The sequence below is a fragment of the Heptranchias perlo genome, chromosome 7, assembly GCF_035084215.1.
Source record: "Heptranchias perlo isolate sHepPer1 chromosome 7, sHepPer1.hap1, whole genome shotgun sequence".
Lineage (NCBI taxonomy): Eukaryota > Metazoa > Chordata > Chondrichthyes > Hexanchiformes > Hexanchidae > Heptranchias > Heptranchias perlo.
In genome coordinates this window covers 57,601,652-57,745,830 of record NC_090331.1, presented here as the reverse complement: position 1 = coordinate 57,745,830, position 144,179 = coordinate 57,601,652, and the positions used below count along the sequence as shown (strand labels likewise).

The 144,179-nt window shown below is 41.4% G+C and overlaps 1 protein-coding gene across 2 annotated transcripts; it reads left to right on the top strand.

Annotated features, from left to right (window-relative positions):
- The first annotated feature begins 42,221 nt into the window (after positions 1-42,221).
- cwc22 (CWC22 spliceosome associated protein homolog) lies at positions 42,222-142,014 on the top strand. 2 transcript variants are annotated; one of them, XM_067987660.1, is made up of 21 exons: positions 42,222-42,395; positions 64,917-67,429; positions 72,843-73,027; positions 75,976-76,043; positions 81,800-81,916; positions 83,736-83,972; positions 86,139-86,267; positions 86,797-86,965; positions 87,098-87,151; positions 89,416-89,551; positions 89,641-89,847; positions 90,216-90,278; positions 90,692-90,802; positions 93,084-93,168; positions 114,332-114,392; positions 132,265-132,342; positions 132,623-132,775; positions 134,800-134,927; positions 136,440-136,541; positions 136,634-136,866; positions 141,049-142,014. In XM_067987660.1, exons 1-21 carry the CDS (start codon positions 42,385-42,387, stop codon positions 141,648-141,650), a joined length of 5,442 nt encoding a protein of 1,813 aa, XP_067843761.1. In that variant the 5' UTR covers positions 42,222-42,384; the 3' UTR covers positions 141,651-142,014. The 2 variants fall into 2 exon arrangements, with proteins under 2 accessions (XP_067843761.1, XP_067843760.1); XM_067987659.1 differs by having other exon boundaries at positions 72,837-73,027.
- The last annotated feature ends 2,165 nt before the right edge of the window (positions 142,015-144,179 follow it).

Here is a 144,179-nt window from a genome sequence, read left to right as displayed (position 1 = left end):
AATGGTTTCAAGATTGTAAGAAATAAGTGTAACAGCAGTGATGCCAATACCTATTTTGATTTGCAACAGGGTAATGCAAAGCATAATACGGGCCCAGAATTTATGGTTGGAAAGATTATGTTGTTAAGAAGGAAGAGAGTGGAAAATAGATATATTTTTGGTAAAGGAATTAATTATTTAATTGGGATAGACCACACTTAAATGGATAGCATTAAATGAAGAATGACAAGAAAGAAATATAAGCTGGAGTAAGTATTTATAATGTAGGAGCTGAATCACTGAGAAATCAGAAGATTAAAAAAGCCTCAATATCCCCCAACATGTGAGGAGACCAAAAGTATTCTAACTGAGGCCTAACTAAGGTCTTATACAAGGACATGGGTGGGAAGTTAGCGGGAAGCAGTGGAAAATCACGCAGCCTGGAGGCTGCCCGCTGACATCAGATAGGTGGCGGGATCAGATTCGGAGGCCATCTCGCAAGGGTCTTGAGTTCGGGAAGGGGAGGAGTTGGCAACAGGGGAGGATGATGCTTTCCTTGGGAGGCCCAGAGGAGTACCCTGGCTCTTCTTCTCACTATCTTTATCCAGCAGGCAGGCATCCCCGCTCAGGCCACCAGTGGAACTTAACAATGTCATCAGGACCCAACATGTATATGTAAAAAATGATCCTGCCAGCTTTGTATGAGTGTCCTTGCCACCTGCTCATTATAGCAGGTTAAACTTCAGAACATTCAGTTCCTGGTGGCTTTCCAACGGGTAAGTAACCTACGCGATTTTAACTGTCCACCCACCCGATTTCCGCTGGGCGGGTAGGCCTAAAATTGCCCCATGATCTTATGCCTGGCACGAATGGATTTAGCTCACCTCAAAATTAATAATTACCCTTTTATTGAGGCATTCCACACTTGAAATCGATAGGTTGTCCAACATACACTCCTGTATTTTATGAAGGGTATAATAACAGCAGGCTTCATACAGTATTGCTCTGGCTAAGTTACAAGTTAAATTTACTTTTAAGAATTGACATTACATGGAAGAAAAATAAATACAACAGAATCAATTACACTGCTAAATGTACACACTATTTTACTTGGATTTGAAATAATAAAATGTTCTGAAGTTTAGAGTCCTTTTTATAATCTTTCAACCAAGTCTGTGAGTCCTTATGAGGAGCACGCCACTGCCCCACAGAGATCTGTCTCAATGCCAAGACATGGAAATAAATTATGGAAGGTAATGAACTGCAAAACAGGGAAATCTAGCAGTACTTATACTGTCCAAACAAGCTTCCCACATCTAGATCAAAACAAATCTTTTATGTCTGGTATTAATCTTAAGACATGAACTACAGTATCTTCCTCTCAGGATATCCACTGATGGGCCAGCTATTAGAGATAACAACTTCATACTGGCAAACCACATACATCATCTGAGGTATTCGCCAAACAATCTTGAACTAATGAGGGTCTGTTTATACAATATAAACAGAGGCTGGTACTCTTTCCTTTAAACTAATTGTTAACTACAGATGGTGTTGTGTATTGATTCAACTCAGGCACATAGGACAAAAGAGTTCCTATTAGACTGCAGCAACAAAGTTACACTCTAAATTTATGATACTTGGCCAAGCTCAAAATTCATATAAAATATAATATTGTAATAATGGTCGAATTTCTAACATTATGACTTTAAAATCTGTAGAAGATACAGAGTAAATAAATTAATGGAGGGGCATTTTTGAAGGATGGGCCGACAGTATTGAAAGATTGATGTAACTTTGGATGAGTTACGGTCTGAATTCATTTGGATATAAACTTACAACAGCAAGGGAAGGAAATTAACAACTGAGAATTGCTAAAAACTAATGAAGCAAAAGGAGTTATATAGGTTGTATGCAAGAAGTGGAAGTTAGTGTCGAGCCATTAGAGTAAGTGGTACATTGTGGAAAAGGAGGATATGAATTATTGATAAATATCTGGGAATGGATTTAAGGTTATAGGGTTAAGTGTGGACTGATGATACAATACTCTACAGGACACAGTGGTTCCTGTGATATTGTAGTTGGAGGTAATCAATCAGGGCTGAATCTTGGAGTTGTTCGGATAGATGATATTTTGGAATTTTGCCTGATTATCTTTGCTAATCATTGAGCATTTATGGAGAACTTTTATCAGAAGATTAAATAGGTGAGTGTAAGCCACAATAAGGTAGAATGTCCATGACCTGTGGAAGGGACAAGCTTGATAGGTTTAATGATGTTTTATTATTCTGTGATTTCTTATGTTCTTGAAGGTGATGTTCTTTCAGAACTCCTTGTCATAGGGGGAAGAAGGAAGAGGTTATATTTAATGTAATATTTTTAGTAGTAAACATGGTGGAAAATAGAGATTGTGGAACAAATAATAATTACATTAAATCTGATATTATGGTAAGGATAAAAACATCAGCAGCGTTCCCATTTCAGTAGCTCGTTTGGCTGCATCTGAGTTCATTAAGAAAACAGAAGTTAGGAAGGAAAATTGTTGAGAAAAAATCTGAAGTTTTTAAATAATCTAAAGAATGAGGACAAAATGTATTACAGCCAAGAATACATAAAGAAAAGGCATAATTGTGGCAGATTTTTTTTTTGCACCTCATTGGAAACAGGAATTTACCAGAAGACTCCACAATAGTTATTGTTATTTCCATAATCAAAATTTAGAAGCAAGATCTTTGGAACCCACTATCTTAATATCCTGAGTGGACAAAATATAACAGTCAATTGGATATTCAGACCCACTCAATGGATAAAGAAGCTTGCTGTAAATTGAATAATAAATTAGCTAGATAATAGAAAACAGAGGGTAGTTATTAATGGGATAATTGCACAGTTATAGCCAACAGCATAGTCCAGGGATCAGTCCTGCAACTCCCTGTTCACAATATTTATAAATTATAGAGCTGCCACTTTAGACTGAGTGAAGAAGTGTGGAATCTTTGTGTACTGCTTGATACCAAGCTCAGCTCCTCCCCATCTCCACTCCATTATGAAGACCACTTTCTTCACCTTCTCCAACACTAAACCCTATTCTGCCCCCTCCACTGTCACCGAAACCCTACTCCATAATTTCATTATTTTGTGGCTTAATTTCTCTAATGCTTTCCTAGCTGACGTCTTTGCCTCAACCCTCCACAAACTGGAATTCATTAAAACTGCTGTAACCCTCATCCTGACCAGTATTAAGTCCCACACTCCCACCACCACCAAGCTCTCCAATTTCCATTGGATCCCTGTGCCCCTGGAAGTTGACTTCAAAATTCTTATCATTGCTTTTAAATCCCTCCATGGCCTTGTCCCTCTCTACCTCAGTGATCTCTGCTAGCCCTGTGTCCTGCATATATCCTTCAGTTCTCTATCACTGGGCTTCTGATTGTCTCATTCAAAAACACCATTGGTAGACACTTATTCATTCACTATCCCCTTGAACCTTCTGCTTAGTTCCCTCCCTTGGTTCCCTCCCATCCTGCTTTGAAAGCCCTCCTCAAAACCCTTCTTTTCAACCATGCATTTGGTTCCCCCTCCCTCCCGAAGCTCTCTCTACTTTTCCTTTTTTCCTCTTTGCTCAGTGTCCACTGTTGTGTCTGCCAAATGTGAAGCAATTTGAGTCATCTTCCTACATGTGAAGAGTGGCATAAAAATGCAGATAGTTGTATGGCTCAGGTAAACTGGAAAAACTCGCTGAGCTATCAGGGAACTGTTGGATTTTTTTTTAATGAGGTAACACATATAATAAAAATGAAAAGCAAAATACTGCAGATGCTGGAAATCTGAAATAAAAACAGAAAATGCTGGAAATATTCAACTGGTCAGGCAGCATCGGTGGAGAAAGAAACAGAGCATGATTTTATCGAGGGGGCGTGGGGGAGACGGTGTGGAATTCCTGACGGGAAGTATGGGTTTCCCAGGCGTCGTTACAGTTTTGACATAAGGACGTCTTTTTTTTTGACAGTTTCCTGCCCGACAGACTGGCTTGATTGACAGGCTGGTCTCAGTCAGACTGGAGAAGAGAAAGGAAGAGGAGGGGAGCAGGTATGTGTTAAATGGAGGAAGGGTCATTGGGGGGGGTCGGGGTCATCGGGGGGCTCAGTCATCGGGGTCACAGGAGTCAGTTATCGGGGGGGGTCAGTCATTGGGAGGCTCAATCATCGGGAATGGGGGGTCAGTAGTCAGGGGTCATCAGGGCAGGGGCTCAGTCACCGGTGGGGGAGGTCAGTCATGGGGGGGGGGGGTCAGTCATTGGGGGTCACCTGGGGTAGGGGGTCAGTCATCGGGGGTCATTAGGGGGGCTGTCTCCGGGGGGGCTGAGTCTCCATGGGGGGGTCAGTCATCAGAGGGGGGGGGGTGAGTAATTGGGGGTCATCGGTGGGGGGGTGGTGTTAGTCATTGGTGGGGGACAGTCATCAGTGGGCTCAGTCATCGGGGAGGGGTCATTCATTGGGTTTCATCGGTGGGGGGGTGCTCAGTCATCCAGGAGGCTCAGTCGTCGGTGGGGGGTCAGTCATTGGGTTTCATCGGGTGGGGGGGGCTCAGTGCCTCATCGGGGGGGGGCACTCACTGGTGGGGGGGGTCAGTCACCGGGGGAGGGGGGGGGGTCAGTCACCAGGGGGTTCAGTCATCAGAGGGGCTCAGTCTCTGGGGGGGTCAGTTATCGGGGGAGGGGTCAGTCATTGGGTTTCATCGGGGGGGGCTCAGTGCCTCATTGGGGGGGGTCAGTCACCGGTGTGGGGGGGGGGTCAGTCACCGGGGGGGGAGGGGAAGGGGGGTCAGTCACCGGTGTGGGGGAGGGTCAGTCACCGGGGTGGGGGACGGTGGTCAGTCATTGGGGATCATCGGGGGGGGGAGTTCAGTCATCAGAGGGGCTCAGTCTCTGGGGGGAGTCAGTTATTGGGGGAGGGGTCAGCCATCGGTGGGGTCAGTCATCGGGGGTCATTGGGGGGGATCAGTCATTGGGGGCTTAGTCATCGTTGGGGTCGGGTGTCATCGCGGGGGTTGGAGATCGTGGGGGCGGGATCCGAGATCATGGAGGGGGGGCCGGAGATTATGGAGTGGGAGAGTCGGAGATCATGGGTGGGGTTCGGAGCTCGTTGGCGGGGAGGGTCGAAGATCGGGGGGACGGCTTGTTGGGCCTGGGGGAAGCACTCCTGCTCCTCCAGGCCCACAAGCTGCAAGCTGTGCTATAAAGGCACTTACCTGCAGTTTCGGGCCTTCTTGCCTCCTCTCACGTGGGGTGAAGTAGAAGGAACGGGAATCCCAGCCCCCAGGGGTTAAAAACAAAAAAAACTTCAAAATGGAGGCCTGCAGACTCCTTGAAGGCTTTTACTGACCGACCCGCCTTCTAAGAGCGGGTTGGTCGCCTGCCCCTTGTCCTGCCTCCGTGAAAACTGGAAGTGGGCAGGCTGGGGGCGGGTTTTAGATTTTTAACATTTTTACTGCCCTCCAACCCACCCATTTTTCCCATTTAAAATCATGCCCAATGTTTCAGGTCACCTGAAACGGTAACTCTGTTTCTTTCTCTACAGATGCTGCCTGACTTGCTGAGTATTTCCAGCATTTTCTGTTTTTATTTATAATAGAAATGATACATGCAAATCTCAATCCTTATTCCTCCACTTGGCAAAAGACTACTGCAGTGCTGTTTAGGAAGACATTACTGTCCCTTACTAGCAATACAGTGCAGTGTACCTTGTAGTGTAAAAAAAACTCAGCTCCATCTGTTAAATTGTTTATTGATTTTTAGAAGGAACACACCAAACCTCATGACAACTCCTTTACCAACAGTCTAGTTTTGAAACAAAAATCTAACTGGAATGCTATTAAATGATTGTCATGGATTTCTTTCTCGAAGGTTGTGGAAGCATTATCAGTTGTTGCTGTGATACCAAGAGAATTTGAATCGGTCTTGGAAAAACAACACAAATTAAATATTCCCAACAGTTTTCTTTATAAGCCATAAAAGGTGGCTCTAAGCTATCAATACTCCCATCCTTAAGGGGTTTCCATGTAATTAGTTTACTGTTAAACAAGAGATTGAATCAAGGGTCATGGAACATCAGACAGCATCAGTCTACAGTTTAGGATACCAAATGACTCCTTCGGTTCCTGTAGAAAAGAAGAACTGAATTCTTAATTAACTGAGATTTCTTTATGATAGTTTAAAGAGACAATAAAAATGATAAAAAATTCATTACAGCAGTTGTGCATATGATTTAAAGAAACTGATATAAAAGGTTTATTTTTCTTGTTAATTTCATGAGCTGTAATTCATCAATACCGGTACAGTTGGGCATCTGTCATGAGCCTTACATATTAAAATGATGGATTTGCATTGGTGGTAATTCATTACTGGTATTTACCTGACCTCTTCTTTTTTACTTGTTAGCTCGGGTTAGTGTTGAGGTCAACACCATCATGGAAATTATATTCCATGTTTATAAATTAATGTTGTATAATTAAGTTGCATCCAGCAAACACATTTGAAAAGATTAATTATACAGTTACAATAAGTATAATTATAAATACTTGTGCAGGGAAAACCAGAGTTCAGTTGTGATCAACCTTCCAAAACTCAATGGCCAGAAAAGAAAATTGTATTAGAGGAAAGAGGAAAAAGCTTTAAATATATTACACACTAGTAGAGCCCCTGTGGCATTGTTTATGGTAAGTTGCAGGATACGCTCTCTGTCATATCTGTTTCTGCTGTCTTCACCTTGGTGGTTCTCTCTCGCTGAGCTCTTTTGCTTCTGTCTTTGCTTTATTTTCTGCTTTTTTTGTGTCCATTTCTTCTCTCGCCTTTGATTTAATGTCTCTCTCTCTTTTGTTCTTTTGCCTTGTCTTTCTGTCTGTTCTTGTGAAGACAGAAGTGCTGCACTTAAAGCTGGACTGCTCTTAAAGCAGAACCAACTTAGAGCAATGTGAACCATGGATCAAAATGGAATCAGGAAGAAGAGAGCCTCAAACTTGTCAGAGAGTGACGTAAGTATTCCAATTGAAATTAGGCAGAGATATAGCATGGTGAGAGTGGGTGGTAAAAGACCTGCCAATACAGCAGCCAGGACCATGTAGAAAGAAGTGAAACAGATAGTGGCATAGAAATTCAATGGCGGCGCCTATTTTTTGGGGGTTAAACGGGCATTTAAGCCTCCAATACGGTGGGCAGCAAACGTGCAGTCATTACGAGCCGGAATTGCACCACCCACCATATTGGTATAGGCAAAAAAAAGCATCCAGGGCCTGCGCCTAAAACAGGCAGTAGGCCCTTTGCATATGCAAAAAATGGGCCTAATGCCTGTTTGAGGCCCCGTGTACAAAATTGAATTGCCCTGAATGCAGCCACCCCTAAGCACTGGATAGCATGGTCCTGAGACTCTGCATGTATAGTTGTGTGTATATCACAGTAACTGGTAACAATGTTACAAGTCAGCAAATATAACAGCACTTCACTTTTGCCTTCAACTTCTTCCCTCTCCCTCTCCCTCTTCCATTCCTCCTCCCTCTCTACTTTACTCTCCCTCTTCCCCCTCCCCCTCCATTTTCCACCAAATAGGTAAGTTTGTAAAAAACACTTACTTGAATGTGGAGCCGAGAGAAGCAGGAACGCTGACGTCAAGTGAAGCTGCCTTGCTGCTACCTCAGCTGACGTCAGCAAAGTGATCCAAGGCCTGGGGTCAAACCTGGGACCTTCCTAGTTGGTACAGTTTCAATATCATACATATGGTGTATTTCTGCATTGAGCAATTGGCAGAGTCCATGAAGGAAATGACATAGCCTCATATGTTCTATTTAAAATATTTACTTCCCGTAAATGTGATTCTTTTCTCTTCCATGTTGGGCCTTCTCATCCCAAAAGCTATTCTCCAGCTGAAAGGAAGGGTGTGTCCTTCTCCCAGCCCTTTTCAATGTCACCAGCAGTTAAAGATGTGCCAGAGTGACCTGCTTTGATTTAACCTCCAATTTTTCACAGTCCCATAAGAATTGCCTTCCCTATAATGATCCAGAATAGAAAAATGTGCCAGAAATTGCTTTTCTCTCAAGTTGAAGTGGAATGCAGGAAGCGCCATTCTGGACAGGCACTTCATCTGAATCTAATCTGCATTTATCAGAAGTTATGTGCTGTGCATTTACCCTCTTGAGGGCTGAATTTAACTTAATATCATCAGTTCAATATGAATTACTCCAAAATCCTTCCGTGGTCAAATAATCATAAATTCCAAAATGTGACAATTACATTACACTGTGATTTTTTTTGCAGTTATATTCTTTTAGTCTTCAAAGAAGAGGGTCACAGGCACAGCGTAATGGGCACATCAGATGTTTACAGTATACATGACTTAATTCAGACATGATAACATAGTAAAAGACCCCTAAGCACTGGATAGCATTGTCCTGAGACTCTGCATGTATTGTTGTGTGTACATCATAATAACTGGTAACAATGTTAAAAGTCAGCAAATATAACAGCACTTCACTTTTGCCTTCAACATCTTCCCTCTCCCTTTCCCTCTTCCTTTCCATCTCCCTCTCCCCTCCCTCTGTACCTTGCTCTCCCTCTTCCCTCTCCCCCTCCATTTGCCTCCACTAAAACTGTTCAATGCCTGCTTTGGATAAGGGCAAATGAGAATGTATAATTTGGTCAGAATCAACATTTTGCCAGGGCTTTATACAATTGTAATATATGAAAACAAGTCTGAGATAACGGGCTCGATTTTCGCACCCGCAATCGGGTGCGTTTGTGGCGGGGGGGGGGCTGCGAAAATCAGGGATTCCTGGGGCGGGTCGGGAGCTCGGCTCCAACCCACCCACTTCTGGGTTTCCCACTGACGCGCTCACATGCGCGCGCAGCCCCCACATGTGGAACTCCCGCCGGCAATTAAAGCCGGCGGGGTGCCACTTAAAGTACTTGAACAGGTACTTCAGGTTGTTTACAGACCTGATATTTTAGGAGGGGTGGGATTTTGAAATGAACTGAGACTGTTTCCCATACTGGGGGAAACACTCCCAGTTCAAATGGACGTGTTGCAGCCATCAGCCTGTGGAAGCTGCAAAGGTCCATTTGACAGGAGGGGGGCGGAGACCCTCACTCATTGCAGGAGGCCACTCTGTCACTTTGGAAAAAGTTTGGCCTCCACCACCCTCCTCCTAACAATAAAATTTACCAACTTGCACACTTACCCCGGTGTCCAGACACATTTACCTACCTTGTGGACCCCCTCAGATGTACATCTTCCGGATGGGGGCCGCCGTAGCTGTAGTCATGACCTCCTCAGAAGGAGAACAGCATCACCAGCCTCGCCGGCCTCACCGTCCACCTCTGACACGTGGAGCCCCACAACACAGTGCTGTGACACATCCACCTGCACAGTAGGAGGGAGGGCAACCGCAGAGAGAGCTGCGTCGCGGAGGGCACTACCCTCGCCACGGGGTCCACAGACCGAGGCTCAGCTTCCTGGACCTCTCTGAGCAGCAGTGCACACGGAGGCTCAGAGTCACTCGATATGTCGTCGTGGACACCTGCAGCCTCCTTCATGCCGAGCTGCTCCCGGCTGGCCCGAGCACCATCTTCTTACCTGTCGCTGTCAAAGTCACCACTGCCCTCAACAACTTCTCCTCCACATCCTTCCAGGGTGCCACCGGGGACATCGCCGACGTCTCTCAGTCGTCTGCACAAAAGAGCCCTGCAAATACACCTACACCCACTCTGCAGTGACACAATGGGTGGCATCAGGTGTGGGTCTTCATTGTGATCCTCAGGAAAGGGCATTATTGCACAAACCAGACAAGATTCGCAAAGATGTGGCAGTAGTGGTGCCAATATAATATGTAATGTGAGTTGCTCAGAAATTAAATATAAGTAAAAACCATGACAAACCCTCAAACACCCTTGTGCATCCCCTTCATGCTCATGATACGTTTGCCTTACGCTTCCTACTGCATATATGTGATGCATGCCCTGTGGCTGCAGCACAGCTAGTGGCAGGTTGAGTGAGGCTGACCGTGAAACAGATGCATGAGAGGGTGAGTATGAGATAGAGCCATGAGATTGTATGAGGATTGGGTTGAGTGGTAGTGGCGGGATGAGTACTGGCGAGGTGAGTAAGTGCAGGTAAGATGAGGATGAGCTTTGATTGAGTGTGAGGGGTGATGTGACAGAGTAGTGTTGGCTGTGCAGAAGGAGATGTGGGGTGGGGGCGGTGATGTGGCAGACGGAGTGTAGGGGAATGAGTAAGTATACTCACTTCGGCTGACCTACTTAGGTCATTGAAGCGCCTCCTGCACTGTATCCAGGTGGGCGATATGTTAATGGTGCAGGTGACCTCCTCTGCCACCTCGAGCCAGGTTTTCTCGGTGGCAGAGGCAGGCCGCTTCCTCCCGCCCGCCGGGGGGAAGATCTCTGTCCTCCCCCTCCTCCTCACCCCATCCAATAAGAGCTGGAGTGAGGCATCATTAACCTGGGAGCAGCCTTCCCCCTGGGCTGCTCCATGCTGTAATTTTTCCTATTTCTTGCAGCATCAGTCAGTGGAGGACTGCCCCTTTAAATAGAGCTCCTCCAGCTGACAGACCTTACTGCGCATGCGCAGTCCGCCCGCCGCGCAGCTTAGCAGCGGGGAACCTGGAAGAGCAGGTAAGTGGATCCAACCAGCCTGCGATTGCGCACAGAGCAGACTGATTTCACCGGGCGCGTTACCCCACAAGCCCAATCGACCCCCCGCCGCGAACCCGCTGCCATGGTAATATCGGGCTCAACATCTCCTAAATGCTCCTGTCCTCTGACCTCTTGTGCATCTTCCCTGTCCTTCACCCCACCATTGACTGCTGTGCCTTCAGCTGCCTAGGCCCCACTCTTTGGAATTCCCTCCTAAACCCCTCCACCTTTCCACATCCCTCTCCTCCTCTAAGGCCCCCAATGTTAAAATCCACTTCTTTCACCAATGAATAGTTCCATCCTGATATTATAAATAAAATATATCTGGGGTCTAATTTCAGGAAAAAAAAGTTAATATATTCAAATTTTTTAAAACTTGTAGAGATAAAAAAGCAATCAGATTTCTGTTGAATAATAAACTCAGGTATAATGTAATCAGACTGAATACAGTGTAATTAAATCATCTGTCCTGCATATTTTAATTTTGGATTAACCTGGCAGTACATTTGTGAAAATATTTTCATCCCGAACCAAAATCCCAGTTGTTTGAATATTCCAAATCAAAAAGGAAAGTTCTTCAGTACCCGATTAATTTAAATTTTTGCATATAGTGCATCACACATCAAGTTTGGAGGGTGGCATTCTAAGTTTGTCTCAGCAGAAAAGAATCAAGTTTCTTATTGGAAGTTGACCATACTGATTCACTGAAATATAGAACAGGAAAAACAATCAATTCAAAAGCTGAAATTTGAACTAATTTCAATGATCAATTTATTCTTTGAAAAGTGGTTCCAGCCACCATCTTGGATTTCTGACACAGTTGAATATGTCGCCATGTAAATAACATTTATAACATTAGAAACACATAAGCTGAGCAATTACTATTGCTGATATTAGCAAATGAGTGCTTAATACATTTGAATGACATTCCTCTGACCTCTATTTGAATGGATTAATGCTTCCACTAAAATAGCAGACAGAAGAAAGTTATAGAAACATATTAAACTTTTATTCATTAATACCACCAACAGTAATTTCTAGATTATAAAAAATTAAATAATTCAGACTAAAATCATTACACGTGTCCATAAAATTAATTATTTAATGCCCGAAGGCTCTGTAACGTTTCCCTGCAAAGGCCTGGCCCTCTCTCTGCACCCTGGTGCTTTGGTTCTGCTTCAGTTCCAGAATGTGGAATATTCATCTGAGCCGTGGGTTAAGGACATTCCCAGCTCCTATGGACTAATTCTGTGTATAGAGGAAATAAAGATATTGGCCGAGAAATTCATTGGCACCACATCCATTTTACATGCGTAAAACAGGAGCCGAAGCATCCAATATGGTGTGCAGCAACGTGCACACATTCTGTGCAAGAAATGTGCTGCCTGCCATATTGGTAAAGGCTCTTGTATCGCCGTCCAGGGCCCATGCCTGAAACAGGCATTAGGTATTTTGCATATGAAAATAGGGAATCTAATTCCTATTTACAAAATTCATCAGCAACTGACCGCAGCACGCGCCATGCATTAAAGTCAATGGAAACAAATATTGGGCGGAGTGTAAAACGGGCGAGTGTAAATCGGGCGGAGCGTAAAACGGGCGAGTGTAAATCGGGCGGAGTGTGAAACGGGCGAGTGTAAATCGGGCGGAGCGTAAAACGGGCGAGTGTAAATCGGGCGGAGTGTGAAACGGGCGAGTGTAAATCGGGCAGAGTGTAAAACGGGCGAGTGTAAATCGGGCGGAGTGTAAAATGGGCGAGTGTAAATCGGACAGAGTGTGAAACGGGCGAGTGTAAATCTGGCGGAGTGTAAAACGGGCGAGTGTAAATCGGACAGAGTGTGAAACGGGTGAGTGTAAATCGGGCGGAGTGTGAAACGGGCGAGTGTAAATCGGACAGAGTGTGAAACGGGCAAGTGTAAATCGGGCGGAGTGTAAAACGGGCGAGTGTAAATCAGGCGGAGTGTAAAACGGGCAAGTGTAAATCGGACGGAGTGTAAAACGGGCGAGTGTAAATCGGACAGAGTGTGAAACGGGCGAGTGTAAATCGGACGGAGTGTAAAACGGGCGAGTGTAAATCAGGCGGAGTGTAAAACGGGCAAGTGTAAATCAGACAGAGTGTGAAACGGGCGAGTGTAAATCGGGCGGAGTGTAAAACGGGCGAGTGTAAATCAGGCGGAGTGTAAAACGGGCAAGTGTAAATCGGACGGAGTGTGAAACGGGCGAGTGTAAATCGGGCGGAGTGTAAAACGGGCGAGTGTAGATCGGACGGAGTGTAAAACGGGTGGAGTGTAAATTGGGCTATCGCCCGTTTTGTGCTTTGGCCCAAGTAGAATTGATACCCCTTTGTACAAGTTTTAAGTCTGTGTTATTTATTCACCCTGTGGGTATTGTCCTCAGCAGCACTCTTTAAGCTGCTTCCTGCGACAATCATCAAGCTAATTACAAAACATGGAAAGGAATGAATTAAAATTGATTAAATGGCATATCTATCACTAAACATGGAAAGGAATAAATCCATCTACATTACAAGACACAACCACCAATAGTATCATTGTTATTGGCTTCCACCCACCAGCCACAGACATAACGGGCCCGATTTTACCAGGGGTGCGGGTTGGCAGCGGGTGGTCGGGCGGGCTCGAGGAAAACGCGCCGGCCAAATTGAGTGCGTTGCGCACGCGATCGCGGGATGATTGATGTAATTAGCCGGCAGTTACGGGTTCCGCACTTCTCAGCTGCGTGCTGGCGGCCTGCGCATGCGCATTGACGTCTGAGCGATGGTTGCGCTCTATTTAAAGGGGCAGTCCACCAAAGCCCCTCCAGCCACAAACTACACTCCATCAAGGATGGAGGAGCACAGGGGTAAGGCTGCTCCCCGTTTCACGGACCACACCCTCCAGGTGCTGCTGGACGGGGTCCGCATGAGGAGGGAGACGCTGTTCCCCACGGATGGAAGGAGGTGCCCTGCCAGCGCCACCAAGAGGGCATGGGAGGAGGTGGCCGCGGAGGTCACAAGCAGGGGAAACACCACCCGCACTTGGATTCAGTGCCGCAAGAGATTCAATGACCTCACCAGGTCCGGAAAAGTGAGTACACTAACGCACTCTGCATCACTCCGTCTTCCACATCACCTCAAACACCTCACAACCCCATGTCCACTGACAGCACTGCGCTCCCGCACCAATCCTCACAGCCACCCAACTATCAGCCTCACAGTGCCTGCACGTACCCACCGTCCCTGTCCCCACTCGACCACTACCACACACCCCAATGCCCATACAATGGGATGGCCATGTGGCACACGCATCCTCCCATCCATCTGGCACACGCTCAACCCAATCACACCAATGCTTGAAGCGTCTCACATTGTAATCATCACTCAATAACGTTTTTGTGTTTTGCCCTCACAGGAGAAGAGGTGCAGGAACGCACGCGATAGGGCACGCACCGGAGGGGGCCCGCCACACGAGATGGCCCTGACAGACGCCGAGGTCGAGGCACTGGAGATCAGCCGCACGCTGCATTGCCTGTCGATGGCGGATGGCGAGTCTGGTTCTGGCGAAACGGCCGGTAAGGGAGAGCTGGCACTCATCACTCATGATCGTGAATGATCTTAGCATCACATGGCATATGCCGCACCGCCACATTTGGTCACATGCCTGATATTTCCCTCTGTTCTCTTGCAGGACCGTCTGCGATCGACGTCTCGGTTGAGGGCGATTCCTCAGAGGACATGCCCGTCTCTGAGGGTGCATCGTCACACATGAGCCTTGCATCCACCAGCGCAGATACACACACCTCGGTGGGTCCCCCCCCTCAGCTAGTTGGGATTGCACATGGTGAGTCACCGCGCACACGTGAGCATGAGCAGAACCTGGTGGCAGGGTCAGCCGCGGAGGGTCCGCGTCGGTGGGAGCACTCTTCTCCAGGCTTTGCTCAGCCGGACCCAGATGCTGAACCCAGGGGGCCACCTGTCAAAAGGAGAGTCGTCGAGGGGCACCAGAACATTGCTGAGGTGCTGGGAGAGGTGCCACGCGCACTCTCCACAATCGCACGGAGGATGGAGGAGTCCAACTCCTGCATGAGGGGAATGGTGGCACAGGTGCAGGAGGGTATCGCCGAGATAGTGTCGCAGGGACGTGAAGGCATCTCTGAGATAGTGTCGCGGGTAGGTGTGGGAACGTCTGCGGTGGAGGACAGGCTAGCCTCCCTCGAGCGTCACGCACAGCTCACCAATGAGTCCATCCAGGCCCTCACAACGGCTGTTCGGATTCAGGGTGAACAACATTCTGCCGCCATCAACAGGTTGACAGATACATTGGAGGTGGCCTTGCAAGGTCTCACCCACGTCATCCAAACTGCCGTCCAGCAGGGTGGAAGGGGTGATGTGGGCCTTGGCCATGAGAGGGAAGATGGTGAACGGGGAAATGGAAGTGTGGACGCTACTCAAGGCGCCCCCAAGTCTCACCCGTTGCCCCCCTCTCAACCAGTGCCCGCAATAGTCCATCCTCTCCAGGTGGCCGAATCTGCCCCTGCACAGGTGCAGGAGGAGCAGTCTGTGGAGGTGCCCTCACGGGCACCGAAACCCAGGGGGCGTCGGCCCAAAGCATCTACCCAGTCAGGGCACGAACAGGAGCAACCTGCCACCACCTCTGCTGGAGCCACAGGGGTAGCACCACATAGGGGGTCCCAAAAACGAACGCCTAAAGTTCCGTGAGCACACAGGGATTGCACCAGGGTGTTTGTCGTTTTTTTTTTAAATTTTCTACTCTTTGAATGTCACCACAAAATAAACTCACTTTTTCTCACCAATGCTGCCACCTCTTGTCCATAATTCTGCGGCTTGTGCAATATGTCCCTTCCGTGCGCCTCATCATGACGACGACCACCCCGTCCCACCCATTGGGCATAATCCAGTGGGTGCAGGTGTACAGGCACCACTCTTCTGTGGAGGGAGCCTGTATGGACCCTCGTCTGTGCACGTTATGACATGTGAACGCCTCACACAGTGTGATGTTAGGAGAACCGTTGGCATATGAGTGCCTCCCTGGCCTGACGAGCACGCAGGTGAGCCGGTGTTCGGCGCATGGGTCGTTCCTCCTCCTCTCCCTCTTCCTCCTCCTCCTCTTCCTCCTCCACCTCCTCCTCATTGTCGTCCTCAATGTGGGTGGCGGGTGTGCATGGGGCCTCCTCCAGCGGCACCCCTCTCTGTAGTGCCATGTTATGCAGGGCACAGCAGACAACTATAATTCGTCCCACTCTGAATGGCGTGTATTGGAGCGCTCCCCCGGAACGATCAAGGCACCTGAAGCGCATCTTGAGCAGCCCTATAGCCTGCTCAATTGTAGACCTGGTAGCAATGTGGCTGTCATTATACCGACGCTGTGGCTCGGTAATGGGGTTCCTCTGAGGTGTCATAAGCCACGTGTGCAGGGGATATCCCTTGTCGCCGAGGAGCCAGCCGTTACCGGTGTTGGGTGCGTGGAAGAGGGGCGGGACGGTGGACTCCCTGAGGACGAAGGCATCGTGGCAGCTGCCAGGGTATCTGGCGCACACGTGTAGGAATCTCTGGCGGTGGTCACAAATGAGCTGGGCGTTCATGGAGTGATACCCCTTCCTGTTGATAAACAGCCCTGGCTCATGTGGAGGTGCCCGTATTGCTATGTGGGTGCAATCGATTACACCCTGCACCCGTGGGAAGCCAGCCACAGCATGGAATCCAACCGCCCTCTCCGTCTGGCTGCGCTCATCCATGGCGAAGTTGATGTAGGTCGAGGCCCTGCGGAACAACCCATCGGTGACCTGCCTTATGCACTTGTGTGCAGACGACTGACAGACCCCGGTGATGTCCCCCGTGGCACCCTGGAAGGATCCGGAGGCGAAGAAGTTGAGGGCAGTGGTGACTTTGACGGCGACGGGTAAGAAGATGCTGCTTGGTCCATCCGGGAGCAGCTCGTCATTGAGGAGGCTGCAGATGTCGGCGACTACCTGGCGAGTGACTCTGAGCCTCCGTACGCACTGCTGCTCAGAGAGGTCCATGAAGCTGAGCCTCGGTCTGTAGACCCTGTGCAGAGGGTAGTGCCTCCTGCGACGCATCTCTCTCTGCGGATGCCCTCCATCCTGCTGTGCAGGTGGATGTGCCGCAGCACCGTGTTGTGGGGATGCACGTCTCTGAGGCGGATGGCGTGGACTGCGAGGCTGCTGAGGCTGGTCATGCTGTTCGTCCTCCGAGGATGTCAACGCAGCACCCATCTGGCAGGTTTAGGTTTGCGGGGTTGTGCACGCTAGAAAAGTGTGTCCTCGCACAGGGGTTGGACTTCCACGCCGGTGAATCTTCTTGCTTGGAGGAGGGTGGTGGAGGGCAGGCGTTGCCCAATGTTACGGAGTGTCCTCCTGCGTTGGTGAAGGCTCTCCCCCCCCACCTGTGGAATGCACCTTGGCAGCTGCCACAGGCTGCTGGCTGCAACACGTCCGTTGAGAGTGTGAGTGTTTCCCCCAGTATGGGAAACAGTCTCATTTCACTGTAAAATCCCACACCTGTTAAATAAACAGCTCAATCAGGTCATTTAATGACCTGAAATACCAAGATAAATACACTCAAGTGGAACCCCGCTGGCTTTAATTGCCTGCGGGATTCCCACCAGCGGGGCCAACGCACGCACCCCCGCACGTCAGCGCGCAACCCGGAAGTGGGCGGGATCGAGGCGCGATCCGGTCCCGCTCCTCGAAACCAGGATTTTAGAGGCCCCCCCGCCGAGAACGCACCCGGAACCGGGTGCTAAAATCGGGCCCAACATGTCCAAGATGACCCAGAAGATGGTGGCCAGGCTGTCCCAGCTCAACCTCACCTCCATGCTCTGGAAGCACAACCATCACTTTTTTCTCCTCAGACTCTTGCAGTGTCACCATGGATGTCTGACCTTCCTGCTCATCTGGCATGTGAAAGTCACCTCGTCTATTATTGGCGTGTGTAAGTCTCTTTCTTCCATTGAAACGGCTTGCGGACTGAGGTAGCATGAAAATCTTCCACTGATATTTGAAGAAAAGGTTTGGGCCAAATTTTAACCGTGTGGGAGAATTCCGAAGGTGGACAGTGGGGCGAGTTCAAAACTCATCCAATGCCTCGGAAAACAAGCCTGGGGTATTTTAACTCGTATTTTAACCAGCTGAGGAGACCGAGATGTGAATTTCTGGTGCTCAGCAATGAGAAGCAGTTATAACAGCCTGCCAAGCAGTTTTACCACTATGGCTGGAAGTGTGGACGAGTCTGTTACCACCCTGTGTGGTGTCATCTCCCAGGGCATCAGCACTCAGCAGTCTACTTTGGAGAGTATGGCCAACTTCAGGGATGCTGCAGCTGAGCCCTGACAAGAAGATTTAATGTTCACAGCCTTTGCTGCTTCGGTGGATGCTCAAATGGCTGCCATGCAGATTGTGGGCTCAAACCTGTGCTCCATCTTAGAGAGGCAGATGTCCACTTTGGACATATTGATGGAGAAATGGATAGGGGCTTTCAAGGCGTCACTCACCTTCTGCAGTGGTGCAGCAAGAGCGGCATGTGTTGCCATCTCTCCAGATGTCACCATGTCAGCTCCCTTGCCATACCATCAACCAATACCAACCACGATGCTAGAAAACCCGCTGAGTCAGATTGACCCAGCAGCAGCCAAATTGCTGCATTCTGCAGCTGGGCCCTCAGGTGGACGAACTTCCAGATATCACCAGATACAAGTATCTCAAGGGTCCCCGCATGAGTAACAGTTGCCATAGTGGGAATATCTCATCGGAGTAGTAGGGCTAGTAAAAGTTCTTTATAAGAACATCAACAACTTGCATTTATATAGCGCCTTTAACGTAGTAAAACATCCCAAGGTGGTTCGCAGGAGTATTATCGAACAAAATTTGACACCAAGCCACATAAAGAGATATTAGGACAAAAGCTTGGTCGAAGAGGTAGGATTTAAGGAGCATCTTAAAGGAGGAGAGAGAGGTGGAGAGGCAGAGGGGTTTAGGGAGGGAATTCCAGAGCTTAGGGCCCATGCAGATGAAGGCATGGCCGCCAATGGTGGCGCGATTAAAATCGGGGATGTGCAAGAGGCCAGAATTGGAGGAGCGCAGAGATCTCGGAGAGTTATAGGGCTGGAGGAGGTTACAAAGATACATGGAGGGATTTGTAAACAAGGATGAGAATTTTAAAAGAAAAGCACTCTGGGTTGATCACTTGGGTGACAAAAGAATTCACTACAATATTGTATTGCGACTTCAAATCAACACTTTTATTACATTTACTGCTTTGGTCTCTACTTTCTTCTTATTACAGCTTCTTAGTTTGTATTGTCAGAAAGTCATTGACATGGAGGTTGGCTGAATGGTTTCAATGTTCTTCAATCCAAAATCAAGGGAGTGGTGAAGGGGTAACAAGGACTGTAAACACTGAGGGGCTTTTTGTGACTTTTCAGGTAAGGGGATTGAGGAGGTCGCCGAAAGCACTGCTCTGTTAATTGGTCTCTGGCTGGGTGGGTTGGGTTATCATTAGGGCCTTTGTCTATGAGGTAGATGTAATGTTTATTCTCTCTGACTAATCAATTGGGTTTTGTTTCTATAAAGTGCGTTGTTGGAGTGACTGCTCTCGTAATATAACATTGCCATCTGTTGAAATTTTAATGAAGTATGATTATATTTCCAACAAAACAACAATTTAATTTAACATTGACTTGTACCTTCCCTTCCAAATAATAGGAAGAGTAGAGAATCAATAGAAATGTTTAGCTGTATAAAGTAGGTTATTCTTTCTATTTTCTGAACGCCACCACTGGTGGTGGTGTATAATAGATGATGAAGGGGGAGGTCAGGAAATTAGACAGAGAATGATCACTGGGTCTTTACCCATAACTCATTATGCACATATGGCTGAGGGGTCTTTTGCTGAAAACAGGTGAGAGCTTTATTGCAATAATAAAATTAAGTCTAATTAGATGGTAAGCAACACATGCACAATTTCTTATAATTTTCATTGGGAATGGACTGAGTGCAGTTTCACTATATTGTAGGGAGGGCCATTCCGTACTGACAAGTAGTCAGCATTTAAAAGAGACTTGCAATTTTTAATTGCTGTTCATTGAAACTGTTATTTAAGTGTAGATTTTTGTCACAGGTTATTCTGCCTGATCTTTTTTATTTTTAGGCTATGAATTTTGGCTGAGATATTTTTAGCTGCTGCAATTAGAATTTTCGACTGGTAGATCTTTCATGGCATTGCTCACTGTGTGTCAGAGGATGTTGGATTCATGATACAGTGTGGTTACACCACTTTGTGGTCACAGCTTGTAAGTTAAGCATCAGCAGGACCTGTTTACAAAGGGTATTCTCATTATAACTGATCACATAAGCACTTTTATTCACATAAAAGGTGTAACCAAAAATTGTGACAGCAGGAATTGAAGTTTCTGGACAGGACATGCGCACATACACAAGATGTTTAATAAAGTACTAGTCGATCTCCCATGGCATTGCACATAGAGATTCAAGTCCAAGTGCAGTCTTCAGGTCAAGTGGAGTCAGGGGCAGGGAATAATGGGCCAGGCCAAGGGAAGATTGACGGGGAGAGTGAGGGGAGCAGGAGAGATGGTGAGGAGAGGGAGGGTGTGGGGGAGAGGGAGGAGAGGGAATGGGCTCTAGAAGTGGCATAGCTCAGAAAGTGGAAGAAGGGGAAAGTGAAGCAGGATTGGAGTTGGAAATGTGTAAAAATGAAGGTACATGAGGAATTTGCTTCATCTTTAAAAAGATCAGAAAAGGTAAGCTGTTTTGCTAAGTGCTTTGTGCCACATTCGTTCACACCAGATTCCACACATCAGTGAAGCCAAAGTAACATTGTGGATGCAGTTAATCTGGAAGTATGCAGTAAAAGAGGGAATCAGTGCCACATACGTTGCTAATTATTAAAGACAGGTAAGCAAAAAGCAAAATACTGGAGATGCTCGAAATCTGAAAATAAAAACAGAAAAATGACCTGAGTAAAGGTCTTTCTAGTGTGAATTTTAATGCCCCACGACAGGCGGGCCTAAAAATTTTACATCGCATAACGCGACCCCAACCCACCGAGTGGCGGCGGGTTGTGAGCTGTGTCAGAATCCCACTCTCAAGAGGCGGGACACTTCATTATAATATTTAAATCAGGGTCCCAAAGTGCAGTTGGAAGCCTGATTTAAATTTAACACTGGTTGGCCAGGTTTCCCAGGGCTCATGAAACTCGGCGGCTAAATGGAGATAGGAGCTTCTGGATCAAGCAGATAAGTTCTTTTTATTTCACTGCTTATGAGCCAGGAGGAGCAGGAGTGCTCTGCCCGGCCCCTCAGCCAAATCTTCTGCTGATCCCAGCCTCTCCTCACTGCCAAGCTTGGACGCACCCCCACCCCCCCAATCATGCCCCGATCTTTGACTCCCTCCCTCCTCGCTGCCGCACTCCGAGCTCCCCTCCATACCATGCCCCGATCTTTGACTCCCTCCCTCCTCGCTGCCGCACTCCGAGCTCCACTCCATACCATGCCCCGATCTTTGACTCCCTCCCTCCCTCCTCGCTACCACACTCTGTGTCCCCCCACCCCATCATCATGCCTTGATCTTTGCTTCCCTCCCTCCCTCCTCGCTGATGCGCTCCAACCCCCTCCCCTGATCTTTTCCGATTGCCGGAGACTGTCCCAGTGGTCCCCGGCTGCGGCCTTCTGCTGCTGGCTCTCCCGCCTGGTAGCTGGCCAGCCTATCAATCTAACCGGCTGCCAGGCGGGAAATGGAATAAAAATTTATAATGAGGTCTTGCCGTTAAATTCGGCTGGACCTCCGCATTCTCGGGATTCCTGGGACTCCCCGACAACTGCACTCCCTCGCTCCCTCCCCTCCTCCCCGTAAATATCGAGGCCTCTATTTCAACACAAATGCTGCTTGTCCTGCTGAGTATTTTCAGCTTTTTCAGGTTTTGTTTTGAAAGGTTTATTTGAACATTAGTGGGGCCTAACTGTTTTGGCAACAATGCCAACATTAACATTGGGAACTCGAGTGAGATCAAAAAGATGGTCTCATTGGGAAATGTATAAACATTCAAGCAGTTCTGATGAAGCTGGCCAACGGAGGAACAAGATTATTTTTTGGAGCTGTACAGGGGCTGAGTCGACACAATAAAAAATAATTTTACCAAGCTCCAGGTGCAGCAAGCTAACTGAGTGAACAGACAAAGTGGCAACACGGCAGGGACCTTTTGTGGGATAGAAAGGCTGGTCTGATTGGGGAGGGGGGCTGACATTTCTCACAGATCATTCGAACAGGACTTGAAAAGCTGTCCCACAAAGTAGCCTTTTATTTGGAGCTCCACAGGAAACAACTGGGCATCAGTAGAGAAGCAGCATGATAGGTAAAATAGGCGGAGTCAAAGTTGAAAACTTACAGTAACTTTTAGAAAAAATAAAAATAAAAATTGTAAAAAAAATCTTGAAAGCCTAAAGAATGACTTACAGAAGCTTACATGAAAGCAGAAAAACACTGTGGCCAGGCACAGAGAAATAGTTCAGAATTGGTTCTCAGAGCCACCCAGTGACCAAATTGTGCAATTATAAATTGTGACAAGGATACATGGGCAAAACACATTGGGGCTGAATTTACTTGGCTCAGCAGGAGTCCAGCAGAACAGCCCAGAAATAGGCCAGAACCCAAATATGCATTGCAAAATATGGCAACACACTGTGGGCTGAGTGCGTCCTGCATACTTAGTATAGGCATCACCTTCCTTTGAGTGGGCACCCATTAGTCTTTTAATGTTGACAACAACAATTTGCATTTATATAGCGCTTTAATCTAGTAAAACATCCCAAGGCGCTTCACAGGAGCGTTAACAGACAAAATTTGAAAGAGTCACATGAAGAAATATTAGGACAGGTGACCAAAAGCTTAGTCAAACAGGTAGGTTTTAAGGAGCGACTTGAAGGAAGAAAGCAAGGTGGAAAGGTGGAGATATTTAGAGAGATATTCCAGAGCTTAGGGCCTAGGCAGCTGAAGGCACAGCCCCCAATGGTGGGCCAATGGAAATTGGGGATGCACAAGAGGCCAGAATTGAAGGAGTGCAGAGATCTCGGAGGGTTGTAGGGCTGGAGGAGGTTACAGAGATAGAGAGAGGCGAGGCTATGGAGAGATTTGAAAACAAGGATGAGAATTTTAAATTTGAGGCGTTGCCAGACCAGGAGCCATTGTAGGTCATCGATCAGAGGGGTGATGGGTGAACGTGACTTGATGCAAGCTAGGATACAGGCAGCAGAGTTTTGGATCAACTCACAGTTACGGAGGGTGGAAGGTGGGAGGCCAGCCAGAAGAATATTGGAATAGTCGAGTTTGGAGATAACAAAAGCATGGATGAGGGTTTCAGCAGCAGATGAGCTGAGGCAGGGGATGGGACCGGTGATATTATAAGGGGGAAGTAGACAGTCTTGGGTGATAGTGAGGATATGGGGTCAGAAGCTCAGCTTAGGGTAAAATACGATGCCGAGATTTCAAACAGTCTGGTTCAGCCTCAGATAATGGCCAGGGAGGTGGGGTGGAGTCAGTGGCTAGGGAATGGAGTTTGTGGTGGGGACCGAAGACAATGGCCTATATTTAATTGGAGAAAATTTCTGCTCATCCAGTACTGGATGTCGGACAAGCAACAGGATGGATCAGAGGCAGTGGAGGGGTCGAGAGAGGTAGTGGTGAGGTAGAGTTGGATGTCGTCAGTGTATGTGTGGAATCTGACATTGTGTTTTTGGATGATGTCGCCGAGGGGCAGCCTGCAGATGAGAAATAGGAGGGGGTAAAGGATAGATCCTTGGGGGCCTCCAGAGGTAATAGCACGGGAGCAGGAAGAGAAGCCATTGCAGGAGATTCTCTGGCTAAGACTGGATAGATAAGAATGGAACCAGGCAAGGGCAGTCTTGATATTCTTCCTCAGTCCAGAGAACTTTTCTCCTGTTTGTTCCCCTGAGTTATACACTAAGGAGACAACATTCACGCAAAGGGTTATCTGCTGCCATGCTTGCTGTAGGCGGACTGCATTTGGAAGATTTCCCTTCACCTTTTCTTCAGACCATTGTCAGGAATGTGAATTTTGTTTCAGTATATGGACAGAAAGGCTGCAATCCTGTGTCTAAATTAATAATGAGTTCAAAAATAAAGTCAAAAATGCTTGCAGATCTATTAAAGATTAGAAGTTACACATACTCACGACCAACACCTGAAGTCACATAGGGTGTGTCGTAGAAAAATAGTTCTGTTACTCAGCTGACTCCTTCCAATTTCTTCCCCCTTGTAGTTATGATCTCACCTCTTTTATACTATTTCTAAGCTGGGCTAGTCCATAGCCTTTACATACATAACTCTTTTGGTACCATCCATTTCAAAATGTTCTAGGCCTCTTCCCAAAGTTATACGTGAAGCTCTGATGTTTGGGTTAGAAAGGCCTGAGAAGAGAACTGAGTCTCTAGTTGGGGGTGATAAAACTAATGTAAATGTAAACATGTACCAGTTGGCCTTAGAGAATGTTGTTGTATCCTTTTGTACAGATACACTGTCAGCCTTTTTTGCAGTCTTTCAATTTTAGGGTTTTTAAACTACAGAAACAATCTTTAAAAAGTGGAATATAGTGTACTTATTTTGTGTAAAATGTTTTCCCATACTATTTCTCAATCCTAATCTCCAACATTATCCCGTCCAATACAACCTCCAGGTTTTATGGCTTCTGGGAGGGGTTCCAGGAGCCGTTCCGTGCTGTCCAGGATGTCAGCCACCCCAAAAAAGATGCTGCCTCCCTTTAAGAGTGCAGCAGCCCTAAGAACTGCTACACTCCCAATTCCCCATCTTTAGGTGACTCGGTGTTCCCTGTGGATGGGAAAATCGCACAGGGAGATTATTTAAATTAAGTTAATTTGTTGGCCTGTGCAATCCAGCTGGGTCGGCTTGCCACTCAACTTGCACAGTGCTGGGAGTGCAAGCTAATTTTGGCTCAACAGTGGAATCAGCCTTAGTGTGCAGAAAACATGGTTGAGTATACGATGATACAGAGATGTGGAAAATTGGGAGTGAGTTTTAAATACTGGTGGTCCATAGGAGTTATTCTGGTGAGCGCCATTAGGTTTTAGTTATAATACTGTAGTTGGCTGTCCCAGTGTTGTTAATAACTGTTGAAACTTTCTTGATTGTGGCTATAGCTTTGTGAACTTCCTCATACAGGTAGATTGTCATATATCTCCTCATACAGAACTTGGGCCATTGTTGGTGTTCCAGCCAGCCATTGGCAGTAGACCAAAGATAGGAACCAGACAGCAGAGAATTGGGTCTAGCAGCACCACTATGGGATGGCCCAGCAGGGAGTGTACTATATCTTGCTCAGTTATCTTTGATCATTTGTATTACATGGAACACTTTTTTTGCCATTAATTCTGGATCTTTGGGCAGTACCAGAGAGTGTGAAATGTTGCAGTCTCCCCACCAAAGGCTCTCCGGCATGCTGCTGACATCTGCGTCCCATTTATGCAAGCAGGAAGAATTGTGGTACGTCTAAAGATTGATTTTAATTTGTTGCACATGGAAACTGTATATGCTACCTCACAAATAAATTCCCATTCATCATTCGATAGGTCTTGATTGAGATGTCTCTCCCAAGCTATCTTTGCTATGTTTGTAAATCCCTGAAAAACTTGCTTGATTCTGAGCCAGTTGGTCTTATCAGATCGAAAGTGCTTGATTTTCAGATAGAAGTATTATTCAACTGATTTGGAATTCAAGGGATTTGATGGCTCTTAATGACCTATGAAAGTTTTTGTAAGACTTTGTTGTGCCATGAACTGGAACCCCACCCCGCCCGGGCTGTTGGGGTATCAGAGTTGTGCTGTGTAAATATGAAAGTGGCAGCCAACATATTGTTACATTCTCAGAGTGCCCAAAATTACAGGGATACATTCAGGCAGGAAGAATCATTTTGTATGTGGAGACAAAGAGGTGATGTGCAATGAGAAAGGGGAGGGCCACATTCCTGTTCCTTTGCTAGCCAGTCTATTAAACTATAATCTGTTAAAGATGCCATTATAGTGCCTTTAATATAGAAATGTGTCCCAAGGTGCTTCACAGAGGCATAAGGAAAACAAACAACGAGCCAAAGAGAAAGAGATTACAAGGAGTAATAAGTAATCTTAACCAGGAAAATTATTTTTATAGTGATTACATTGCTCAAAACTTTAAAGTAATTGAATTCAGTTCTGCATATTTCTTACTATTTTAGGCAACTTTGCAACAAATTACCTCAATATCTCAACACCTCTGATATTTTTACTTCCAGCTTGTGTGGCTCTGTAGAAATCATTTTGATAAGAAAAGGGAAAGAATGCTTTAAGTTAAAATTTAGAGAGCGAGGTACATGCAGGTTTAATGATACACATGAAATAAGTATACTTATTTAATTTTATGCCTCAAAATCCAGGATGTGCTTTCTGAATGTCGGGTCATGCTGGGTGATCACATGACAGCATTATGATTTGTTTCATTGTCAGTTTATGCTGAGAATATTTGTTTGTATCTGAATAAAATTCTACAGTTTAAGTGCTTACATTTTTGCTCTTTACATGCTTGTGCATTATGATGTTCTGCAGTGCAGTTTTGCAATGATTCAAGGAAATCTGGACATGAGGGATTTCAGTAAAGAGAACTTGTGGGTACTAACTGCTAGGATGCTACTGCTGAGACAACTCATTTCAGTGGCATCTGCTTCCCTCGGCCACCAAGGAGCCATTTTATTAAGTGGCAGTAATGCCTGATGTTACAAAAAATTGATGTGGTTGCTTCAGTGGCACAATTGTATCATTTATTTTTCTCATGAAGTTTCTCCTCTCCTCTTCTGTAGGTGTTGTCCCCTTGCTAGAATGCAGTTTCACTGGCACCATGCATCCTCCAGTACCTCACCGACATGGCCATTATTCAAGTGTGAGCCTTGACACTGAGCATCAGCAGGTTATTCACTCATGGGGACATTGGCTGAGACAGATTTTGTCCTCATCCGATGGACAATTGGACACTTCCAGCAGGAGACGGAACCCTGGCCAATTTTCCCCTTGCTACGCAAAGGCCACCTTACAGCTATCCTAGTTGAGATCACCTAATTCAATATAGATTGTGACCTTCCTCATCTGTATGACTGAATGATTCACTGGATAAATTTACTGAATCATTGGAGGAATTTCAGATCAATTTTTAATATACTCAGCCAAAATTAGCTGAAAATAACACTCTCTGTTCAGTGGAACAATAGGTGAAAGTGAGTAAGTGTGTATTTTATATATATATATAAAACACACAAGGGCTGAACTTTAATTCGCAGTGGCTTTCCAGTGGGAAACCATGCTGGTGAGTTAATTTATTGCCTGCCCATGGCAGTATGAGGCCACAGCGATTTTAACCACTATTCCTCCTGAACATGCCGCCGGCCGACTTGCCCAGAACGGGCAGGAAGCAGCTGCAGGCCTGTGGAAAATCAGGCGGTCAAGGGTCACTCACGTGAGTGTGAGGAAGAAGATTCCAGGGGCGTCTCATGGTAGGGAAGGGAGGCGGAAGTCCGGGGCAGGGGAGGCCTAAACTTTCCTAGTGGCACCTCAGAGTCTGTGCCCAGCAGAAGTGGACTGCAAGCAATGGGCGCAGATATCACTGTCTCTTCGGAGAGTGGCAATGAGCCTGCTTCCTAAAGCCCTCCTCAAATGCCTTCACATGTTGGAGCTTCAGACATGGGTGCAGCTCCTCCTTGCTCCTGCAAGGCGTACACAAGCTGCTCTCTCTGGAACAGCAGATACCCTGACATGAGTCACCCCTGGTTTCCAAGACTCCAGGGAAAGCAGTATCCACCACTCAACCTCATGGCTCAGAGAGAGCTCCGTGGATTAGGAGATTAGTAAATTAATCACAGTGTTTGCTTCCGAATTTTAGCAGTTGGATGATGGCGGGGGAAATGCAGACTTTTGTTCTAATCAAGGACTTGGCAGGCATACTGGGACTTTATGTGGATCTGTGGGGGTGGAGAACAGGCAGGTCTGAAATTATTTTATTTGAAGAGGGTGAAGAGAGATAGAGATGGAGCAGAGGACAGGAGAAGAGGGGAGGAGAGGAAGAAAGAAGGAGGAGGAGGAGAAGGAGAGGAGAAGAGGGGAAGGGAAGGAGGAGAGGGGGAGGAGGACAGGAAGCGATAAGGGGGAAGTATAAAAATAAAGTTAGGAAATGTGGGGTAGAAATTGGTGTACGTTGCGCCTGTTTATCACACACTAATTTAGCAGTGGGACAGCCAGCTCCCAATCTGCGCAGGCATTGGTCCCATTGCTAAATTTGCAGGGCCCAATTTTTAGGCGTTCCAGGCAGATGCCTAAAACAGGTGTTAGGCTTCTTGAATATGTTAATGAGGAGCCTAATGCCTGTTGAAGGACCCTTTACTTATCGATGATGCGGGGCAGGCATTTGGCATACCCTCCTCAGAATTCTTCAGTGGCTCCCGTGGCTGGCAACAGAAGGTAAGTGTCAATTATTTTTTTTTAAAAAAACACCTTTCTGTGGAGCCAGAAGGAGCAGGATTGCTTCTCCCAAACCTCACCTGAGGGCCGCTGTCAGCGAGGCAGGCAGCCTGAAATTCATTTTTCTTCTGGGAAGAGCTGCCTGTGGAGGTGGGACAAATGCTGACCGACCGCCCCAAATATGTTGATGAGGCTCGGGGCCCAATTTCGGGCCGGCCTCGGGTCTCCCTGTCTGGGCGCGTGTTGTAGTACCGCAAAGTGTTCCGACATGACCACACAGATGCAGCAATTAAATTCATCCACACTCATGCTCAGTCCTTGCAGACTGCTTAGGGCAGAAATAATGGCCTCGATCTTAGCCAGCACCCCCTCCCCACTGGGCGGGAGAGGGGTTAAAATGTCGGAATCAAGCGACCATTGTATTTACGGCAGCGATTCAGGCCCTGGACAAGTCTCCTGCTGAAAGCAGGCGGGGACCTACTTAAGATTCAGAAGTTGCGGCCCCATGATGTTATCGATGCCGCAGTGGGAGTCCTGTGCTGTCTGTTGCCCGGCAGCAGAAATGTGGTGGGAAGAGCCAAATGGCCAGCAGAGCACCAGGTAAGTTTTACAACTTTGCCTGTTTTTAAGCTCCTTGTGGACCAGGAGAAGCAGGAGTGCTCCCTCTAGGCCTCACAAGGAAGCCTTCGGCTTCCCCAGCCCCGGCCTTAAGCCAATCGTGCCCAGACCTCCCCCCTCATCGATTGTGATCATGCCCGGAGCCTTCCCCCTCCTAACCCTGCCCCCTCCCTTCTTGTCTCAATATTATGAAAAATGCATTCAAAATCTGATCAAACAAATCCCTGTTCAAATTATTACCACAATCATGACCTGGCCAGTTACTGTCAGTCTGACGGGTCCCCAGCTGCGGCCTCCTGCCACTGAGTTCCTACTCCTGCCCGCCGGCCAGGCTGTCAATCTGGCTGGGTGTTGGGTGGGAGTCTGCACATATTTATTTAAATGAGGCCCTGAGAAGGTCTGCGGGGACTCCTTGTCGGGGCTCTTCATCTGCTACCTGGCTCCCCTGCATCCTCCCCACCTCCCCATTAGTATCGGGGCCAATAACTCCAGCAGGTGATCGGGCAGCAATCTTTTTTATAAGGAGGCCTCATGAGACCTGAATCCCTCGCTGAGGAAGGATGCAATCAGGCCCTCCAGCCAGCAACATCCTGCTCTTCCATTGACACTATCCACTTGCTCCTACTCACTCACCCTCAGTGATTTATCCAGTGCTCCTTCCTCAAGCTCTCCACCAAAATCTCCTGAGGTGGATATAACTGTGTTGATTCTTGTGACAGGTGGTGTGACTAACACTGCATTCTATGAGATGCTGGGCTTTTCAGGGCAACTGCAGCTTCTAGCTCAATCACGTGGAACGCTGACAGATACAGAAAAAGAATATAAACCGAACAGTGTACCATAAGTCCGAAATTTCACAATCGTTTTGGCAAAAAAGCGGGAGGAGACCTGATTTTGGTGTGTAAATCAGATATTTGTAGTCAGAAATCCAAAAAACACATTTTAAAAAGTGTTTCCCAGCTGTAAACATCAGTGTTTAAACTCTCCAGACTCTTCAGGCTCAAAAATCTTCACTTTCGCCTTGATCAGGTGATCCCGGCAACTGCTGCGTCTAGTATATCTCAGCCTAACTTATCCAGAGTGCAATAGCAGTGCAAACCCAGGAAACTCAGAGCTGCCACTGGCTCTCATTTTGACATATGCAAGTGAGGCTAGTGGGAACTTGGTGGGCAAATCACAGGAAGGCTCCAAAAGAACGAGGAAACTCGGAGGAAGAGTTTTAAAGGGACAAAAGAGGCAGAAACGACTTCCACCCGAATGTCCTCACTAAAAGAATTCTCCACACTGTTCCTGCTTGGTAAGTACACCACAAATGGCAAGCAAATTCACTCCCAATGTGTTTCCTATAGCTGAAGGAGGATTGCATAACAGTAAAGAATTACATGGTGGAACTAGTCTACTGAAGTAAATTAAAATGTCAATGATACTGAAGAATTGTATTTGCCCTGAGGGAAACTATTGCTTAGAAATAATGGACTAGGAATCGCACAATTTCTAGGTGTTAGTATTCTTTCAAGTCAAATATAATTCTTCAATGTCATAGACTTTACTCAATTTTTAACATTGTGATTCATGTGGGAGGGAAGGAGGCACTTCGACTGACGGTCTCCATTACATCATGGCAGCTCTTTGAGGGCATTGTAAATTGTAGTACCACTGCCCATTCTAGGCCCAGTGTGACCTACGTCTGCTGAAAGCCGAGGTAGGTTCTATTGTGGGCCTAAAGTGCGGTCTGAAGTTCAAAAGGCAAATGACATTCAATTCCAGAAGGATCAATTGCTGTGGCCGCAGGGGCCAGACATTATCAGAACACAGATTGGAAAAAGTTTTGTCCCATTTTCTTTTGCCCAATCCAGGCCACTGGCTGTCCCTCTTGGAGTAGCAGGATGACAGCCCTTATTATTAAAATGAACCCATCCCCATGATTTGGGATGAGTTGCCTGCAAGACAAAGTGGTGGGTCAAATTTGTTAGCTTATGCCTTTTTTAAACAGGTCTTCAAATACAGTACTTTCTATTCTAAATGTTTCAGCAAACACAAACACGTTCCCTGTATCCGTTATCCACTTCATCATTCAGATATGTTTCTTGTATATTTTTTCATTCTCAAACTATAACTGAGTGACGAGCGAATCTGTAGAACTGATGTACCGATGGCAGTTATCTGTCTTGATTAATAATACTTGCTCATTAAGGAAAGAACAACAGCTTGTCATCAAGCGACATCCACAGTGTGAACCTTCTGCAGGCTGCAGCTGAATGGGACGCTTGTGCTCCACAGGACGCTCCAGAACAATATATTAGAGGGGCTGCCAGCATACCTCACGCCTGAGCTGCAGAATAAGTAAGAAAGAAGCACTGAACCTGGAATGAACAACTCCACATCCATGCTCACAGATTGACTAATTTGACCAGACAGCAATTGTTGCAGTTGATGGGATTAAACTAATTCAGTTAGTTGACCTCTGCCTTCTGAGGGAAAGGTCTGATTGGGCCTTTCAAGTAGGTCATTCAAAGAAGCTTTTGACCATCCAAGTTACCATACCTAAATAAATTGTGAAATGTGGACGGATGAAATCTTTTATGGCCATACTGCTAGTCAGATTGCCTAAGGGTTTAAGCATTCTTTTTCCTTTTGCTTTGATATGGATTTTAACCTATAAATTGATATACAAATAGGTCATGCTGTTTCCTGATTGAGATCAGATGGTTTCCAGAATATGTTCCAATGATCATAATAAGCTTTCTTTTAAAATCTGGGTAAAGATATTTATGTATTCAAGCTATTGACTGAACACTTATAGTATGTTAATGAAAAGATAGATTGAGAATTTTTAATCAGTTTCTTGAAATGTATTAAAGGAATGAATTGATTACAAATTTATTTGCACATTACTAAACAATTTTCTATTATGGATATCAAATGTAACTTATTTCAAAGCCTGTTGGTAATTAATTTAAATTATATAAACATGCTTTTCCAGTTTGTTTCACTTTTACTAAATCACCAACTACAAGTTTTTAAAACCCAAACTTGCCCTAATACAGTTAATTTCTAAAGTATGGGAGCTGTTGTTAACTCTCAGTCATTTATCACCTTGAGAGTTCTGCCCTATCTATCACCATCAGTATGGATTTTGGCATGGTTGTCCCACTGGTGAACTTGATACATATGTGGCACACCTTTGGAACTTACTCTTAAACAGTTTAGTGAATCACTTGGCATCACCTTTCACATCTCCAAAGTCTTTGCCAGGGCCTGGCACTGTGCACTTCTGAACAAGTTACCATCATTTGATCTCTCACCAGAACCAAGTTTAAGACAATCTCGTTTCCGCTAAAATCATTCTAACTGTGCTGTGGTTGATGGCTTTGTCATCTGACTCATTTTCCATTAACTCAGTGGTTCGCTAGGCCGTTGTCCTCTCCTACTCTGTTCCATCTTCATATCAATAATCATTTCTACTCATCATCAAATCCCATCCACTCTTTTTCTGATTTCTTTCTATATTCAGCAACTTTCTTCAAATTGCTTGACCTCAGTGTACACATCCTCCATCCTTCCTGCAATGCAGCGGCTAAATCATTATGTCTTGATATCTTCTCTACTCTTTGATGGGACAATAAAAATCTTGTTTCTTTCAATTCTTAAAAAACAGGTCTCTGCCATAACCGTAGCAGAAGATTGGTGGAATCCCCAGGTAGGTGGCGCAAACGACCATTTTTAGTTGTACATGTCGTCTCTCTGTGGGTTCCATTGGTTACCCACCAGAGTCATATTGGGAGAAGAGGAGAAACCCCATGGAGTTTCAGGGCCTAGTTTTGTCGTCTCTCTCACAAGTCTAAACAAAAGCTATTGTGACAAAAACAATGCATTTTTATCAGTTTGAGCTTGATAGTGATTCCTTTAATTCAGTCATGACTACAAACCAGCTGCATTCAGAATCATGTCCCTTGTCTAAACTGATACAAATGTTGTGAAGACACGGAACGTCCTTGGGGGCCCAGCAGGGAAAGGAGAGGGTGAATGGAATCGGGTAGTTCCCTGACCAGACGGTCGAATCCATTTGGCAGAATGTCTCATCGCTGGAACTGACTAACAGGCACCAGGGGATGGTGGTGATAAGAGTCCTCCCAGTGCGGTCATTCCTGCACACACGGAATCTCAGCGGCATCGCTAGATGCCCTCAAGGCTGCAGCGGGGACGAGACCGTTGTCCACCTCCTGATGGACTGCCCCCAGGCGCAGAAGGTGTGGAGAGAGGTGTGTTGGTATCTGTCTTAGTTCATCCCCAACAGCTCGATAACACAGGACGCTGTGCTCTGCGGGCTGTTCCCCGGGACGCACACCAAGACAGATATCACCTGCTGCTGGAAGACCATCAACTCAGTAATGGTCCACCCGAAACCTGCTGGTCTTCCAACTGAAGGAGCTGTCCACGACCGAGTGTTGCCGACTGGCACACTCCAAGGTCCAGGAGGACGTGCTGCTGGACGCACTGAAGCGAGGTGCGGCCTACGCAAAGGCTCTATGGGGAAAGGTACCACGTAAGACCATCCCACCTTGTATTGTACAGCATGTATTAGAAGATATGTACTGTGTTTTGAATTGTAATGATAGGATCAGAATGTGTACGATCTGTATTGTATTTTTTGAATTGTAATTGTGTATTTACATTGAACTGTATGTATCCTTAAATTTTAAGAAATAAAGTATATTTTGAAATTTTAAAAAAAGGCGTTTGTTTCCACCTCAGTGGATAGCTTAAGGGCTGTGCTAAGCCATATAACTCAAACAAAAAGATAATGGGGCAGAACTTGCTCCCGAAATAACAGAGGAGCTCAACAGCACTCTCCGTTTTTAATGGTGAATTGAAGGAGCAAGTTCCCACGTTTGGATAGTGGGCTCCTCCACAGTTGCCCTCAGACTTTGCACTGTGCTTGACACACACTCAAATAACTGCGTGAAACGATCGTGCTCAGATATTGAAGATAGGCCCCATGAGATTTTAATCCCTGGGCTCAGCAGTAGGTTTCTGCTCCTTTTCTGTCACCTTCACGTGCTTCTCCTCACTTGTACTTGATAACGCATCCAGTGCTTCCTCCTGAATCTAGCCACCTACACCTGTTCTGGTTCTAGCTACTGCTGGAATGAGTGACAAAGGATGCTGTGCAGTGCTAAGGATATGGTAGCCATGATGTGGAGATGCCGGTGATGGACTGGGGTTGACAATTGTAAACCTGAGGAAGGAGGAAGCCTCCGAAAGCTTGTGGATTTTAAAATAAAATTGTTGGACTATAACTTGGTGTTGTAAAATTGTTTACAAAGGATATGGTAGACATTGACCTCTGGGTTCTCCTCTTTCTGTGCCCTGCAGCAAAAAGGTCATGCATGTGCATGTGTCAAAGAGCTGAAAGTTTGCCTGAGTGCTTTGCATGTTCTCACAGTGAAGCAGTAACAAATTGAGAGTGACTTATTGCTGGCATTTGCCCTGAGGCCATTTGCTTAAATTAGACATATTATAAGCACTCTTACATTGGCAATCTTTCTGAATCCTGAATCCACAAATTTTCTTTCTCTCCTGCTTCCCAATCTATGAATATGACAGACTGTATTTGTTTGCTCAGACTGTTCCACCCACAGCTTCTGATTGAAGGGGATAACCCTCCTTTGCTATACCTCTGGAGTAAAACCTCCATAATGTTATAATTGGATCGCCATGTGGTGAAAGATAGAATACTAGAGCCTGGTCTTTAGTTGTTTCCAAGCCTTTATTCACAGAGATGTCCCTTACACACACCCCACACCCTAGATAAGCTCTCCTATAAAAAGGATACAAGACAATCCCCAATTATACCCACCAATTAGCACTCATTGATATAAATCATACAATTAACACATAAGATCCTCATAAAAAACGGTGACCATCCTGTCTTTCTTGCTTCCATCGTCAACTGCAAGCAGCAGACTTACAAGAACTGCGGATTTGCAGGAATCCCATTCATCATCAGCTTTTCTGTGCATGGAATGTATGACAGTAAATTGTGTTGACCTCACAACATCATGCAGGGTCAACTTTCTTTTGATACTTGAACACATGCATTCTGGGCTCATCAGCACTGCAATGGGACTGCATAATAGGTCTTATCGTCTAAACATCTTTCTATTATCAAAGACTAAATTAGGTACAATTCACTGTGACTGGAAGCGTAATCTATCATATTTCAAAATATAAAAAAGCAATGTTTTTAAAATGTATTAATGGAGTTTTGTTAGTAAATTTAATTTGCCTACTGCAGGCAATACTGCATTCAGTCTCACTGAATAGGGAGAAAATCCACATTTTCCAAACAGCCACCCTTAACTGTTCTAATTGTTTATTCGATCACCTTACACCTGTGGCAGGATGTTACAAGCCTGGAAGATACAGATATGAATTATCATAACTACTTTACACAGAGAATGGTGAACATGTGAAATGGACTATACAGGGAGGCTGGAAAATTTTAATGGAGAATTGGATAGTTGAAGGAGTGAGAAATTGAGAGTCTTCAGTTTTGGAGACTGGCTAGATGAACTGCAGAGTCTTTTCTGGTCCAATACTTTCCTATGGCATTCCTAATGGCTGGGTGCATTCCAGGGTTTCCATTGTTCTATATTTTTTGTTTATTGATTGGTATATCTAACTGTCTGCCTCAAACTCAAGTAACCCAATTGTCATGGCGGGAGATGTTTCTGGGAATCGTAGCTGATTGACCAGCCCCTTGTCCAGGTGGAGAAGTATAACTGGTAGACTTCTCCCAATTCCTCACCTCTTCCTGATCTACTGTACTACAGCCCATGTAAAAGTGAGCACACGAAGGCCTGAGTATAAGTTTTGCATAATGGACACTAATCTAGATTCTTTATTATTAGGAGCTTTGGTGATATGTTGCATCGTCTATTATTCTATAAATTGAGAAGTTGAAAATTAAATGCGTTAACCAAGTGTAATCTCCTGTGCTGATCTTTTGCACCTCTTTCATTTCTACATTTAATAAACCTGAATCATAGATTAAAGCCTGAGTCATCCAATCTGACAGAGTGATTTGTTCTTCTGTTATCCAAAGAACTAGGATACTGAGAGGGCTTGTGTCATTTCCAGTGTGCAATTGACAGTATCAAGAGGGTTTTGTTCAACCCCTGGGCGATTATACATCACCAGATATTGTATAAAGTCACACTTTGGTTTATAGGAAGTAAGAGCTCAATTACTGAAGTGATCCTTGATTGAGTAAAATAGAAATATCTGGTGAAGCCTGAAAATCATAACAATCACATCACATCATTAATGCTTAAAGCATGGAATGTGCTGGAGGAGTGAGTTCATACTGTGAATACTCACAACATAAAATGAGCATATTTTATTCTATGATATTATAGTAATTCACATGTGGATAAATGATTTACTATAATTGACCATTAATCCTTTGAGTGCGGGAAAAACTTTTTCACTTCTCAAAATATGCAAATCCTTTCCTTTATATCTGTAGAAGGGATTTTCTGTAAATGTCTGATGATGTTTGTTATAAAGTAAAATTTTCAGAATCAAAGATTGTTTCTTAATTTATATTATTATTACATCAGATTCCACATATACACTGATGAAACCCAGCTCTACCTCACTACCTCTCTCGACCCCTCCACTGCCTCTGATTTGTCATGCTGCTTGTCTGACATCCAGTACTGGATGAGCAGAAATTTCCACCAACTAAATATTGGGAAGACTGAAGCCATTGTCTTTGGTCCCCGCCACAAACCCCGTTCCCTAGCCACCGACTCCATCCGTCTCCCTGGCCACTGTCTAAGGCTGACCCAGACTGTTCACACCCTTGGCGTCCTATTTGGCCCTGAGATAAGCTTCCGTCCCCATATCCGTTCCATCACCAAGACTGCCTACTTCCACCTCCGTAACATCTCTCGACTCATCCCCTGCCTCAGCTCATCTTCTGCTGAAACCCTCATCCATGCCTTTGTTACCTTTAAACTTGACTATTCCAATGCTTTCCTGGCCGGCCTCCCATCTTCCACCCCCATAAACTTGAGTTCATCCAAAACTCTGCTGCCCGTACCCTAGCTCGCACCAAGTCCCGTCCACCTATCATCCCTGTCCTCGCTGACCTACATTGGCTCCCAGTCCGACAACGCCTCAGTTTTAAAATTCTCATCTTTGTTTTCAAATCCCTCCGTGGTCTTGCCCCTCCCTTCCTCTGGAACCTCCTCCAGCCCTACAACCTGCCGAGATCTCTGCGCTTCTCCAATTCTTGCCTATTACCATCCCCAATTTTAATCGCTCCAGAATTGCCAGCTGTGCCTTCAGCTGCCTAGGCCCTAAACTCTGGAGTTCTCTCCCTAAACCTCTCCACCTCTCTACCTCTCTTGCCTCCTTTAAGACGCTCCTTAAAACCTACCTCTTTAACTTGTCCTAATATCTCCTTATGTGGCTCGGTGTCAAATTTTATTTGATAACACTCCTGTGAAGCACCTTGGGACATTTTACTACATTAAAGGCGCTATATAAATGCAAGTTGTCGTTATGTAAATGGAATATAAATTAATCTTGTTATAAATTGGAATTTGGTGCAAAATTGCTGCAGCCATCCATGAATTTAGTGAATTCTTCAAGTATCATTGTAAGAAACATATCAGGGATCAGAACTTCAAAAATATAAGCCATAGAAATTTCACATCCATAATGTCACATGTATCCGTCTTTAATATATTAAAAGTCTCACAAATGTATATACTTTCTTTCCACGCTAACCTTGCTTCCTGTGCGTGTATGTGTGACAGAGAGAGAACATGACTTTACCGATTACACACCGGTTGTAGGCTTTCTTTATGTTCAAAAAACTCCAGAAAGTCTATTAAGCCAAGAGAGAAAGAGGGTGATAGAGAAAGACCGTATCTTTCCCGTTCTCATTTGAGTTTTTTTAATTGAACAAATTCTTTGCATTTTGAAAGAAAACAGGAAAGCTCTAATTATTACAAACATTTTGTTGATAGTTAGAAAATATAAATATTCTAATTATCAACAGCTGCCAGGCTCTGACCTCCCCCCACCCCTGACTACTGACAGACAGGGTAGGGTACGGGCAGCAGGGGATAATTTTAACCCCCAAGAATGGGTGGGTTGAGGGAGAGTGGGAGGTTAAAGTAATAGCTGTTTGGAGCAGGACCGCATCCCGGCTCCAACGCACCCACTCTGAGTTTGACCCAGGCACGTTAGGATGCGCGCGCACAACAGACACCCAGAAGTCCTGCCCCCACTTAAAGCCGGCGGCCCGATACTTAAAGGGGCAATGTACCTCATTGAAATAGTTGAGGTGCTTAATTTTTTGTGTATTACAAAGGTAAAACAACTTTATCCTTACTTGTTCGAGTTTCCCATCACTTCCAATTCACAGCAGGTGAAAGCAGGCAGGAAGGGCCGGATCCATGACGTGAATGCCTTTATTGCACTATTTGTGGGGCCGGAGGAGCAGGATTGCTTCATCCAGGTCCACCAAGCTCACCTGGCACGACAGGACCCTGCGATCAGTCGAACCCCTCCTCCCAATGCTGGACCCCCCCCCCCACCCCGATACTGGACCCCCCCCACCCCGATCTTCTGATGCTGGACCCATGCCAGACCCTCTGATCTTCCGATGCAGGATTCCCCTGATCTTCAGAGCCCACCCAATGTCGTCCACGTCCCCCAACCACCCCCTCCCCACCCCGCCTCCGATTTGTTCCAGGGCCCACAATCTCTTTCTCCCTCCCACCCCCCTCTCTGATTCACGGCTCCTTTCCCTTTTGACAGGCAACTAGCCTGTCAATCTGGCTGCCTGGCACGTGGGAAACCCGGAAACACAACTACTCACCTTCAATTGAGTTGCGATGACAGATTGCAATGCGCTCATTTGGCTTCCGGAATATCTAGGGACAGACTGGGTTCCCCACTCCCCGCTAAAATCATGCACCAGGAATCCACCAGTGAACCAAACCTCACATTCCACCCCCAGTTCTGTCAAATATCATTGCGCCCCTACGCTCCTACCACCACTGCTTTTCAGTTTCAGACTCAACTGCTTCCACACTTTCCTTGTTGGTCTTCTACCCTTCATAGATTTAAACTGTCCAGAGCTTTGCAGCATATAATGTATCCTGACCCACATTAAGTTCTGCTCACCCATCACCCAGTCCTCCCTTGACTCCCTATCACTCAACACCTCAAGTTTAAAATATTCATCCTCATCTTTTAATTCCTCCGTGGCCTTGCTCCACTCATCTCTACTCTTTTTTACAGCCTTATATCCGAATTTCTTTGACTCTGGCCTCTATCCTTTCACCCCACCATCGGTAGCAAAGCTTTTTCCAGCTGGCATTCCCTATCTAAATCCCTGCACCCCATTCTGCTCCTTTAGAAATATTCTCAAAACACATTTTTTGACTACGCTTTTCATCACCCCATCCTAATCTCTCTCCTGGCTCAGTGCCCATTTTCCAGCGTTTTATGAAGCACCTCGGCATAATTTTATGTTAAAGGTCTAAATAAATGAAAGTTGCTTCAGTGTATCGCCTATCGACTTGTACTCCTCTTTTCTGGCTAAAGAGCCCAACATTCTATTAGTTTTTTAGATTGCTTCATCACATTGTCCAAACATTGCAAGTGATGCTTCTAGATTTACTCCAATGTCTTTTCTAATTCACCCTATGCTAATCAATTCCATTCATTGCATGAGTATGACATATATTTTTCAAACTGTATACAATACTTTACATCTGTCAGTGTTAAACTTCATTTGCCAATTGTAACGCAATAACACAATCAATCTAAACCCTTCTGTAAATTTTTATCTCCACCTTCTGTCTTTATTTCTTTCTCTATTTTAGTGTCATCAGTAGATTTGATAAGCGAACATTTGGCTTAGTATCTAGATCTTTAAGTATTGATCCCTCCCCAGTGTAACATAACAGGTCCAGTTTTACAAATGGGCATTTCCTGTGGGGAGCCTTGCCAGTCAGAAGCACATATCGGGAAATCGCGAGTAGACTCCTTCCAATTTTCTGCCCATTTGTAAAATCGGCCCTTAATTTCTCGTGAGTACTCACTTCTTTTTCTTAAGCAACTTCTTATCAAGTCCCATGCTCTAACCTTGATTCTTATATCTTTTGGTTTAATTTTAATGCAAAACTTTGTCTGAAACCCAGAGAAGCAAATGGCATCTCTAACAAGCACAATAAAATCAGGTTCAAATATAAGGTGCACCAAATTTATGAATAAAGGGTTGCATTTCTATAGTACCCACTCCAGGACTTGAGCACATCTAAGAAACTTTTCAAAGAAGTTCAACTCTATTCAAGTAAACATATATAAGAGCACAATGATTTGGGCTTGCTGGATTATGCTGTAGTTGTTCTACCTATTTCCCCACCTGTTGAGTTCCAAATATCAGCTAAAACCAATAAGATAGATACTAAACAAACGATTTGGGCTTTCCAAAGGGAGCAAGAATATACAAATTCATTAAGAAGAACAATGAACAGAGCACATTTGCTTCTTTGCTTGACCATGTACGTCAGAACAAAGACAAGAATTTTTCTGACAACTCAGAGTATCATAATAGGTACAGCACAGGAAGATGCCATTCAGCCCATCGTGCCTGTGCCGACTTTTGGAAAGAACTATCCAATTAGTCCCATTCCCCTGCTCTTTCCCTGAAGTCCTGTAAATTTTTTCCCTTCAAGTATTTATCCAACTCCCTTTTGAAAGTTATTATTGAATCTGCTTCCACCACCCTTTGCATTGCATTCCAGATCATTACAACCGCTGCGTAAAAAATGTTTCCTCATGTTGCCTCTGGCTCTTTTGCCGATCACCTTAAATCAGTATCCTCTGGTTACTGACCCTTCTGCCACTGGAAACAGTTTCTCTTTATTTACTCTATCAAATCCATTCATGATTTTGAACACCTCCATAAAATCTCCCCTTAATCTTCTCTGTTCGAAGGAGGACAACCCCAGCTTCTCCAGTCTCTCCACATAACTGAAGTCCCTCATCCCCAGCACCATTCTAGTAAATCTCTCTGCACCCTCTCTAAAGCCTTGACATCCTTCCTAAAGTGTGGTGCCCATAATTGACACAATACTCCAGCTGAGGTCTAACCAGTGTTATAATAGCTTCCTTGCTTTTGTACTCTATGCCTCTATTATGTCAGCTGTGGCTCAGTTGGTAGCACTTGTGCATCTGAATGGGAAGGTTTGGGTTCATAGTCCCACTCCAGAGACTTGAATATAAAATCTAGGCTGATATGCCAGTGCAGTATTGAGGGAGTGCTGCATTGTTGGAGGTGCTTTCTTTCAGATGAGTTGTTAAAACTGAGGCCCAGTCTGCTCTCTCAGGTGGATGGAAAAGATCCCACAGCACTATTTTGAAGAAGAGCAGGGGAGTTATTCCTGGTGTTCTGGCCAATATTTATCCCTCAACCAACATCACTAAAACTGATAATGTGGTCATTATCAAATTGTTGTTTGTGGGAGCTTGCTGTGCACAAATTGGCTGTCACATTTCCAATATTACAACAGTGACGACACTTCAAAAAATACTTCATTGGCTGTAAAGCGCTTTGGGATGTCCTGAGGTTGTGAAAAGCACTATATAAATGCAAGTCCTTCTTCTTTCTACTAATAAAGCCCAGGATCCCATATGCTTTTTTTTTACAGCCTTCTCAACTTGTCTGCCACCTTCAAAGAATTGTGTTTGTGTACCCCCAAGCCGCTCTGTTCCTGCACCCTCTTTAAAATTGTACCATTTAGTTTATATTGCCTCTCCTCGCTCTTCCTACCAAAATGCATCACTTCACACTTCTCTGCATTAAATTTCACCTGCCATGTTTCTGCCCATTTCAGCAATCTGTCTATGTCCTCCTGAAGTCTGTTACTATCCTTCACATTGTTTGCTACATTTCTGAGTTTGGTGTCATCTGCAAACTTTGAAATTATACCCTCTGTACCCAAATTTAGGTCATCAATATGTATCAAAAAGAGCAGTGGTCCTAACACTGACCCCTGGGGAACACCGATAGGTATAGTCTTGGATAACATGGCCCACATAAGATTTTACTACCCCAAGTAACACTTATTTTGCATGTGAATGCGGATATTTCCTGTTTGGGCAAGACTTGTGTTCAGTCAGCATTGTTATGCAATGTGAATTGGTATTGCTCAATAGCACAGTTTGCTTCCTGGTACAATTTATCGCTGATGAAGTGGGTTGGGGCTGAGGGTGCTGCGTTTCACCCCTCCGGCCTGAGGGGGTGCGCGCACTCTCCTGGCAGCGCTGCACTGGTGTGCGCGGCGCGTCCTCTCTACGTCTCGTTGCACTGGGGCAGCGCCATATGGCAAAGTGAAACTTAAGGCTCTTGGGCGGTAAAGTTTAGTCGTTAAGAACCAAACCAGCGCGCGGTGTCCGGCCTAGCAGGAGGGGGGGGCCGCCGTCTTGCTCTCAAAAATGCCCAGACGGTAAGTCATCGCGTCTTCCGCCAGGTTTCAGTTGTGTTCAGAGTGCAGGCCGCGATGCCTGGAGCTGCTGGTGATAAGGGAGCCGGGCAGAGAGTGCGATGGGTCGGTCGTTAACGTGGACGCGCTGCCAGGCTGAGGTCGGGGCCCACACGTGTCTGTGCGGCCGCGCTAAGCTGTGGCCATTAAGGAGCTTGACTGAGGCCGGGGCCGGGGCCGGGGACGAGGGGAGCCGGATTTCTCGCTCACAGTGTAATGGCAGTGAGCGGGACTCGGCTCTTCCGATCCTGGCCATAGATCGATGCCTGTGACTGACAAACCTGCTGGTTTCAAACTTAGGACTAGGTTTCAAACTCTAACGCAGCTGTTCCTAACTCTGAATTTCAGTTTTTATTTCTTTCGTAAACTTTGTGTTTGTAAAGATATTTTCCTGACGTCGCTTTGCTTCGGGTTGTCATGATCACGATTAAAAAATACACTTTAAAGATTAGAAACATCTGTGCTAAGTAATTGAATTTCTTGTAGGCTTAGCTATTATTTTGGCTTTTCCCATTCTCGGGCTTATCCAATAATTTGCCTTAGGTTTGATTAAATGATTTTACAGTTCATTAAAAAACTTTGGAGGCACCTTTTTCCTTATTTATGGGCCTGGGATTATTTATACAGTACAGGGTAATAGAAAAAAAGATTGATCTCATTTTACTTCGTTAAACATCCATGTTTGGAGCAAATATTTATGGACTGTGATGGTAAACCATTGTGTATTAATCTTGAAATTATGATCTGTTAACATTTTCCATATACATAACATCACCAAAATGGTGAATAAAAACACATAATTAAAATACAAGATTTGGGTAGTGATAGATTTGCCTTGTTTTTTATTTGTATAATTAAAACTATACAAAGACATTAGTGGCCCTTGATGGCTCAGCAAACATATCTAGTGAGCAGACAAGCCATTCAGACCAGCAAGATCCCAGATTTGATTCTTGATGTGTTCTGAGGCCCCTGATCTCAATTGGGGTGGTAGTTGGGATGCTACGGTTGGTTTCAACAGCTTTGGTTAGGGAGAGGGCAATCAGACAGGGTTTCCACTTTTAATAACTATCCAACAACCCTTACTGTAATTGAACGTGAATAATTGGTGAAGACATAATTGGACTCTGCTCTGATGTACCCTCACAGTCGAATAGTCTGCTGGTACTCGCATGAATGTGTGGGAAGGCTTGACAGCTATATCTCAACAAGCAGTCAATGCCTTCAGAAGAGGAGAAAATTGATAAGGGAGGAAAAAAGCTTATCAAAAGAACGTAAGATATTAAGAAGTGCTTTGATATAATTCTCTGATACAATTCCATCAAATATTCCAGTTTTTTTTTTAAAGATTGCCGGTGGGTGTCCCATAGTGTTTGTTATGGTTAGCCAGAGCACTTTTTATCAATCGTGCCATGGAATCTTAAGCATATCCCCCTTTTTGTAGGAATGCTGGTCAGCTATGTACCCTGAGTGGTTGTCCTCACCAGGGCTCTGGATGCTCGTAGGGAGAAGGAAGGTTGTAGATAACTACAAGAAACTATTATAGCACTGGAAAGGGATGATGTAGTTGAGGGGTCAAAGACAGAATCTATTTGATTAGCATTGAGGAAGAATAGAGGGGCTGTCATGCTACAGGATGTATACTACAGGCCACCAAATAGTGAGAAGGAGATAGAGGAGAAAATTTGCAGGCAAATTACAGAAAGATGCAAGAACTAGAGTAGTGATAATGGATGACTTCAATTATCCCAATATAGACTGGGACAGTAACAGTGTAAAGGGCAGAGGGGGAGGAATTCCTGAAATATGTACAAGAGAACTTTCCGGAACATTGTGTTTCCAGCCCAACCAGGAAGGAAACAGTGCTGGATCAAATTCCGGGGAATGAAGTGGGGCAGGTGAAGTGTATTTCAGTGAGGGAGCATTTGGGGAACAGTGATCATAATATCATTTAGGTTTAGAATGGAAAAGGACAAAGAACAATCAAATATGAAAATGCTTAACGGGAGCAGGGCAAATTTCAGTGAGTTAAAAAGGGATCTTGCCCTTGTGAATTGGAATCAAAAATTGGTAGGCAAAACATAATTGAGCAATGGAAGGTCTTCAAGGAGGAGTTGGTTCGGGTACAGAGTAGACTCATCCCTACGAGGGGGAAAGGAAGGGCACCCAAAGCTGGAGCTCCCTGGATGACTAAAGATATAGAGATTAAAATGAACCATAAAAAGGAGGACAATGATGAACGTAAGGTTCATACTCCAGTAGAGAACCAGGCTGAATACAGAAAGTACAGAGGAGATCTAAAAATGAGAATAGGAGTGGCAAAGAGAGAGTCTGAGAATAGATTAGCGGCTAACATAAAAGGGAACCCAAAAGTCATTTATAAACTTATAAATAGTGGAAGGGTGGGACCGATTTAGGGACAAAAAAAGGACATCTTGTGGAGGCAGAGGGCATGGCTGAGGTACTAAATGAATACTTTGCATCTGTCTTCACTAGAGAAGAGGATGCTGCCATTGTAGCAGTGCAGGAGGAGTTGGTAGCAATATTGGACAGGATAAGAATAGATAAAGAGGGGGTACTTAAAAGATTGGCAGTACTCAAAGTAGAAAAGTCACCCGGTCCAGATGGGATGCATCCTAGGTTACTGAGGGAAGTAAAGGTGGAAGCTCTGGCCACAATCTTCTAATTCTCCTTGGATATGGGGATGGTGCTGGAGGATTGCAAAAGTTACACCCCTGTTCAAAAAAGGGGAGAGAGATAAACCCGGCAGTTACAGGCCAGTCATCCTAAAGTCAGTGGTGGGGAAACTTTTAGCAACAGTAATCCGGGACAAAATTAGTTGGCACTTGGAAAAGTATAGGTTAATAAATGAAAGTCAGCACGGATTTCTTAAAGAAAAATCGTGTTTGACCAACTTGATTGAGTTCTTTAATGAAGTAATGGAGAGGGTTGATGAAGGCAGCGCGGTTGATGTTGTGTATATGGACTTTCAAAAGGCATTTGATAACGTACCACATAATAGACTTGTTAGCAAAATGAAAGCCCATGGGATTAAAAGGAAAGTGGCAGCATGGATACAAAATTGGCTCAGGGCCACAAAGCAGAGAGTAGTGGTTAACAGTTGTTTTTCAGACTGCGGGGGGGGGGGGGGGGGGGGAGTATACGGTGGTGTTCCCCAGGGGTTGGTGTTGGCACCATTGCTCTTTTGATAAATGTTAATGATGTGGACTTGGGTATAGAGGGTATAATTTCAAAGTTTGCAGATGACACAAAACTTGGAAATGTAGTGAGGAGGATAGTAACAGATTTCAGGAGGACATAGACAGACTGCTGAAATGGGCAGACTAATGGCAGATGAAATTTAACACCGAGAAGTGCGAAGTGATGCATTTTGGTAGGAAGAATAAGGAGAGGTAATATAAACCAAATGCTACAATTTTAAAAGGGGTGCTGGAACAGAGGGACCTGGGGGTACAGGAAACTTTGAAGGTGGCAGGACAAGTTGAGAAGGCTGTTGAAAAAGCACATGGGATCTTGGGTTTTATGAATAGAGGAGCAAGGAGGTTATGCTTAATCTTTATAAAACACTGGTTAGGCCTCAGCTGGAATATTGTGTTCAATTCTGGACACCACACTTTAGGAAGGTGTGGAAATTTACTGACAAACAAAGAAATAGAACAAGAACAAACTAGCCAATAATGACAGACCATGGATGAATAAAGAAATAAGGGCAAAATTGAAACTAAAGAATAAGGCATACGCTAAGTATGTAGATGACAAAAGGGAAAATGAAAAGGTTAGGAAAGAAGTAAAAACAAACAATTAGGACAGCAAAAAGAAACCATGAAATTAAATTATCAAGGAATATCAAAAAAAAATAGTCATGTATTCTACATAAATAACAAAAGAAAAATCAGGGATAGGGCCACTAAGGGATACAGACGATAAACTCGCAGGCAATGACAGCGAAATGGCAGAAGTATTAAATAATTAATTCAGTATTTACCAGGGAGATTAATGTGGAGGGCATGACATTAGAAGAAGAGATCAAAAAAGATGTAAAGACATTTAAGATAGAAAGGGGAGAGAGAGTTGATAAACTAATCAAACTTAGAGAGGGTAAAACCGCAGGTTCAGATGGATTGCATCCGTGTATCTTAAAAGAAGTTAGGGAAGAGATAGCAGAGGCACTTTTACATATATATATAAAAATTAATTAGAAAAGGGAATAGTGCCAGAGGACTGGCGGACAACTAATGTGACAACTATATTTAAAAAGGGCGATAGAATAAGTCCAGGGAACTATAGGCCAATTAGCTTAACGTTGGTGGTAGGAAAGATAATGGAATCCATACTCAAAGATGTAATAGAGAAACTTCTAGAAACCAAAAATATAATCACGAATAGTCAGCACAGATTTCAAAAGGGAAGGTCATGCTTGACCAACCATTATTGAATTCATTGAAGTAACAGAGTGTAGGCAAGGGCAATGTAATAGATGCGATATATTTGGATTTTCAAAAGGCACTGCATTGTAGACTCATGACTGTGGTCAGACTATGTGGAGTCAGGGGACAAGTAGCAGAAAACAGAGAGCAGAGGTTAAAGATAGTTACTCAAACTGGCTAAAGGTGGGAAGAGGTGTTTCACAAAGTTCAGTGCTGGGATCACTGTTATTCACCATATACATAAACGATTTGGACTGGGAAATCTGAAGTACAATTTCAAAATTTCTGGACGACACCAAATTGGGTGGGATAGTTAATACTGAGGAGGACTGTGACAAAATACAGGAAGACAACAGTAAACTTGCAGAGTAGGCATGTAATTGGCGAATGCATTTCAATATAGATAAGTGTGAGGTAGGAATAATTAGGATGCCACGTACTCCTTTGAAAATAGGAGTCTAAACAGGGTAGAGGAGTGAAGGGATTTAGGGTTATAGATTCACTAAAAGTAGCAACGCAGGTTAATAAAACCATTTTTTTAAAAAGCAAACCAAGCACTGGGGTTCATTTCTAGAGGGATAGAATTGAGAAACAGAAGTTATGCTAAACTTGTACAGAACCTTGGTTAGTCCACACTTGGAGTACTGTGAACAGTTCTGGTCTCCACACTATAAAAAGGATATAGAGGCACTGGAGAAGGTGCAAAAAAGATTTACTAGGATGATACCAGAAATGAGAGGTTATACCAGGAAAGATTGAATAGACTGGGGCTCTTTTCTCTACAAAAGAGAAGACTGAGGGGTGACCTGATAGAAGTCTTTGAGATTATAAAAGGGTTTGATAAGGTAAATGTAGAAAAGATATTTCCACTTGCAGGGGAGACCAAAACTAGGGGCCATAAATATAACATAGTTACTTATAAATCCAATCGGGAATTCAGGAGAAACTTCTTCACCCAGAGAGTGGTTAGAATGTGGAACTCACTACCACAAGGAGTATTTGAAGCAACTAGAATAGATGAATTCAAGGGGAAGCTAGATAAAGACATGAGGGAGAAGGGAATAGAAGGATATGTAGATAGTGTTCGATCAAGGTGGGAGCAGGCTCACATGGAGCATAAACACCGGCATGAACCCATTGGGTCGAATGGCCTGTTTCTGTGCACTTCTTTGTAAGGATGTCAAGGCCTTAGAGAGGGTGCAGAAGAGATTTAGTAGAATGGTACTAGGGATGAGGGACTTAAGTTATGTGGAGAGACTGGAGAAGTTGGGGTTGTTCTCCTTAGAACAGAGAAGGTTAAGGGGAGATTTGATAGAGGTGTTCAAAATTTTGAAAGGTTCTGATAACGTAAATAAGAAGAAACTTTCCAGTGGCAGAAGGGTCGGTAACCAGAGGGCACCTGATCGCCAAAAGAGCCAGAGGCGACATGAGGAAACATTTTTTTACGCAGCGAGTTGTAACTGTCTGGAATGCACTGCCTGAAAGGATTGTGGAAGCAGATTCAACAGTAACTTTCAAAAGGGAATTGGATAAATACTTGAAGGGGGAAGAAAATTGCGGGGCTGTGGGGAAAGAGCAGGGGAATGGGACTAATTGGATAGCTCTTTCCAAGAGCCGGCACTGGCACTATGGGCTGAATGGCCTCCTCCTGTGCTGTACCTACAGTAATACAATGATAAGTCGAGGCCCTTTTTCTGGGGAATCAAAGGTCCCAGCGTGGTGGGCATGAGGTGTAAGGTGATGGGCTGGAGGCCTGACCATTGCTAACGGGGGTATTAAAGGGAGCCGAACGCTGTGCTAATCCAGCAGCCAGAAACTGGTCAGGTGAATAGCCTGAACTCAAGTCTGTTACAGGAGTCATTAATTGGATTATGCTTAGCCAGTGGCATTAATGTCTTAGACAATTTTTTCTCCTCATCCCAGTAAGTGACAAAATTAACATTTCAACATGCAGTATTATTGTAATGTATTTTATTCCAGATTAATTTAGTTGACATGTAGTTTAGGTGTCAGCCTTGGCTCAGTGCTGGCACTCTTGCCTCTGCGTAAGAAAGTTGTGGGTTCAGGTCTCACTCCAGAGACTTGAGCCCATGGCCTAGGCTGACACCTTGTTGCATGACTGAAGGCGTGCTGCACTGTCTTTCGGATGAGATGTTAAACTGAGGCCCTGTCTCCCCTCTCGGGTGGACGCACACGATTCCGTGGCACGATTTCAAGAGCAGGGGGGTTCTCCCAGTGTTCTGACCAATATTTATCCCTCAACCAACATTACTGAAAAACAGATTATCTGGTCATTATCTTATTGCTGTTTGTGGAACCTTGCTGTGCTCAAATTGGCTGCCACGTTTCCTACACTACAACAGTGACTACACTTCCAAGATACTTTATTGACTCTAAAATACATTAAGTCATGAAAGGCACTACATAAATGCAAGTTCTTCTATTATAGTGAGAGAAACTTTCCTGTCTTTTTAATTTGAGCATACCTTAATTGTAATCTGTTATTACTTGGATTGTGACTGTAAATTATCTGCAGATTGTATCAAGGAATACCCTAGTTTCAGACTTCGAACCCAAATGTGCCTGACTTCATGTGACAATGCTCAAATTTATAAAAATAATCATCTGAATTTCCAAATTAACGTCTTTGAACCTGTTTATGTAAAATCATAGGTTACAGCACGGAAGAAAGCCATTCGGCCCATCGAGTCCGCGCCGGCTCTGTGCAAGAGCAATCCAGCCAGTCCCACTCCCCCGACCTATCCCCGTAGCTCTGCAAATGTTTTACTTTCAAGTACTTATCCAGTTTCCTTTTGAAGGCCATGATTGAATCCACCTCCACCACCTCCTCAGGCAGTGCATTCCAGATCCTAACCACTCACTGTGTGTAAAAAAAAAAGCTCATGTCACCTTTGGTTCTTTTGCCAATCACCTTAAATCTATGTCCTCTGGTTCTTGACTCTTCTGCCATTGGGAACAGTTTCTCTCTATCTAGACCCTTCAGGATTTTGAATACCTCCATCAAATCTCCTCGCAACCGTCTCTGTTCCAAGGAGAACCACCCCAGCTTCTCCAGTCTATCCACATAACTAAAGTCCCTCATCCCTGGAATCATTCTAATAAATCTCTTCTGCACCCTCAGTAAGGCCTTCACATCTTTCCTAAAGTGCATGACTGGACACAATACTCCAGTTGTGGCCGAACCATTTCCTTATTAAGGTTAACATAACTTCCTTGCTTTTGTACACTTTGCCTCTGTTTATAAAGCCCAGGATCTCGTATGCTTTTTTTAACAGCTTTTTCAACCTGTCCTGCCTCCTTCAAAGATTTGTGCACACATACTCCCAGGTCTCTGTTCCTGCATCCCCTTTAGAATTATACCTTTTAGTTTATATTACCTCTCCTTGTTCTTCCTGCCAAAATGTATCACTTCGAACCTCTGTTAAATTTCATCTGCCATGTATCTGCCCATTCCACCAGCCTGTCTATGTCCTCTTGAATTCTATTACTATCCTTCTCACTGTTTACTACACTTCCAAGTTTTGTATCATCTGCACATACACCCAAGTCCAAGTCATTAATATATGTCAAAAAAGAGCAGTGGTCCTAGTACCGACCCCTGAGGAACACTACTGAAATGGCAGAAAAGATTTCCGTACCCACGGTGCTTTCATATCAGAAGGAAATATCAAATGACACTATTCAAACTGGTGAGATAACATCATTAAAACTCAAACCAAATGTAGCCCAAAGAGAACTAAATTCTTAAAACACTTGCCATAAAATCTATTCTATACATTGAAATGGTGAATTTACAGTTTACACCAAATAACTATATTTAATTTTACAAAGGAAAAAGTTAAAACTGTTCATTACTGATACAGAATGCCCTTTACAGGTTTCAGACAATTTTGTCAATGATTAAGTCTGTTACTCTCATTCTTGATAATGCTATCTCCAGGGCATTAAGGAAAAAAAATGTATACCGAGCAATTCATAATTTGTGTTTTAAATTGTTGGGAGAATGTTTAAATTCAAGTAAATTGGTTTCTTTACTGAATCTTTTCTTATTTACTCTTCCACTTCCCCTCCCCTCGTAGCCAATAAATCTTACTCAGGGTATTAGGATGTTCACAAAGCCAAATGTCAAATTGCTTTGCAGAAGAGCTTAGTGATTTTTATATATAAAGAATATGCGACCAATATTAATTCCTTGGGGTTTGTAAGCATGTGTTGAGAGATCACGTGGTTGTCTAATAGAAACCAACTATAATAGTTATCTGTATATTACATGTTTACAAATTTCTAAATAGACAATTTAGATACCCCAACACAAAATCATAGTTAAATCTGTTTGGAGTTGTCAGATTTTACTTTGCAACAAATCATAGCAGGCAAAACTTACTTGGTATGTGTACCAGATGATTACAAAACATATTTGCAATTTCTGTATTAGCTTACAGATTTGTTCTCTTTGGTGTTGGTTTCTGCATTTCCCATCTCATCTTGTGCAGATCACTGTTGTGACTCAGAGCATCAAAGCTGGATTCAGCTGTATGCTTTGAATTCTAAATTGATCGTACAGGTACCAGTGATTTATTGCTCTACTGCCAGTAATCAAGACCTTAATGAGAGGAGAATGACTTCAGAAGTGTGGGTTGTTTTTAGGCAGCTTCAGTAATTGAAAATTTTCTAAGCAGTGTTTGCAGTTTGTGTTTTCTTTTCGCCCTTCTGATCGCACATATTGTAACTGAAAAGCACATTGGTGAACAGTTGATGCTCTTCCTTAGTGTTCTGCAATTTAATTTCTGTGTTTCCATTGTGTGGCTTCTAATATTTAAATAGCAGCTTACTTTTAACTTGTAGCATTAAAATTTGCTTGGCAAACCCAAAAGAACATGCTGAATATCAGCAGCAAAACATCTATTTTGATAAAATCTCCTTGAAGTTTTGTCTACTTTTTTTTTATGGACCAAGCTGAGAAACATTTGACTACTGTGCAAACAGCTGAAACATTCAGGACTTGTGGAGCAAAGGACTGGGAAGCGCACTATAGAAATTTACAGCACAGAAAGGCCATTCAGCTCATTGTGTCTGTGCTGACTTTTTGCTGGAGCAATGCAAAACTGTTCCCACTGCCCTTTTCTCCTCAGTCTTGTATCTTCCTTTGCTTCAGATAATTAATCTGCTGTTCCTTTTAAAAGATGTAGTCATCTCTGAGTTAACTATGCACATGGCAAAGCATCCATGCTTCAGCAATTCTCTGTTCAAAGAAATATCTCCAAACTTCACTCACTTTCTGTGACAATTTTAATTGACCCCTCAACACTGACTTCCTAATCAGAAGAAATAATCTTTTCCTCTTCATCTTGCCAAAATTCTTCATAATTTAAAAAAAAACAGTATTGGTCTTCTCTGCTTCAGTGGAAATAGTCCCAGAATCTCAAGGCTCTCCTCATAACTAATTTCTCAGCCCTGTTATTGTCCTAATAAATCTGCGCTATATGCTCTCTGGCTTTGATGTTCTTTCTATAATGGGGGATGCCCAAAACTGCACATAGTACTCTGTGGCCTAACTATTGCAGTGTACAAATTTATCCTAAACCCTTTGTTCTTGTACCCTATGCCCCTATTTATAAACCCAAACCCAAAATGCTATTGGCCCTTTCATAGCTTTATCTACGTGCACTTTCAGGGAATTGTGTATTTGAGTCCCTCTCTGTTCCTCTGCACTCTTCAGCATCTTTCCATTGAGGGTATACTTGCATTCATTGTTTTTCCCCCCAAAATGCATTATGCCACATTTCTCCACATTAAATTACATGTCACCAGCCTGCCCTTCTTGCTAACCTGTCTTCGTCCTCCTTTTGTCATCAGAAAAACTTAATATTATGTTCCTCATACCCAAGTTCAGATCGTGTATACATTGAGAACAAAAGTGAACTCCGAACTGACCCCTGGGCTCCAACCCATCTCCAATCCAACAAACAGAAGGAAAACTTGAAATGAAGAGAAATGAGTATTCATTTTTAGAATGTACTTTTAAAAACCTGATATTTTCTGTCCTATTTTGCTTCTTATTTCTCTGCATCATGCATGCACCTTATCCATTGTCTCAACAGAGCCACAGCTCAACTAGGGATTGTCATCACATTAGGATTTTCCATTTTTGATGCCAGTCAGGAGGCATATAAATAAGGTAGTGTTAAGATGTCAAAATAAACCACAGCCATGCTCGTGTCAAAGACCAAGAGAAGCAAGATCAACTTGCTAAGGAAAATGCAGCTTTGAACAAGTTGAAACTTTTGATGACTTCAGGCAAAAACAATGCTTTTTGCAGTCACTATCTACAAGAAACATTTTTTTTAAATTTTATGAATGAGAGATGACTGTTCAATCTCATTTCTAAAAAAAAATAGATTCTATTACTTCAATTTCCTGCAATGAAAACCACAGCATTTAGACATGGCCAAACATTACTCAGTTCAACCAGAGAACATTCTATCTGTTAGCTTGTAGCGCGATTTCCTCTAATGGTTGCATCACTGCAGAATTTTAATCATGAAAGTTACGGATCTGCAGATGCTCAGTCATCCTTTGGGAAGAAGCTTTCCATATTATTTGGGCAAGTTCATAAAGTAGCTTGAGAATCTTCCAAGTTGAATCTCCTTACAGAGGGATATTGCTTCATGTGCTAAATAGACAAAATACAGAACCCATTGCTAAGCTATGGGGCTCATCGTACACACATCTGGGTAAACTGAGAATGGTGGTCATCTGCATTCTCCCTATTCCATTACTGCATTTCCTCCCCATCTTTGTCCCATGTATCTTTTTTCATTATAATGCAAGTAAACTTAAGTCACACGTGTAGTTAAGTTTTAAGAAACTCATCTGAATTTTGTTTACTGACTTGCTGTCCATTTAATGCTCTGCTGTGACCGGTTCTTGTTTTCAGAAAATTAGTGGATGTCCTGTGGCATTGCTCATGGTGCGATGGAGATAATGATATTACAAGAGTAGGAGTTTGTAAAGTGTACTCATCATTGCTGAAAGGACTTGGCAAGAGATTTGAGAGGTGTGCCCACAGACAGTGAAGTAATTACTTTTTGATGAAGCCCTGAGAAATTAGAGCCAATTAAAACTTTATGTAACGGATGCTTCTTATATAACAACCACATGCTAGTTGCTGGACATGCTGTGTAATACATAATATATTAGAAATGCTGCTTTATGGAAATGAAATGAGTAAAAATGGATTTGTCAGAAGTGTTAGAGCAGGTTTTGGAAGTGGTCAGACTGGGATATGGCAGTGGTTGGAGACTAATTTGGCGGGGTTGGTGGGTGTGGAAGATACGAGCATAGGGGAACCAGGATTTGGAAGTGTTGAGGGGGCGAATTGCCGTGTGGGAGGGGAACCCTGGGGGATGGGAGAGAGTGGATGGTGGAATTTGAGCGCTAGGGTATTGTCACATTTGGGGGAGGGGATCTGGTAGCATTTTTGGGCGACAGGAAATCCCCCCCCCCCACCCCCCAAGAAGTTTTGCAACATTACTTTTCCAACATTGAGCTAGGAAATCTGTTTTAGCGATTTTTAAGTGCTTAGTAGGCTTATACTCTAATTACTGTCTTGCCAATTACAGTAAAAATGCACCTTGCATTTTAAAAAAAACAAGACAGGGATTCTAGCTGAAACACCCTTGCAGGGTCTCTATTGTTGCAGAACAAGCCTATAGCTGCATTCCAGTCAGAGACCTGGGAAATGGCTTTAAGTTGTTTGAAGCACTTACTGCATTTTTACTAAGACAGCGTAGTAAGTGCTTCAAATAACTTAAAGCTGCTTGCTGAGGCTAAAGGGTTTTGTTTGGGTAGGGGGTACGATTTAGGTGTTTGGGTGGAATGCCCAGGAGTGGGTGTGATGGGAGGCAGAGAGGCTTGGAGCTTGCATCAGGTGAGAGGCCTCATTTTGACAGCTCTCAGGTGGTGCTGAAGAGATCTGTACCACAGCACCAATTAATTTAGAGACTGAGCCTGGATCTTAATTAGAGGCAAGTATAACAAATAGATAAGTTTTAATGTGTTGGACAGGTGTGATGGAAGTGAGCAGTATGTTTTAATGTATTATAGATATGGAATCTTCCATGGAATTGCTCATGAATAAAAACATGTGTATTTTTTGTCTCCCACAGTTGAGATAGACAAATACTTCTCTTACTCTCACATACCAATTATTTTTCATATGTTTGCATAAATAATTCTGCATGTTATGCTGTAGTTGCATAAATGAACAGCACCTTGTATATAGTTTTTTTCCCTGCTACTTACCTCAAATAGAGTTTGTTATGCAGCACATTGTTTTCATGTTTTTAAAAAAAATTGTTACTTTCTAAATATTCATCTGAGTGTTAAAGGTTTACCTGGCTTTTAGTGTTGTCAGCCTTATTCCATTACTAACTGGAGGGAGAGGGAAGGAATCAGGATTACAGTGAGCTTTTTTACACTTTGTGACTAACCAGTCTTGATGTTAGTCGTTGTGATTTTAAAAATCCTGGTCTCCCCATCCCCTCCAAAATGTGGTGAGTATTAGACTCATAATGGAGGCGGCTTTGGTCTGGAAGTTTTATTCAGAGTGCTTACTTACAGTGACAAAGATAATTCTGGGAGTTCTGTCCTCTAAATACTGCGGAAACAAGGTAACAACTAGAAAGATTTTCAAAAAATATTTTGAGTAATTTTGTTGGCACTTGCTAGTTGTTTTATTGGTAGCTGTTGGTTGATTGATAAGTTGGTTGACTGGATTGTTGGTTCTTGATCGGTAGTTCGCGTTTCTGCTTTGGAATGATGTGTTGCCTCACTGTTAAGTTGTGATTTGTTGCTGTTCTGTGCGTATGAAATTTCATCACACTTTGAATTTGTCACACAGCTAACAAGCTGTAAACAGCCATTTAATATAACTAAAGTTGCTTTTTTGGAGAAAATTACCTCAAAGTTCAGTTTATGCTTTACTTTGAGGATACTTACTGGGAGAAAAACAGTAAATAAACACATGGTGGCTTTATTGCACCTAATTATGTAATTTACTTCAGGAAAAAATATAAAACTTCATGGTTTATATGTTTTATGTACCAAAAGCAATTGTTGCATCATAGGCTTTTTTGCTGGATGGCAATATGTGCGGCATAAAACAGCAGATCCTGGAATGCTTAGTTGCCTTGTAGTGCCAATATGAAGAGTGGAGAGACTAGCCATATTTGATGTGGTCTGTAACCAGTTAGGAGGAACCAAAGCATCAGCAGAAAAAAATTGTCAACAAAGCTAAACCCAATAATTTGAGCTCCAGGCAGACACTCCAAATTGAGCCCTAGACTTCAGACAGTGGAGTCGGCCTTTGTGAAAAATTGTTTTCCAGGATTTACAACGTAATTCAAGCAACTCTAGTAAGTATGAGCATTTTATTTTGGATTGTTTAATATATATGGGATCTTGCATTCTAAATTTTACTCAGATAAAAATTTTCTGATAGCTGAAAAATTAAGATGATTGCTCCAACCAAGTTCACATTAATTTGAGTGATCGGTTTCTGCTAATTGACAGTGTGGGATTGGTAGTCTTGGAAATCGAAGAACAATTTTCTTAGTTTCTGCTGATTGCTTTTCATCGGAACTTGCCAATTGAATCAAACTGCTTTTGATTTGTTGACATCTAGTCAATCAGATATTTGGCTGAAAGGAGCACTTCTCTGCTAAGCTCCCCATCACTTATTTTTGCCTTCCAGACGTATGACAATTTAAGGTGTGATGCCTCTGAGGCTACACTTTCAAGTTTGACACCTTTGAAAGATGTAAAGTGCCAGCAGATGCAAGACTTATTATAATAGACATGATGTGGAGATGCCGGTGATGGACTGGGGTTGACAATTGTAAACAATTGTTGACAATTGTAAACAATTTTACAACACCAAGTTATAGTCCAGCAATTTTATTTTAACTTCACAAGCCTCCGAAAGCTTGTGAAGTTAAAATAAAATTGCTGGACTATAACTTGGTGTTGTAAAATTGTTTACAATTATTATAATAGATAAATGGATTGTTGACTTGTCTTATTGTCCTGTAGAGTTGTGAATTGTTTTGCAGATGATAAGTTTTTTCATTTGTCCTGGATATGTGATATTGGCTGCTGTATTGCTGTTGCTTGAGATATTGTAAACCACAAGTAATGTTGGGACAGATGAAGGCTTCACTAAATTTTAGAGGACTTTTTGCTTTGTTTTAACCCTATTGAATTAGATGTCCAACACTGTCTTCTCAGAATGAACAGTGATAATTTGAAAACTGGTATTTAATATTTAAGACTGAGAGCTGGCTAAAATTGAAGACTTTTATCCCATCTATTTTGGCTGGATTCAAACAGAGATGGGATTCGATTTCCAAGGCTACCAATCCCACACTGTCAATTAGCAGAAACCGATCACTCAAATTAATGTGAACTTGGTTTGAGGCACCATCTTAATTTTTCAGCTAGCGGAAAATTTTTATCTGAGTAAAATTTAGAACGCAAGATCCCATATATATTAAACAATCCAAAATAAAATGCTCATACTAGAGTTGCTTGAATTAGAGATGGAAGGGCATGTTCTCACCCCATATGCTAAATGACCCGACATTTTAAAAGGGAGCCGTGGCAACTTAACAGCAAGTCTATTGCGATTTAAATGTGAATTTTGAGACCTGATGAAGAAAGATATTAAATCTCAACCCCCCCCCCCCCCCCTCCCATTAACTTTTCACTTTTTTGGTGTTGCCTTTTAATTTTGCAAGATCAGATGCACACTGAAACAGAACACTAACTATTGTATACTAACAATCTGTGTGTGATAAGCGTGGGAGGGTAAGTAGTGCTCGTGATTCTGATGCTGAGTTAGCTTTAGGACTGGTATTTAACTCCATGCTGCCAAAGCTTAAATTTTATTTTAGTTAACAGTTTTTATAAAATTTGTTTTAAAATGAGAATCAAAACCACTACTTGAGGTCTATCATACAGTCAAAAAGCCCTTTTGTGTTTTGAAATTACATGCTGTAAAGTGATAGTTCCCAACTGTGCCTCTTCTAAAGAAGAATAATTAACTCCAATATTTTGCTCCCCTCCCAAACAATCTTGCCTCTTATTGGTGAATACTTGTGATGTAAAGGAAGCATTGCTTAGCCTTGTATTATGAAGAATATGCAAGTATTATTGCATATAGTTACATTGATATACTCTGGAAGTCTTTTACTTGTTTAAGCCTCTTTATTCAGGCAAAGCCTCTATGGGGGAAATTTCGTTACGGCATTTTGCATTTCATAATTGATGTGCTGCTTTGTGAATTAACAAAAAGATGCTGATTCCCTCAAATACTGCTAAACTTATCCCTGTGATGAAGTATTACGTAGTCAAAACCCTCTGCGAAAAGAAATTTCTCCTAACCTCTGTCTGCACTCTTAATGACAATTTTAAATTGATGACCCCTCATCACTGACTCCTGAATCACAGGAAATAGACCTTCATTATTCTCTCCAATAAAACCTTCATAATTTTAAAAACTTAAATTAAAGCTGCTCCTGGCTTTTATCGTCCAAGTAGCAATAGTCCTGGTATTTCAGGTCTCTCCATATAACTCATTTCTCATCCCCGTTATTGTCAGAGTTCATTTACGCTGTACATTCAATGGCAGAAATGTTGACGTTAGGAACTGTTCACAGAAGTTCAGGTGTAGAGTTAACCATTAGGTTTGTTGGAGCATGAGTTAAGCGGTGGAAAATTGGTACATTTCCTGTTACATTACAATTTTCCCTCTCTTTGATCCCAGAGTGCCAATGTCAAGTGTGTAAAACATCCCACTTTATTACAGTTGCTTCTAGCTGTATTTTGATCTCACCTGTAACTTCAAAAAAAAAACTTTGAGTATGTATGATAATGATCAAAGCTTGCCATTTAAATTATATACTTTTACACTTGATGAACTGTTGATCACAGATTGAAATTATGAGTTTTTAATAGTAGTGTCCACACTTTGACTGAATGTTGCTTGGGTGCATACTGTGGAGCCTCGCAAGTTATGTATAAGGTTTATATAGCGCCTTTCATGTCCTCAGGATATCCCAAAGCACTTCACAACGTGTGAACTACTTTTGAAATATAGTCTTTGTAATGTAGGCAAATGTGACAGCTAATTTCTGCTCAACAAGGTCCCACAAGCAGCTTTGAGATAAATTATCTGATACTCTGTTTTAGTCTTGATTTAATATCTCATTTGAAAGATGGCATCTTCAGCAAAGCAGTATTCCCTCAGCACTGTGCTAAAGTGTCAGCCCAGGATATATGTTCAAGTCTCTGGAGTGAGATTTGAACCCATGACCTTCTGACTCAGAGGTGAGAGTGTTACCACTGAGCCAAGGCTTACACCTAATTCCCTGCCAGCACAGGGAATTGAGTGTCAGCCTTGGCTCAATGGTCTGCCTCTAATACTCTACCTCGAATGGCGGAGGCATGATGCTCGTTAGACCATAGTCAGAGCAGGGTGCAAACTGGGACATAAGGCTGGTGAAGATTATAGAGGTAAGTTGGAGTGAGGCCACGGGTTGAAGATTTTGAAGTCTATATGTTGGGGGGTATGGGTAGGGAGTTAGTGAAAGTTGTCAAGTGCAACATTGATCAGTATGTGGGACTTTGTGCAGGATAGGTTATGCTTTGCAGAGTTCCAGAAAAGTTGGAATTTATGTAGAAGAATCATAGGTTACAGCAGGGAAGGAGGCCATTCGGCCCATCAAGTCCTTGCCGGCTCTATGCAAGAGCAATCCAGTTAGTCCCTCTCCCTTGCCCTATTCCTGTAGCCCTGCAATTTTTTTCCTTTCAAGTACTTATCCTAGAATAGAACTGGGGAGAAAGGTGATGAGAGCATTGGAAAAATTATGTCTTGGGGACAACAAAAGAAAATAGGAAATGCAGGAGGAGCTCTTTTTTACCAGAAGGGTGGTAACTGTGGAACAGAATACTGGTATTGTGGTGAAATAAGAAACCGTAATGGGTTTCAAGAAGGAACTACAAGGATTCTTGTCAACAAATGGGCTTCAGCACCAAGGCAATACTGTGGATTGGTGGGCTGTGTGAACCAAAGGTCTTCTAGCTGCAACTGTTATGTTTTTTTTTATTCGTTCATGGGATGTGGGCGTCGCTAGCGAGGCCGGCATTTATTGTCCATCGCTAATTGCCCTTGAGAAGGTGGTGGTGAGCTGCCTTCTTGAACTGCTGCAGGGTGCGTGGTGAAGGTTCTCCCACAGTGCTGTTAGGAAGGGAGTTCCAGGATTTTGACCCAGCGACGATGAAGGAATGGCGATATATTTCTAAGTCGGGATGGTGTGTGACTTGGAGGGGAACGTGCAGGCGGTGTTGTTCCCACGTACCTGCTGCTCTTGTCCTTCTAGATGGTAGAGGTTGCGGGTTTGGGAGGTGCTGTTGAAGAAGCCTTGGCGAGTTGCTGCAGTGCATCCTGTGGATGGTACACACTGCAGCCACAATGCGCCGGTGGTGAAGGGAGTGAATGTTTAGGGAGGTGGATGGGGTGCCAATCAAGCGGGCTGCTTTGTCCTGGATGGTGTCGAGCTTCTTGAGTGTTGTTGGAGCTGCACTCATCCAGGCAAGTGGAGAGTATTCCATCACACTCCTGACTTGTGCCTTGTAGATGGTGGAAAGGCTTTGGGGAGTCAGGAGGTGAGTCACTCCCACAGAATACCCAGCCTCTGACCTGCTCTTGTAGCCACAGTATTTATATGGCTGGTCCAGTTAAGTTTCTGGTCAATGGTGACTCCCAGGATGTTGACGGTGGGGGATTTGGCGATGGTAATGCCGTTGAATGGCATGGGGAGGTGGTTGGACTCTGGAGATGGCCCTTGTCTGGCACGAATGTTACTTGCCACTTATGAGCCCAAGCCTTGATGATGTCCAGGTCTTGCTGCATGCAGGCTCGGACTGTTTCATTATTTGAGGGGTTGCGAAGAGAACTGAACACTGTGCAATCATCAGTGAACATGCCCATTTCTGACTTTATGATGGAGGGAAGGCCCTTGATGAAGCAGCTGAAGATGGTTGGGCCTAGGACACTGCAGCAATGGCCTGAGGCTGAGAGGATTGGCCTCAAACAACCACTACCATCTTCCTTTGTGCTCGGTATGATTCCAGCCACTGGAGAGGTTTCCCCCTGATTCCCATTGACTTCAATTTTACTAGGGTTCCTTTGTGCCACACTCGGTCAAATGCTGCCTTGATGTCAAGGGCAGTCACTCTCACCTCATCTCTGGAATTCAGCTCTTTTGTCCATGTTTGGACCAAGGCTGTAATGAGGTCTGGAGCCGAGTGGTCCTGGCGGAACCCAAACTGAGCATCGGTGAGCAGGTTATTGGTGAGTAAGTGCCGCTTGATAGCACTGTCGACGACACCTTCCATCACTTTGCTGATGATTGATAGTAGACTGATGGGGTGGTAATTGACTGGATTGGATTTGTCCTCCTTTTTGTGGACAGGACATAACTGGGCAATTTTCCACATTGTCGGGTAGATGCCAGTGTTGCAGCTGTACTGGAACTAGCTTGGCTCGAGGCGCAGCTAGTTCTGGAGCACAAGTCTCCAGCACTACAGCCGGGATGTTGTCGGGGCCCTTAGCCTTTGCTGTATCTTTTTTGTTACTTTATGTATGTTATTTGAATTTGTGCCATGGTAAAATTAAAGAAGAGCGGGGGAGTTCTCCCGGTGTACTGGCCAACATTATCCTTCAATCGTCATCACTAAAAAAGATTAACTAGTAAGTGCACTCCATTGCTGTATGTGGGACCTTGCAGTGCACAAATTGGCTGCCATATTTCTGTACATTACATCAGTGAGTATGCTTCAAAAGTACTTTATTGGCTGTGAAGTGCTTTGGGACATCTTGAAACATTAAAGGCACTGTATAAATGCTTTATTATACAATGAGTTCTTGTCTTCAGATGTTGATGTTAATTAAAGAACTTGGTTTGGAAATCCCCGTCCCATAAATTTTGGATAGTTTCTGTCTTTCGACACTAAACAAGAAACTGAAAGGTGGTGATTGATGTAAAAAAACATAGTGAATCGAAAAAGAAGTGCTGCGTAAGATTAGAAAACTGGAACATCATTATTGTTTCACATCGTGATTAGTTATAGAATATTCAAATCTTTTTACAAAAGCTGCATTCTTGTTTTTTTTTATATGTGGTACATATGTATGTGTTTATCTCTTTACATTAATTAGCATTATTGTTTTTTGGTTTAAATCTTAATCAGATAGCTTCTCCCCATGGTTGGCAAGATTTGATGGTAAAATGCAGAAGTAGTATAATGAGGGATTTTCCCTTAACCACTGTAGTTCTGTAATTAAAATATGTTCACTAAGTGGACTTTATGTACTACAGCTGCTCTTTTTCTCAGCCATGATAACATATGGATGTATGTTAAAGGTTTTCAATATTAGGTTCTTCACTGTAATTGCAGAGAAACAGCTGCAGATAACTAGTTCTACCAATTTTTTTTAAGCTGAAATAAAACTAGATTTTAACTGACCTTATTTCATACCACTCCTGCTGAAAGTAAAAAAACTAAATTGTAGGTCTGTATTACTGTGTTTCTGTACCTTCTTGGAGCCTGATGGTGGTGCTATTTTACCACTTTGGATATAAACTCCAATTTATTTCTTGTGGCAAAATCTTGCCTTCTAGAATATGTTCCAAATACTCATGAAAACCTTGTTATTCCCCATGGCCAGGACACATGGAAAACCGTTCTGCGCCATGGGATCTTTTGTGTCCACCTGAATAGATAGATGATGCCTCAGTTTAACTTTGCATCTGAAAGACAACAACTGTGACAATCAGCAGTTGATCAGTACTGCACTGAAGTGTCAGTCTAGATTATGTGCTCAGGTTTTGAGTGGGGTTTGAACATTCAATCTTCTGAGTCAGAGGCCAGATACTACAATTGAACCAAACTGGCACAAATTCATTGTTAATAAAAAAAAAAAGATGGCTTAATTGCTGATATTACTGGCCTGAGGAAAGATGCACTGAAAAACTGTTGCTTTGATCTGCATGATGTTTGGTACTTGCATATTTTCACATAAAACTTTGGTTTTGACTATTGATGTACGTGACTGATATGCATTGTAATTGTGTAATGACAGTTCATACCTGTTCAGTTTCTGTAATATGTCCTAGGGAAGGAAGTCTTTACATCTGACATATATTTAAAGGGAAAACAAATGTTCACTGAAGAGTTGGTAGATAGGTATTAAATTATACTTTTGTGAGTTCACTAAACCTGTCAGAGTACATTATATTGTGTAGTTCATTTTTTATATGAATAATTCCTGTAATGTCACCGGAGTCTTCCTAACTGCTGTGATTAGTACCGTAAACAAATTGATTTTTCCTGTTGTTCCGTATACTGTCAGTAAATGTTGAGCTTGCTTTTGTTGAATTTATTCACCTAGTCACAGAGCATAAATAAAATGTTAAGTTCAAACTTGGAGAGCACTGGGTGACATTAGGTCAGTATACTGTCCTGCAACCTGGGTTTGAATTGTGCTCTTGTTGGTAGGATGAAATTCTGCTTTCTCTGTTAACTTGAGGGTTGTATATAAAAAGAATATGGGCTTTAACCCAGTTCTCTGTGGGTCTGCTGCACCCATGGCATAAAACTGTCTGGTATTTTGTTTAAATTGGCACTATCCAGGTAATCTCAATCACAAAGACCATAAAGATAGGTACAGCGGGGGGGAAGACTTGCATTTATATAGAATCTTACCACATTTCTCATTACATAGAATTACACAGCACAGAAACAGACCATTTGGCCCAACACGTCCATGCCCATGTTTATGCTCCACATGAACCTCCTTCCTCCCTATTTCATCTAATCCTATCAGCATATCCTTCTATTCCTTTCTCCCTCATGTGTTTACCTAGCTTCCCCTTAAATGCATCTATACTAGTCACCTCAACTACTACTCATGATAGTGAGTTCCACATTCTAACCACGCTCTGGGTAAAGAAGTTTCTCCTGAATTCGCTATTGGATTTATTAGTGACTATCTTTATATTTATGGCCCCTAGTTCTCACCTGCCTCGCATGTGGAAACATCTTCTGTCCCAAACCCCTTTCACAATCTTGAAGACCTCTAGCAGGTCACCCCTCAGTCTTTTTGCTAGAGAAAAGAGCCACAACCTGCTCAATCTATCCTGATAGGTATAAACTCTTAGTTCTGGTATCATCCTAGTAAATGTATTTTGCACCTTCTCCAGTGCCTCTATATCCTTTTTATAACAGAGACTAGAACTGTGCACAATACTTCCAAGTGTTGCCTTACCACGGTTTTATACAAATTTAACATCATTTCTCTGCTTTTCAATTCTATCTCTCTAGAAATGAACTCCAGTGCTTGTGTGTGGCTACTTTTAATGATTTGTGTATCTGTACCCCCAGATCCCTCTGCTCCTCTACCCCATTTAGACTCTTATTATCCAAGCAGTATGTGGCCCATTTATTCTTCCTAACAAAATGTAACACCTTACACTTATCTATATTGAAATTCATTTGCCAATTACATGCCCATTCTGCAAGTTTATTAATATCTTCCGGTATTTTGTCGCAGTCCTTGGGATTAACTCTGCCCCCTAATTTGGTGTCGTCCACACATTTTCAAAGTATTTCATATACAATGGATTAACAAAAATAGAACATTAGCACTGCAGAGAGTGCTCTACTGAGGCTTAGATTAAGACACATTATTGGAGCAGAGTTAAGGGAGCTTATTGTGCATCTGACCGTGATGCACTTAACTAGAATGTGATGCTAATGCACAGTGTCCAAAATGGCAAATTGATTGGGAGGGAAAGAACTGCTTAAGGGGGAATTACTACTGAAAAATCTCTCCTGATCTGAATTCTACGGTAGCTGTCACTGGTTTCTTAACAGAACTCTTTTCTCTCATCAGGGACAGCAGCAGCGACAGTGATTCCAGCTCATCCAGTAGCAGCAGTGGCAGTAGTAATAGCTCTTCCAGCAGCGGTTCAAGCAGTTCAAGTGGAAGTAGCAGCAGCAGCAGTAGTAGTAGTGGTAGCAGTAGCAGGAGTTCCTCTTCGAGTCCTCAGAAAAAAAGAGGCAGATCACCAAGGAATACCAGCAGGAGAAAAGAGGAAAGGCACTTTGAGAGAAGAGACAGAATTTTCTCGCATGGGGACCACCGAATGAGGATATCTGATCGAGAAAGAAGGGATGAAAAATCTACTATCAGAGAAGAAAGACGCTCAGATATCAAAGAACCGGGCTGGCCAAGGGATAGAAGGTCAGAGAGTAACAAAAGACGACGTTCTCCAGAGAGCTCTTGGAGAGAACCTTCAAGAAGCCGTAGTCCTCAGGAGATAAGGCGAAGATACAGCCCTGATTCAAGGAGCAAAATTGGGGATGATAGGAATAGAAGACACAGAAGAAAATCTAATAGTTCTTCTCCCAGGCAACAAAGGAGGGAATACAGGTCCAATTCCAGAAGTCCTCGTCGGTCAACAAGGAAAGAGGCGACTACTTCTAAGTTTAGTAGTAGATTAGAAAAAGCTGATAGCCACAAAAGAAGCCCAGAGAGTAGGGACAAGAGAATATCTAAGGACACTCGTCCAACCAGTAACAGGAGTAGTTTACAGCTGGAGGAAAGTACACGTCGAGCACGTTCTAGAAACTATAGCCCTTCAAGATCAAGGCAATTCCGTCCTAGTCTTGAATCAAAGGAGAAAAGCAGCGATGGCAGAAATCGAAAATCAGATAGCTCATCTTGTAGTCCCCACGGAGGAGATTTTAAAAGTTCAAAGAGTCCTGATTCACATTCTTCAAATGTTAAACTCGACTCCCAGAAAAGCAATAAACTAGTGGAATCTGACCCAGGGAGAAGGAAAGAAGAATGTATTGTTGCACAAGAGAGAGGGAATACTTCAGAAAATCCAGACAGTCATGAGCCAGGCACACAATCACCAAGTGATGGAAGGCAACTGCAGTCTGCAGTGAGCTCTGTTAGAGAATGTTCTAGAAATAATAGCCCTGAAAGTACAAAGCAAAAATTGCCAAGTCCCTCTTCAAGAAGTCGAGGTGATGAACTTGAATGTGCTCCTCGAACACAGCAACCAAAACCTGATGGTTCACGTTGTTCAAGTGAAAGAGAGGCACACAAGTCAGAGTCAGAAAGTCCCAGATCATCGCATAATGAAATCCCCGATTTTCAAAAAAGCAGAATGGTACTACCAGATTGTCTGGAAGAAAGTAAAACCCCTACAGTGCAGGAAGAAGACAAGCAAGAACCAAGTCCTAACCAAGGAAAAGAAAATTGGCCTGAAAACATTCATTCCACAAGCAATATAACTCTAACCTGCTCTGCTACAGGTTCTGGGAAAGATTTGTCTGCAAATGTCAGTAATAAAGAATCAAAATGTAAAGCTCTTGATTTGGGGAGTAATAAAGATAGTAGGAGTAGAAATTCCTCTAAGAGTTCAAGAGGAAGGTCATCCAGCACGTCATCTTCCTCGTCTTCGTCCTCCTCCTCCACTACCTCTTCCTCATCGTCGTCATCATCCTCGTCGTCCTCATCAACATCCAGTGAAGAAGAGAATAATGATAAACCTGGCTCTGATTTAGAACAACCTACATCACTACACAGGCGTGAGAAGAAAGGATCTAATTCAGAGACCTCACCACTGCATGCAAATACCAATAGTGGGAGAGGCAGTACAGATGGTAAAGAGGAGGAGAGGTTTGAAGACTTTGAGTCATCTGATGAAAAAAGGACACTTTGTCCTGCAGACAGTACTGGGAAGATACCTTCTCGGAGTCATAGTCCTTTACAAGAGCAACCCCAATGCCCAACTTCACATGATACAATATATGGAAATCAAATATCTGCTTCTAAGGAAATACAAAATCCTGATGGCGTATCTTCTAGTGAAAAGAAACATGATTATAAAACAGATTCAGACAGTTCAGAATCCTCTCCCGTTAGGGCTACACCCAGTTCTCAAAAAGTTAGAAAGTCTCTGTCAGATTCAGAAAGAATAGATGAAAGCTGCCAAAAAGTAAGCCTTGAAAATAAGGAACCAGACAGTACTTTGTCATCTGATCCAATGGGTGACAAGGACCTGCAAACTGTCGAAAGCTCTGAGATGGAAAATGCAAATATCCAGAGTCCACATGTATCCAGTCAAAGACAGCAGAGTCCTATTTTGGACAGTGGGGATGTAAAGGAAAAAACCTCTCTTCAGAAAAAGAGGCAAAGATCATCATCTTCCTCTGAGAGGAGGGATGATTATGGGTCTGGATCGGAGGATCCTGGGTCACCTCCTCACAAAATAACATCCAAGGGTTACAGTCCTGGTTTGAGGAAGGCATCAGGACGTTCTCGTTCATCTTCATCACAAGAGCAGGAGGAAGAGGAAGAAAAAGGGAGCAGAGGACCAAGGGATGGGTCAGGTACTGTGACTTTTGATTGAATAAGTAATCTAATATCCAAAGTTTTTAGTTTAAAAATTAAAAATGCACCTTCAGGCATAATAGCTCAGAATTTGGGTTTGTATTCAGAATTTTGTGTGAGAGAAATCAGTGATCCGATGTAAGTTGAAACAGTTTAAAAACTTGGGAATCAGAGGGAACCAAGCAGTGCTGGTTAAGCCCATTTAATTCTCTCCCTCACAAAATTATCTAGGACTGAACAGGGCACATTTTGTCGTACAACTAATAAATATTATATAATACCATAATATGTGGTCAAAATGAAGACAATTGCTCACTTAATCACCAAACAGAACTTTATTCTTGGAACTACAAAAACAGAAGTAAATGTTCAATTTTCCATAGCCTAAGTCAGTTCAGAAATAGAGTATATCAACCTTTTGTTTCAACTTAATATAGCATATCATTAATCAGTTTCGAGGATTACAGTACATACTTGGCAGAGTTAGTGTTTTTAAGTGTTTTATAAGTCTTTTACTGTCACAGTCGAAGAGGAGGTAGTTGAGATACTAGATGGGCTAAAAATTGATAGAGGTGGTACTAGAAAGGCTAGCTGTATTTAAAGTAGATAAGTCAACAGGTTCAGATGGGATGCATCCCAGGTTGCTGAGGGAAGTAAGGGTGGAAATTGTGGAGGTACTGGCTATAATCTTCCAATCATCCTTAGATACAGTTTTCCAAGAGTGTAAGGATAAACCCATCAATTACAGGCCAGTCTGTGGCGGGGAAGCTTTTAGAAACTAATCCTTGACAAAATTAACAGCCACTTGGACAAGTGTGGATTAATAAAGGAAAGCCAACACTGATTTGTTCAAGGCAAATCGTGTTTAACTAACTTGAGTTTTTTGATGAGGCAAGAGAGGGTTGATGAGGACAATGCGGTTGATGTGTATATGGACTTCCAAAAGGTGTTTGATAAAGTGCCGCATAATAGGCTTGTCAGCAAAGTTGAAGCCCATGGAATAAAAGGAGCATTGGCAGCATCGATATGAAATTGGCTAAGTGATAGGAAACAGAGTAGTGGTGAACGGTTGTTTCTCAGACTGGACAAAAGTATACAGTGGTGTTCCCCAGGGGTCGGTACTAGGACCATTGCTTTTCTTGATTATATATTAACGACTTGGACTTGGGTGTACAGGGCACAATTTCAAAATTTGCAGATGACACAAAACTTGGAAGTGTAAACATTGAGGAGGATAGTGATAGACTTCAAGAAGACGTAGGCAAACTGGTGGAATGGGTGGATACGTGGCAGATAAAATTTAACTCAGAGAATTGCAAAGTGATAAATTTTGGTAGGAAGAATGAAAAAAGCCAATATAAACTAAAGGATACAATTCTAAAACGGTTGCAGGAACAGAGACCTGGGGGTATATGTGCACAAATCTATCAAGGTGGCAGGGCAGGTCGAGAAAGCGGTTAAAAAAGCAGACTGGATCCAGGGCTTTACAAATAGAGGCATAGAGTACAAAAGCAAGGAGTCTATGATGCACCTTGATAAAACACTGGTTCGGCCACAACTGGAGTATTGTGTCCAGTTCTGGGCACCGCACTTTAGGAAAGATGTCAAGGCCTTAGAGAGGGTGCAGAAAATATTTACTAGACTGGTTCCATGGATGAGGGACTTCAGTTACATGGATAAACTGGAGAAGCTGGGGTTGTTCTCCTTAGAGCAGAGAAGGTTGAGAGGAGATTTGATAGAGGTGTTCAAAATCATGAGGGGTCTGGACAGAGTCGATAGAGAGAAACTGTTCCCATTGGTGGAAGGGTCAAGAACCAGTGGACACAGATTTAAGGTGATTGGCAAAAGAACTAAAGGTGACATGAGGAAAAATATTTTTACACAGCAAGTGGTTAGGATGCACTGCCTGAAATGGTGGTGGAGGCAGATTCAATCATGGCTTTCGAAAGGGAACTGGATAAGTACTTGAAGCAAAAAAATTTGCAGGGCTACGGGGAAAGGGTGGCGGAGTGGGACTGGCTGGATTGCTCTTGCAGATAGCCGGCACGGGCTCGACGGGCCGAATGGACTCCTCCTGTGCTGTAACCATTCTACAATTCTATATAGTGAAGGGACTGGTAGTAATTGTGTTATTCCTGTTTAAGGCTATTAACATAAAAGTGATAAAGGCTGTTTCATCAGGTAACACTTAAGTGCTACTTGGTTGCAGTTCCACCTTGTACTGTAAGATGAAGCACCAGGATAGGTGCTCAATGAGTTTTCTGTTTTATTACTAGTTCTCTTAAAACTGCATACATTTACTTAAACTGTCCCAACTGTTAATCTCATGTTACAAGTGCACTTGAACACAACCTAACTCTCTTAATTCCAGACTTGTGATGTTTTAACTTTTGACTTCTGCTCAAACGTCTAGAAAACTAAGGCTAAAACTTTCCCTTTTAAGTTCTTTATCTGTTTGATTCTTTGCTCCTCAGAATGTAGGATCAACCATTAATTAAGGGACAGGCCTCCAGGCCCTTGTAAATAGATTACATAGAATGTATAGCAGAGAAACAGGCCATTCGGCCCAACTGGCCTATGTCAGTGTTGATGCTGGACCTGAGCCTCCTCCCACTCTACTTCATCTAACCCTATCAGTATATCCTTCTATTCCTTTCTCCCTCATGTACTTATCTAGCTTCCCCTTAAATCCATCTATGCTCATTTGCCTCAACTACACCATGTGATAGCAAGTTCCACACTGGGTAACAAAGTTTGTCCTGAATTCCTTATTGGATTTATTAGTGATTGTCTTGCGTTTATGACCGCTAGTTTTGGACTCCCCCACAAGTGGAAACATCTTCTGTATGCCTACCCTATCAAATCCCTGCATAATTTTAAGACCTCTCTTAGGTCACCCCTCACCCTTTTCTAGGAAAAGAGCCCCAGCCTGTTCAGTCTTTCCTGGTAGCTATAACCTCTCCGTTCTGATATCGTCCTTGTAAATGTTTTTTGCACCTTCTCCAGTGCCTCTATATCCTTTTTGTTATATGGCGACTGGAACTCTGCACAGTATTCTAAGTGTGATCTAACCAAGATGAATCGTGTAATGACAGGTTTGTTACAGTATTTGCTATGAGCTTTCGTCTTGAAACAGTGGATTTGTTCTTGAAGTATTTAATCAGTGTTGTATTCTTAAAACTAACTTTTTGTGCTTATCATGTTTATATTTTGCTTTAAAATCATTTACTCATTTTTAATTTTCCTCATGTTCTCATTTGTCTCAATTTAGCCTACTTCATCCAAGGAGATTAAGTTGTCCTGGCTATTGAAACCTTTGATTTCTGCTGTTTGGTTAGCTGACAAAGATATGCTTCGAGTGGGCATGACATGAGTTAATCTGTTGGAGTTACCATCTTTTCCCCAGTTGGATGCTTTGGTATTTCAACAATATTATCTCTATATAGTTTGGAACTGACAATTCATCTAAGTTATGAATACCAAATTGAAGTGTTTAGTGGCTCTGGGATTTAAACTTCTGAATTCTAGATTGGGTGGTAGATATTTTACTACAACAACTACTTCCATTAATGAAGCGCCTTTAACGTAGTAAAACATCCCAAGGCTCTTCAAAGGCTTGGTATCAAATTTTATTTGATATTCACTCCATGAGGTAGGTTTTAAGGAGCATCTTCAAGGAGGAGTGAGAGAGAGGTGAGAGCGATGTGGAGATGCCGGTGATGGACTTGGGTGGACAAATGTAAGAAATCTTACAACACCAGGTTATAGTCCATTCACCTGACGAAGGGGATAATCTCCAAAAGCTTGTGATTTTAAAATAAATTTGTTGGACTATAACCTGGTGTTGTAAGATTCCTTAGAGAGGTGAGAGGTTTAGGGTGGGAAATCCAGAGCTTAGGGCCTAAGCAGCTGAAGACGTGACCGCCAATGGTGAAGTGAAAAGAATCGAGGATGCATAATAGGATAGTTTTGGAGGACTGCCGAGATCTCGGAGGGTTGTAGGGCTGGAGGAGGTTACATAGATAGGAAGGAGCAAGGCCATGGAGGGATTTGAAAACAAGGATGAGAATTTAAAAAACCGGGAGCCAATGTAGGTCAGCGAGCACGGGTGATGGGTGAATGGGACTTGGTGCGAGTTAGGTTACGGGCAGCAGACTTTGGATGAGCAAGTTTATGGAGGATGCAAGGTGGGAGGCTGGCCAGGAGAGCATTGGAATAGTCGAGCCTGTAGGTAACAAAGGGTTTCAGCAGCAGATGAGCTGAGGCAGGGGCGGAGACGAGTGCTGTTAGAGATAGAAGTAGGGGGTCTTGGTGATGGAGAGGCGGTGTGGTCGGAAGTTCAGCTTGGGGTCTAACAGGACGGCAAGTATGCGAACAGTTTGGTTCAGCCTCAGACAGTGGCCAGGAAGAGGGATGGATTTGGTGTCTAGGGAATGGAGTTTGTGCGGGAACCGAAGACAGTGGCTTCAATGTTCTCAATATTTAGTTGGAGGAAATTTCTGGTCATCCAATACTGGATGTCAGACAAGCAGCGTGACAAATCAGAGGCAGTGGAGGGGTTAAAAGAGGTGGTAGTAAGTTAGAGCTGGTAAGTTAGAGCTGGGTGTTGTCAGTTTACATGTGGAACGTGCCATGTTTTTGGATGATGTCGCTGAGGGACTGCATGTAGATGAGAAATTGGAGGGGGCCAAGGATAGATCCCGGGGGGATTCTTGAGTTAACTGTGCGGGAGATAGCTACAAAGACCACAAATGATGTTTCAAACTTGTACTGTTTTTAAAAAAAACAGTGAAATGCATCAATATTTTTGAACTTTCAAAACGAGTACTGTTAATTTGTTTTTTTTTAAAGATAGTTATACCTCAGCATGGTATCCAAGTACCTATATCCCATCATCGTATATATTTTCTTCATTTATGGACTTTGCATTATGCCAGTTTGTAAGCCTCATCTTTTTTATGCAGAACATCATTCCAGTTTTTCAGTGTCCTTTGAATGGTCAGAACGAAACTGTCTGAACTGCATTTTGGCAGGAGACGTGCTTGTTTTTTTTAAAAAATGCAAAGAATATAATAGGCAAACACACTTACCTTTTTGTCATCCACTCTCTCCCCTTGTGATGTGACACAGAATGTTTGATACGAAGAGAGAACAATCCTTCAGAAAACACACCATAAATAGAGTTAGAAGATTAATCGTAATGTAATTTGAAATCAAATTGATGCAGAATTTATGCAGTTAAAACTTGTCGCACATTCTACTGCTGATTATGGGAATGCATGCTAATCGTTTTTAATCATTCAATATTTCAGCACCTTGAGTGGGTAGCCTTATTTAGCTACTAGTTCAAATCAATTGAGTGTGATGCAAAAATGTAGCCATAATTATTTTTTAAATTTTGGTCAGACACAGAAATGGCTGAGAGCACTCTTCAGGACGACAGAGAGACCATTCCTGCCAGAGAAGCCCCCACTAATTTGGAGAACCCTGAGAATACAGGGGATGGGGCAATTTCATGTAGCTCAGATAGTGAGGAGAGTGCAGCCAGCAGTGGTACAGCTGTCCAAAAAATGAAAAGCAGTGTCGTACAGATACAGGTAAGATTATTGGTCAGTCCGTATAAATAATTTGAGAGGCTACCAGTACCCGAGAACAATTGGTTTACTCAAACTTCCTTTCCTGAAGAACTGTAATTGTATTATTCATGTGTGTTTGTATGAGGTTGCTTTTTCCCTATTAATGGAGTAACTAACTTGAATTCAAACTCCATTACTCGGGAAACCCTAAACCATACACCAATTGCAGTAAGGATGGGACTGTTGGGTGACCTGGTCACATGCCTGCACGAATGCCGCTCTGAACTGCTGTTGGCCAAATCAGAAGAGCAGTCTGGTAGTGACTCCAGTTTCCTTTCCTTTTATATGGGGAAGCACTTGGCCTCCACATGGTGCTTCCTCACAGCAATGTGGCTGGAATTAGAACTCAACACAGTGGGGTGAATATGAACTCAAAAAATAGAGCCATGAGATCTTTAGCATCTACCTGAACCACAGAGACAAGCATGTCGGACCTTAGTCTGAAGCTGCACCCAAAGGATGGCATCTCCAACAGCAGCACACCCACAGTATGGCACTGGAATGTCAGCCTGGAACTGAAGCACCAGAGTTCAGTAGTAACATGATCATGATCATCCCATAGTGCTGAATTCTTAATTTCAGCTGCATTGTTGTGAGGAAGCACCAAGTGCTTTCTCATAGGAGGAAAAGAAAACTTCCAGCAGCAGTTAAATAAGGTGTGCAATCCAAGATCCTGTTTACTTGCTGCTGTACACTGCAAATGGTTTCAATGATTACCAATAGCCACAAATTCTTTTTCTGTGGACCAGCACCATTTAGTTCGTAGTTCCATATATTTCCTTCCCTAGTCCCATCATTATGCACATGTGGACAATGAATTTCACTTGCTATTTCTCAGTCCTACTCGCCCTCCAGCTCCCCCTGCTATTGAATGTTTCTAGAATTTTAAGTGTGTTCATGGCTTTTTAGAAACCTGAACAGTTATATGCCTGATATTGAAAGGTTCATTAGTTATCTTGAATGTTAAAATGCTGAAGAAAAATACAGTCAAATGCAAAGCTGATGGGGAGGGGGAAGCAAACTGTAGGAGGATGAAAGAATGTTTAAACTAAATAAATTGAAGGGAAAAGTTAACTGGTAAAACAGTGGAACAAGTGGGAAATATTTTTCAGCATGTAACAAAGCTGAAGCTGGCAACATGAAGACTTGAGAAATATTTGTAATATGAAATTAGAAACATAAGGCGTTGAGAGGGATTATGAGGGAAAAACTTGCAACAGATGTTAGGGAAATATCAAAACATCAGCAAAATGAGAATTATTAAGTAGGGACAGGGATGACTCAAAACCAAGCATGGTGAGGTTACAATGGTAGGTAAGGAATTGGCAGCGTTCTTGTATTTACAGAGAAGAGTGAAGGAAATCTTCCAAGGGTGAAGAAGTAGAAGACCAACCTTTCGATACAAGCATTAATAAGACATTGTTCTTAAAGCACCGAGAATACTAAAAAATTAAAAATCCACAACCAAATTGTATGTATCCCATTACACTGAACGAGGTTAGTGAGGCAGCAGAGTGACAAACCATGATTTTGCAAATTCATTAGAGACTGGAGCTGTACCAAAAGACTGGAGGATGGCAAATATTTCACCTCTATTCAAAAAAGGAGAAACGACTAACCCAGGCAGCTATCAATCATTTATCCTTATTTCAATAGTAGGAAAATCACTGGAGACCATAATTAAGAGGTAAAATAAATGAATACCCGTTGTTTGGACTGACCAGAGATAGTCAACTTGGATCTGTAAAGAATATGTCATGCTTGACCTATTTTTGGGCACATAGTGGGATGGGAGTGACGTAGTTTATCTGGAAAGCTTATGATTGAATGCTTATTAGTTGAGAAAATTGATTCCCATGACATGCAAGGGGAAGTGTCAGTATGAAAAAACTTAGCTGCCAATTAATTACATTTTTAAGTGTAGTTGCTGTTGTGTAGGCAAACGTGACCAATTTGCACACTGCAGGATGTAATAATCAGAAAATGAATGACCAGTTAATCTGTTTTTGGTGGTGTTGATTGAGGGAGAAATGTTGGCAAGGTGCCAGGAAAACTCCCCTGCTCCTCTTCAAATACTGTCATGGGATCTTTTATTTCCACCTGAACAGGCAAACGGGACCTTGATTTAATGTCTCATCTGAAAGATAGCACATCTGACATAGCAGCACTTCCTCAGTACCGCACCGAAGCATCAGCTCAGAATATGTGCTCGAGTCTGACTCAAATGAGAGTACCACCACTGAGCCAAGCTGACACAGATCGAGAAATGACTGAAAAGCAGGCAACAAAGAGTTGTGTTAAATGTATAGTTCTCAAACAAACAGCTGGACCTCTTTGTTCTCCATTTATATAAGTTTCTGAATTTAGGCATAAAAGGATGGAAATAAAGTTTGCTGCTAATGCCAAACTGGGAGAAAGAATGCAGGAACTGTGGAGAAAACTTATCAGACACAAGGAATGAGAGGAAAGGCGAGAGCAACTAGAGTTGTATTCTCTTGAACTGAGCAGGTTGATTAGTGTTACAAATTATAAAGCAGTAGAAAGGTACAAATACATTTTTCCATTAGTAGGTAAATCTAAGTATGATCTGAAGTACTAGATACATAAAAGGGGATATTAAGAGAAACTTTTTCATGAAAAGATTTCAAGGAATATGGAATGTTTTGTCACAAATGGTGATTGATGCTAAATTGATAACATTTAGAAAGGCACTGGATAATTATTTGAAAAGAATGAAGAAAGGTCTGGGAAGAAATCAGGGAAGTGGGATTAGTTTTGGGAGAAAATGGCACTTGGTAAAATTGGCTTTGAGAGAGACCTAAATTCATTTCAAGGCTGACTTGCCTTCTGTGCACAAATTTCTGTTTTGGATCAATTTTTTTTTTTAAATCTAATTTTTATTTTCTCAGCTCAACTCGGGCCAGGAGAGGAGAGACAGCCACAGTCCACGTCAAAGAAGCTCTTCTCCTGAGTACAGGTAGAATTGGATTTTATAAATTATCTAGGATTGTACTTGTAGACTAACACAGTTTGTTAATTGTAACAAATATTTTCAAATTTTGATCCAAGTGCTAAGCGAATAATTTTCCATGTGTCTGCAATTTTATACTGACTTACTATTGAGCAGAAAACAGCTTGGGTATTCATTTGTTTCTGCTGTTAAATGCTTCCCACTTGTACAACAAAACAAACAATTGAGCCATTAGTGGCTTACACCACAGTAACTTATGTTTAGATAAGGCTTGAATGCCACTGCCTGTCTTAAGTTGGTGCATTATTTTTTTCATATTAGAATTTCTTATTCAGGTTTTGTTTCCTGTACGGATGCATCATGGAACAAGGCAAATGAGTTTTTGCATATCACCTGTTTGTGCGACACCTCTAATGTATCTCTTGTCATTGTATTGCATATCTCCAGTTTTGTAAAATGGCACTTAAGCAACATTGGTATTTGCAGCATTGATGAATAGTAAATTATTGATGTGACAAAAACCAAGTTAAGTCTTGCATGAATATTTTGAAAGTGGGACTTACAGGGGACTACAAGTTGTTAAAACATTTCAGGAATTGAAACTTGCATCTCCAAAGATATGTTCCTGTTTTCAAACTGTTTATGAAATTAAAATGATGAACTGACATGGACAATCCTTTTTTCTTTATCACAAACCATGTACAGAAAAGTATTTGCATTTTTCATAGTTCAAAACATTACATGTACGTGGTTCACTTTGTTTTAAAAAATTCTTCATAGGCAAACCCTTAAAATGGAGCATATCTTTATAAATGTTTGTTTATTGATTTAATTTTTATTTTTGGAAAATTATGTGCAAAATAAGTAATCCCTGAAGGACAGGACTGGGAGCCAGAGGTGCTAACTCCAAGGAAATGATAGGAGAGCTGAAGTAAATTGGTTTGAAGGATGTGAGGGAATTGTTCAACACTTCAGTAGAACACCTTTCACGGTATAATGCTGACCATGCAGGATCAATACGTAACATATGTTAGCAAGTGTAAACCAAACAAATGTGACCATAAATGGATTAACAATGTAATCAAAAGCTTAAAAAAGGAAGAAAAATGACCTCTACAAATCCTGCAGGGAAAAAAGAGGAAGGAATTCACAAGTATGTATATAAAAACATGCAGAGTCATCAATGTGCAGTTGGAGGAGGCAAAAGATACCTGGAAAGGAACATAGCTGCAGACACAAAATATAACGAAGAAATTCCTTCAACAGCAACTTACATTAATTTAGCACGTTTAAAGTCAAAAATCATTTGAAGGCATTTCACATATAGAAATTGGGAAATGGCATTTAGCCCTGGAGGCAGAGATTAGAAGGGATAACTGAAAACCTACTTGAAAAGTTGGTTTTCATAATGCTTTAAAAGGAGAAGTGTAGAGGCAGAGGGACTTGGGAGTTCTCGAGTGGGCTATGGAAGCTAATAGGATCTGCCACCAGTGGTGGGGTGAATGGAAAAGGTATCACAAAAGGTCAGAACCATAAGACTGAAGGGTGGCGGTGGGGCAACATAAGGCTGGCGAAGGTTGCAGAGATAGGGTGGAGCGAGGCTGTGGAAAAATTTGAAGACTACAATGGGCAGTTTAAATTTAATATGCTTGGACTGTGGGGGACAGTAGGTCATTGAAGATGGAGGTGATGGGCAAGTGGGACAGGATATGGGCAGATATATTTGGAACATAAGAACATAAGAACATAAGAAATTGGAGCAGGAGTAGGCCAATCGGCCCCTCGAGCCTGCTCCGCCATTCAATAAGATCATGGCTGATCTGATCCCAACCACAAATCTAAAGAACACAAGTAGTCGGAGCAGGACCCGGCCACATAGCCCCTGGGCCCTCTCCGCCACCCACAGGGCATTGACCGATCCGAACTCAGCTTCATGTCCAATTTCCTGCCCGCTCCCCATAACCCCTAATTCCCTTTACTTCTAGGAAACTGTCTATTTCTGTTTTAAATTTATCTAATGATGTAGCTTCCACAGCTTCCTGGGGCAGCAAATTCCACAGACCCACCACCCTCTGAGTGAAGAAGTTTCTCCTCATCTCAGTTTTGAAAGAGCAGCCCCTTATTCTAAGATTATGCCCCCTAGTTCTAGTTTCACCCATCCTTGGGAACATCCTTACCGCATCCACCCGATCAAGACCCTTCACAATCTTATATGTTTCAATAAGATCGCCTCTCATTCTTCTGAACTCCAATGAGTAGAGTCCCAATCTACTCAACCTCTCCTCATATGTCCGCCCCCTCATCCCCGGGATTAACCGAGTGAACCTTCTTTGTACTGCCTCGAGAGCAAGTATGTCTTTTCTTAAGTATGGAGACCAAAACTGTATGCAATTTGGAGTTTGTGGAGGATGCAAGGAAAGAAAGAAAGGCATCGGAATAATCAAGTGACAAAAGCATGGATAAAGGTTTTGGTAGTGGAGGGACTGAGTTGTGCAGTTTTGCCTAGGTGGAAATAGGCTGTCTTGGTATTGGATCGAATGTGGTGCTAAAAGCTCAGCTCTAGGTCAAGGCTTCAGTACTACAGCATTAAATCACAGAAATGTGAAATTTGAAAGATGCAAATAGAGCCAAAATAGATGAACACAAGCAAGTTAATATACTAACAAGTTACTTCCTCACAGTATAAACAATTTGCCCCTGTCTCTCCCTTGCACCATTTCAAATTAACAACATCAACATAAATGAGGTCCAAGACAGGCTACAAGGCCTCAAAACAAGTAAAACTTCAGGGGTGGATGGTATTTATCCTAGAGTACTAAGAGACGAGGGATGAGACTTGAGGTATTGATGGTCATTTGAGGGAGTAGATGAGTACTCTGAGGTACTGGTAGATTCGAAGCAGGCTATCACGGTGCCCACTTTCAAACAAGGGTGATGAAACAGTCAAAGGAACTACAGATTCATTACTCTGGCATCAAAACTAAGAATATGTTGTATGATAACCTAGTAAACTGTAGCCAGCATGGATTTAGAATGGGAAGATCCTGCCTTACCAATCTCATTGACTTTTTTGATGAAGTAACATTGCAAGTAGAATATGGAAAGCCCTAGAACGTGGTATACATTAACCTTCAAAAAGTGTTTGCTAAAGTTCTGCACAAAAGGCTTAAAGTGGTAGGGATTCTGGATAGAAACTGGGAATTTTATGAAATTGGTTGAAGAATAGGAAGCAGCAAATACTCATTGGAGGAGTTATTTTGGAGTCTGAGGGGTAAATGCTGAGTGGGGTACTCCAGGGGTTGCTGTTAAAAGCTCAAATATTTCTAATTTACATTAACAACTTGTGTTCAGAAGCTAAATGTAAACTGGTCAGCTTGAATCATAAAATATGTAAGTGGATGGAACTATGGCAGATGAAATTCAATATGTACAAATGTGAAATATTGGAAAGGAAAAAAAAGATGAAATATGTAACCCATGAATGGTGTTTAAATAACTACGGTTGAAGATAAAAGGTCTAGGATTTTAGTGGACTTGAAGCTCAACATGTCCGTTACTTGCAGAGCAGCAACCAACAAAGCAAATAGAATGCTGTACTGTACCGTTGAAACAGTAGAGTACAAGTCAGAGGAAACAATGCGCAAACTGCATAGAGCTCTGGTCAGACCACACCCTGAGTGTTGTGTCCAATTCTGTTCAGAGACACAGACTTTCAAAACTTATAAACAGTTAAAATAAAAAGCCCTAGAATTGATTTCTAATGTCAGAGAACTGAGTCTGAGGAAAGACTGGAGAAACTTGGTCTTGTGAGCCTTGTAAAAAGGCACCTGAGGCAAATAAGATACTAAATAATATAGGAAAGATAGATCCAGTATATCACTTTATACTGAACCAGGAAAAGGGGGCACACATTCAAACTGGAAGGCAATTATAGAACTGATTTTCAGGAAGTTCTTCACACAAGGTGTGATAAATACATTGAATGAACTTTTGGATATAGTAATGGTAAATGAGCTGGAATTATTTAAGAAATAATTAAATGTCTTGATGGGTGGACGAGCTAAGATGGGTCAAATCAATATCTATCTTCTGATACACGTACCTGTAGACTAACTGCTGATTGCCGGGGGACCCATCATTTATGGAATCTTCCACATGATGCTTTTCTGGATCCAAGGATACATCAACTAGAATATTGCACTGAAGAGCTCAGTGTATTGGCTCAACTCCTGCCAATTGATCTTCGGAAAGTTGGAGAGTTCTGATTACCCACGTCCCAGCGAAACGGAAGGTGGCCTTTGGTTTCAATAAATGTTGTGTTTGGCACAAATATATAGAATATTATTTGCTGAGAATTTACACATTTGCTGCTTTTTTGGTATTTATATTACAGAAAACTTTAAGCATTGCAGCGATTTTCATGATTATAAAAGACAAATATATTAACCAGATGCAGCCATAGATATGGAGTTGGTAGTGTCCTTGCCCCTTCGATTGAACAGTTGTACATCTGTCTTCTGACATTGCGTAAAATATTTTTTGGCTTTTGGATTTCTTGTGCCTTTTACCTATTCCAGATTTTTTTGTGATTGTGATCTGCATTTGATTTTTTGTACTGCTACCAGTCACTGTGACAGGGTAGCACACAGTAGACTATTGAAGATTAAAGAGTACAGGATTGGGTTGAGTGGGGTAATTGGATCAAAGGCTGGTTGCAAGGGAGGAAACAGGCAGTTAACGGCATTTTCTCAGTGGTGGGAAGTGGTGTCCGACAGGGTTCTGTTCTGGGATTGCTTCTGTTCACTCTGTACATCTATGATTTGAGCTTGCAATTGGCACTAAAATAGGCATAATTAATAGTTCTGAGGACCATAAGAAGCTGCGAGGAAATATTGGTAAGATGGTGGAATGGGCAAAAAGCAGTAGATGGAATTCAATGCCAGTAATTGTGAGGTGGTGCATTTTGGTTTCTTAAAATAATTATACTTGAACTGGGGAAATGTTGGGTGATGCGGAAGACCAGAGGGATTTGGGGGTTCAGGTCAACAAGACATTTCAAGTGTAGAAAGCTGTATTTTTTTTTAAAAAAGCTAATTTGAATACTGGCAAGAATTATAGAGTATAAAAGCTGAGATGTAATGGAGAATCTAGCTGAAGCCTCAGACCACAGTTGGAGCACTGTGCAGTTTTGTGTTCCACACGATAGAAAAGGTTTTGAGGTGGTTGTGAGGGTTCAGCACAGATTAATACCAGCGCTGCTTGGTATGAGGAAATACAAATATGATGAAAGACTTTGAAAAATTGAGGCTGTTTTTGTTGGAACAGAGGAGATTACGGGATGATTTGATGTGTTTAAAATTCTGAAGGGATGGAATAGAGGGGATAATTTTGAACTTGTCGCCAGAGCATAAAACCGATATCGCAGGTCAGACGCCCGATTTTTCCTTTTCTCTGCCTTTTATTGAGAACGATGTATTAAATAATTTTATTTATAAAGGATAAGTAGCTCATTCCAGCATAAATTCTAACAAGTGGAACTAAAGTTTATTTGGATAGCTTAACTTTTCCCTTGCTGAAAGATGTAAACTTGTTTGTGGTAAAAATAGAGCACAGTTGGCTCAGTGGTAACCGTATGTGGTTACAACTGCGAGCTCGTCGAAAGGGGCGCGTCGAAACTCCTTAAAAGTGCAACCCAAACTCGAAACTTATATTAGTTCATCAGAAGAGTATGTCTACTAACTTATTGCCTTTTTCCTCTTCAGACGTAAAGGTCATGAAAAGTCACAGTCAAGATCCCCAAGAGATTATCCTGAAATTAATACGTGCGACCGAGGACCATCCAGCAATGGCAGATATAATGATAGAAATTTACAACCTAGGTATTTATTTTAGTTTTGTACACCAGGTCTGTTGACAATTTCAACAGTTGAGAAAATCATAAGAACATAAAGCTTAGAATAACACAGTTATTCAGCCCATGAAGCCTGCTCCTTCTGCAGACCAGGGGAATCTACACAGCTCATGAAGTCGAGTCCACCCAATTTCCTCCTGAGGGACATTTCTTTGCAATTCTGCCTGCTCCTCCAAAATAATCATAAAACTGTAGATCCCCCTTTTCAATGTTCAATCAGAGCTTGCTGCTTTCCAAATCTGACACCTCTCCCATGTCCTGGCCTAATAGCACAGGGACCATTGTTTCTGTGGCAGCTGTGATCATCTCAATCCAAACTTCACCCTGTAACGATCACACGTTCACTGCTTAGTGAAGAAAAATTTCTTCTGGTTGGTTGAGTCCTGTTCGTTTTGAACAGTATCCACCAATTCTGAATCAAATAGTTTGTTAGCACCTTCATCTCATGAAGATTTTAAAACTTGGATGACATCACCTCTCCATCTTTCCTCCAATAAAATGTCAACTCAGCATGAAAAGGAAATAATTTGTTAAAGAATCTAGTGGTATCCTTCTTGCAAAAGGGAAAGCACGTATGCTGGTGTGATTTTGCTTCACCCAAAGCTACAAGTAATGGTTAATTCCTAAATAGTACTGCTTCATTGTGTGCTTGTTCCAGTGTGCATTTTCTTGCATATATCCACATTAAAATCCATTTGCTTATCAGCTTAATTGGTGCCGTTCTCTTTGCATTTTTTTCTTGCGACCAGAACACACAACTTCATGTCTCAATACCACAAGAAGTTCTTTTCTCCAAATCATTGAAGAATATTGTGAACAGCAGAATATCCAGAATACTCTGCCACCTCAGGCAGAGTGTTTTCCATTTATTGCCACCCGTTGCTGTTGATTGTTAAGGCAGTTTTCAATCCACCTTGCTAACTTGTTGTTAATTCCATGACCTTTTTTAAAAAAAAATCTTGCCTATAGAATCCAATCAAATGCCTTTGGAAAATGAAGTTGTATCTCTTGGATAAAACATTTCCAGTAATTGAAATTAGCTTCTCAAAGAATTCTAGCAGGTTGGTGTGGCATGACCGTTCACTGCTAAATGCATGCTGTCTGCATATGGGACTAATATTTATCCTCCCCCAGCCATGAAAGAAAGCTTTTGCACTTGCGTGCATCTTACAATAATGTATGGCTGGGATTTTAATGGCTGTAAACGTGTAGAAAGCTAATTATACATAAAGCTGCTACTTTTCTATTTAAATGTGTTGCAGAATACTATTAACAAAATTAATTTGAAATATGTCTTTGGGAATATTCTAGTCAGTCTCCTTTGGTGTTGCACACAGGAAATCAAGATCAGATATGGTTTGCCCTTATTTTCATATATTGCCCTTGGATTTTATATTACGTTATTTATAATTAATAGAAAATCTTATGCTATGTGGACCTGTATCACGTCACCCCTCCATCTTCTCTCTAATAAAACGTCAACTTTTGGTTGGGGAGTAGGAATAAATCTGCTGTGCAGGCTGAGGAACTGGGGCATGCCAAACTGAGGTACTACAGCATCACCACTGGTGGGAAGATGTAATTACAACATGTTTTCATGGGCAGTTTCCATTAAAAGGGTGGGCACAGGAATTTAAAATGGAAAAGTTGACAATTCCGATCATTTTTTGTAAAATTTTCAATGTTTTGTGCATAGGGAGTGTGTGCAGACATAAGATTTGTAATATATATCGATCAATTGTAAATCTGCTGAGGGCTTTCACAAGAATAATTACTTCTCATTTTAGAGGTAGAGACAAAGAGAGAAACATGAACGTGGATCGTGAATCAGATCGCAGGAAGAGAGCAAAATCACTATCACCTATAACAAGAAATCAAGAAGAAGCCATTGTTGAGAGTTCCTCTGAACCACCAATGAAAAAGAAAAAGGCAGAGTTGGATCCTATTCTAACACGGACAGGTGGAGCATACATTCCGCCTGCTCGACTAAGGATGATGCAAGATCAAATTGCTGACAAAAGCAGGTAAGTGGAAAACTAAGTGAAGATCTATGTTTTTGATTTGTGAAATTGTAGGGTATAGAAGTAATTGGGTGTTTTTACAGATAACAGACGTGACTGCACTAAATCAAGAGTTGTGTTCCTGTTTTGCCCCCGTGTTAGCATCAGATGACAGATTTAGTGCAGAGCTCACCTATGTTACGTTGGTAGTATGCTTCAGCGATTATCTGCCCCATGCTGTGTGACATTTCTATTTCTTCCTCCCTCTCTCTGAAATTACAAAAGTAATAATTGGTGTGAAATATGGAGCTGGTTTTGTGCTGTTGCCTCATCTTCATGGGAAACTGGTTCAAAACATTCTAAACCTGTTTCCCTCTGTTTGCTTACTTGCTGTTCAGGATTGATTTTAAACTCTGGTCTCCGTAACGTAGAGCCATCTTGTTTCAGAATATGGACGGTTCAAGTTTTTGATAATCTGATGGCTTTTAAATGTAATTGATATCTAACTTTATTTGGAAACTAAATAGAAAATTTGTGTTTCTACAGATTTTTTTTTTGCCAATATTTGTGAACCATGAGATTTGCCTTCCATATGTACTTGAAGTATGAAAAGCAGCTTGTATTGAAACAAACTTGGTGCTGGAGTCTGCCTGGTACCCTCAACAAGTCTTTCCCTAACCCTCCAGTGAACCAACTGTATCCCTCTCCCTATGCCCCACCTTGCTAAATTCCACTCACCTGCAAACAATATTTCCCTATCAAGGAGTAATGCATTAATGTCTTGGGCCTAAATTAAAACCTGGCTTATTAACGGTGGCTCCTTAATTAAGCCACCCCTCCCAGATTTATATTTATGTTGTACCACATTCTCTGCCCAAACGAAAGTCTAGGTCTCATCATGCTCTATCCCATTATACCCCCAGCTCATTTTCCTTCCTTTTGAAGTCCACAATATCGGCCATCCCACCTTGCTCATGCAAGATGCCGTCCTTGCCAAAATCTCATAGACCCTATCCTCCTATCCTTTGCACTGACCACAATGATTCATTCTGGGTGACTTCAGTTTCCACCTGGACTCATCCATTCCTGCTGTTGCTGACTTCCTTGCCCTCCTCAATCCTCCAATTCCTTGAGGCTTCAAATCTCGATCACCGAAAGGACTCTTTTTGATCATTTATCCTCGACTCCTTTCTTCTACATATACCCCTACCTACTCAATCCTGCTCCACTCTCTTTCCGTCCTTTGAAAAACTACCTCGCAATCTGCCCGAGACTCCCACCTATACCTACTGCCCTTGCAGTAATTGAACTGGAATGTGTTGTTGCCTTGTAATGATGCTCCTACCTCTACAATAATTCCTTTATTGAGACCTTCCAACATGGCTTTCACCCTGCCCACAGCACAGAGACTATTTTGGTGAAAGCAGTGAACGGTGTGCTGTGCAACTATGACCGTGGCGCAGTGTGTCTCCTAATGCTTCTCAACTTGTCCACTGCCTTTGACACTGCCGACCACTCCATTCTCCTCTAACCTCTCTCCTCTGCAGTCCATCCCTTCAGCACTGGTTTGTTATGATTTTCCAATCCTACTGTTAGAAAGTGAGTTTATCTCCTCTGAACTTATCTTGCCCATGCAGTTACCTTTGTTTACTCCTCTTTCGTTTACATGCTGCCCCTCTGTGACATCATCTGAAAACTGGAAGTGAGCTTCCATGAGCATACAGTGACTCCCAGATTCACTTGTCCACCTGCACCTTTGGTTCCGCTATTAACCTCTCCAACTGCCTGTTTTGACATTAAGTTCTGCATGAGGCAGAACTTCCTCCAGCTTAACTTTATTAAAAATTCATCACTTTGGCTCCTGGCAAGACTTCCATGCCATTGCCCTGAACTCCATCAACCTCTTTGGCCCTCCCCCACCTCTGCAATCTCACCCAGCTGTGCATCACCAGCAAGCACTTTAGCCACTTCTCATTTCTCGCTCCACCATTGGCAGCTGTATTACAGCTACTATGTCCTTGTCTTCCGGAACTTGCCATCTCTATTCCTGCTTTCAGAAGCACCCTTCTGTTAGCATCCCTTCCGAACATCTTTTTTTTCCCCTTAGTTGCTTGGTGTCTACCTTTTTATGAAGTGTTTTCAGATGCCATTCTCTAATAATGCCAAGCTTGTTTCTCTATTTTGCTGTAGTTTGGCATATCAGCGAATGAGCTGGGAAGCGCTAAAGAAGTCAATTAACGGTCTCATCAATAAAGTGAATGTCTCAAACATAGCTAATATTATTCATGAACTTCTCCAAGAAAACATTGTTCGGGGAAGGTATGTATATGTGTGTGTGTGTGATTTTTATATATCTTGAGCAATCAGCGATGCGTTATGATGAATGAGTATAGGTATGAAGTTTCGTGTATTCATGTTATGACAAAGCAACTATGAACATTATTTGGAGAAGATACAAAATCTGGCCTAAACCTAAAAGTTCAAATAATGGGTGCTCACTTTTGAAGGAAACCAAATGTTTTCATTGTAGTAACATAAATAACCTTAGGTGGCACTTCTGTATTTCTGTATTTGCATTAATTGTGATGGTTACAAAACATTCGTAATACATTAACTGACTTGCTAAATATGAATTAAAAGAGCTTAATGAAGACATGGAAAAATTTTCAGAGGGGAAATCTTGAACTAAATAGTACTAGAAGTTGTAGGTAGTTCTGAATCTAACCAGTTTGGAGGGGATGGGGCTTTATATTCCAAGTCTTTTCCCCATTTGTGTTCAAAAAATGCACCTTCATCAAAATTATTGTGTATTCTTTCTAATATGTATGTATGTGCTCTTTCCATACAGAGGATTGATTTCTAGATCTGTTATACAGGCACAGACTGCCTCTCCCATATTTACACATGTTTATGCTGGTGTTGTGGCAATTATAAATTCGAAGTTCCCTCAAATTGGGGAGCTGATTCTCAAGAGATTGATCCTAAATTTCCGCAAAGGTTATCGCAGAAATGATAAGGTGAGCAAATGTTACTTTTGGTTTTGAGTAAAAATCATATGTTTCCTGTAATAAAAACTATAATGAATCTAGTACAAATTAAGTTTTCAGTTGGTTTACCAAAAATCTGACAACTTGTACTTCTTTCCCCAGCAACTGTGCCTTTCAGCCTGCAAGTTTGTAGGTCATCTCGTTAATCAGAATGTTGTAAGTACTGCTATACACTCCTGTTCTTGCCTGTGCCTATGTAAAGATAATTGCCTATTCAATTTCATTTGCATTTCAAATGGCTGCTTGCACACTGGATCTTGATTATCCACACTTGCAATTATCTAGAAGAATTTTTGTGGAATTTAGGGCTTAGTTTTGCTCAGATCAACTAAAATGTAATTAAACATTTTAATTTTTTTCACAGATGCTAAATTGATCTTGAATCATGAGTAGTTTTTACCTGGATGTCCAGTACATGGTAGAATTGCTATTCATGGATCTCTTGATATTTAGCTGTCAGTCAAAAAAAACAATATGAGTTAGGACTTTTGGTCCAGGAGATCATCAAAAGTTAAGGCATTAGTTTTTTAAAAAATGGAAAAACATGTCTTTTTTAAATCTACACTTGCTGCGAATTTGTTGATCAGATAAATTGACCTATCAGAAGCGAGAAACTCACCATTTCAGATTAAGTATAGGACGATACGCAATTATTTGCCAATTTCTGTATCAGTGGTGCGGGGTACTATCCAATAAAGCTACTCATCAAGATTCCGTCACCGTAAGCTTTTGTTGTTTTGGTTTCAGATCATCCAAATTGGATTTGAACCCAAACCACGGGTGCGCACCCATAAGTGACATTAATCATTGATGTGTGGTTTAAATTGATCTTTAGGAATTAGCTTTTAAAAAAAATGTACAAAGCAACTCATTCTGAATTGTAGTTATCGTTGAAATGCAAGCTCTGAATCAGAAGTTGGGAATACGGTTTGCAATTCTCATGCAAAATAATAGCATGAAAAAAGATTGAATCTTTTAGTGGATGTTGAGTTCAGTTGCAGGGCATCGATCAAATGGGCCTATTTGTTATGAATTGTGGTGGTGTACAATTCTGCTGCTGATGATTGGATAAGGTTGACCATCTTCCTGTACTGCCTTTACTCTGTAGTCCTATTCTTTAATGGTTCAGTTCCGTTCCTACTTGTCCCAACATAGTCAGCACATTTATAATGACTCCTCCTGTGTCCCCATGGTCACCCATATGGCCAGGTTTCTATCCTTCGCCCCCTCTTGCTCATCTACATTCCGTCTCTGTGACATTATCTGTAAGTGGGGTCAGCTGATCACACTCTCTGCTTTACCACTCTACAGTTCTTGCTTTGGTGTGGATGTTACTCCAACTCCAGACTGAAGCTACCTTGCTCGGCCCAATTTCTCCGTCCCATTCACCTTCCTAGCTGCTCGTTTGGGTCGAACCCGATGGTGTGCAGTCTCGATGTCTTACTTAATCTTGAGCTGAGCTTCAACGTCATATCCAATGCAATGTTGCATCTGCTTATTTTTACCTTCTTTATGTTGGCATTACCTTCTCTTTCATCCTCCAACCCACTCAAACTCCAACTCTGTTAGAATTTTTATTCTTTTATTTAGTTTATATCCGTGCCATGATTATACTCAACAAAGAATGTTAAGTTGTTGGATTGGCATTTCTCTCCACTATGCATGAAAATATTTACTGAAGAGAACCTTGCCAAACCTAGTTGGTTAGACGAACACCTTAAATTATGATATTTTCAAAGTGCATTTGCTAATTTTTGAATATCTTCGTTTTTCAGGTGGGTGAAAGGCATAAGCTAAATATAAATAATCTGAATACTTAGACAGCACCTTATCGAAACAGCTCAAAGCACTTGATAGAATGAATTACTTTTCAGTGCACTGATTGCTATATATGTAAACACAGCAGTCAAATTGCATCAGCAATGTCCCATAACCAGCAGAAATGAATGACTAATCCTGTTTTTTCTTAATAGTATGGGTTGAGGGAGCTGTATTGGTCAGGACACTGCGGGAACTCCACATATTACTGTGAATAGTGGTATGGGATCCTAAATACCTGCTCGAGCTATTGGAACAGGCTGACAGGATTTTGGTTTATTATCTCCCATGAAGGACGGTGGACTGAACCCTCATTACTGCACTGGAGTGTTAATGCAAATTATATACTTGAGCCCAATACCTTCTGACCCAGAGGCAAGAGTGCTATAAGCTGACAGTAACTAAATAATATCGCAACTTAAAGGGGAGGGAATTTGAAGATGGGAAAAAATGGGAAGGAATTTGAAGAGGGGGGAAAAGTTGGATACTTAGTGTTCAAAGCACTCCTATCCATGGGAGAAAATAATTGTGACTTTAAAATAAAAATACTAAATTTCAAAATTACAGACCATAAAAATACTTGTTTCTTTCTTCTGAGTTAGGCCCATGAAGTGTTGTGTTTGGAAATGCTCACGTTACTGCTCGAGCGGCCCACAGATGACAGTGTTGAAGTGTCAATTGCTTTTCTGAAGGAGTGTGGAATGAAACTGACCGAGGTTTCTCCTCGAGGCATTAATGGTAATTGTGTAGCTGAACTCATGTAGCATTTGAACTTATATCTAACTTCGCTTTTGCTTCTTGCTAAACTTATTTGATTTCTGTTGCAGCAATATTTGAACGTCTTCGCAATATCCTTCATGAATCACAAATTGATAAGCGTGTTCAGTACATGATAGAAGTGATGTTTGCAATTCGAAAAGATGGATTTAAGGATCACCCCATCATACCTGAAGGTCTTGATCTGGTTGAGGAAGAGGATCAATTTACTCACATGCTTCCTTTGGAAGATGAATATAATCCTGAAGATGTGCTGAGTATGTATTCAAATAAAAACTAGTCCATAATTTGTCAACAGCTGAAAAAATATATTGCGCACATGCAAGATTGTCATGTAAGTCTACTGAACCATGATTCCTGACTTTCTCCTGTTTTGTACAGTGGAAATTTAATGTAATATTCAAAATATCTTGCTGCTTGGAACAATGTTGTGATCACATTAGAGTATAATGTAAACTAATGTGCATGGATTTATTCAAAACTATCCAATTGCACATTATTTAACAAACTTGTCATTTCAGTTGTTAGATAATTAAATCTTAAGCATCATAACAATCACTTCATTTTTGAATGGTTGAAAAACTTATTAGGTGAATTTTCATTATGAAAACTCTTTCAAATATAGATGTCTTCAAGATGGATTCAGAATTTCTTGACAATGAACAAAAGTACAAAGATCTAAAAAGAGGTGAGATTTTGTAATTCATGATTTAATGAAAGACTAAACTCCAAATATACAGTAGAAACTGCTTACTATTGGCTTTTAATGGTGGTATGTGTTTGAACTGCTTTTATAAACTCACTTCTGTTAATTTTTATCCAGCCATTTCTTCAACTCTTGCTAGATACCAGATCGATTGAGATTTCGGTTCAAGATTTTAGATTTACTCTTTTTTTCCTATATGCCATAAACTTGCTCCTTTTATATTGTTCATCAGTTCCTCGAGTAGTATTTCTGTAAATATCAAATGAAACCTAGTACGGCTGCACTGCTGGAATGAATAATAGATCCAAACATGTTGGAAAATATAATAAAAATGTGATCTGCATTGCTAATTAAAACCATAAACTACAGGTTTATTATAAATGTATTCCACACAGAAATCCTTGATGAAGGTAGCAGTGACTCTGCGTCTGGCGATGAAGAGGGTGGTGATGATGATGCTGATGCTAGTGATAACGACAACGATGAGGATGATGATGAGGAAGAAGGTAAGGGGTTTCCCCCCCTTATTTAATTACAATATTGCAAGTTTTAAACTTTATTATACAAAAATTATAGCTTTATAAGTCAAAGACCAGTTGCAGTTAGTTACACCATGATTATTCATGCATTTAATTATGGGGTATGTTCATTTAATTTCTCTAGAATCTTTTTGTTAGTTATCATGCAGTATTTATGAATGGATATTTTATGGAGCCCTCTTAAAATACTGTTCTTATCGGTAAAAGATGATCTTGACATTTAAAATAAAATTGTTCTTGGGATGTGGGTGACGCTGGCACGGCCACATTTATTGCCCATCTCTAGTTGCTTTGGGCCTTTCTCTTGAACTGCTGCAGTCGTTGGCAATGCTATTCCCACAATGGTGTTAGATTGGCAATTCCAGGATATTGACCCAGCAAAGATGAAGGAATGGCGATATGTCATTGGTTGCTGCGTCACTTGGAGGTGATGGTGTTTCCACAGCATTGCTGTTTTTGTCCTTCACTGGTGGAGGTTGCGGGGATGAAGGAGCTGTCGAAGTGTATTCTCAGCACCCATCTCTTCGCCATCTACGTACTGCCAGAAGGCATGGGGTCAGCTACCACACATACACTGATAACACCCAGCTCCACGTGTCCACCACTTCTCTCGACCCCTCCATTGCCTCTGTGCTGTCTGACTGCTAGTCCAACATCCAGTCTTGGATAAGCCACAAATTCCTCCAGTTAAATATTGGGAATATTAAATATTGATACTCCACAAACTGGCTTGTTTGCCTTTAATACACATGTTCAATGCCTGCAACCTATGTTTTTTTTCAAAAACTATGCAAATTCATTTTGTTTTAAAACACAACATTTAAACATAACTCATTCCCAAATCCTTTCCATGATGGAAAATGATCAAAAACCCAAAGTGTGACATTGGCCCTGTCTTTTATTTAACAGTTCTTCTACTTGTGTTTACAAAATCCCTTCACTATTCATTTCCAATTAACTACACGCCCCCTCTTAGCTGATCTAATCGTACTTTCTTCCTGTCCATATTTTTAATTGTAAACAATTTTACAACACCAAGTTATAGTCCAACAAATTTATTTTAAATTCCACAAGCGTTCGGAGGCTTCCTCCTTCCTCAGGTGAACGGTGTGGAAATGAATCCATATTTTTATGCACGGTTTGATATTTCTTTTGTATTATTAACCCTGAACTTTTCATATGACCCTTTTTTAAGTCTCATTTTAATTTTCTCTTTACCCAAGGATCGTCAGTTTTTGCTCCACTTCCTTTACTACTTCTAGGAATATGGCCAGTCTGTAGCCGAATTATTACACTTAGGTATTTTTGACCTTTTGGCCCATGAAGGATTTGGATTCATTTATATTAAGCTGTTGCTATTAAGTTAATTTCAGCTTACAAGAAGTTAAATCTATAGAGAATACAGGCTTTTGGGAATCTGGATTAGATTCAGTAAAGCGGCGGGAGAAATTGTGTTTCTGCATAACGCATGAGCTGGGCACAATGGGATTCATTAAGGCATTCTAGCAATCTTTACACACGATATTAGAATGGCTTCATTCATTTGAGCTTTGTGTTACCTACCTGCCAGAAGTCCATGCCTAGGAGGACAGTAATAGGTTTGTTTGGAAGCTCTTATGGCCAATCGCCAAGCACACAGAGATGGGGAAATGTTGGAGCTGAAGTCTTTGGCTTACCTCTCTGGACTAAAGCTTAATCTGCAGAAATTTAGAGTGGAAATCAGACACAGGGAGAGAAATCTCTTCATAAAGTTTAGAGCCTCTAGTTTCGCAAATTTGCTAGCCAACGGAGAGAATTTTACATGCTACCAGGATGCTATGGTGTGCTTTGTTTTCTGTTGCACGTGTTCTAAAATAGAAATTCTACTGGTTCATGTATTGCATCTAAAGCTTGCATTTCATTAACTGCCCGTTTTCTGTTTATCGAGAAGAGCCAATGAAATAGTCAATTCTTTTCATTCAGTGGAAAATACTTTGCTGGAAGGAGTTCACGATAAGCTCCGAGGATATTATTTGAGTACGAGGCATTTGTGGAGTTCTGCCACCACCTCTTCACACCAGCATGTAAAAGTATAAGACAGTTTCTAAGTTGCACCAAAGCACAAATGCTGATAGGGCTGCTCTGGTATGGTCCATAGAATGGTAAAATAATGCACTAGCAGGCTAACTTGGGTGATTTATTTGTTGTGGGAATGTATTTTTTTTTAAACAGTTTAAAAATTAATTGGAATTATTCTACTTTAATTTAGGGGAAAAGAAAGTAACCATACATGACAAGACTGAAGTAAATCTAGTTTCATTTCGTCGTACCATTTATCTTGCTATCCAGTCAAGGTGAGCAAATTTTTCATTGCTTATGGAATGCTAACTTTAAAGCACATGATCCTTTATGATCCTTTTTTTTGTTGCATCAGAGCACAGAAAATAAAATTTTGTTGAAAATCTCAACCTTGTCTTTCCTGTAATATGGTTGCATAATACTGTAGGATTTGGGATATGCTCAGTGAAATATTGTATCAAATGAGTAATTTAGAGCATTGTTTGAATTAGGCTGAGCTGATGACTTCAAATTGCAGTGACTAAAGAAAGTACAGTATTCATACGGTTCTGGTTCTCATCGTGAGTTAGCTTTGTTTCTGACAAAATGGGTTGATTTTATATCGTAAAGAAATATATACCAAAGGATGTTCCTGCCAGGGTTTGGGTAACATTTCCTTTCTGCCTAACCCTATAAGTCACTTCCTTGATTGTGATATATAGTCATAAGGCATGCAACACCAAGTATTAATGTTTTTATTTCACAAATTTAGTACTGGGCCTTGAACTGAACGGCTTAAATAAGTGGAGAGAAAAGTAATCCAACATGGTCATGGCTGAAAAGAATGCACACATCATAACAGACAGGACAAAAAAACTGATCAGACAGCGTTTGCATTTTGTAGCAAATTTTCTAGTTGCAGTGAAGTTTCTGAAAGATGTTTTGTTCTGGTGTTTTAGAAATCATCTAATCAGAGAATACATTAACTGATAGTTTTTTTAAAAAAAAAGTGGTATAGCAATGCATATTTTTTATACCTGACAGAAATTATCCTATTTATGTCAGAAAATGTTGAGAGAGAGAGATGGGAGATTTAACATACATTTTTATAAGACTCATTTAAGCACATCTCACAGGATTATATAAGTGAATGAACTTGGCATGAATATTATTATTTGCGATAATTACTTGAATTTGATATATGCCAATTTTATCTTAAAAATTAAACCAAGTCCATTTTCTATTTAACGCCAAGCTACACCAATGCACACAGCTTCTTGTAGCCATTCTTGTGGGAACGATTGAACTTCTCCATGGCTTTCAGCAGCGATGCTGCATGAACTATCAATGCTCATTCATGTTGTAGGCAACCAGATGTGTTTCTGCAGTGTAACTGGACACTCTGTTTTCCCGATGCATGCCTCACCTTGTGCCCACCTCTGATTGAAAAGACAATTTGATTCTTTCCCAACTGAAGTGAGTGAGCACTATGAAATTTCTAAACCAGTTGAGAAAACATTTTTTGTGATGTTGCTTTTTTTTATTGGGTTTTTCTCACAATTGGAATTCCCCATATCATGTACCATCCATGGTTGGTCGTGGGTTATCTGTCCCAAAGTTTCTGGTATGGCTTCTCTGAAAGGTGAGGTGTATGAAAGCAGCCTGGGGAACACTCACTATTTTTCTGTAGAGAAGTGCTTTTCACTCTTTCCTTGCAGGGAAGTGCTTAGTGCTGCTTGGCATGACTGAAATTGGGAACAAAATGATAGCTGGGAACTAGTGGGGCCCAAGCCTGTTTTCCACTACTTCATGGCACAGCATGATGCTGAAAGAAAGGATTGATATCATGCCTTTCACGACCTCCAGACATCCCAAAGTGTTTCACAGCCGAAGAATTATTTGAGGTGTAGTTGAGGGGTGAATGTTGGCCAGGACACCAGGAGAGCTCCCTGCTCTCCTTGGAGTGATGCTATGGAATCTTTAACGCCCACTTGAGAGGGCAGGTGGGACTTCTTCATCCTTGTTCAAAAAAGGGTGTAAGGATAAACCCGGCAACTGAGGGCCAGTCAGTTTGACCTCGATGGTGGGGAAGCTTTCAAACAGTAATCGGGGATAAAATTAACAGTCACTTGGACAAGTGTGGATTGATAAAGGAAAGCCAGCACGGATTTGTTAAAGGCAAATCGTGTTTAAATAACTTGATTGAGTTTTTTGATGAGGGCAATGCGGTGGATGTGGTGTACGTGGACTTCCAAAAGATGTTTGATAAAGTGCAACATAATAGGTTTGTCGGCAAAATTGAAGCCCGTGGAATAAAAGGGGCAGTGGCAACATGGTTATGAAATTGGCTAAGTGACAGGAAGCAGAGTAGTGGTGAACTGTTGTTTCTCGGACTGGAAAAGGGTATACAGTGATGTTCCCCTGGGGTTGGAACTGGGACCACCTTTTTTTGATATTTATTAATGACTTGGATTTGGGTGTACAGGGCACAATTTCAAAATTTGCAGATGACACAAAACTTGGAAGTGTAGTAAACAGTGAGTAGGATAGTAATAGACTTCAAGAGGACACAGACAGGCTGGTGGAATGGGCGGACACATGGCAGATGACATTTAATGCAGAGAAGTGCAAAGTGATACATTTTGGCAGGAAGAATGGGGAGAGGCAATATAAACTAAATGGTACAATTCGAAAGGGGGTGCAGGAACAGAGAAACCTGGGGGTATATGTGCACAAGTCTTTGAAGTTGGCAGGACAGGTTGAGAGTGGTTAAAAAAGCATACGGGATCCTGGGCTTTATAAATAGAGGCATAGAGTACAAAAGCAAGGAAGTCATGGTGAACCTTGATGTAACGCTGGTTTGGCCACAACTGGAGTATTGTGTCTAATTCTGGGCACTGCACTTTAGGAAGGATGTGAAGGCCTCGGCAAGGGTACAGAAAAGATTTACTAGAATGGTTCCAGGGATGAAGGGCTTCAGTTACGTGGATAGACTGGAGAAGCTGGGGTTGTTCTCCTTAAAGCAGAGAAGGTTAAGAGGAGATTTGACACAAGTTTTCAAAATTATGAAGGGTTCAGATAAAGTAAATGAAGAGAAACTGTTCCCGTTGGCGGAAGGATCGAGAATCAGAGGATACATATTTAAAGTGATTGGCAAAAGAACCAAAGGCAACATGAGGAAAAACTTTTTTATGCCGCAAATAGTTATGATTGGGAATGCGCTGCCTGAAAGGGTGGTGGAAGCAGATTGAATTGTGGCTTTCAAAAAGGAATTGGATAAATACTTGAAGGAAAAACTTGAAGGGCTACAGGGAAAGAGTAGTGGAATGGAACTAACTGGATTGCTCTTGCAAAGAGCTGGCACGGGCTGAATGGCCTCTATCTATGTTGTAACTATTCTATGATTCAGATTAACATCTCATCTGAGAGCCAGCACCTCCGACAGTGCAGCACTTCATCAATATTGCAGTGAAGTGCTGGCCTAGATTCTGGGCTCAAGTCTCTGGAGTGGAGCTTGAATCTAAATGAGAGGTGAGAGTGCAGTCATTGAGCCAAGGCTGCAACCTATTACATGACTGTTTTGCCTTGAGGAAAAGTCCTTGAAGTGTACTCGTTAGAATAGAAACACCCTTCCTTTTTGTTCAGATTGAATTGCAAATATTTGCTGTAAAAATTAATAGGATTAATTGTTTCAATTATTAAGCAGATTGCTATGCTGTAAAGTTGTCTTTAGCAGGAAGCTCCTAACTTCCTGCATATCACAGAAGGATAAGTATATGTAGTTCCCAGCAAGTTGATTGCTTTTGTGGAGCCATTGTACTGTTTGCAGAGCATAAAATGAATTAGAGAAGGTTTATGTTGGAGGGGCAATTGGGATTAAGTGCAGTGAATAGTTTCCAGACTTTGTTATGAGTTTAAGTTGCTTATCGGAAAAGGTCATGTTTGAAGTTAATAAATGTGTATAATTTTTCTTGCCGAAAGGCTAATCTACATGCTTGCATTTGTTACTTAAAGGGTTATTCTGGGAACAGGTCCAATAATGTACTTTTACCATGTATATTTATGGAAGAAAAAGCCTCTCTTATTTTCCTTGGATGGGTGAATACTGCAGCCTCATGTGGCAAAGACATTCACCTGTCTTTCTTTTTTAATAAAAAATGTTGATTTTTATATTTCATTGCTCAAAGTAGTTTGCTGTCTTCCTCATTTTAATGCAGCTAATTAGCATTCAAAATCTTAATGCAATATATTTAGTTTTCTCTTGAGTGAATCAGTCTTTTAGTTTGGGATTTCATGCCTACCTCCATAGAATATGACAAATAGAATGCTTACTGCTCTGTATTTGCAAATTGTGTTGCAGGGTTGCCATTACCACTTGTTTTCCTGGGAATCCTGCTTAATATCTATGATAAATGGTTCACACTGGAATCTGCAGAAATACATTGTTACACAGATTTATTCTTGCTGGCTTATGAAGTTAATCTTGATGCACACAATAGAAATAGGATTGATGGTTCAGTTTTTCATAAATTTCATCAAGATTTAGTGGATAAGGATAAAGGTAAAGTGTTATAGGAGTAGATTTACATGCAGCAAGGTTTCTTTCTACACAAGTATCCCATAACTATTAACTAAATGACTGCATTTGTCTTCATTAGCAGACATTTATGCAAATTAAGATTTCTATTTTTTGTGTGTATAAAAAGAATGTATACTGCAGTTTGTGGAAGATCATGACTTTTATCGTCCAACTTTCTGGAATCAAGATCGTTTATGTTTGTAACAGTCATAGACAATTAAAATCTGGGTTCTGCTCAAAGCGAGGCAGCATAAACCATCAGTGACTTAGTGCCTCCTTAGTGTGATAATTATGTAATGCTGCCACTATGATGCAAGTGACATTGGAAAATTTAACCTGCTTTGAGTGGTGGAATCTGATAACAAAACAGAGTTATACTGCTGCACTCACTGCAATGTGGAGAAACCAAATGCCTTGGCATGTGCCTAAATGCTTATGAGAGAACTATAACCAGCCAGGGAAATCATTTATATTGTTAAAGATCAAACTGTCCTGTCACTGTTCACAAATGTTAAAAATGTGAAGGTGGCCCAGCTGACCACCTGAGACTAAATTTAAAATTTCAAGTTCTAAATGTTCAATGAACACTAGCTGTAGTTAAACTGTTAAGTTTGAAGCGCAAGTGGTATGAAACTGCTGAGGGTCTCAGAACCAAGTTGTAGGCATGTGCTAGTTAGACTTAAATTAGGCATCATTTTTTGCATCACTGTGAAACTGAAAACCACTGAAATAAATGTATAGTATAATAGTACTATAAATGTTATGACTCGAGATAAGGAAGTGAAGAAAAAGCCTCCAATTATACAGTTGTTAATTTACCATGTCAGTAGGATAATTTGGATCATGAGTGAATGGTTAACCTGTGCAACAACATTACATTGGTGTAGAAAATGTTGCCATGTTTAGGGGAACTCTGTCGGGTATTAAAATCACTAACGCTTGTAATTGGAATTGTCTTAAAGAAACAAATCACTTTCTGTTCTTGCATAGAGAGCAAACAAATTAAGTTGCTGTGAAGTATGCTAAGAACTTCTTGTTTAGTATATAGAGCAAAGTACGGTTGAATTAAAGCATCTCAATAGTTTAGATTGCTGCCCTTGATTGCAGATGCAGTTTTGCTGGCTAACTTTTTTTAGCCTAAAACAATATATTTTAATTGATTGCACTTGGCATTTGGATTAATGAGTCCTCCAACAGTTCTCGTGGCACTGCCTGCAATTTAGCTTATTTTCACATTACCTTGAATTCCTGAAAACCTGATGGGAAATGAAATGCAGTTTCTAAAAATGAACTTGTCATCCACATTCAGAAATTCACAGTTAAGTGTTAAAATCCACAGGATGAAATTGTGATGAAAATGTTAATTGTAACATTCTTTTCATCCCCCCCAGACAACTTCTTCCCGAACTGTGACATTTACTGATGACTAACTGTACTTTCCTTCCCTCTCAAAGTAAACATTTCATTGTTGGTGTAGTAGAGATTAGAAGTATTTGGCGAGTGACTGGTACTAGTCAGTCACTGGATGGCTTTTTCATTTATGCAGAATGTCGAATGTGTTACTTCATTGAAATCAATTACATGGGTGCAATTCATTGGTCAAAAATCAGCATTTAAACACAAATATCACATATATTGTCAAAAAAATTAAATGCATTATGTATCAATAGACTATCCTCGACTGTTGTATAATTTGAAATTTTGTATTACATCATAACTTTTTATATATCCTATTCAGACAGCTGCAGCATTAAGAACATGAAGTATGGAATGAGAAATGGCCATTTGGCTCGACAAACCTTTTCCTTCCAGAAACGACGTACTGTTCACTCTGTCGTGGACTCAATTCAGCCCATTTTATCTCTTGAGGAAATGTTCTGAAAACTTTTCACCCAAATCACTACCACTCTGCGAAGCTCCAGAATACCTAGCCAATGCTGTATTCTGTCATTATTTATTCAGCATCCTCCACAGCTAAGGAATATAGCTCAACTTAATAGGTTCATAGGTGTGTGCTGCGTATACATGTCAAAATATCATTTTGTTTCTTGTGTGCGCAATGCTGGCAAAGCCCCATTTTTTTTTTATTGCCTATACTGAGACGGTGAGCCTTCTCCTTGAACCTCTACAGTCCTTCGGTGATAATGCTATAGTTACGTTGGGGAATTGCAGGATTTTGGCCCAGCAACGATGGAGGAATAGTGATGTGTCCAAGTCAGGATGGTGTGTGACTTGGTGGAGAATTTGATGGTGTTCCCATGCACCTGCTGCCCTTGTCCTTCTTGGTGATGATGCAACTGTCAAAGTAAACTTGGTGCACTCTGGAGATCATACATACTGAAGCCACAGTACAGTAGTGGTGGAGGGACTGGATGTAGAGTGCAGTGTCTGGGGCACTGATCAAGTGGGCTGCTATATCTTGGACAGTATCAAGCTTCCTGAATGTTGTGGCTGTACACATCCAGGCGAGTGATGAGTATTCCATTGCACTCATGACTTAAGCCTTGGTGATGGTGGAGAGGCTTTGGTATGGGTCCGGAGGAGGTTAGTAAATTGTCCAAGTACCCAACCCCTGTCTTGCTTTTGTAGCCACACTGTTGATATGGCTGGTCCAGTTAAGCTTCTGGTGAGTGACACCCAGCATATTGATCGTGGGGAACTCTGCAATGTTGTTTTTGAAAGTCACGGGGAGGTGGTTGCATCTTTTTTTGTTGGAGATAGTCAACACCCACCACTTTCGCAGTGCGAATGATACCTGCTGCTTGTCAGTCCAAGCCTGAATGTTGCTACAGGCTGGCATGGGCTGCTTCATTATTGAAGCGTTGTGAATGGAGCTGAACACCGGAAACATCAGCAAACAACCCCACTTCTGATCTTCAGATGGAGGGAAGATCATTGCAGGGAGCAGCTGAAAATGGTTCTCTGACGCTTCTGAGGAATTCCTGCTACCATGTCTTGGGGCTGCGATAATTGCCTCCCACAACCACAATCTACTTTTGTGTGGTGTATGAGTCCAGCTACTGCAGGATTTCCCCCTTGACCTGTGTTGACCTCAGTTTTGCAATGACTTCTTGGCAGCATTCTCGGTCAAATGCCTTGATGGCAAGGGCAGCTACTCTCACCTGGCATTCAGCTCTTGCATCCATGTCTGGATTAAGGCTGTGATGAGGTCTGGAGCTGAGTGGTTCTGGTGAAACCTGAACTAAATATCAGTAGGCAGGTTATTGGTGTGTAGGTGTCACTTGATGACTATTCCATCCATCACTTTGGGAGGAGGCTAACGTGGCATTAATTGACCGGGTTAGATTTATCCTGCTTTTCATGGATCGGATATACCTGGGCAACTTAACATATTATCTGCTGGACGCCATTGTCATACTGGAATAACATTGCTGGAGTACTGGCTATTTCTGGTGTGTAAGTCCAATGCACTTAGCTGCTATACGTGGAGCGAACCAGATTGGCTGGATACTGGTAACTAGGATGGTGGAGACTTCAGGAGGAGATGCTTTTGACTGAAGACACTTGGAAACATTTCAGCCTTGTCTCTTGCACTTGCATGCTGGGCTCCACCATGGTTGAGGATGGGAAAGTTCGTGGCGCCTCCTCCTGCTGTTATTTGCCTGGTTGTTGACTACCTTTCTCAACTCGATGTGGAAGGACTATAAACATATGCTCTGATCTGGTGGTTGTAGGCTCTTATCTATGGCCTGCTGCTTTTAGTGTTTAATGTGCATGTAGGCATACGTTCTGGATAGGTGATGCTCTTCTGTCTTGTAAAGCCCCAGGATCTGAACCGTTATGCCAGTTTGTTTTTCCCCTGCTAAAACAGCATCCCATTTAAGAACTGAAGCACAGAGCACATCATGAACAGAGTGGATCATGAACTGAGTGGGAACTTGAGAATTTATGAGAGCGGGACTCTGGTAAAGTAGTGGGTGAATTGAAATTAAAATGTAGTTTAAAATTTAACTTAGAACTTTAAAAGAAACTGCAAGTTAGTTAACGGTTATCAGAAACTGCAAGTCAGTGGCAGTTAAGTCAATCAGCTGTAAGTGACTGGCTGAATAGGGGGTAATTACTGTGAGCTGGAAGCTGATTGAGCAGTGTATAAATTAGAAGGTTACCTGCTGATGCACAGAGCACATCACGAACAGAGTGGGAACTTGAGAATTTGTTGAGAGTGAGAATTAGGAATAGAGAGGAAAAGAGGTGCTTAATTTAAAAAGAAAAGCAAAAAAAAAACAAAACAGACTAACAAGTAATTATAAATAAATATAGATTAAGATATGGCAGAGCAGGTTGTGTGTCTGGACTGCAGTAAGTGGGAGTTTGTGGACAGTGAAAATGTGCCGAGTAAACACATCTGCAGTTGATGTCTCTGCCTTGAAGCTCTCCAGCTCCGAGTCATTGAGCTGGAGTACGAGTTGGAGACACTCTGACACATATGGGAGGGGTAAGAGTATCTGAGCAGTTTGCTCCGGATCTTGGTCTCACCTCGTAGAGGTACAGGATCAGAACGGGGTTGGTGTGACCGATTGTGAACAGAGTAAGGGGAACCCAGATGAGATGGAGAACAAGGAACTCAGAAACTGATCCTGTCCAACAGGTACAATGTACTTACCAACTGTGAGGATAAGAATAAAGACTGTTGGAAGAACAGCCAGAATGCTGACCATTGCGCCCTGAAGGAGGAGGCTGTCCAAAGGGAGGAGGAGGAGAAGCGTGATGTGGTCGTTGTAGGGGATTCAATAATTAGGGAGATAAATGACATCCTTTGTAAGCGGGATCGAGAGCCCCATGTGATATGCTGCCTACATGGTGCCAGGGTGAGGGATATCTCAAACGGGCTTGAAAGGATATTGCAGGGGGAGGACCCAGTTGTTGCGGTCCATGTTGAGACCAACAACATAGGAAAGACTAAGCAAGAGGTCTAGTTCAGAGAGTACTAGGAGCTAAATATAAAAGAACAGGACCCCAAGGGTTATAATCTCTGGATTATTACCCAAGCCACATGCAAATTGGCATAGGGATAAGCAGATTAGGGAGGTGGCTGAAGTGGTGAGGGAAAGAGGGGTTCCATTTCATGGGATACTGGCACCAGTACTGGTTCAGGCAGGAACTGTACCATTGGGACGGGCACCAACTGAACTGGGCAGGGTCCAGGGTACTAGCAGAAAGGATAAATAGGTTGGTCACAAGGACTTTAAACTAGTAAATGGGTGGGGGGAGGGGCGGGGGGCTCAGGTGGAGAAGGTAGTATAAATAATTCTAAAACAAACAAAAGGGAAGAGAGTAGAGTAATAGTGAGAAATTATGTTTTCGGCACGATAACTAAAGGGAAAACTAAAAGATGTCAAGTAATTAAATCAGGAGAGAGAAATGTGAGAGATAAACATTTAGAGCAGAAGGACAGGTTCGGGTGTGTGGCCCAAATAAGCGTTCTTTATACAAATGCAGAGTATAAGGAACAAATTGAATGAATTGCAGGCGCAAATTCAACTTAGAGGTACGACATGGTAGCCATCACTGAGTCATGGCTGCAAGACGTTCAGGACTGGGAACTGAATATGTCAGGTTGTAATGTACAGGAAGGATAGGGTAACTGGTAGAAATTACTTCAATGATGAGATGATATAACGAGAGGTAAGCAGGCAGTGGAGACTTATGGGTAGAATTAAGAAATAGAAAATGATTTAAGACTGTAGTGGGAGTTGTGCATAGGCTCCCTGGTAGCAGCTGTGAAGTGGCAGAATGCATAAGTGCAGAAATCAGACAAGCACGTAGCAAAGGCAGGGTGGTTTTAATGGGGGATTTTAACTTTTATATAGATTGGATAAGCAGACGAGCTCATGTTAGAAAGGTAGCGAATTTCTTGTGTGTTCAGAACAGCTTTCTGCAACAATATGTCCGAGAACCAGGCCGTATCAGCTTTAATAATGTGCAATGAGACAGATTTAGTTAACAACCTAACTGCGTGAACATTTATCTAATCACAATCATAATATGATCGAGTTCAACATTGTGTTTGAAAGGGAGAAACCCATAATAGCTACGAAGATTCTAAATTTAGGTAAGGCCGACTTCAACGGGATGAGACAGACTGTCCACAGTAAACTGGGCAAATCTGTTAATTGTTAAAACGACAGATGATCAGTGAGAGGTATTCAGAAAAGAATTTAATGTGATTTAGAACCAATTTATACCCCTAAGGAGCAAGAACTCTACTTAACAAAAAAAAACAGCCTTGGATGACAAAAGGGGTAAGGGACAACATAAAACTAAAAGAAAAAGCACAGATCCTGGCGACTGGGAGAGATACAAAGAACAGCAACGGGTGACAAAACAGATAGTATGAGTTAGAAAAAGGGAGTATGAAAAGAAGCTTGCAAGGGATATCAAAATCAAAACAAAACTTTTACAATTATACTAGAAAAAAGCAATATGGGTCCCTTAAAAACTAATGGAGATAGTATAAATGAAAATTTTGAACTGGCAGATATGTTAAATAATTACTTTGTGTCAGTATTTACAGTAGGGAAAGAGGGCAGCATGCCAGACACACCAAGGTAACTAATTTTGAATCAGGGACAGGGACTCGCTATAATTAACGTAAACAAATTAAAAGTTATGAAGAAAATTATGACACTAAAGAGTGACAAATTCCCAGAACCAGATGGTTTCCATCAAGGGTTTTATAGGAAATAGGTGAGAACTTTGCAGAAGCCCTAACTATAATGTTCAAAAGTTTTCTTGATTCAGGCGCTGTTCCTTTAGATTAGAAAATTGCACGTCACTCTGCTATTTACGAAAGGGGAAAGAGGGAAACCAGGGAATCATAGACCAGTTAGCCTAACATTAATAGGGTCTATATTTCAGGATAGAGTGACTGAACTCCTTGAAAATTTTCAACTGAACAGAGAGAGCCCGCATGGATTTGCAAAGGGAAGGTCATGCCTGACGAACCTGATTGAATTTTTTGAACAGGTGACTGAAGTGTTGTTTATATGGCCTTCCAGAAGGCATTTGATAAAGTCCCTCAAAAGAGACTGTTAGCTAAAGTTGAAGCTCATGGAATTGAGGGCAAATTATTGACCCGGTTAGGAAATTGGCTGAGCAGCAGGAGACAGAGAGTAGGGAAAATGGGCAGGTACTCAAACTGGTAGGATGTGACTAGTAGTATCTCACAGGGATCTGTGTTGGGGCCTCAACTATTCACTGCATTTATTAATGACTTAGATGATGGGATAGAGAGCTACATATCCAAGTTTGCTGATGACACAAAGATAGCCAGCATTGTAAGCAGTGGAGATGGAAACTAAAAATCAGAGATATATTAATTGGTTAAGTGAATGGGCAAAACTGTGGAAGATGGTTTTCAGTGTAGGCAAGTGTGAGGTCATCCACTTTGGACCCAAAAAGGATAGATCAGAGTACTTTTTAAATGGTGAAAAGCTCGAAACGGTTGAGGTCCAAAGAGACTTAGGGGTCCATGTACATAGATCATGAAAATGTCATGGACAGGTACAGAAAATAATCAAAAAGGCTTTTGGAATGTTGGCCGTTGTATCTAGAGGACTAGAATACAAGGGGGTAGACGTTGTGCTACAGCTATAGGAAGCCCTGGTTAGACCACACCTGGAGTGCTGTGTTCAGTTCTGGGCACTGCACCTTTGGAAGGATATATTGGCCTCGGAGGGAGTGCAGTGTAGATTTACTAGAATGATACCTGGACTCCAAGGGTTAAATTACATGGCGCGATTACTCAAACTAGGGTTATATTCTCTGGAATTTAGAAGATTAAGGGGTGATTTGATCGAAGTTTTCAAGATATTAAGGGGAACTGATAGTTTCTCTCTATCTATCCTATTTCTGCTGGTTGGGGAGTCGAGGACTAGGGGACATAGCCTTAAAATTTAGAGCCAAGACTTTCAGGAGTGAAGTTAGGAAACACTTCTACACGCAAAGGGTGGTAGAAGTCTGGAACTCTCTTCCACAAATGGCAGTTGATGCTAGCTCAATTGTTTATTTTAAATCTGAGATTGATAGATTTTTTGTTAGCCCCATATCTCTTAATATACCTTTGTCTATGTCTGGTATATGGAGTTAGGTCACAGATCAGCCATGGTCTCACTGAATGGCGGAACGGGTTTGAGGGGCTAAATGGCCTACTCCTGTTCGTATGTATCCCCTCACTCAGACTACAGCAAAGCATGTTCCAGCTAAAGTCTTGTCATGGCTCTGCCTGTAGTCTCCTGGGTGTTGTACATTAAATTGTCCTAGCTTCTGAGCAATCACCATGGCCAGGCTATGGTCAAGAAAGTTCCTGTGGATCTGGACTGCTGTCTATGGCCACATCAGTAATTCACCTGGATCTGAGATGGTAGTGGATTGACTGCAGGAATTTGCAATTATATGGGGAACCATGACAGTATCTAGAATATTTGCATCTGTCAGAAAGGGTTAATCTCTCTGTTTTGTAAGCACATCTCTCAGATTCTGCTGGGTGATCAAATGGGACCATGTAAAGGGCTCTTTCACAGTAGCAGCTTTTGTCTGCTGAAATGGACAAAATGCCTACCATTGGGGTGATGGAAAGAGTTTGCTGTGATGAGGGACTTCAATTATGTGGACAGAATAGAGAAGCTGGGATTATTCTCCTTAGAGATTTAATACTTTTCAAAATTATGAAGGGTTTTGATGGAGTAGATAAGGAGAAACTGTTTCCACTGGCAGGTGGGTCAGTAATCAGAGGACACAGATTTAAGGTAATTGGCAAAAGAACAAGAGGGGAGATAAGGAGAATTTTTTTTACACAGCGAGTTGTTATGATCTGGAATGGCATTGCCTGAAAGGGTGGTGGAAGCAGATTCAATAGATGATAAATACTTGAAAAGGAAATGAATTGCAGGGCTATGGGGAAAGAGCAGGGGAGTGGGACCAATTGGACAGCTCTTTCGAAGAGCTGGCACAGACACGATGGACCGAATGTTCTCCTGTGCTGTAAGTTTCTATGATTCTATCAGCCAGGAGCAGGTTTCTGCTTCTGGTGTTTTGTAGTTTCCAAAATGATAGGTGGACTTTACTCTAAACTAGTCTTCGGGGTCAAGGCAGATTCCGAAGAAATTCAAGAAGGAGCAAGTGATAATCCAAGAAATTATTTCAAGAAAAAAACAATATACAGCACTAATGATATGATCTCTGCATATCTGTGTTAAATTCCCTCTCAGTGAGTTGTCCTGTCCTTTGGCTTTCACCCCTAATGCTATTACTTCATTAGTTTCACTTGGAATGATAGAAATTACAGTACCGAAGGTCATTTGGCCCATTATGCATGTGTCAATGCCAGGTCTTGAACTTAAGCTATTGATTCAGTTCAGTGTAGAAAAATATGCAGTAATATATTTTGGAAGTAAATGCAGGGAAACATCTTAAATGGTAAGGTTCTAAATGTAGGCAGAGGGACCTTGATGTGCAGATACACAGGTCATTACAGGTGGCAGCACAATAGGCATGGCCAAAAAGGCAATGGGATTCTTGGTTTTGTTTGTGAAGGCAGAATGCAAATGTTGAACTTGCAGAAGAACTTAATCCGGCTGCAATTGAAGTGTTGTGTACATTTATAGGAAGGATATTAAAGCAGTGAAGAATCATCAGGGTGTATTCGGAAACTGTCTCGACTGCATTCCATGAACTTGTCCTCCAGACAACCTTTGCCAATTTGATTTACCCGGTCTATATGAAGATTAACGTCCCCCATACTTCTCCAGTGAAAATGAGCTAGAATGCTGGGTAGAGTGGTTCGTTCTTGAGTTACTGATGCAATCAGCGGTTTATGTGGTAACCGTACTGTACCGTACAAAAGCAAGGAAGTCACGATGCACCTTTATAAAACACTGGTTTGACCACAGCTGGAGCATTGTGTCCAGTTCTGAGTACTGCACTTTAGGAAAGATGTGAAGGTCTCAGAGGGTGCAGAAGAGATTTACAAGAATGATTCCAGGGACGAGGGACTTTAGTTACGTGGAGAGACTGGAGAAGCTGGGGCTTGGAACAGGGAAGGTTGAGAGGAGATTTGACAGAGGTATTCAAAATTATGAAGGGTCTAGACACAATAGATAGAGAGAAACCCCTCAAATAATGAAGCAGTCCGAGCCCGCATGCAGCAAGACCTGGACAACCTCCAGGCTTGGGCTCATAAGTGGCAAGTAATATTCGCGCCAGACAAGTGCCAGGCAATGACAGTCTCCAACAAGAGAGTGTCTAACCACCTCCCCTTTACATTCAACGGCATTACCATCGCCGAATCCCCCACCATCAACATCCTGGGGGTCACCATTGACCAGAAACTTAACTGGACCAGCCATATAAATACTGTGGCTACAAGAGCAGGTCAGAGGCTGGGTATTCTGCGGCGAGTGTCTCACCTCCTGACTCCCCAAAGCCTTTCCGCTATCTACAAGGCACAAGTCAGGAGTGTGATGGAATACTCTCCACTTGCCTGGATGAGTGCAGCTCCAACAACACTCAAGAAGCTCGACACCATCCAGGACAAAGCAGCCCGCTTGATTGGCACCCCATCCACCACCCCAAACATTCACTCCCTTCACCACCGGCACAGAATGGCTGCAGTGTGTACCATCCACAGGATGCACTGCAGCAACTCGCCAAGGCTTCTTCGACAGCACCTCCCAAACCTGCGACCTCTACCATCTAGAAGGACAAGAGCAACAGGCACATGGGAACAACACCACCTGCACGTTCCCCTCCAAGTCACACACCATCCTGACTTGGAAATATATCGCTGTTCCTTTATCGTCGCTGGGTCAAAATCCTGGAACTCCCTTCCTAACAGCACTGTGGGAGAACCTTCACCAGATGGACTGCAGCGGTTCAAGAAGGCGGCTCATCACCACCTTCTCAAGGACAATTAGGGATGGGCAATAAATGCTGGCCTCGCCAGTGACGCCCACATCCCATGAACGAATAAAAAAAACTGTTCCCATTGGCAGAAGGGCCAAGAACCAGAGGACATAGATTTAAGGTGATTGTCAAAAGAACCAAAGGTGACATGAGGAAAAACTTTTTACACAGCGAGTGGTTTTGATCTGGAATGCACTGCCCGAGGGGGTGGTGGAGGCAGATTCAATCATGGCCTTCAAAAGGGAACTGGATAAGTACTTGAAAGGAAAAAATTTGCAGGGCCATGGGGATAGGGCGGGGGAGTGGGACTAGCTGGATTGCTCTTGCATACAGCTGGCACGGACTTGATGGGCCGAATAGCCTCCTTCCGTGCTGTAACCTTTCCATGATTCTGTGATTGTTTGGTTACAGTTTTACCTGCCAATCTTTGATTCCAATTTGCCCCGGGCCACATCTGTTCTCAACCCACTGAAATTGGCCCTCCTCCAATTAAGTATTTTTACTCTAGATTGCTCCTTGTCCTTTTCCATTGCTAATCTAAACCTTACGATGCTATGATCACTGTTCCCTAAATGTTCCCCTACTGACACTTGCTCCACTTGACCCACCTCATTCTCCAGAACCAGATACAGCAATGCCTCCTTCCTTGATGGGCCAGAAACGTTCTGATCAAGAAAGTTCTCCTGAACACACTTCAGAAATTCTCCTGCCTCTCTGCCCTGTACACTCTTACTATCCCAGTCTATATTAGGATAATTGAAGTCCCCCATTATTAGTAATCTATGGTTCTTGCACCTCTTTATAATTTCCCTCAAATTTGTTCCTTTTTATCCTTTCCGTAGATTGCACCCAGGAGTGTAATGGCACCTCTTGTTTCTTAACTATAACCAAATAGATTCTTTCATGACCCCTCCAGGACATCCTCTCTCTCCAGCACTGTAATATTCTCCTTAATCAATTCTGCTACCCCCCTGCTTTCATTCCTTCCCTATCTTTCCTGAACACCTTGTATCCCAGAATATTTAGTGCCCAATCTTGCCCTTTTTTTTGAGCCAGGTCTCCGTTATTGCCACTACATCATATTCCCATGTGGCTATTTGCACCTGCAGCTCACCAACCTTATTTACCGCGCTTCGTGCCTTTATACATATGTACTCTAAACCTGTTGTAGACCTTCTTGTATTCTCTCGTATTCTGATCCCACCTAATACCATACAATTACTCTAGTACTATTTGTGTCTCCCAATCCTTTGTGCACCTTGTTCCTCCTTTCCAATGCTACATCCTGGTGCCCACCCCCCTGCCAAATTAGTTTAAACCCTCCCCCACAGCACTAGTGAACCTCTCCACGAGGACATTGGTCCCAGCTCTATTGAGGTGCAACCCCTCCAGCCTGTACAGGTCCCACTTCCCCCATAATTGGTCCCAATGCCCCATGAATCTGAAGCCCTCTATCCTGCACCATCTCTCCAGCCACACATTCATCTGCACTATCCTCCTATTTCTGTACTCACTAGCGCATGGCACCAGGAATAATCCGGAGATTACTACCTTTTAAGGTGCTTTTGACTTGCTATGGGCATTGCCACAAGAGATCACTCATAGTTTAAAAAATGTCACCTTTTTTCTAATGTACCATTTGAGCCAATTAGAAAAGCCGAGAGATTTTTTTCTACTATTGAGCTTTTCCACAATAATAACATTAAACTAATCAGAAAGTTTATACAAAGATTCAGACACACAATTTATTCTGCAGAAATATAAATTACCAGCTCCCAATCGATTTGTACCTGTCTTTGTGTCTCAGTGATTTATTTATTATAAGATGAGCTGTTCAGCTTGGAGTTCTAATTATTACCAAGTTAGGAAACATAAACATGAATAAAGAGGCCCCTTAGGTAGTTACATTATGGCACTTGTTAGTATTTTGCCATTCCTTTCTTCAAAAGCAATCCCTTTTACTAGTTATCTAACTGAAGAGTTTTACTTCACCACCTAGACTTTCTCAAGAACTGTTCTATTGCAGTCTCTACACCAATTCCCTATAGATTTAAAAAAAATATATATATAATTTTTTTAACCCAAAATACTTCAGAATTTACTATTATTTTCCATCTTTAAATTGTTTAATGCAAGAAGATGTTTACACCTTACATAAGTGGCCAAATCAAATTAACAAACTGGTTTGCTCCAAAGTAAAATTACCTTATTTCTGTCTGTTTCCATTGCTTTGATAACAAATACTACTTAATGAAATTGAATGCTTTAAGCTGTGACATTTTTATTATTGGGTATTGGAATGTATATCAAGGATATTTGATACAAATCTAATCGGTGGTTGAACCTTGTATCGCTGAGGCCACATTCTGAATAATGTGTGGAATTAGAATTTAACTAGTTATGCCCTTCAAAGTTTCTCCTCTTCTATCTGGGATTCTCTAACTTGTGCTGAGTTACGGTTCCTCAGATATTACTTGATGTGCGAGCTTATATAACGATGCTGTTTGATCTTTGATAATATAACATAATATAGTATAACAATATACTCCTGACAGCTATACATGGGTCTTTAGATTATCAGAAGTGGGAACCCTGTCTTCCTCAGGACACTGACAGCGAATGGAAATCCACTCGTGAATCTGCACATATGATCGCAATCTGCAATAAATTAAAAGGCAGTTTAAGATTAACCTTGGACATATGACCATGCTTATTTGTGTATGTGAAACCTTAGTCGCAGCAGAATGCTAGCAATCCAGAGGTTTTGAGTTCAAATCCCATCAGGGCAAGTTGGGAAATTAAAATCAGTAAAATCTGATCATTTGAAATATATTTCAAAGGCAATATAAAAACCCAACTGGTTCACTAATGCCTTTCAGGGAGGGTAACGTGCCACCCGGTCTGACCTACATGTGACTCCAGTCCATGGTTGACTCTTGATGTCCTCAGGGTAAGCAGGGATGGGCAGTAAATGTCGCCTCGCCAGTGGCGCCCACATTAAGAGAACAATTTTTTTTTAAACAAGCCCGCTGTGCGGAGGCCACAATCCTTCACATCTTCAGTGATACAGCATTGCTGGCAAAAAGTTACTTTGCGCAGTACGGAACTAGTGTCAAAAACTTAATTACCTATTATATACAATGCATTAACTCCAAACACTTATTTTCAGACAAGTAAGAATTTATTAAAAGAAACTTGTATACAAGGGAAGAGTATTCTGAACAATGGTCAGAACAACCTCTTCACTGATCAAAAGAAACAGTTCACATTTATACAGTTTAATTAGTAATGCCCACCTGTCATAGAATATGGGCGTACATGTACATTCTTTATTGGTTCAGGTAGTTGGTCAATCAAGTAGTGAGCCTGCCCCCTCTGGACGTCCATAGCTCATTCCTATATTGGCACGTAGGCCTCATAGGCCTGAGCACACTTATCCTCCCTACATTCTTGAGCTGGTTATCAGTAGGACTGAAGTCAGTCTCAAGGCCACATGGCCTCTCAAGAAACTGTATTCTCATTTATATTTTATAGTCAGCAATACCCTTATCTGCTAGGGGGGCCAGACGGTACTAAGCACCTGCTCAGCCAACTTAATTATCAACATACCAAGGCTTAAACGTAATTACACAATTGTGTCTTTCTGTGTGTGTGCGCTGTAGCTACCCCATTATGTGAGCCAAAGAGTTAACATGGTCAAATATCCATCATGCATTTCTTCTTTACTATGGTCAAGTAACTGTTTATGCATTTCTACATTAATATGGTCAAGTATCTCTTTATGCATTTCTACACTAGATCTAGACTACTGCCTCCTGGACTTCCCCATAGTGAACCTCAGCACCAAAAAAAAAACAGTACTTGCATTTATCTCGGACATTATCATAAAAATCTGCAAAATGCTTCATACAATTAATTATTCTGAAATGGAGCACTTATTAATATGGCCATACTTGGATTTTCACTTAATTGCAGTTCAGTGTTGCATCCAGTTGAGGAGGCAGCAGGATGACTTTTCCAGCTGCTCACTGTGGAGTGAGATACTTGGGGAAAACAGCCCAGTCTAACAAAATCACAGACTTCGAGGCTATTTCAGGAGAAAGGGGTCCCTTTTCTTGATACAGTGCCAGTGACCAGTTTGCATGTTGATATTCCTCACACAGCTTATACACCAAGGGTCTGGAGCATGCTCCACCTCACCCAGATAGGGTAACTTCAAAAACTCTGGCAACATAAGCAAAACAGGCACCGTAGTATGAATTGAAGATCCAAAGGTTCGATCCTTAGTTGCGTACAACCCACGTATACTGTGCATGTAATATGTTTTTTATATCTAGCGCGCGCACACACACGCACACACTGTAGCCACATATACAAAAAACTGTTTTGGATGGCGAAAGTGAAAAGAGGGGTTGGGGACAGAGGCTTTTTAAAGCAAAAGGGCAGATGACAAAACATTAAAGTTGAGGAAGGAAAATAGTGTAGGATTTGTTAAAGGCAAATCGTGTTTGACTAAAGGTCTTTGATGAAGTGAGGGTAGTGCGCTTGATGTGTCTATGGACTTTCAAAAGGCATTTGATGAAATACCACATAATAGACTTGTAAGCAAAATTAAAGCCTATGGGATTAAAGGGACAGTGGCAGTGTGGATATGAAATTGGCTAAGGGACAGAAAGCAGAGAATGGTGGTGAACGGTTGTTTTTCAGACTGGAGGGAATTGTGCAGTGGTGTCTCCTCGGGGTTGGTTTTGGGACCACTGCTCTTATTGGTATGTATTAATGGCCTGGACTTAGGTATGCAGGACATAATTTCAAATTTTGCAGATGACACGGAACTCGGAAATGTAGTTAAGAATGAGGAGGATAGTAACAGATTTCAGGAGGACATAGACAGACTGGTGAAATGGCAGATGGAATTTAACGCAGAGAAGTGTGAAGTGATTCCTTTTGGCAGGAAGAATAAGGAGAGGAAATATAAACTAAATGGTACCATTTTAAAGGGGGCGCAGGAACAGAGAGACCTGGGAGTGTACATAAGAAGTCTTTGAAGGTGGCAGGACAAGTTGAGACGGCTGTTAAAAAGGCATATGGGATCCTTGGCTTTATTAACGGGCATAGCGTACAAAAGCGACGAAGTAATGCGAACCTGCAATAAAACACTGATTAGCCCTCAGTGCCTAATTCTGGGCACCACACTTTGTCAAGACCTTAGAGGGGGTGCAGAGGAAATTTACTAGACTGGTACCAGGGATCAAAGACTCCAGTTATGTGGAAAGACTGGAGAATCTGGGGTGGTTCTGCTTAGAACAGAGAAGGTTAAGGGGAAATTTGATAGAGGTGTTCAAAATCATGAAGGGTTTTGATGGAGTAAATAAGGAGAAACTGTTTCCAGTGGCAGAAGGGTCAGTAACCAGAGGACACAGATTTAAGGGAATTGGCAAAAGAACCAGAGGCGACATGAGGAAAAAATATTTTACACAGTGATCTGCAGATTCAGTAATAACTTTCAAAAGGCAATTGGATAAATACTTCAAGTGTAAAAATTTACAGGACTATGAGGAAAGAGCAGGGGAGTGGAACTAATTGGATAGCTTTCACAGAACTGGCACAGGCATGTAGGGCCAAATGGCCGCCTCTTGTGGCAGTAAAAAAAATTGAAACTTTTTTGTTTGCAATTGGGTTACGAGTACTTGAAAATGTTGCAAAATTTTTAAGCATTTTGGTACTCGAGGCTTGTGAAATATTGAATACAGAAATGTAATTAAGAGTATTATGTGCTTAATTTATTCCCAGTTTATATTGTCCAATACAACATTACTCATTTTGATTTTACCTGGTTACCTGCTGCTTGATTAGTTTTTTTTTTGGAGTAATTGCAATTTGAGTGGAAGGTGTAGTCAGATCATATTTTGGAGCTTTTGTTAATGACATTTAATGTCCTTGTTGTATTTCTACAGTTTGGACTTTGAAGAATGTGCTCATAAATTATTGAAGATGGAATTTCCTGAAAGTCAAACCGTGAGTGTTAATTTACGTATGTTCAGGTTGTCTGCAGAATGTTCATACAGCTGGAAATAGACTATTGAATGTTGTTGGCACCCATAAGGGTCGTGACTGATCTAAACTGCTCCACTACCAACTCCTATTGGAGCACTGTAATGCTACTGACTTTGGCAAATACAATGATAATGCCAAGGCATGTGTAGCCTCGTGGCAGGGAAAAATGTGAAGATACAATACAGGTGGGAAAGTAGGGATAAATTTTGGGAAGGAACAAGAAATTGGCTGACGGGTAGAAACCAGAAGATTCCAGTGAGAAGAGTTATGTCACGACGGGGCATGGTCAGCGTATGAAATGGTGTGCCCCAGTGATTGGTGTTGAGACCCCTATTGCTTCTAATGTGCATCAACAACTTGGAATCAAAGTTGGCCACATTTGTTGGTCATTTAAACAATTGGATGCTCTGTTGGGGAACAATAGGGCTTTTCTAATGGATAAGCGAAGATGTGTTGAATGACCCTCTTTATCCATGTTTATCTTGTATGGATTTTGTGTACTTGGTCCATTGCAAATTTGACATTTCACTTTCCCTGCTTACTTTTTTAAAAAACTTTTATTTATGATTTTTTTTCTACTGTTCTACTTCAGATATTGCACAGATTTTCTCCTCTTGAGATGGAGGTCAACCAGAATGGGATATTTTCTTTCTGCACGCACTTGTTGTAACAGTCCCTCCCATTTGTTTGACAATTAATAAATGAACTCTATAATCACAACATAGGCATGGGCTGGAAAGAGCATTTTAGTCCACCTGGCCAACCCCAGAGTTCAAAAATGGGTTACACAGTTAAGTATCTATATATCTCCAATTAATTTTTCTCAGCAAATGCTTGTCCAGCGCTCTCGTAAAACTACTTATGATATCGGCCTCGATTGCCTCCCTGGACTTTATTCCATTCACCACCCCTCTCCTGAGCTTCATTCCATGTACTCATTCTAGAGGCTGTTAAACTTGTCGATACCCTTAAGGATCGTGAATCCCTTAATAAGACCCTCTTCGTCTTCTCTAGTGTAAAAAAAACTCATCTTCTGTAGTCTCTGTTTGTAGCTTTGATGCCAGACATCGGGATATCATTTCTGCTAGATTGCACTGGTTTTATCAGCGCAATCCGGCTGAACCAGGGCAAAAGATTAGGAATTTCTATTTATGCTGGGCGTGGATTACGTCTATTTCCGCGATCTTTTGCGCTGGTTCAAAAATCATTACGCTGAAGCCAGCCCCGCCCACATAACTGGCCACATCCCCCACTCGAAATAACAAGGGTGGCGAGTTTCCACCGATTGTGCCCGTTTGAGGAGGGTCTTAAAATTAAGCTCATTTTCTTAGGTGCACAGGCACTAGTAGGCATGTTTTAAATGTTTTTACATATTAAATATTTAATTTACTAAGAAACTGACTAGTGTACACCAATGAAAGTAGTAAATGGTTCAGTATAGTTTTTTTAAGTCATTTTCAGTGATTTAAAATCAAGTTACTCACAGGTGCAGGACTAGACACTCTTATTAAAAATGCTTATTTTTTTGTGATCAACCCATTTTCAGCTGTTTTAATAAAACTGCATTAGGTTACCACTCTTAAATACATGAATGAACATTTTTTATTGCAAAGAAAATAAGCTCTGTTAATCCGCCAGATTGTGCTGGTTCATGGAAGATTTTACATTTGTGATTATGCAAATACATTTGAGTGCAAACTTGAACTGTAATCTCACTGGCGCAATTTGCGGGTGCAATTTGCGCCCGATTACGCTCAAAGCAGAAACTCAACACCCAGATGTTTAGCCTTTTGCTCCCTTACCTTTTCCAGCACCATGATGTCCCTGCTGTAATATGGCAATCAGAGCTGCACACAGTACTCTAGGTGAGGAAGAATCAATGCTATATATAAGCTCAGTATCACATCCTGTGATTTGTGTTCTATTACTTGTGCTGTATAACTCAAGATCTTATCTACTACTGTCCAACAATCTCCTATCAGCAATATAGAACTGCTACCACTACACCATATCAGATAGGTATTTCCAATTATATCTGTCTTTATACTTTGCCGGTGATATTGTTCAGTTACTGCATGGCACGATTTCTTTGCCTCATTATGCATACAGAGGGATAGGAATCCATTTGGATGCTGGTCATCCGAAAAAAAAACATTTTTGAGCGGTGTGATTGTATCTGTGATGGAAATTTCATCCAATTAAATATTGGAAAGACTAAAGCAATTGTTTTCGGATCCCGCCACAAACTTCATTCCTGAGCCACCGACTCCATCTCTCTTCCTGGCTACTGTTTGAGGCTGAACCAGACCGTTTGCAACTTGGCGTCCTATTTGAACCTGAGCTGAGCTTCTGACCCCATTTCCTCTCCATCACCAAGACCCCCTACTTCCACGTCCGTAACATTGCCCGTCTCCGCCCCTATCTCAGCCCATCTGCTGCTGCAACCCTCATCCATGCCTTTGTTACCTCTAGATTTGACTGTTGCAATGCTCTCCTGGCCGGCCTTCCACCTTGCACGCTCCGTAAACTTGAGCTCATCCAAAACTCTGCTGCCTGTATCCTAACTCGCACAAAGTCCCGTTCACCTATCACCGCTGTGCTTGCTGACCAAGATTGGCTCCTGGTCTGGCAGCGCCTCGATTTTAAAATTCTCGTCCTGGTTTTCAAATCCCTCCATGGCCTTGCCCCTCCCTATTTCAGTAACCTCCTCCAGATCTACAACTGTCCGAGATCTCTGCACTCCTCCAATTCTGGGTTCTTGCACGTTTCCGGTTTTCAGCGTGCTACCGTTGACTGTCGTGCCTTCAGCTGCCTAGGCCCTAAGCTCTGAAATTTCCTCTCAAAACCTTTCCACATCTCTCTCCTTTAAGACACTCCTTAAAACCTACCTGTTTGACCAAACTTTTGGTCACCTTTCCTAATATCACCTTCTGTGGCTCGATGTCAAATTTTGTTTGATAATGCTCCTGTGAAACGTCGTGGGACGTTTTACTACGTTAAAGGCGCTATATAAATGCAAGTTGGTGTTCTAAAGAAAAATTTCATTGATTTTGAGTGTTTTATCTGAACACAGCATTGCATGGAATACATTACATGGCATCCTCACATAACAATCGTTCCAATAAATGTGGAACAAAGGAAATTAGCTTGATATGCATTAAAAGGTTTTGAAAATATGTTTTCAGATTCGCATAGCTTTAAAAAAAAATTCAAACTGGAAGTGGAATCCATTTTTTGGAGACATGTATATTTTTGGCAAAATGCTGTTGCCATTCATCATTTCTGCTCCAGTCACTGACCTATGCTTTTTTTTTAGTTTGTCTGCAGGGATTGTATTATGGAACAGCTCTGCCTGTACAGAATTTTTTATTCCATCCAGGTCTGCAATATATATATATGGTGTTTGGGTTTCAACTTAGCGTGTACAGAAATATAGTTTTGGTTCCTGTGATAGTTTAAGCCAAACTAACAATAACAGAGATGACGGCCTATTATTTCTTTACCAGTACAACTATTGTAGGAAAACTGGGTCATTTGTGTGTGCAGTGGGAAGGGGAGGCAAAGAGAGAGAGAAAGGAAGAGAAAGCATGACTATTGTGTCCTCAATGCAGCTCCAAAATGGATAAGATCTAAAAGGTGCTCACAGTTTGTCATTTTTACAACAGAAATATTGATGTTTTAGGTGTTGGTAAAATTGCTGCGTTAGCCAGACACACACTCTGTCATACTGATATTTTGAAAGAACTCGGGTCTGTAATATTCTGTGAATTATCCCTTTCTGTCGTTGGTTCCCATCAAAAGAAATAAATGTACAATATTTCAGTTACAGTGCACATAAATATACAATACCAATTTTATCAAAGTTCACTTGCCTTCAGAAGTGAGTGGATTGTAGCTGTCGTGGAAAAATATGCAACTGCAGTTTAGTCTCTTGATTTTAAATGGGCTTGAGTTACATCTTTCATTTAGGTAATGCAAAGACATTGTCATTTTGTAGTTATGCTTTCTCATTTTTCAACAACACCTTGCATTTGTATAGTGCCTTTAAAAGATTTTTTTTTTCAAGTCCCAAGACACTTCACAGATATCAGTGTGGCAAACGGGCGCCGAGCTGAGAAATGAGATTAGGAGGGTTGATGAAAAGCTGGGTCCAAAAGGTGGATTTTGAAGGAGGAGAGAGAGGCGGAGGGAATTCCAGAGTATCGCACCCAGATGACTGAAGGTGCTTTGACCAATATTGGGACAAAGAGAGGGAGAATGCACACAACACCAGAGCCAGAGGAATGGAGAATTTTGGAGGGGTTGGGGGGGGCGGGGTGCGTTTGTGTGCTGCTGGATACGATTGCAGAGATAGGGTCAAGTGAGGCCACGGAGGGAGGTAAGGTGAGGATAAGGATTTTTAAGTTGAGATGTTGGAAGACAGAGAGCTGATGGGAATCATTGATTGATGAGCAAGCTAGGCCTAGCACAGCACAAGATGCACGCAACAGAGTTTTGGTCAAATTGGAGTTCAAGGAGGGTGGAGGATGGGAATCCTGCAAGGAGAGTTTTGGGATAGTCTAGTCTGGAGGTGACAAATGACATGTGTGAGGGTTTGACTGGGAGAGGAATAGAAGTTGGGATGGATGTTTAAGTAAGCAGTCTTTGTGATGGAGAGCCTCCGGGGTCTGAAGCTCAGCTCAGAGTCGAACAGCATTGAAGACTTAACCTGATAATCGCCCTCAGAAAACAAATTCCAGGGTTAGGTTAAATCCAATAAAACACATGACATAAATGCAGCAGAACAAAATTATGAGACAGCCCTGCTATAAATGAGTCGGGTGACTTAAGGCACACTTCTGTGCTTTGCAAAGGAAATTCCCCCTTGGACATTCAGTTGATTACATTTTTATTTTTTTACTTGCTGTGATTTCCCAATTAAACCTGAAGTTTTGCGATTACATTTTGCTGTTTTTTGACCCCAAGAAGCACATTTGTTTGTATTTGATTTCACTTAATTTTGACTTCATTTTTTTTCATGGAGGGGAAAATAATACACCAGAAACAGAAGTCCTGTTTATGATGGCTGTGGAAACTTTGTAACTCGGTATTTATAGCACTGAGTACTGGTTCAACAGAATGCATGCTTGCTGTGCAGGGAGATGCAGCATTGATGTGGTCAGCAAATTTAATTTTGTAACAGTTAAGTAACCGAGGTGGCGCTGAGACCCTTCTGAAAAGGTGATTTTGTAGATACTGAAAATAAACTGCAGTAAAGTATTTTTTTGTTTGCAATCACAACTTTCAAACAATTGCACATTTGTAAGTTTGCAATACATGAAATGAATTTCACAGCCAGTGCATGCTCACCAATCTTCTTCCAGCCATTTTTCACCAAAGTTGATTGCTTCAGTCAAACCTGATGCTGAATTTTGATGGCTGTTATTTCTAGTACAGTGGCTGCAGGTTGAGAAAACAGTATTTTGCTTGTTGCACTGCTAGCCGTACATATTTTGCTGCTGTTAAAGACACACTCATACAACCTTGAGTTTGTTATTTTAAGAAATCATCTGTTCATACTAAATGAGCATTTTACAGTTGGAAAATCTGCAGCACACTCATTTTAAGTATGGAAACACTCAGCAAGTCGAGTAGCACCTGTAAAGAAAGGATAAGGTTGACATTTTAGGTATAGACCCTCGTCAGAACTGGAGTGAAGTTCTGATGAAGGATTTTGCTTGAAACATCAACATTTTTCTTTTCTTTACAGATGCAGCCTGACTTGCTGAATATTACCAGCATTTTCTGTCTTTTGTTTCGGATTTCCTGCATCTGCAATATTTTTTTGCTTCATTTATAGTATTCTCTTTATTCTATAAACTGCTGTCATAAAGAGCAGATCAGCATGGTTTTTACACTGGCTCTGAAACCCTACACATAGATTGTGATAGCTGTGTGGTTCACTTGAGTTCTAAACTAAATATATGGCTGGGAAAAAAATGATTAGTTCCAGAATTTAACATTCGCTATAAGGCATGCAAAATTTCAGGCTGTGCCACATTCAAGAGAAAATGTAAGAATATATTTATTTGAATCTGCAGTTATCCTGAATTTGCTGAATATTAAATTTAAATCCTCAGGCAGAATAGTCTGAATATTCCAAAACTATGCATATTCTGCTTTTGAAAGACCATGATGATATTGTTCTATTTATTCGTGAGTTTTCAATTGTGACTATATTGTGGCTCTCATTTATGTTTGAATTTCACAATTTTTTATTGTTTAAAAAAAAAATTCCCATGCTGATTTATTCTCCAACCTCTTAGTTTTACTTAACCACCCTCCTCCAAAAAAGGGCCTGCTTGTCACTGAGATTGTGTCATAATGGTGGATTGTAGTATGATGCAATCCTCATTGTTTAAGGAGCTTAACAGATCACAAACGAGTAAATCCATCAACTCTTGACAGCCTGGAAGTTATTTTTCAGCTTTAGATGTATTAATAAAATTGTTCTCTCTTAAATATGTTTTTTTAATAATGTTTGCAGATGATGCAAATTCAGTCACGAAAGACTGAAGGATTTTCTCAGATTTCTAATTCAAATCTAACAAGCAATTGTAAAGTGTTGAATTTTAAAATTTGCTTCATTTGATATAGGAACTAGTCCAGAAATTATCCTTCTAACCAATTGAACTGAATAGTGAAGCAATTTATACAAAATATTTGTGTCTATATCGTGAGTCATCAGAAGATCGCATTTTAAAATACAGTATGTGTTGCATATTTACTGATCTGTTAAACTGCTTCCTCAGTAGTAAGGAACTATATCTGTCATGCACAATTATGAATCATTCATATTCCAATTATATAAAATTATGCCTGCTATGGGAAATATCCTATTGTTGGTGCATGGCATCTTTTCTTTGTTCTGCAACTTGAAATGTGCTGAGCAAAATAGCAATCCATTGTACAATGTACAAATAAGAATGGCTGGACCTTCAAACCTCCCTTTTAAAATGTGACCCATTGTGCTTTGTAAGATGTATTGTGCCTTCTGAGTGTGGCCTTTTACCCCATAATTTGTGATTTCCTGCTCTCACTTCTCCACCTCACTTGGGACTGAAGGAGTACTACTTTACTGAGTTGGATCCTGAGATGTTGATGTCCAGAGTAATCTATCTTTCAGTTTAGAATTTTGACCATTGGATCTTGAAAGAGATCACGTGCTGGTCAGCAAGGGGAAAATTATATTACTGGTATCTACAGGCAGGCTAAGCACTATGGCCACCATATCCAGCAAAAATGCTGGCTATTCATATTACTACTCAACATTAAGGTGAGCCTTCGCTCCTTCAAGGCGGTAGTTCCACCTTATTTACCTTGCAGCATTGTTGTCTGAGCTGCTGACAACAGTGCTGTAAGGTCAAATACAGTATAAGTTTCTCACGTAAGCAGAGATGTGAACAGCAAATTTAAAACTGTGCACACTTCTTCCAAGTGGTGCCTTCTTTGATCCCCACTGGTGCTTACAAGGCCTGGGACATGCTATCGTCGTTCATGCTTCTCCCCCACCTGCATGTGCACTGATATACTCCTTCCTTTTCATTCTCAGCAAACTCCTTAATCCAAGGGATGGAACACTGCTGAATTTGAGATAATTTTGCAAAATTGGGCATCCCAATTTCTCAGAACTTTACATGAATTCCTCCCCTCACCCATAGTGTATCATCGCCAGAGCATGGGAAATTGGAGAAGTGAACAATGCTAATTTTCACTGCTCCAGGGAGTTTACAAGAGATCCAGACATATTTTCTACTATAAACTGCAGTAGAAGTATTGAAATATAAGCTGGACTATACGCACAAAGATTGCAAGTGTATATGCCTGCATGTACCTGTGCACTGTAAACAGTCGTTTTAGCCCCCGTTATCATGACATGAAGTAGGGAATTGCACATGATAGTTGTCGACCCACCATATCTGGTTTGAAATGTAAATTGGGTAATTTTTAAACCTAAATTTTTATTTTGGCCTAAAGTTAAATTCAGAAATAATTTATCAGAGCATCCTTGTGTGAAAGTGTCACTTGGTTGAGGTGCTGCTTTTTTGTCTGCTGCTCAAAGCTTCTAAGCTGTGAAAAATGGTGAGTCAGTGTGGAGAGGCAAGTTCAATACAAGTAAGTTTTCTTTAATTTTCAGTTTCTTATGTAATGTAAACATATTAGCCTCCGTCTACTTGCTGGGTCCATACTCTGTTTATCCTACATGCAGATTTCCACTGATGATTAGATTTGGGAGTTTAAAAGGTGTAAAGTTGTTTGTGCTGATTTAAGCTCAAAGTAAAAATTTGCACCTTTCCCGACCCTACCCAATTCCACTGCTCTCCCTGCATCTTGTGCACTTCTCTTGCTGCGCCTTGTGCATCCATCTCCATGCACTCCCCATGTTTTGTGCACCCCTCCCACCCAATCACATTTTTTACATTTCACTCCGTGGAGGCCCCATGACGTCTTCTCCAGCCGTAATAAATTCTCGCAATATATATCTTGTCTTGTGTCCCGTGAGGTTTACTTCGCCGAGTGCTCTTGATTTTTACTTGATTCTCTCCAACTGGGGGTATAAGTGGATTTTACAGAACTGGATTCTTATGCAAGGTTGAACTATCTTAGCGTTGTGGAGTCATATCTTTTTTTGCTTGATTTTCATGGTCCTTAACAACCATTGTGAATTATTTTGCACAAACCTGAGTTGTTATAGAATCATAAAAAGTTACGGCACAGAAAGAGGCCATTCAACCCATCATGTCCGTGCTAGCTAATGAGCTATCCAGCTTAATCCCACTTTCCAGCACTTGGTCCGTAGCCCTGTAGGTTATGGCACTTCAAGTGCACATCCAAGTACTTCTTATGAGTTGAGGGTTTCTGTCTCTATCATCCTTTCAGGCAGTGAGTTCCAGACCCCCACCACACTCTGGGTGAAAAATTTTCTCCTCAGCTCCCCTCTAATCCTTCTACCAATTACTTTAAATCTATGCCCTCTGGTCACTGACCCCTCTGCTAAGGGAAATAGGTCCTCCCTATCCACTCTGTCATAATTTTATATACTTCAATTAAATCTCCCCTCAGCCTCCTTTGTTCCAAAGAAAACAACCCCAGCCTATCCAATCTTTTCTCACTGCAAAAATTCTCCAGCCCTGGCAACATCCTTGTAAATCTCCTCTGTGCCCTCTCTAGTGCAACCATATCTTTCCTGTAATGTGGTGACCAGAACTGTACACAGTACTCCAGCTGTGGCCTAACCGATGTTTTATACAGTTCTCGCACAACCTCCCTGCTGTTATATTCTGTGCCTTGGCTAATAAAGGAAAGTATCCTAAATGCCTTTTTAACCACCTTATCTACCTGTCCTGCTACGTTCAGGGATCTGTGGACATGCACTCCAAGGTTCGTCAGTTCCTTTACACCTCTCAGTATCCTCCCATTTATTGTGTATTCCCTTGCCTTGTTTGCCCTCCCAAAATGCATTACCTCACACTTCTCTGGATTGAATTCCATTTGCCACTTTTCTGCCCACCTGACCAGTCCATCGATATCTTCCTGTAGTCTACAGCTTTCCTCCTCACTATTAACCACATGGCCAATTTTTGTATCATCTGCAAACTTCTTGATCAAGCCCCCCACATTCAAGTCTAAATCCTTAATATATACCACAAAAAGCAAGGGACCGAGAACTGAGCTTTGCGGAACCCCGCTGGAAACAGCCTTCCAGTCTCAAAATCACCTGTCGGCCTTTGCTTCCTGCCACTGAGCCAATTTTGGATTCAACTAGCCACTTTCCCTTGGATGCCATGGGCTTTTACTTTTTTGTCCAGTCTGCCATGTGGGACCTTGTCAAAAGCCTTGGTAAAATCCATGTAGACTACATCAAATGCATTACCCTCATCGATCCTCCTTGTTCCCTCCTCAAAAAATTGTCAAGTTAGTGAGACACGACCTTCCCATAACAAATCCTTGCTGACTGTCCTTGATTAACCAGTGCCTTTCTAAATGACTATTTATGCTGTCCCTGAGGGTTGATTCCAATAATTTGCCACCACCGAGATTAGACTGACTGGCCTATAATTACTCAGTCTATCTCTTTCTCCCTTTTTAAGCAACGATACAAAGTTAGCAGTCCTCCAATCCTCCGGCACCATTCCTGTAGCCAGGGTGGATTGGAAAATGATGGTCAGAGCCTCTGCTATTTCCACCCTTCTCTTAACAGCCTGGGACACATTTCATCTGGGCCTGGCGATTTCTCTACTTTCAAAGATACTAATCCCCTTAATGCTTCCTCTCTCTCACTATGTTTATCCCATTCAATATTTCACACTCCTCCTTAATCAAAATGTCTGCGTTGTTTTCCCCCCCCCCCCCAGCTTTTGTGAAGACAGACGCAAAGTGTTCATTTAGAATCGTACCCACATCTTCCGCCTCCACACATAGCTTACCTCTTTTGTTTCCAATAAGCCATACTCTTTCCTTAGTTGTCTTCTTGCTCTTTATGTATTTATAAAACATCTTTGGGTTTTCCTTGATTTTACTTGCTAGTATTTTTTCATGCCCTCTCTTTGCTTTCCTAATCTCCTTTTTAATTTCACCCCTGCACTTTCTATACTCCTCTACGCTTTCTGCAGTATTGAACTCTCAGCATCTGACGTAAGCTTCGCTTTTTTGCCGTATCCTACCTTGTGTGCTCCTTGTCATCCGGGGGACTCTTGATTTGGCAGTCCCAACCTTTTTCTTTGTGGGGACATGTTTGGTCTGAACCCTCACAATCTCTCCCTTCAATGCCTCCCACTGCTCTGACTATAATTTACCTTCAAGTAGCTGTTTTCCGTCCACTTTTGCTAAATCACTTCTCAGCTTAGTAAAATTGGCCTTTCCCCAATTGAGAACTTTTACTCCTGTTCTATCTTTGCCTGGAATGCATTGCCTAAAAGTGTGGTGGAAGTAGATTCATTAGTAACTTTCAAAAGGGAATTGGACATATACTTAAAAAGCAAAAATTTGCACACCTATGGAGAAAGACCAGGGGAGTGGGGCTAATTGTTTCGCTGTTTCAAAGGGCCGAGATAGGCATGATGGGCCAAATGGCCTCTTTCTCTGCTGTATGATTCCATGAGCTTGTGCCTTATTGCACAGCCTGCTAACACCAATTCCATCCTGCCTGATGTAAAGCAGACTCAAAGCCCAAGAAAAATTATCTGTATCTTGGGTATTGCTGTACTCACATGAAGACCAAAATTTGGCAACTCTTGAGAATCTGCCAATTTCTATTACCCATCTGGTGGCAGAGGGAAACTTGCCAATTTGGGAATTTGTGACCACAGACCAACAACCTTTTTGTGTAGTGTAGGGTGTTTATGCAGTAAGGCACTGAGCTGCCTAAATTTGTAATAATAGAGTAAGCGTTCTTTGCGAAGGCCCCTATTGTTCAACCAGCTGTTCCTGATAAGCATGCTATGCTTAGCCATCTGGGCAGTGAAAATGCTAATTAAACAGGTTTATGCAGCAAACTCCATCCTGTATTATTGCACACAACTGTAAGTACTTTAATCATTCAGTTCCTTTTCTGCAGAAGACTAATATTGTTTAGAAACACAAATATACAGTGGAAACTCTGTTATCCACCATGATGGAGGCTCTTTATCCCTGGTTGATGATGGAAATGGGCAAATAATCAAATGTATGTATGATACAGTAATGCTCAAGGCATGGGATTGAAGACAAATTCAGGAGGAATAACATAAATTGAATTGATTCTTTCTTGCACTGTGCGGTTGATTTGTGTCAGACTGTAGGAGCTTAATGTTTGAGATGCGCAGTGAGACGATGCATTGTGAAAGGCTTTGTCCCACAAACACTCTTCAATAATCAGGAAGGCTAACAATTGGAATGTGAAATAATGGAAGTTCCACTGTGGGTCTTTTTTGTGCCTTTTAGTAGCCGGCCAACTGACAAATAACAGCGGAAAAAGTCGTGCAAAATGTTAGAACTCAAATCGCATTGTGCAGCGCTATATGACATTTGAGTAATGCATTTGACCACAAAGTAATAAAATTTCACTATAATGCATGAATTCCCCAAAAAGATTTTGCACATTCTACACCTGAATTTCAGGCCTATGTTTGCATTGCACATCGTGTGCAAAATTGCAGTATCCACTTAATGATTTGATTCAATTTAAGGTGTACACCTTAAATATAAATTGTTATCTGGTACTATGACATTCACGACAGTATATATGAAAACCAAAATTGCACGACAGTGAAGGTTTGTTTTCTAGAAGAACTTAAATTTCTAAAGACATAATAGAACTAATGCTGCTAATGGACCTTTCCACGCAGCCTGTCATAGTCTCTTTGCAGAAATGTTACTTATTTATATTTTCTTGATGCACAATCCTAATTGAAGTTATTTCACTGGATTGTGAATGTATTTGATCTGCATTTTACGTAATGTAGGATTGAGACTACTGACTTGTTTGGGGAGAGGAGGGGTCAGACTCAGTTGATCAGGTAATTGTATTGTGTGTCATGATGTGCATTAATTGCAGGGCCCTGGTTGACTCCAACCTTTAGACTGGATCTGATACAATACCACTCTAATGACAGGCACCTCTTTGGTTTGCACTGGGTGTCCAGCCTGCTATTGAATCACATGCGGCCCCAAGCCTCAGTGGTGTGGCCCTCAAAGCTCAAAGAATTCAGTCCGATTTGCATTTATATTTCTTATTTGCTGATATGCCATATTTCAATTTGTTGGGTCCAGAGGTTTGGAAAAGGCTGTTGCCTTACTGGTGGTTAAATCAAAAATAGCAACAAAAATATCTGTTGGTATGAGCAACTTGAACTATACATAAATAAATGCAATCAATCATTTAAACATTATATGTGGCCCCTACACACCTATGCAGCCCACAAAGGTAAAAGCTCGGACACAGCAGACATATGACAATTTTTGTGCCAAATTAGTGTGAAGCTCTAGTTTAACTACAAGTATTTTTAGTTCTGTTCCAATGTGTATCTCAACAAATGAAACTTATTCTCTGTGCCTTGCGTGTGCAAGAGAGGGTGCGAACTTGCTCATCTGCAAACAAAGATCTGATAAGGGCAAAAACACTTCTGTAGCGAGAAATGACAAACCCAACTGTTTTACTTCCTTTGGGTAAATAGCTTACATGCCAGCCCCAGGTGAAGTTAGTTAAATACAGTAGTGGAGCAGGTCACCTGATCACATAAGGCGCAAATTTGTCGTAAGGGCCAGTGTCCTGGATGGTTCCCCAACCTATGAGTAGAATTCCTGTGTGACTTAGCATGTTGAAATTTCAAAGAATGTGCAAGACTATACCTCCAGTAAATAAGCTACCACTGCCAATTTAAAAGAGATCACTACTGTAGCATCAACATAAGGATCTCCTCGTTAGACATTATTGTGTTTCTTGGCCTGGGGAGAGCAATACTGATGTCTTTTCTCAGTCTATCTCTAATGCAATATTTACATCCAATGTGCAGATGTGATCTTTGAAAAGAGAATCTGTGACGAGCACATTGTGCTATCTTTTGAGATTAGCTCTCTGCCAAGAATGAGTTAAGTAGTTAGTAACTGGATGTGGTATTTAGCAGTATTCATGTACAAATAAGATGAATACCTAAACAGTCTGCACCCACTTTGTTATTGTACGAATACCAGAAAATAATTTTAAATGGATTTTAAGGAAATTCCTGTATTGTTGTAAAGGCTTGAATACAATTTCATGGAAGACGACCACATTTGTGTATTGTGTAATTATTAAATAGGTATGTGTTAAAAATACCATAGCCTTAGAAGAAAGTCAACCAATTTTTTTTTGCACAACATTGTATATAGGTAATAGGAAAATACATCAAATGATCTTCATACATACTCATGATTTTCTATTGAGCATTTCAAGCCTGTTTTCTTCTAAGCAGCACTTTATTTCTGTTTAAACATCTGCTCATATCAACCGTTTATCACATTGTCTGGAATACATTTTGAATGTCTTGCTTAAAAATAATTTGTTATATTGCTTTGTGTGCTATAAATAAATCTGCAAACGGAAAAACCTAACAGGAAATCCTGTAGCTGTATAGTTACACACTTCTTGAGCTGTAAAGGATTTAAAATTGTGCATGCCACACAAAGAATGCATGTAAGTTCATGTTACATTGTGATTTAGAGATACAGCAAATCTGTACTTTGTTGCTTTAAGTGTTGGCAGTCTAAAAGCTTGTGTATTCCAGGAATTGTATATTACCAGTATAATGCCAGTTATTTTGTCACTCTGAATATTAGACTGATGACATGAACTCTATTTACAATTTTAAGCTTGAACTATTGCAGTCTGACATTGTTTCCAACTACCTTTCTATTAACACTTCAAAATGGGAGAGTGCATGTTAACGTAAGGATCTTCTCAGTTCACAGAGATGTCTATTGTACTATTCACATCATTTCCAGCTTGGTTCAGTTGGTAGCCCTTTTGCCCAAGGGTCAGAAGGTTTTGGGTTCAAGCCTTACTCTGGGATTTGTGCACACATGCTGATTTAGTAGCTTAGTATTAAGAGTGTCTGGCATTGTCTAAGGTGGCGTCCTTTGGATGTTAAACCATTCCCAGTCACCCTGTTCTGGTGGTGCAGATGGATGTTGAATATCCCAGAGCACTGCCTGAAGAGGATGGAGAGTGGCCAAATATTCCTTCCTCAACCAATAGTGCTTAAGGACAGACTAACTGGTTATTAATCTTGTGGCTGTTTGTGGGGATGTTGCTGATGCAGAATGGCTGTTCGCCTATGTAATAGTCGTTGCACTTCAAAGTGATTCCTATAATATTTAATATTAACTTATTCCCAACCAAGAGCATCCTTTTTATGCGCGTATTTTTCAAGCAACCAAATTAACACAATACATCTGCTATGCTGTCGTGGTCATGATTGTGCCAAGTTGTATAATCTTTTACGCAATGAATACCTTGTTTTCATATATATGAATAATTTGTGAAAAGTATTATAGATGTGTTTGCATATTAGTGTCACAGATGATTCGATCACCAACAGAATTCTGAACCACTAAATTGCAGCTAACTCAGTGCTCCAATAGATGGTTTAGCTTTGCCCCCGCCAGGCCCCAGTGCATATTTTTGGACTTGGCACTCAACCAAGACATTCATTTTTGGTGTGTAGCTACCATTTTCTAGGGCAGTCTAACGGTGATCAGTTTATGTCTGCGTGGTTTTTTAAAAAAGTATAATCCATGCAGGGTTACACATCCTTTTAACTTGTCGTCCCCCACTATGCTTCCTCCTTCAGGAAGGCTTGGATGGTTTGTTCTGTGCCTTTGGTATGGTCTTTATCATATTTTGTGATAGGCATGCTGGTTATACATTTTCTATGTAACAGGATTGATCAGCGCTCCATCTAAATTGAAGTGGCTCCATTTATCAAAATGAAGGATAATCACGTCAAACATTGTGAAAATTGAAATTGTGACTCTGGCTGCCAGCCTGTACAGTTACCATATTAATAGGCCAGGTGGTGAGCTTTTCAGAAGTGTAATGTATCATTTTTGACATGACCCTTTATCATATGTGAAGATTAAAATGATTATATAATAATATTCAGATAAGGACCACGCGGTTAGGTCAAGAAAAATAAGTTTGATAATCTTGCATTTCTGCTGTCTGATTGGCCTTGCCAGCATGATTCACCAATGCACTGCATTATGGAGGAGCATGATGCAGGTTCACTGACTCAGATCCTCACATCGCAAGTTCCCAGAGGCTAGTGGGATTCTGAAAGCTCCTCTTTTTGCTCGAGGTGGTGGGAAATCCAAGAGCACTCACGTGCTTCCAAGGAGCTGGTTGCAGATTAGCACAAATATTGTGACTTGGTTGGTTGCTTGCTAAACCTGTTGGCTGATGAATGGATGTACAGTATGAGAGAAAACTCTTGGGGAGAGAAGTATTGAAACCTACAAATAATTTTATACAGTCCATGTTGCCTAACACAAGTATTGGTATTGAACAACAGTAAAGCTTCTAACCTGCAGTAGATGGAAGTATCCATGAATATCATAAGATAAAATACTCTGGGTGCTGATATAAATTTTAAAAACTATGTGCACAAATGCTTTATCGAAAGAAATGTTCAAGCTGAATTTTTAAAATGCACTGAAATCCATTTATGGAAATTTCTGGTTAAGGAAATCAAAATGAAAAAAAAATCATTTCTATAGGTTGTATGGGTTTTTTTTTCTGTTTAAGGGAATTTGTTAAACTAATTAAGATTACATACAAATAAATAGTGGCCCTAGGAGAGAAAAGGCATTCAGAACTAACTTACTCGATGCAGGCTTCTGTGAGGGGGATCAAGAGGAGAAAAGAGTATTTCATGAATCAGTCAATTTTATACTGAGAATGGGAATCAGCCAACACCATGTTGGCTGACTTCTCCAAATGATAACTCAGCCTCAATGGAGTTCATAGTATTCTGGTAACTTATAAGAAAATCACTTGGAATGATCAAGGTTTTAAACTGTTTACTACAACATGTTTCTATCGAAAAGGCACTAAAAGGTTGCTTTTCACTCATCTGGAATAAAACTGAAATTCTAAACTAGAACGTAAGTGGTTTTGTTGAACTAGAAACCAAATAAGACCAGACTGTATAATTCAATATTTCATCTGACAAGGACTAACACAAACAACTAGAACTTAATCAAAGCTGTTATCCAAGATAGCAGACTTCAGGGGATTGGGGGCCCAAATATCCTGGCCCAGAGCACTTTCCTTAAGAGGACTGTACTGTACTTAAGTTTAAATCTACATATGAAGTCTAGCATATGGTGAACACTTCAAGTCCACAAACTCTTACCCAAAAATCATGACATAAGTAATATTTTTGTCAATATTTACAATGTAATCTATGCAAACATTTCCATAGGAATTCTAATAAAATTGTCAAGTTACCTGTGATAATTTTCGGTCATGCCACGAAATGATGCTGTGGAGCCTTCTCTCCCCTCACCCAGTGACTGAACCTCTACTGTCCACACCTGAACACCTATTTCTCAGCTTCTGAGTTTGGAAACATCAACTGTAGGTTTTTTTTTTAAAAAGTAAAAATTTGTGCCTGCAAAAGACTGTCCTTCAAAAGATTTTGTGCCTTCCCAGAGCACTGTTTAAATGTTAATGTCTTCCCTTTTCCCCAATTCCTTCCTGGCCCACCCCTGAAAATGTAGGTTAATGTTTTGGGGGTTGGGGGGGGTCTTTCAGCAGAGCAGCTACTAGCTATTTTTATAAAAGTCAGCTAACTGGTTTAATAGGTTGTGAATAGATTTTAATATTGGAAGAGGTGAAAAGTACTGGATATCAATCATCTTTTAAACTGGGTTGGCAATTAAACAACAAGGGGTGAGTAAAATGGAGGCAGAATAATAACTCCAATTTGCACAATTTTTTTAAGCACAAAATACAAAAAGATTATTTTCACTGAAATTGGAATTCACCTGCTTGTTCCTCATTACAACTCACATGACTTGATGGAGCCACCAGATTATGTGCACCCTCTTCCCTTTGCAGTACCTGATTACCACTTGACAGTTCTTCACATAAACGTAGCGGAAATCAAACTCTACAGTGGTGAATCAAGCTCGTGTCACACCATTCTCACCACGCGTAGGCATTCCTGTTTGGTGTTTTGCCATTTCCTATGCTTTTTTTCTTCATTTGCTTTCCACAATGAAATGAATTCCATTTTTTTTAAAGGGTTAAAACTGATTTCCTTTCTCTTCACAGAAAGAACTATGCAACATGATTCTGGATTGTTGTGCACAACAGAGAACATATGAGAAATTTTTTGGCCTCTTGGCTGGGGTGAGTTATTCATTGTAAATATCTGTATTATCGTTTCTGTGATTTGCTTATCAGATTTGCTAAGAATTGAAGCTGGTTAGGGATACTGTTAAAATAGGCAAGAATGTTCAGGAGTTCTAACTGTAATTGCTCTCTAAGAATGTGATATTCAGCTTTTCAGTACATAAGCATTAATGGTTTTAAATATCTGCCCTTGAATATAATCTTTAGTGCATTGATTTTGTTGAATGGCAGATTGCACACTTCACGTTGCTCTCTTTGCGTTTCAATATCCTTGCAGCGCTTTTGCATGTTGAAGAAGGACTATATGGAGGCTTTCGAAGGAATCTGCAAGGAGCAATATGAAACTATACATCGCTTAGAAACAAATAAACTACGCAATGTAGCCAAGATGTTTGCACATCTCTTGTACACAGATTCAATTCCATGGAGTGTAAGTCATAGTCAATGGCAGCGCTGCATATATTTGTGTTTTCTTTTAGGAACTCTGTTTCTCAGCTATTTATGATGTTTTTCTGAAATTATAAACATTGTGACCCAATGAATATTTCAGGTTGAGTCAGGCAGAAAAACTTGTACCCTTTTTATCTCAGAATTTGAACTTTTGATAAGAGTAGTGGGGAAAATGCCTGGTTTTGTTGCTACATGTTGTGGTTACTGAATTATAATTTTAGTTTTGCGAATGAATTTTCAGGAATTAGTGAGCTTTAATTGTTTATATATTAAAATGTCAGAGTACATTATGGTTATGTGGTGCTATCAGCTATTGTGTTGCTTATGTCCTAGTCCTTCAGGCTATGTTACCTATTTGAATAGACTGAACTATGTCAGAACAACATTCTTCATCACAGCTGCTATTCTGGAGTGTTTCATTTTTTAATTGAGTCTGTCCTAAATTTTAAAGAACTTTTCTTTAAGAAATTACATGCAGTTGAGTCTCACCTATGGTGAATTATACGTTACGTAGAATTACATAGAAATTACAACACAAAAATGGGCTATTTGGCCTAACAACTCTGTCTTGGTGTCTCCTCACAAGCAGTAATCCAAATCCATTGTGCTCTCCCTGTCACATATCCCTTTATCTCCCTTTTTTCAGCCAGCAATCAAACATAGTCTTAAACATTGACATGGTCTGTGCTTCAATCACTAATTCCGATAGAACATAAGAACATAAGAAATAGGAGCAGGAGTAGGCCAATCGGCCCTTCAAGCCTGCTCCGCCATTCAATAAGATCATGGCTGATCTGATCCTAACCTCAAATCTAAATTCATGTCCAATTTCCTGCCCGCTCCCCATTACTGCTAATTCCCTTTACTTCTAGGAAACTGTCTATTTCTGTTTTAAATTTATTCAATGATATAGCTTCCACAGCTTCCTGGGGCAGCAAATTCCACAGACCCACTACCCTCTGAGTGAAGAAGTTTCTCCTCATCTCAGTTTTGAAAGAGCAGCCCCTTATTCTAAGATTATGCCCCCGAGTTCTAGTTTCACCCATCCTTGGGAACATCCTCACCGCATCCACCCGATCAAGCCCCTTCACAATCTTATATGTTTCAATAAGATTTCACGACCCTCTGTGTAAAACTTTTCCTGCTCTTTGTCCTAAATCTCTTGCGTTTAATCTTATATCTACATCCCCTCAATAACTGGAAGCCATCTGTTGCTATATACCCTGTCTCATCACAAAATAGTTTTAAACACATCTGTCAAATAACCCCGGAATTTCCTCCGTTCTAACTAAAACGGCCCCAACTTATGAAGTTGTCTTCGTATTTGTATTTCCTCATGCCAGTCAGCAGCCCAGTGAATCGACACAGTACCCTCTTGATAGCCTCAACATCCAACCTGAAACTCTACACAGTACTCGAACTGTAGTCTTAAAGTTTTATAAAGATTCACCATCTTTATGGTACTTCTCACCATAAAACATTAGTAGTCCATTAGCTTATTTATGGCCTTATCGTTGTACATGGTCTGTGGAAAGTGGGCTTGATGGGAAGGATGACTATTTATTTCTTACACGTTAATTCAGATGCTTGAAAAAAATTCCTGTGGTGACTGGGTGGCATGGTGTGTGAATACACAGTCCTTTCACCTCTGGCAAACTTTAAACTACTTTAAAGTTTAATAGTTTCTCGCAAGTTATTTCATTACAGAATTTTTACATTTAAAAATAAGTGACTGCCCTTTAATGGGTGGATTTAAGATGCAGCACTTTTTGTGATTATGGTCTTGAAAAGAGGAGCACTGAAAAGTCCAGCTGGCCACCTGTTCGTAGTCTATTATGAGTAACAGATATTTTATAATAACCTTAAGTATCATTTTAAGATTTTTTACTTTTGAACATTTATATAATTACTAGAGGATGCAGTTTTAGAATTTTTTAGAAGTTAGTTAATTTAAGCATTACATTAAAGGTTAAGTTTCAGTCCAGTTTCCCTGCCTTTCTATAGGTACTTGATTGTATCCATTTAAGTGAAGAAACAACGACATCTTCTAGCAGAATCTTTGTGAAGATTCTTTTTCAAGAGCTTTGTGAATATATGGGGCTTCCCAAGCTAAATCAAAGGCTACAGGACATGTAAGTGTAAACTGGGTTGCATGACAGTTTATTTTCATGATAGTTGAATCCTTGGTATAATTACCAAAACCAAGCAACTGACTCCAAAATTTACATTTGTATTTATCTATTTTCAATTGAGATGTCATGCGATAACATCCACTGTTTATCAGACAACAACAATGTGCCTGTTGATTTCAAAAGCAGACCATTGTGAAATAGAACTCATCTTTAGAGAACCAATAATTGAATTTCCCATATTCTTGAAATATACTTGAAACAGTTCTCTTGGTTTTATTTCTGTTCAAACTAAAATTTCTGCAAATACTTCCAAAAGGTTTAATTACTGCATTTGTTTCAGTTGATTGCAAAATTATGTGATAGCTTATTTTAGTTTTGTCCTGGCAAAGTTTAGGTATAGAAATAGTAATAATTTGTATTTTTGGTATTAGTATATTTTTGGTCAGTTTATGATTATTGTTGCAGTAGTTCAGCTGAAGTGTTCTATGAAATAAGTGTGTGAATCTGATTCGGGTCCCCTCCACCAGAATTTAGGTTGGGATTGTCTGTACTCAATTCACATATAACTTTTACAGCTAACAGAGGAGAGACTTCCATATATAGCATGCATTTTCTTCGTCTTGAAAGAGCAGGAAAGTCTGTGGTAATAATGTTTCAAGTACTCAATCATTTTGGTTGAGAATTTTTTTTTAAAACAGATTTTTAAATAAAAACATAGTCTCTTACCAATACAGAGACCCTTGAGTCAAGTCTCTTTACTGCTTGGCCACTCCAGAGATATCACAGAAGTAATCCTGTGTGTCCTGGAACACCTCCATGGTAAACAGCAAGGGTAGTGACTTCACACGATTCTGAGTGTTGCTCTGGAGTCACCCAATCCTTGGGATACCTGCATCCCAACCGAAAGAGTTGCATGGTGTTATAGGGTCACAGAACTCCAGAACAGTGCCCACTAAGGAAGCACATAAAACACTCTGATACTTGTTTGACTCCCAAGGATTCTATAAATGCTGTATTTTGAAGTACACTATTTAAATACAGAAGGACTTGCAGTGGGTCATATCTCTGTTAAGATGCCAACAAACCTCCGTTAGAATGATTAACATTTCCCCTTGGGTAGAAAAGATGTTCAAACTTTTCTAAGACTGTATTAAATATATCATGTATTGGATTGAAACAAAATTACATTTGAAGTATTTATAGAAAACTTAAAATTAAACACCTGTTGCCTATCTCCATTTATGTCATTGGGCTGATTATAGCTGACTTGGCAAAATCAAAAACAAATAAGAAATAAATGAAATTTGATTTAATTGAATATTTATCACAACTTATTTGTGTGAATACTACTTTGAAATGAAAGGTATAATTTTATTATCTGTATTGTAACTTTGGAACAGCAAAAGCATTGACGCAACTTGTATAATTTGAGATTATATTGTGTTAAAGTTTGCAATTCTTCAAAATATGACATTGGTTTTTAAGAGGTTTTTTTATAAATGTTTTTTGCAGGACGCTACAGCCTTTCTTTGAAGGTCTCTTTCCCAGGGATAATCCACGCAATACTCGATTTGCTATCAATTTCTTTACCTCCATTGGTCTTGGAGGACTAACGTATGTATACTTTCATATTTTTGTTTTCTTCACAATACTTAATTCATTTTGTAATTGGTTCCAATAATACTGGTTATATTTTTCCAATTCAGAGATGAATTGCGAGAACATTTGAAAAATGCACCAAAAATAATAATGACCCAGCGGCAAGATGTTGAATCATCAGATTCTTCTTCATCATCCTCTTCCTCCAATGATTCGGATTCAGATTCTTCCTCTGATTCAGGTTCTGATAGTAGCAGTAGCAGCAGTAGTGGCAGTGATAGCAGTTCTGGATCATCCAGTGACAGTGACTCCTCGTCCTCCAGCAGCAGCAGCGGCTCAGGTACGTTATTGTCCAGTGTCCCGTACTTCCATGTATACACACACACTTCAGAACTTTTCTTTCTGCCCCATGCATCTCGTCACCATTGAGAACACACATAAGCAACTTTTTTTCAGGCCTCTGCTAACATTGCTGTTGAATTCATCCCTAGAAGATGTATGAAAACAGTCTGTGAGGAAGTTCCTGATTTTTGCTGTGGACATTCCCTAGTGATAGAGCATTTCTCTTTTTAGCTTCCCCTTTCCTCCTCTCTTTGGGAAAGTGCAACTATAATGGGAAACCCACAGTATTGTAGACGTAAGGAAAAATCCATATCCTTTCATTCAATAATCAATTTTACCAAATAGTAGCACGGTTGTTGAGAAACAATAATATAAATTTGATCAAAAGCAAAATACTGCAGAGCTGGAAATCTGAAATCAAAACGGAAAATGCTGGAAATACTCAGCAAGTCAGGCAGCATCTGTGGAGAAAGGAACAGTTAACGTTTCAGGTTGATGACCTTCCATCTGAACTGACCTATTTGGATGTTGTTTATGGTATTTTATTGGTTATACGTTGGGCAGATTTTTCATTTAGTGCAGTAAACTGAAGACCTCCTAAGGTCTCATTTGGAATCAGAATGCCAATATACAAATGACAAGCATATGAGTAGATACTGCTTTTGGCCTTGTTTGAATTAACCTTTCCATGTAATCCTGTTTGTCCATCTATAGTACTGAGAACAGGTGTTGAACACAGCAGGTAACTTTGACAGTTGCATTAAATGGTTTTGACATTTTTTTCAGTTCAGAGGCGCATTAACAATTTGAATCACGAACAGGTTTTCATAAGCTTTAGAGAAATTGTTAATGCATGTGCACTACAGTGTTTGCAACGTTGCAGTGTTCACCCCTCTTCTGAGTCGAAACAACAACTTGCATTTATATAGCACCTTTAATGTAACAAAAGTCCCAGTTATTTTATTTAACTTTTTTCCAAATGTACATAAATGTAATTTTAAGAAATGATATAAAAGTAAAGTGAACTAATGCCAACTTTAATGAAGCATTTTCATTCGCCTCATGTAATACTTTTGGATAGACAAATAGCTATAGTTTAACTGAGCCATTAAAATACTGAACAGCAAAGTAGGAAAAATTCAATGGATGTCACTTCAACCAAGAGATGTTAAATGGACAACTGCAGGTCTGTGGAGCTGTTTGCTATGACCAGAACAGACAGGTCCTTAACGACCAAGTGATTTTTGTAACCTATCAAGATGAGCATGGATGGGCTGTTTTAATATTATGTTTTATTTTTGTTCACTGAATCAAGAAACATAAAAAATAGGAGCAGGAGTAGGCCATTTGGCCCTCCAAGCCTCCTCCGCCATTCAAAATGATCATGGCTGATCCTCTATCTCATTACCATATTCACGCGCTCTCCTCATATCCCTTGATGCCTTTTGTGTCTAGAAATCTATCCAGCTCCCTCCTAAATGTATTCAGTGACTTGGCCTCCACAGCCTTCTGTGCTAGAGAATTCCACAGGTTCACCACCCTCTGAGTGAAGAAGTTTCTCCTCATCTCAGTCCTAAATATCCTACCCCGTATCCTGAGTCTGTGACCCCTCGTTCTGGACCCCCAGCCAGGGGAAACAACCTCCCTGCATCCAGTCTGTCTTGCCCTGTCAAATTGTTATATATTTCAATGAGATCCCCTCTCATTCTTCTAAATTCGAGTGAATAAAGGCCGAGTCAACCCAATCTCTGCTCATACAACAGTCCTGCCATCCCAGGAATCAGTCTGGTGAACCTTCGCTGCACTCCTTCCTACCAAAGTGGATAACTTCACATTTATCCACATTATACTGCATCTGCCATGTATTTGCCCACTCACTCAACTTGTCTAAATCTCCTTGAAGCCTCTTTGCATCCTCCTCACATCTCACGATCCCACCTAATTTTGTGTCATCAACAAACTTGGAAATATTACATTTGGTTCCCTCATCCAAATCATTGATATATGTTGTGAATAGCTGGGGCCCAAGCACTGATCCCTGCGGTACCCCACCTTGAAAAAGACCCATTTATTCCTACTCTCTGTTTCCTGTCTGTTAATCAATTTTCAATCCATGCCAGTATATTCCCACCAATACCATGTGCTTTAATTTTGCACACCAACCTCTTACGTGGGACTTTATCAAAGGCCTTCTGAAAATCCAAATAAACCACATCCACTGGTTCTCCCTTATCTATTCTACCAGTTACATCCTCAAAAAAAACTCCAGTAGGTTTGTCAAACACGATTTCCCTTTCATAAATCCATGTTGACTTAGTCTAATTCTGCTGATATTTTCTAAGTGTCATGTTATCACATCCTTTATAATAGACTCTAGCATTTTCCCTACTACTGATGTTAAGGCTAACTGGTCTGTAGTTCCCTGTTTTCTCCCTCCTTTTTTAAATAGTGGGGTTACATTTGCCACCCTCCAATCTGTAGGAACTGTTCCATAATCTATAGAATTTTGGAAGATGACAATCAATGCATTCACTATTTCCATGGCTACCTCTTTTAGTACTCTGGGATGCAGATTATCAGGCCCTGGGGATTTATCGGCTTTCAGTCCCATTAATTTCTCCTGCACTATTTTTTTTTACTAATACTAATTTCCTTTAATTCCTCCTTCTCACTAGTCCCTTGGTTCCCTAGCATTTCTGTGAAGTTATTTGTGTCCTCTTTCGTGAAGACCGAACCAAAGTATTTTATTAATTGCTCTGCCATTTCTTTGTTCCCCATTATAAATTCTCCCGTTTCTGACCGTAAGGGACCTACATCTGTCTTCACTAATCTTTTTCTTTTTACATCCTTGTAGAAGTTTTTACAGTCCACCTTTATGTTCCTTTCAAGTTTACTCTTATACTCTATTTTTCCCCTTTTAATCAATCTCTTGGTCCTCTTTTGCTGAATTCTGAACTGCTCCTAATCCTCATGCTTGCTACTTTTTCTGGCAACTTTATATGACTCTTCTTTGGATCGAATACTATCCTTTAATTTCTTTTGTTCACCATAACCAATCATATTGGTTTTCTAATGTACCCTTGAATTGATGATCCCAATTTTCTTCTGAATTGCTTAAACAGGTACTGGAGAGGATAATTTACCATTAAGACAGCTAAATTTCTTTTCAGATATGTGGCTGATTTTTATATTTAATATTTAGGTACATGTATTAGTAAGAATTTAACTGAATAATGATAAAATGGAACAAGTAAATGTGCCCCAAGAGAGACAACATTATTCTCGACTGATAAATTCCATCCACATTTGGTGTGATGAAATTGAAGCAAAACAGATTGAAAACTCATTAAATACTGATAAATTTCGGGATTAAATAGGCACTCAGGATATGGAGGAAGCAGTGCTAAATTTGTACGTGCACACACAAGGAGATTATCTAATGATTCTGAATAGCTGCAAGCAATCTGTCCAAACTGCTGTTCATATCTGCTATCTTAACAAAGCTAAGCCATTGGGAGAATACTATTGTAGAAGATGATTTTATTTCTTGCTTCCACAAATACACATAATTAACATGCAAGTTATTGTTCATGCATCTAAGTTGCATTTTATCCCAGGTTTTAGACTATATAAGGGGACTGAGTGTTTCAGCTGAAAGGCTCTATTGTAGCTTTTTTTTCTAGTCATGTTCGAGAGATCCATATTTCTTTCACTTTGCTTTGGCTGGCATTGTAAAATCCAGATTTAAGGCTTTGGAAGGTCCATTGCAATGATGTCTCCAAGATGTTAATACAAGATTTGTTATTTCTCCAGTTACAGGATGATGAAATGGAAATAATTTGTTATTGCATGTTCAGTTGTGGTGTCCTAGTTATTTCTTCTGTTAATTTTAATTGGAATTGTGATTAAAATGATAGACTAACGATTGGTGGTAATTCTGTTAATTTGCATATTCTGTAACAATTCGATACTAAATGCCAACTCCTAACACAAGTTTGTACAATTAATGTAATTTAACTTTTAAGAATTTTGCAACACCAGTTCCATTTGAAACCCTGTGTAGATCTATCCATATCTTTAACGGTAAATCAGCCTTTATTTGTGAAAAGATAGCCAACAAGAAAAATTGAAAACCTAAACATTTATGGTTATTGAGTAGATACTCATTTTTACTTCACAGATGATTTAAATTCAAAGAGCAAGAAGGTACAGAACAAAAAGAAAGGGCGAGATCAAGAAAAGCTGGACAGTAGAAAACAACCAAATGAGAGAGAGCGATCGAGAAAAGAGCAAGAAAGCAGGTACCGAGGTAGCAGTGAGGAGCAGGAAAGAAAACTGGATAGAAATAGTAGCAGAATGTACAGGCAATCTGGAGAGAGGAGAGATGAATCATCCAGGTATGATAGAGAGGAGACACATGAACGAGATCGGAAACGCAGTGATAGGGACAAGGAACGCAACAGAAACAGAGACTTAACAGATAAAAATGCTGAATACAGAAAAGATGATACAAGGAACCACTCTCGCTCTGAAAATGATAGAAACAGCTCCAGGAGCAAAGATGGTAATGATCACTACAGTCGAAGAAGGGAGAAGTCAAAATCCAGAGAGAAAAGTCACAAAGAAATGAGTTCGAGAAACAGTGAGGAGGACCGCCCAAAAAATGGTGTAGATAAGCGATCTGGAAAGCATGACCGCCCGGAAAGCAGACATTCAGAGCGTTCTAAGGATTACAGAAAGGATGAAGACCAGTGCAGAGAAAGCTCCCCAAGAAGACACTGAACAACATTTACAGTGCTGTTATTTGGAAAAACTGCATTGCCAAAGCTCTTGGGGCTGTAGAAATGCCACAACTAAAGGAGAAGGAACCACGTCTTGCATAGAACTGCTGATCTGTACGTAGTTTCCACTGGAACCTTACAAACTGCTATTTCCAGTTGTCATCTTTTGTAATTAACAAAATCTGCATTTAAAACAAATTGAGAAAATACCTTCAAGCAATTCTTCCTTTTGGACAAATCTGAAGGGTGTGCAGATTTATTTTGTGGACAGTGATATCTTTGATAATACATTTATAGAGGATTTGACATTCTCTTGTTTCATGTAAATGTTTTGTTTGTCAACTCAAATAAAAATCGTGCAGATATGTCACTTCTTTGAAGGATTTTATCAAGTACCAATATAGTTTAGTTTGTACCACATTTTGGCTTTAGTAAGGTCTGTTTTACTTTAACATTAACAAGTCAGGTTAAAAATCAATGTTCAACAAATAGACCCCTGACTTTAAGTTGTTACATAGTTTCTTGATTTTAAAAAAAAGTACCATAATTAAATTAATGGTTTAAATATAATAGGAAGCATGCATCACATTAATTTGAGATATATAGAATGAAAATTTATATCTACATTAAAATTTGCTATCCTCAGTCTATATGTATAATAGAATTGCAAATTAATACTTCAAAGTGCCTTTTCTGAAGTATTGGTGATTAGCATTGACTGGTGTGTAATAAGTATGGGCAGGTTGTTCTGGTCAATATAAGCCAGTTTAATACTCTAACACTACATTACAGCTTAAACTTAAGGTATTAATAATACTTCAGGACTGCAACTGTGAAATGCAATCCAGCTCATTTTATTCTTCCGCTGGAAAGTTTACTGCTTAGTTTTACTTGTACAAATTTCAAATTTGCAGCATGTTCAGAACAGCGCTGTGGAAACCAAAATGTTCCCGTTAATTCTGTGATTTTTATTAACCTAACACTATGAAAACTATCTCTTGGCATTGATATGTCATTAGTTCCCAAGATTTTAAGCCATAACATATGCTGGATGCTTTGCAGTAGGTAAAAGGTCGGTGTGCAATTGACTTTAGCTCATTGTCGTTGAACTACCTAATACTGAATCTATAGATTGACAATTGTGAAATGTTATATAAGATCTAGTTGTGGAGATAATATTAGGTTTATGACCAGTCTAATTGGCAATATTCAAATAGTTAAGTATGTGTGATTGAAATTGCCAAAATATAATGTTACAATAATTGATTTGTTGCACTTCGCTCATCTAAAAAAAAATTGTTTTCTGGATGTGGGTGGTGCTGGCAAGGCTATATTTATTGCTCACCCCTAGTAAATCTGAGGAAGTGATGGTGAGGGCATTCTGCTTGAACCACTGCAGTCCTTGCACTGATGGTGTTAAGTAGGCAGTTCCGGAATATTGAACCAGCATCAATGAAGGAATGGCAGTATACGTCCAAGTCAGGATGGTGTGTGACTCGAGGAGAACTTGGAGGCAATGGTGTTCCCATAACCTTGCTGCTGCTGTTTTTTTCGGTTATAAAAGTCAGAGCTGTGTGGTGGTGTTGAAGTGGTGGTGTTGAAGTAAGTTTGGCGAGTTTCTGCAGTATATCTTATAGATTCTATCTGTTTCTTAGAGCCACAGCACGCAGGGGTGGAGATTGAGTTCAGTGGCTGAGATGCTGATCAAGCAGTCTGCTTTGCCCAAGATGGTGTTGAGCTTCTTGACTGTTGTTGCAGCTGCACTCATCCAGATGAGTGGCAAGTAAACCATCACACTCCTGATGAGCCTTGTTAATGGTGGAGAGACATTGAGTGGTCAGGAAGTGAGCCACTCATTGCAGAATATCAGTCTCTACCCTGCCATGTGTTAATATGGCTGGTCCAGTTAAGCATCTGGTCATTGGTGAGCTCTAAGATGTTGATGCTGTGAGATCTGGCAATGAGGTACCTTTGCAGGTCAAAGGAAGGTGGTTCTGCCTTTATTTGTTGGAGATGGTCATTGGCTGGCACTTAAGTGGCACGTTTTTATCTTCCATGTGTCAGCCCAAATCTGGATATTGTCCAGGTCCTGTTGCAAGCTGGCATGGGGTTCTTCATTGCCAGAAGAGTTTAGAATGGAGCTGAACATTGTAGAATTATCAGCAAACAGCCCTAGTCTTAACCTAATGATAGAGGAAAGACCATTGATGATGGTTGGCCTCAAAAAGCCATGGCATTTTTCCTGTGTGTCTTCTAAAGGGTTTTCCCATTGACTTTAGTTTTACTAGGACTCCTGGATGTCATACTTAAGTGGAATGTTACCCTAATGTCAAGGGTATCTTGTCTTTCCTCTCGTGTCTGTGTTTGGAACAAGGCTGTGATTCGGTCTGGGTTGAGTGATTCCGGTGGAACCTGAACTGAGCGTCATTAAGTAGGTGTTGCTTGATAGCACTATTAATGACTCCTTCCATCACTTTGCTGATGGTTGGGAGGAGGGTCATGAGGAAATAATTGGCCAGGTTAGATTTAT

Bases quoted from the DNA above. Each gene is read 5' to 3' on its own strand.
- cwc22 (XM_067987659.1), top strand. The intron at 114,393-132,264 runs GTGAGTGTTAAT...TTCTCTTCACAG, and splicing joins AATTTCCTGAAAGTCAAACC to AAAGAACTATGCAACATGAT. The intron at 136,542-136,633 runs GTATGTATACTT...TTTCCAATTCAG, and splicing joins ATTGGTCTTGGAGGACTAAC to AGATGAATTGCGAGAACATT.